At 57.2% G+C, this 135,261-nt stretch overlaps 8 protein-coding genes across 9 annotated transcripts; 5 read left to right on the top strand and 3 right to left on the bottom strand.

Annotated features, from left to right (window-relative positions):
- The first annotated feature begins 6,114 nt into the window (after positions 1–6,114).
- On the top strand, positions 6,115–22,433 carry ANPEP (alanyl aminopeptidase, membrane). Its single transcript, XM_054577586.1, has 21 exons — positions 6,115–6,142; positions 6,907–7,703; positions 8,220–8,362; positions 8,483–8,631; positions 9,015–9,141; positions 9,223–9,377; positions 9,631–9,744; positions 9,848–9,991; positions 10,138–10,203; positions 10,360–10,425; positions 11,920–12,095; positions 12,316–12,395; positions 13,572–13,702; positions 13,793–13,848; positions 14,661–14,811; positions 16,993–17,084; positions 17,551–17,661; positions 17,788–17,955; positions 18,755–18,895; positions 19,268–19,349; positions 21,909–22,433. The coding sequence occupies exons 2-21, from the start codon at positions 7,114–7,116 to the stop codon at positions 22,059–22,061; spliced, it is 2,895 nt and encodes a 964-aa protein (XP_054433561.1). The 5' UTR covers positions 6,115–6,142; positions 6,907–7,113; the 3' UTR covers positions 22,062–22,433.
- A 2,999-nt stretch (positions 22,434–25,432) lies between these two features.
- MESP2 (mesoderm posterior bHLH transcription factor 2) lies at positions 25,433–27,179 on the bottom strand. Its single transcript, XM_054577592.1, has 2 exons — positions 26,343–27,179; positions 25,433–25,830 (listed from the first exon to the last, which is right to left on the bottom strand). The coding sequence occupies exons 1-2, from the start codon at positions 27,177–27,179 to the stop codon at positions 25,561–25,563; spliced, it is 1,107 nt and encodes a 368-aa protein (XP_054433567.1). The 3' UTR covers positions 25,433–25,560.
- An 11,109-nt stretch (positions 27,180–38,288) lies between these two features.
- MESP1 (mesoderm posterior bHLH transcription factor 1) lies at positions 38,289–39,245 on the top strand. The gene is made up of 2 exons (XM_054577593.1): positions 38,289–38,963; positions 39,171–39,245. The coding sequence occupies exons 1-2, from the start codon at positions 38,289–38,291 to the stop codon at positions 39,243–39,245; spliced, it is 750 nt and encodes a 249-aa protein (XP_054433568.1).
- Positions 39,246–43,276: 4,031 nt separating this feature from the next.
- Positions 43,277–62,486, bottom strand: WDR93 (WD repeat domain 93). Of its 2 annotated transcripts, none has more exons than XM_054577590.1 (16): positions 62,169–62,486; positions 61,420–61,612; positions 59,837–59,901; positions 59,386–59,464; positions 57,635–57,750; positions 56,569–56,607; positions 55,784–55,868; positions 52,649–52,820; positions 51,579–51,649; positions 50,947–51,033; positions 49,982–50,101; positions 48,727–48,940; positions 47,280–47,343; positions 46,589–46,745; positions 46,059–46,260; positions 43,277–43,373 (listed from the first exon to the last, which is right to left on the bottom strand). In XM_054577590.1, the coding sequence occupies exons 1-16, from the start codon at positions 62,469–62,471 to the stop codon at positions 43,277–43,279; spliced, it is 2,064 nt and encodes a 687-aa protein (XP_054433565.1). In that variant the 5' UTR covers positions 62,472–62,486. The 2 variants fall into 2 exon arrangements, with proteins under 2 accessions (XP_054433565.1, XP_054433564.1); XM_054577589.1 differs by having other exon boundaries at positions 48,727–48,856; positions 62,169–62,471.
- A 2,096-nt stretch (positions 62,487–64,582) lies between these two features.
- Positions 64,583–70,328, top strand: PEX11A (peroxisomal biogenesis factor 11 alpha). The gene is made up of 3 exons (XM_054577566.1): positions 64,583–64,783; positions 67,632–67,744; positions 69,607–70,328. The coding sequence occupies exons 1-3, from the start codon at positions 64,728–64,730 to the stop codon at positions 70,176–70,178; spliced, it is 741 nt and encodes a 246-aa protein (XP_054433541.1). The 5' UTR covers positions 64,583–64,727; the 3' UTR covers positions 70,179–70,328.
- A 1,949-nt stretch (positions 70,329–72,277) lies between these two features.
- Positions 72,278–80,192, top strand: PLIN1 (perilipin 1). The gene is made up of 9 exons (XM_054577565.1): positions 72,278–72,408; positions 73,066–73,124; positions 75,036–75,240; positions 75,806–75,888; positions 76,555–76,819; positions 77,039–77,211; positions 78,457–78,675; positions 78,987–79,232; positions 79,689–80,192. Exons 2-9 carry the CDS (start codon positions 73,080–73,082, stop codon positions 79,992–79,994), a joined length of 1,542 nt encoding a protein of 513 aa, XP_054433540.1. The 5' UTR covers positions 72,278–72,408; positions 73,066–73,079; the 3' UTR covers positions 79,995–80,192.
- Positions 80,193–85,160: 4,968 nt separating this feature from the next.
- Positions 85,161–99,455, top strand: KIF7 (kinesin family member 7). The gene is made up of 18 exons (XM_054577564.1): positions 85,161–85,488; positions 85,724–85,924; positions 86,212–86,605; positions 86,799–87,318; positions 87,678–87,788; positions 88,238–88,465; positions 89,269–89,411; positions 89,729–89,844; positions 90,018–90,170; positions 93,902–94,104; positions 95,070–95,267; positions 95,629–95,754; positions 95,849–96,025; positions 96,679–96,894; positions 97,220–97,426; positions 98,010–98,208; positions 98,284–98,430; positions 98,632–99,455. Exons 1-18 carry the CDS (start codon positions 85,161–85,163, stop codon positions 98,967–98,969), a joined length of 4,005 nt encoding a protein of 1,334 aa, XP_054433539.1. The 3' UTR covers positions 98,970–99,455.
- A 627-nt stretch (positions 99,456–100,082) lies between these two features.
- Positions 100,083–130,683, bottom strand: TICRR (TOPBP1 interacting checkpoint and replication regulator). Its single transcript, XM_054577563.1, has 23 exons — positions 130,012–130,683; positions 126,049–126,328; positions 124,869–125,107; positions 123,308–123,542; positions 122,098–122,227; positions 120,389–120,528; positions 119,378–119,593; positions 117,766–117,917; positions 116,852–116,952; positions 116,467–116,560; positions 116,292–116,371; positions 115,889–116,128; positions 115,250–115,346; positions 113,468–113,525; positions 111,908–112,051; positions 107,434–107,524; positions 106,305–106,357; positions 105,596–105,601; positions 105,256–105,390; positions 104,490–104,647; positions 101,213–103,274; positions 100,969–101,094; positions 100,083–100,251 (listed from the first exon to the last, which is right to left on the bottom strand). The coding sequence occupies exons 1-23, from the start codon at positions 130,681–130,683 to the stop codon at positions 100,139–100,141; spliced, it is 5,622 nt and encodes a 1,873-aa protein (XP_054433538.1). The 3' UTR covers positions 100,083–100,138.
- Between the last annotated feature and the right edge of the window lie 4,578 nt (positions 130,684–135,261).

The following is a 135,261-nucleotide window of genomic DNA, read 5'->3' as shown; positions in this document are numbered from 1 at the left end:
TGGCCAAAGGCAGTTCGGCTTGTGGGCAGGATTTAGAACGTCTTATCTGTGGACCTTAAAATTCAGAGATGATTGTGGATAATGCAAGCGGAGGCCCTGTAGCCACCAGGATGCTTAAAAAGCAGAAGCCAGAGGAAAGTTAGTGTCTAAGTGACGCGGTGGTAGGAAGCCTGGACAGGCCATGGCTGGCTTTGAAAATGGGAGGGGCCATAAGCCAAGGCATGTGGGCCACCTCCAGAAGCTGGAGAAGGGCAAAAAAAAAAAAAAAGAAAAGAAAGAAAGAAAGAAAAGTAGCTGCTCCGCGGGTGGCCAGCAGAAAACCCCACAGAGACCCTTGAGTGTGGTGGCCTCGTGAGACCCACTTTGCACCTGGCTTACAGAACTGTGAGATAAGCCGCATGCGGTGGTTTTGAGTGTGTGTCCATCTGTTGCAGCAGCCAAGGGAAACGAACGCTGGTACCACCTGGTCCTGCACGGGGAAAAAGATGCTCAGAGAAGAGGAGGACCCTGCCCCTGTCCCTGCCCCTCCCTGCGGGCGGAGGCCCTGGAAGTGGCATCCCCAGACTCCTGTTGCTATACGTGCTAGGTCCAGCATCTGGAAGCTCTGCCTTCTTTCTGGTGAGTCCCTGGAATCACAGAAGTCACGTTAACATCCCGGCAAGGCAAGGTGCAGTGTCTGAAGCACTGGTCTCTGGGGTGGGTGGGATACATGCTTTCCTTTCCTGGATGAGCAGGGCTCCCCCAGCCCCAGCTGGACAGCCAGGCTCTGGCAGCTGCTGTCCAGATATGGAGGAGTAGGGCCCTGTGCTGGGGCCACGGGGCCGGGGGGCCGGGTAGGGTAAGGGTGCTGCTTGGGGTGTGTGGCAGAGCCGGAGACCAGAGGGGGAAGAGTCCTCTGGGGCCCTGCTGTCTGGGGGCGGGCGTGCAGGCGCAGCCGCAGGCGGCCTGAAAGGGTTAACCTGGAGGAGTAGTGGTCGGGTCAGGTTACTTCCCTTTAAAAAGCCCGGAGAGGAGAGGAGGAGTTAGGTCCTGTCCGGGCAGGCGGGTGGCTGGTCGGCACCGATCCTCCGGAGGAGGCTCCCGTGACCTAGGCAAGTGGAGCTCGGTGGAGGGGGCACGGGGGCTGTTGGGGGGCTGCAGCACAGGGAACCCCACATCTGCTGCTGCCCGCGTCCCCTTCCCAGGCGGGCCCATGGGGGCCCAGGGGGAGCCAAGAATGCCTTTGGCCTTTGGCCGAGATGCCGCCGCAATCTCCTCATCGCCCAGTTGGGGCAGGGGACCTGTCACCTAAAGAGGTGGCCCTGGGGCGGAGAGGAAAGGTGGGGAGACAGGCTGGCGGGGCGGGCGGCACCCTGCTGGGGACGGCAGCGAGGGGCGCAGAGGGCGGTGGGGCAGCACTGATCGTGGGTGGGGTGGAGCTGGCCCTGACCGGCATCCCTGGGGGTCTAGATAGCGCCCGAGGAGGAGGAGGAGGAGGAGGAGGAGGAAGAGGAGGAGGAGGAGACGGGACCCTTGAAAGTTTGCCTCTGTCCCCAGCCCTTCCCTGGCCCCTGGAGGAAGAGGGAAGGGCACTCCCCCTTTTAAGCACCCGCTTTACAGTCATCGTCTCCCTGTCTCCATACAGCCACCCCGTCAGGGTGTGGGGTTTCCCAGGGTGAAGCTGAGGCTCCAGCTTGTGGGACACCCCTGGGGGAGACAGATCAAGGTGCCCACTGCACCTACCCTTGTTCTGGGGAGGGGCCCCCCAAACGGGACCAGTGGGGTCCTTCTCCTGCTCTTCCAAACCTCCAGCAGTGCAGCGGGCAGGGCCCAGGTGAGCCCTGCCTCGGGTTTCGGGCCGCCGGCCTCCTGGCCCGGGGGCTGCAGCGACCAGCGTCCCCCAGGGGTCAGGGCGCCAGTCGCGGGGGGGCGGGGGGAGGCCTGCGCGTAGAAGGGGGCTCTCAGCAGATGGGCCCTCGGGCCACCTGTTACTGAGGCAGGGCAGCAGACAGGTGGGGTGATGACGGGGTGAAACAAGGGCGCAGCTAGGAGGAAGTGGGGAGGTGCCCCCAGCGTCACCAAAGTAACAGGTGTGCGGCACCCCCGCCCCCTCCCCGTGGTCTCTAACCCTCCTGGGCACTGCGCCATGGAAAACAGGGAGGGGCCACATGGGAAGGTGCTTTAGGAAGCAGCGTGGTTAAGCCTACAGGACCTGCTGCTAGCGAGCTGTGTGACCTTGGGCAAGCCACTTAACCTCTCTGTGCCTTGGTTTCTTCAGCTGCCAAATGGTGGTGAGGATCCTGGTAAAGCACATAGTGGGTGCTCAGTTAAATAGCTGGGAGCTGCCAGACAGCCTGGCATGACTCCTCCGTGGCTGGTGTGCTTCCCTCCTGAGTGCCCTGCCCTGGGCCCCAGAGGCTAGAGGGGAGTTGACTTCCCATCAGGGGGCCTTCTGAGGTTCTCACAGGACAGACAGTGTCCGAGGCTCCCAGAGGAAGCACCCTGGGGACTGGCCCTAGCCCAGTCCCGTGCAGCTGCGGGTAGAGGCCTCCGAAGCCTGGAGAAGGCCAGCAGGCAGCAAGGCCAGAGCGTATCCTGCCCCGAGGCCCCAGCCCTGTCTTTGCCCGCCTTGCACTGCTCCTTCAGAGCAGACAGAGGGGCTTGGGTCGTCCCTTGCTCCCAGCTCACCTATCCCGGCAGCTGCCAGGATGCAGGGGGTTTGGTGGGGGCGGGGACTGAGGGAGCAGGAGCAGCTAACCCGAGGCCCCAGCGTCAGGGAGAGCCTGTAAGTCACCGGCAGTCATCTGGGTGCCTGAGGTAGCCCTTCCCAGGCTCCTGGCCTTTACATGTTTCCATAAAAGGGACCCGTCCCCCGTCGCCAAGACGCAGCTGCCCTTTCCCATTCAGTTGATGTTTTCTACACATATGGATGTGCCTTGAGTATTCTCTCACGTGATTGTTGTCAACCTTAACTTTTTTTTTTTTTAAATTTAGGGGAATTTTTGTCCTCTGGACCAAAACATAGGCAGGGCAGAAATCAACCAAGGCTGCCTTGGTTGAGGTGGACCTGAGGTACTTGGTTTCTCCCCATTCAAGAGAGAGACAGGAAAAGGAACACACATTTTGTTCACCTGCCGAAAGGCTCCCCTCCAGAGGCAGCCACATGTGGCGCCACCCCCAGCATCACGCGGGATGCAGCAGTGACCCCCAAAGTGGGCGTGGCCACATAGGATGACTTCAGGAAAAAAATGTAGCGTAATACAAACAACCCCCGTTTTGTGGTCATTGTTGTTCAGAAGGAGAGGAAGTCACGAACTGATTTAAAGAAAAATAGTAAGCCCTGTACAGGAGGCTCGCAGAGATGGCAGAACTCGGAAGGGTCGTTCGTGTGCCTCGCCTGGGACCCCAAGGAGGAGAGCAGGGGGTGGAGGGGAAGCGCGTCCCAGGATGGGGGGGATCACGCTGAATGCCGTTTTTAACCATCACCTGTCTTTTCTTACTGCTGCATCCACTCCCTAAGCACGTACCACCCACCCAGTGAGTACTGGGTACCTGTGGGGGCGCGGATCCCATCTGTGTGGCTCTCAGCATCTCGGGTGCTCGGGGCTGTCCTAAAGTGAGCCTCCAGGACGGGCGGGTGGCCGGTGAAGGAAAGACAGAAGCTTTCCAGGCCCAAAGAACATCTTCTGTGGGGCTGCTGTGGGGCGGGGGGTGGGGGAGAGCCTGGGGGGCTTGATAAGCTGACAGAGGCCAGTGGAGCAGAGGGGAGAAGGATGAGCTCAGAGGATCATGGCGCGGGGGGTGGTGCTGGATCAGGCCGGACCTATAATCCATGGCAAGGAGTGGAGCTGTTAGCATTCATGCACTCAGCCAGCATTCATTGGGCTCCTAGCCCGCGCGAGACGTGGAGGGGCGTATGAAGCCACCGAGCCTTCCCTCGAGGCGCCTAGGTCTAGTGGCAGCTCTGAACAGGTAGATGGCCTTTTCCTAAGCGCTGTGGTCATAGTATGAACCAGAGGCCAGGGACGCGCAGAGGGGCTGCCGTGCGGGAGAAGGCAGTGACACTGCAGCTGGGTGTTGAAGGAGGAGCAGGCGTTGGACAGGAGGGAGAAAAAAGGTACCCCTGGCCGTGGAAACAGGATGGGCAAAGGCACAGAGAGGAAAAACCCAGGGGGTTTGGGGAAGTGCCAGCAGTGGGAACCTCAGTGAGCCCTGGAAAGCAAGGCCAGAGGGTCAAGTTCACGACCTCGAGGCCCAAGCCAGAGCTGAGGCTTCATTCTACACCTTCCGGGCAGTGAGGAGCCGGAGAGCAGGCTCCACCAGGACGGGGAGGTTTCTGTGCCAAGGTGTGTGGTGTGCTTGGGTGGCAGGAGGTTCAGCGTGGCCACCTCTCTGGGGGGTGAGGAGATGGCAAGGCCCGGGCCACAGCAGGGGCTGAAGGAGGGGGCCCTGTCCAGTGTTGCAGAAGTGGGGGCCCTTCCCTGCGCCCCCCAGCCCCCAGCCGGGGCTGGCTGGCTGCCCGGAGCAGGGATCTCTCGTTACAGGGCAGTGGGCCGCCTGCTGCGCCAGCTTTGAAGACCAGAGGCCCTTTCCGACAGAGTCAAGAATCTAGCCAGCTGGGCCCCTGGTCTCCATCCAAAGCAAACAGGAAAAGCCTACGGTGGGCCAAGCGAGGCCTCTTTCTTTGTTTGGAGAAGGGATTAGGCCAAGCAGATTTGTGGGTCTCTCTACTGCAGAAGCAGGAGGGGGCTGCAGGCCCAGTCGGGAACTTGGTGAGATGCGGCTCAGGGGCTGCGTGGGGCCTGGGTACCAGCCTTCCGGGGTGCTATTCAGACGGCCTTCCTCGGCGAACTCGAGCCCTGATGGAGGGAACCGGGAGCACATGCTTCCTCACCCGTGGGTGTCAGCTTGCCTGGGTCGCAGCCCTACCCTGGGCCCTTGGCTTCCCACTAGTGTCCCTTGACCATCGGCCCACGCCTGCCGGGAGTGGCTGCCTGCTGGCCATGCAGTGGGAAGTCCACACAGCCCAGGCCAGGGCCCTGGGGGCAGGCCTCTTGAGAGGAAGGGGGAGAGGCCGAGGGCTTGGGGCCCTTCCCTCTGAAAGATGGGCTCCGAGGATCCCCTGAAGACCTAGCACTCAGAGCCTGGCCTCTGCTGGCCAGGTGACAGGTAGCGGCCATGACGGTGATGCCCGGATGAACTCCTCTTTGCATTGGTGCACACGTGTATTCACTGGCCAAGCCTGCATGCAGGCTCGGGGAAGGGGTGGGGGGTGGCAGGTGAATGAGGTCCTCAAGGAGCCCAGGAGATGAGGGAGCGGACAGATGTGAGCCCCGAGTCCTGCAGTGCGTTCGGCCCAACCAGACTCTTGCCTGTCTGTTTGCTGTGAATGGAAGTGGGCTCATGGGAGGGGGCAGAGAGTTCCCCCAGGGCGAGAGTGGGGCCAGGGCCAGAGATGGAGGTGGGCTAGAAAGGCTTCAGTAAGGCGGGACTCCTGAACCGACTCACTCATGTATTCTCTCGCCCACGGGTGGCTTCACTCAACAGGTACCTACGTGTTGAGCACCTGCTATGGCCAGGGATGCGCCAAGTACTGCTGAGCGGAAGCAGCCTAGGCCCGGCTCTCACAGGGCGTTCTGTCTGTGGGGGCAGTAGGCAGGGCTCATGTGGTCAGTCACACAGGTCGAATGGAAAATTCACTGAGTTACAGGGCTTTGTGGAAGAGGTTTGTGGTGCCGACGGAGCTAACAGGGGCTTGACCTGGTCCAGGAGGTCAGGTATCTTCTCTGAGAAAGACTCAGAGGGTGAGTAGGAATTAACCCGGGTAAGGAGGGAGTGATGGCCCAGGCAGAGGGCACAGCGTGTGCAAGGGTCCTGTGGCGAGGGCGCTGGGTGAAGGCCAGAGGGGCTGGAGGACCAGGACGGGGGAATGCGGTGAGAGGAGGCTGGGCAATGGGTGGGCTGGTAGCACCTGGACTTGTGTGTCCCTTTAGAGGACCTGGCCTGGATTCCAAGACCAAACAGAAGGCTTTAAGCAGTGGCAGGAAATAATGGTCCAAGTTGTGTAGTGAAGAGCTTTGAGGGGGTCCACGTGGAAGCGGGGAGTTCATGAGGGTCCTGCAGTGCCCAAACAGCCAATGAGAGTGGCTTTGACAAGGACATGGTGAGATGGGGGGGGTGCGGTCGGGAGGTGTGGCCGGGAGGGTCAGCTGGTGTCAAGGTCTGAGAAACCGGGCTGGTGGCTCCGAAGGGTCATAACGAACACGTTGTCCCTTAAGAACCTATTTTATTGAGTATGATACGTAGTATCTTCATTCCTACCAAGGATAGGAAAAGAGGCAGTGGGTAAACTCTGAGGAAGAAAGGAAGGGATGATTTTTAGATTCTGCTAAACAAGAGAGGTAAACGCTATCATTATGAGGAAGGAGGTCTCAGAGAGAGAAAGCTGCCTATCTACCCAAGGTCACGGCTGGTCAGGAGGTTAAGCCTCCATCAGCTTCCTCTCTTAAAAAGGGAAAACAGCTGATTTCATTGTGCTCAGTGAGCTGATAATCAAGGACAAAGGGAAAGGGTAGGGGGCACCTGGGAGCCCTGCTTGCTCTGGAGGAATGTCGGGGAGGCTGGCAGCAAGTCCCTGAGGAGCCTGGGCCGCCCTCCAGGTCCCGGCCACAGGGGAGACCCTGTGTGTTTGAGACCCAGAAACCAGCTCTTCCCCTCTCTGCTCTCCCACCTCTTGCTCCTGGGAAGTCCTTCCCTCACTGTCCTAACCTGGCCCCTCCTGCCTCTGTCCCCGCCATCTCAGCTTGCACACAGATCGTGCCACCTGGGCCCCCAGACCCTCCAGCCCTCAGGCGGGGCGGGGTGGGGTGGGGTGGGCGGGTGGCTCCGGCCACCAGCAGCACATAACCAGACACCGTCTTCTTCCAGCAGGTGCACTGTTCCTGGATCTCCTCTTGGGAGCCTGGAGGGAGCGCGTCCCTGCCCAGCGCAGTGACCTTTGCCTGTCTAAGCCCTGGTTAATTTTTGCCCAGTCTGCAGGCTGTGGGGCTCCTCCCCTCCAGAATATAAGCCTGGCCCCAGGCTGCCCTGTCCCCTGCCTGCCCGGAGCCTCCCGAGCCCGTGCCCACCCTCGCCATGGCCCAGGGCTTCTACATTTCCAAGCCCCTAGGCATCCTGGGCATCATCCTGGGCCTGGGGGCCGTGAGCACCATCATTGCCCTGTCTGTGGTGTACTCCCAGGAGAAGAACAAGAACTCTGCCCAGACCCCCACAAGCCCCTCCACCACTGTGGCCCCCACGTTGGACCCGAGCAAGCCATGGAACCGATACCGCCTCCCCCAGTCGCTGGAGCCCGAGTCCTACCAGGTGACACTCAGGCCCTACCTCACCCTCAACAAGGACGGTCTGTACATCTTCGAGGGCCAGAGCACTGTCCGCTTCATGTGCAAGGAGCCCACTGATGTCATCATCATCCACAGCAAGAAGCTCAACTACACTAAGACCCCAGAGAACCACATGGTGTCCCTGCGGGGTGTGGGGAATACCCCGGTCCCTGTCATCGACAGGACCGAGCTGGTAGAGGCCACCGAGTACCTGGTGGTACACCTGAAGGGCCAGCTGCAGAAGGACAGCCTGTACGAGATGGACAGTAAGTTCCAGGGCGAACTGGCTGATGACCTGGCTGGCTTCTACCGCAGCGAGTACATGGATGGCACCAACAAAAAGTGAGTTGGAGCTGGGTCCGCCCAGGGTGGGGGCAGGTCCTTGGTGCCGAGGCAGAGCTGGAGTCTGGGGGCCATGGAAGGGCTTGAACCTTCCAGAGCCCTTGGCTGGCCTGTGGTATCATCTGCAGCTCACGGGGAGCAGCCACCAAGACAGCAAACCCTTTCCTGGAAGGCCTCCCTCCCCTACTACAAGGCAGTCAATCACAAGTGATGGAAGTGCCCCTTGTTTAGACAGGAAAACTGAGGCTCAAAGGAGAGAGGTTTGGTCTCCTTGCACGCACAGGGATGGAGCCTGCCAGGACTTGGACCCGGAGTCCAGAAGGAGCTCTGATCTCCCAGTCAGCTGGCCTGTCAGGGCCCAGACGCTGTCTGAGTGAGGCAGGGAGGGCAGGGATTAGGCCGGACCAGCTTCTGTGCACCCCTTCCCCTGCAAACCCAGCAACACCCTAAAGCCTCCCCCCACCCTTGGGTATAGGCATTCTGCTGGCAAACTCTCTAACACTCTGGTCTGGACAGGGTGCTGGCTACGACCCAGATGCAGTCTGCAGATGCCCGGAAGTCCTTCCCGTGCTTTGATGAGCCGGCCATGAAGGCCCGGTTTAACATCACCCTCATCCACCCCAGTAACCTCGTAGCCCTGTCCAACATGCTGCCCAAAGGTGAGTGGGTCTGTCCTGGGGCCACACAGCCTTGGGAAGCCAGCGCCCCAAGGTGCCCAGGGCTGGGGTCCAGGGCAGGGAGAGAGTGCATGCCCATGTGCCTGAATGTGTCGTGCCCAGGACCCAGCACCCCACTTCCGGATGACCGCACCTGGAGTAAAACTGAGTTCCACACGACCCCTGTCATGTCCACATACCTGCTGGCCTACATCGTCAGCGAGTTCACGTCTGTGGAGCGCGAGGAGCTGATGGCACCCAACAATGTCCTGGTACGAAACTTGGCCCGCCTGTCCTATGCACGATTGGTCACACCTGAGGGATCTTCCTGTTTATCTTCACGTCTGTCCTGGCCCCTGAGCTGTTAGGTCACTGTTTGAACCCCACCTGAGTCACCTGAGGCAAGTTCTCTGACCCTCAGTCTCTGCATCTGAAAAATGGGCTCCTCTTAATGAATGGCGTTCCCAGCCAGTGGGTGCCAGGCAGACAGACAGCGGGTAGGACTGTCGTCTGCTATTTCCCAAAGGCTCCTCACTGGGACTCCCAGCCTCTCAGAAACCCCTGTTCTCTCTTCTGCTGGCCAGGCCTGCCCGTTTAACCTCGTCCAGGCACTGGGGCCCAGGAGGGGCCTTCATCACCCCCACCCTCTTTGCAGATCCGGATCTGGGCCCGGCCCAGCGCAACCGCAGCCGGGCACAGCGATTACGCCCTGAATGTGACCGGCCGCATCCTGAAGTTCTTCGCCAGTCATTACGACACACCCTACCCCCTTGAAAAATCTGGTGAGTGAAGGTTTCAGGGGCCTCACGTTAGGGGGGGCTCCATGCCCAGAGGCCATCCTGCCAACCACCTGGCCTCCCCAGACCAGATCGGCTTGCCTGACTTCAACGCCGGTGCCATGGAGAACTGGGGGCTGGTGACCTACCGGGAGAACTCCCTGCTGTTTGACCCCCAGTTCTCCTCCAGCAGCAACAAGGAGCGGGTGGTCACTGTGATCGCTCATGAGCTGGCCCACCAGGTACCCCTCGGCCCGGGGAGCGCGGAGAAGGAAATAGGGGGCTTGGGGAGGCGATGGAACGGGCTCTGGCTCTGCCCTGGCAGCTGAGGAGGGGGAAGGGTAGTGGCGGGGCGGGGGGGGATTGTCACAATGGTGTCACAAGAGTCGCCAGCCCAGGCCTGGCACGTGATGGTGCTCCCGAAAGGTTGCTCTGGGCACTGTTGGTGGCCGCAGGGCCGGAGGGGCTTGCTGGGCTGACGCCCCTCCCCCACAGTGGTTTGGGAACCTGGTGACCGTGGCCTGGTGGAACGACCTGTGGCTGAACGAGGGCTTCGCCTCCTATGTGGAGTACCTGGGTGCGGACCACGCGGAGCCCACGTGGAACCTGGTGAGCCTGCTCTTCAGGGGCCTTGGGGGGTGTCGGGGGGGGCAGGGAAGACCTGGGTCACCGCTCCCGGGACAGCGTGCTAACGGCCATCGGGGATTTGCAGAAAGACCTCATAGTGCAGAACGAGCTGTACCGTGTGATGGCCGTGGATGCCCTGACCTCCTCCCACCCGCTGACCACCCCCGCCCAGGAGGTCAACACGCCGGCCCAGATCAGTGAGATGTTCGACTCCATCTCCTATAGCAAGGTGCTGCCCCAGCCTGCGGAGACCGTGGGGACACCGGGAGGGAGGAGGGGACTCGGCCCACAGGCCGGGAGCCCTGTCCTGGCCCGCTGGGGTCACAGGGTCCTGCCGGCTGAGCGCAGCTTCCTGAGCCCCTGTCCATCCCCCAGGGAGCCTCTGTCCTCAGGATGCTCTCCAGCTTCCTGACTGAGGACCTGTTCAAGAAGGGCCTGGCGGTGAGTGCGCGTGGCCCACTGGCGGCGGCAGTGGTGGGGCTGGCGGTGGTTTTCTCCGGCCCCTGACCCTTGTCCCCAAGCCCAGCCCACCACAGAGGTTGGGTGGCAGAGCCTGGGACACCAGCTCTGCCCTTACCATGGCCCTTGTTTCCACAGTCCTATCTCCATGCCTTTGCCTATAAAAGTGCCACCTACCAGGACCTGTGGTTGCACCTGCAAAAGGTGGGTAACAGCCAGCCCTCCGAGCCATTCTGTGGGGGGCCTGAGATGCTAACAGTCGCTGGCGGTGGCACCTGTGGAAGGGAATGTGCCCGGCACCACCACTTGCTCACCCAGGCAGGTCCTGTGGAGCCGTGCTTGGTCATGTGCAAAATGGGTACTAGGGTGGCCCCTTGAAGGAGGTGGTTGGAGAAATCGCAGGTCAAGACCCCAGCAGGCTGCCTGCCTCCCCGGTACGGAGCACCGTGATGGGGGCCCAGGAGTCCCCTCTCCTAAGTGCTGAGGAGACAGGCCCTAACGGTGCCCACGCCCAAGCCCTCTCGGGCCGGGAACTTTGGAGCCATTCATTCAACCTACTCAGCAGTCCTGGGTGCCCTGTGCCCTCCCGGCCCCTCCCAGGCACAACTTTGCACCACCCCAGTACCCTTAGCACAAACTGGGACCCTCCCAACTGGCCCCACCTTGCATTCCTGTCAGCTCAGACCCCGAGCACCCCCTGTCTGTGGGGCAGACCCTCTGCCCCTCCTGCCCCTCCTGCCCCTCCTAGGCTGGAGCCTGCCCGCCCTCTGTCCTCCCGCATGTCCCCCTCCTCAGCCCTCCTGGACTGACCCTTCCAGAGCCCCGTGTCCCAGGCTCCCCGCCCCCGGCTGCCCCCCCACTGTTGCCCCCGTCCCTCCAGCCCCCAGTTGCCCAGGCTCCAAGGCCGGTCTGACCAGAGAGGGGAGACCCAGGGCTGTCACAGATCACAGCGGGGCTCCAGTGTCCCCTCGGCCAACCTCCAGCCCAAGTTTCATCGGCCATGAGCCCGGTCCACCTCCCGCTCCTTCCCATTTCCTCAGTCCTCCCCCACCGACTTCCACTGTCTACCTTGCCCTTCCTCAGTTTCCCTCCTGTCCTGCAAAGCTGAGCCCTCCTCCATGCCCGAAGCCCCTCCAACTCCATCCCTCCCTCCTGCCCCTGCTCCCTCTGAGCCCCCTCTTTCTGCAGCCCCCCAGAGCTCCCCCTTCTCAGCCTGTACCCCCTGACATGCTCTTCTGCCTGCGTTCTTGCCCTGATTTTGTTGGTGTTTTCTCAGTTGTTAGCAGGCGTTGGACTTTTATTGTTACTACAAAAGCAATGCAGCCCTGGCCAGTGGGGCTCAGGGGGTTGAGCGCCGGCCCATGAACCAAAAGGTCACCGGTTCGATTCCCAGTCAGGGCACAGGCCTGGGTTGTGGGCTGGGTTCCCAGCTGGGGACGTGCGAGAGGCAACCAATCGATGTTTGCCTCACACATCGATGTTTCTTTCCCTCTCTTTCTCCCTTTCTTCCCCCTCTCTAAAATAAATAAAATCTTTAAAAAAAGAAAAGGAAAAGCAATGCATGTGCATGGAAAAAGAATCAAAAAGACCTATGAGCACAGTAAACAACCACTTTGAGCCCGTGCCCAGGCCCCCACGTGGGTGCTCGCGGCTCTTCCCCCCTCCCCCGGACCGTGACACTGGCTTTTCCTCTTCCAGGCTGTGGACAACCAGACATCCGTCACGCTGCCCAAAAGTGTGAGCACCATCATGGACCGCTGGATCCTGCAGATGGGCTTCCCCGTCATCACCGTGGACACCAAGACAGGGAGCATCACCCAGAAGCACTTCCTTCTGGGCTCCGACACCGGAGCTGCCCCCCCCTCACAGTTCAAGTGAGCACATGGGGTCCCAGGGCAGGCGTCCCAGGGAGGGTCCTGAGGGCCGGGCCTGCTGCGGTCCCAGCCCCAGTGGCTGTAGGCAGGCCCTCCCTCTCGGGCCGGGAAGATGGAGGTGCCTGGCGGCAGGAAGCGGGAGCCCAGGCGGGGCCGCTCTTCGCTGGCAGTCGCCACGACCTGCCCTCTCTCACCCCCGACCTCGGGTCTCTTGTTGCAGCTACCAGTGGATCGTTCACATCTCATCTATGAAACACGGTGCCGTGCAGAAGGACTACTGGCTGGAGGAAGCCACAAAAAGTAATTTGGCGTCGCCCTCGCGGACAGCAGCCCCACCCCAAGCACCCAGTGCCTGGCCCCTGTGCCGGGGGTTATGGCAGCCTCAGTTTACTCCCCATGTGGAGCTGACTTCTTTGGTTGTCATCTCTGCTCCTGCCACCCAGTGGCGTGGCCCTGGGCAAGTTACCATCCCTGTTTGGTCCGATTTTTCCATCTGTAAAATGGGGCCAAGAACAATATCTTCCCCATTGAATTCTTTGAGGATTGAAGGAGACAATCCATGCGAAATGTTTTAAACAATGCCCGGCATGTGGTGTGTGCGGCCCCACTCTGCCAGGCACAGGGGAAACCAAGGTCAAGGCAAGTTGTCCTCTGCCTAGGCCAAAGCTGCCGACAAAGGGAAGGAAGACAAGCAGTGATAACTGTCCAGAGCTCTTTGTTCTGAGTGCTATAACAGAGGCATGCATGGCCTCCGGGCTGTGTGGGCACAAGGGCCAGGAGCTCTGGGAGTAAGGGGATTCAACTTCCTGGAGAGCTCAGGGGAGATTTCCTGGAGGAGGTGGCCTGGGTCTTGGAGGAAAAACAGCCATTAGCTAGGCTGACGGTGGCAGAGAAAAGCATTGCAGGCAGAGGAAATAGCAAGTGCAAGACACAGAGGCAGCAGAGAACGCAGGATGCAGGAGTCACCATGTCCTCAGGCCAGGAGGAGCTAGGGCAGGTGGGAAGTGGCAAATGATTGGGTCTGGCTGCAGGTGTGGAAGGGCACCCTCTGGCTGCCAGGAGAAGGGATGGCAGGGTGAAGGAGAGCAGGGAGGAGGGATGCCAAGCCCCATGGAAGCGATGGGCAGCGCCGGGGGGCTGACTGGAGGGGAGTCTGCGTGGACCGGACGTGTGAGAACAGAGATGTCCAGGTAGCTGGCACTGGCCTGGGCACACGCGGCCCGTGGGAGGCAGGGCAGGCACTGAGGCTCGGACATGGCGCGTGGCCTGGCTGAGTCACTGGCCGACCAGAGGCAGAGCCGGGCAAGGCAGCCTGCACGAAGCCCCTTCCCCTCCCTCCGCGGTGCTGCCCCAGAGCCCTGCGGGCCAGCTGCCACCGGGCTGCTGTGGTGCCGCTCCGGCCTGGAAAGAGGAAGGTCAAGGGTCAGCCTAGGGCCTTTTGAGCAGCCCCACCCCAGCTCCGGTCTCTCCGCACAGCCGAGGAACTGTTCAAAACCAGAGCCGATGAATGGGTCCTGCTGAACATCAACGTGACGGGCTATTACCAGGTGAACTACGATGAAGACAACTGGAGGAAGATTCAGGGTCAGCTGCGGAATAACCTGTCGGTGGGTGTCTGCTCCCCCAACCCTGTCCACTGCCCCAGGCCCCAGCCCGAGGTCACACCCTGAGGTCACACCCTCTGTCGCCCCTTCTAGGTCATCCCTGTCATCAATCGGGCACAGGTCATCCACGATGCCTTCGACCTGGCCAGGTAAGCATTGTTCCTCAGGCCCAGAGCGGCTCTGCCAGGGAGGCCTGGTGACTTGAGCAAGTGGGTCTCTCCATAGTGGGAAGTCGCTGCCCTCACCGTGAGCCAGGCCCAGGGCAGCAGGCTCCCTGCGCCCCGTGCACCCCTCCCTGGGGCCCCATTTCCCAGATGAGGAACCCGAGGCTCAGAGTCTGAGTGCCTTGCCTGAGGCCGCAGGACTGGGCTGTGGGCAGCCAGACTCAGGCCCGTCCAGCCCCACAGTCACACTGCCCTGCACAGCACCAAGCTATTCCTGAGAGCTGTGGGCCAAGTTGCTGTGCTAGGTGCTAAAAAATACCTGGGAAGGACAGCACAGGCGCGTTCAGCCTGGATTAACAGATGCCACCCATAGATGCGGACGTTGACGAACCCAGTGTGCACGGACAGCCTGAGGAGGGGGAGGGAGAAAGACCCAGAGGGCCGTGTGAATCAGAGAAGCAGCGGCTGAGGAGAGAACACAGGCTTTCTGTCCTTTCGAATCTAAGCTCTGTCTCTGTGAGCTCTGTGGCCTTAGTTAAGTCACTTTACTTCTCTGAGCCTCAGTTTTCTCATCTGTAAAATGGGGGTAGGAAGCAAGGGGTTGTGGTTGGCAGTGGGTGAGGGCTGGGCCTGGGCTGGCCTTGTTTGCGGGACTACCCTGTGCCTAGGTCCCCCGCCCCCGTGAACACTGAAGCTGGCCCAGTTGGGGCTCTGGGACCTCAGGCCTCAAGAGGGGCTGGGGTTCCCAGAGAGGACTGGGTGGGGTGCTTACTTCAGCCCCTCTGTTTGTCCTCCAGTGCCCACATGGTCCCTGTTACCCTGGCGCTGAACAACACCCTCTTCCTGATCAACGAGAAAGAATACCTGCCCTGGGAGGCCGCCCTGAGCAGCCTGAGCTACTTCAAGTACATGTTGGACCGCTCCGAGGCCGAGTATGCCTCCATGCAGGTGCGGAGGGGCGTGGCTGGCAGGGGACAGGGCCAGCCTGCCCAGTGCCCGACGCGGCGCCATTAGGAGGTTTATGGGGATACTGCCTGTGGCGGTGAGCCCCCCCAGGCTGACACCGCGCGGGCCCTCTGTGGGCACGGGCTGGGCAGGGCGGTGAGACCAGCAGGAATGGTGGAGGAGGTGGGGGAGAGCAGCGGAGACTGAGGAGCTGGGCGGGCTGCGAAGGGCAAGGGGAGCACCCAGGCTTCCAACAGGGTGTGCCGCTTCGGAAGTCAGCCCTTTCAGAGAGAGCCGCTGCGCTGGGGGGGCGGGATGCCTGTCCTTTAGCAGGTGTGTGGCCTCAGGTAACCCTCTGCCGCCCGAGTGATCCCCGCTGTGAGGTGAGCAGCCCGGTCCCTGTCTAGCCCGCCCGCCCACCCATGGGGCAGAGGCGAGGGAGATGCAGGTGTTCGTGGCTCTAAAGCAGGGGCCGCTCAGACTCCCACCAGGGAGTCCAGAAGGAAAAGCTGGATGTACAAGGATGTGTGATGGTTAATGAAAGACAAGAAAACAGAAACACATAGGTGTCCAACTGTCGGAGTTAGTTAATGGGATATCCATTTGATGGAATATTATGTAGCCATTGCATCATACTGGAAGGGATCATTTTTCTATTTAACATTGTTCACATTATTAAATTCCTATGATGGTAAATGAGGTATTACGGTAAATGAGGTTTTCACTCATCCTAGCTCATTAACCTGCCTACCTTGGATTCACCTCATCTTCTTAATGTGGTTCAGTCACAATATTGGGTCAACTCAGTGTATCGCATTCACTTTGTGGCGGTTACGCCCACAGCGTTGTCTGCTGAGCCACACAGAGCGTGATGAGTGTGTTTTCTTTTTCTCTGTCGTCTGTAAATGCATCAGATAATGCAGCAGCTTTGCTCCAGTCCCCTGGGGCACCCCTGGTCTCTGAGCCCTGAGTTTTCTGTCTCATGGGGCTGCGGGATGGGACATGGGGAGCTCATCTTCCAGGAGTTTTGAGAAAGGGTTCATGAGAGGTGGAAGTTCTGGGGTAGCTTGTCTGAGATGCCTTTATCCCACCTTCACACTGGAGTGAGAGCGCGCCTGGGTGTAGGGTTTCCATGTTGGAAATTACTCCTCAGAAATGTCTGATCTTGCTGTGCTGACATTTCCTTTCTCCTGAGAAACCCAGAACCTGTCCTTTTTCCGGTTCTTTGAAAGTGGCCCATTTCCCCTTCTGGAAGCACACAGGCTCTTCAATCCTGGTGGCCCTTTCTCATCCTTCTGCCCTTTCAGTCTGGACATTTTTGCATTGCTCCTTTAAACTTTCTTCCTCTCCTTTTTTTTGGGGGGGGGGAGGGGAGGCGGGGATTGGTCCTCCTGTGTTCTTCCTCTTCTGTTTTCTAGCTTGTTGGCTTTTTGTTCTGCCTCCTGGGACCTGCCCTGTACTTGCCTCTTAGGTTGCGTTCACTTCGTCTGTCATATCTGCCAACTTCGAGGGCTGTTCTGGCCCCAAGCATCCTGTGCAATGTCCTCTCTGAACTCGTACAGGATATTCATCCCAGGCTTTTCCAAAGTTTTCTTTTTAATTTTCAAAAATGTTTAAAACTTTTTAATGCTTTTTAAAAAGTTTATTGATATGAGAGCGAGAGAGAGGGAGGGAGCGGGGAGAGAGAAAGAAAAGAAAAAAGAAAAACATCAGTTTGTTTTTCCACTTATTTACGCATTCGTTGCCTGACCAGAGATCAAACCCGCCACCTTGGCCTATTGGGGAGGCTGCTCTAACCAACGGAGCTGCCCAGTCAGGGCCTGCCAAGGATTCCAATAGTGTGGGGTGGGGCTTATAGCACAATGCCAGGTAGGAAGTGCAGTGTGCAGACTTCTCGATACCTTAGTAGGAAAGAGAAAAAGGGGGAGGGAACACACCAATGCAGGAACTGCGCTTTAAGAAACGGCGACACTCAGTGTTAGCACTGCTGAGCCTTTGAGGAAGGGGAACCTGACATCGGCTGTTAAAACCGGGGCTGGTGCGGGCCCTTCCAAGCACCGTCTGAGCCTCTGTAGCCATGAGCCCTTGTGACACCTGCCCATCCGCCTCACGGGCTCCTTGGGGCTCCAGGCAGGTCAGGCTCAAGTCTCTCCTTGGAAGCTATTCATGTTTTCCCTTCCTCAGAATTACCTGAAGAAGCAGGTCACGCCCCTCTTCACTCATTTTGAAAATGTCACCAAGAACTGGACTGTGCGCCCAGACAACCTGATGGACCAGTGAGTATGACCTCTTCTGTGTCTGGAGGTCACGGGGGGCCCAGCCACCCTGACCTTGGCAGTTGCGAGCGACACCTGCCCAGTGTCCCTCTCTGGCCCCCCAGCTCCTGGCCAGACTAGGACCACGAGGCAGGGAGTGGCCCGCCTGGGAGCGGGAGGCCCTGCCGGAGTCTCTGGGCTGTGGGCCCATCTGGCCTCTTTGCTCAAAGGACCAAACCACAGCGCTGAGGTCCCCTCCCCAACTTGGCCATTGAAATTCTGGGTGTGGGAGCTGGGGCTGGACCCTGTGCCCGGCCCTGTGGCGCCCCCAGCTGTCAAAGGCACAGAGCAAAGGGGGACCCGGAGGATGGGGTGGGCTGCAGCCTCAGCACCTCACCCTGCTTTTTAAAGCAGGAGTCACGGGTCAGGTGGAGAGTCTGGGCTGGGGTCTGGGCCAGGCCGCTGACCAGGTGTCGTCCCGGGGCAGGTACAATGAGGTCAACGCCATCAGCACCGCCTGCTCCAGTGGGCTTGACGCATGCCAGGTCATGGTGTCGAACCTTTTCGCCCAGTGGATGAAGACCCCCAACAATAACCCGTGAGTGTCCCCAGCTCCTCCCCGGTCTTCCCTCATCCCGCAGGCCCGCAGCCCGGTCCTCACTGGGCCCTGCTCCCACCCTCCCTGCTGCCACTCTACTGCTGACTCTTGCCCACCCCATGCCAGGATCCACCCCAACCTGCGGTCCACCGTCTACTGCAACGCTATCGCCCAGGGTGGCGAGAAGGAGTGGGACTTCGCCTGGGAACAATTCCGGAACGCCACACTAGTGAACGAAGCTGACAAGCTCCGAGCGGCCCTGGCCTGCAGCAAGAAGTCCTGGATCCTGGCCAGGTGAGGACCGGCCGGCGGAGCTGGATGGGTTGCCCTCCCCACGGAGGACCAGGACACCTCACAGGCGCCTCCACACTCTTGTTCAGGGGCTTCCCGCAAAGCCAAGCAGCGGAGCAGGGTGCTCCCATTTCATAGACGAGGGCACCAAGGCTCGGAGAAGCCAAGCACCTTGCCCAAGGTCTGGCAGCTTCAATGAGTGATAGAGCCCAGATACCAGATACAAACTGAGATCTGGGCTCATGCCCTGTGCTTTGCCCTGCTGTGGCCTCTCAGTCTTTACATGACAACGCCTCAGTTTCCCTCTCTGTGAAGGGCTGCGGCCCTGTGGGACTCAGTCCTTCTGGAGGTCCAGCTGAGCATCCCCCAAGCCCTTGATGAGGGCCCCTGGCTCCCACTGGGTGCCTCAGATGCCATCTCCTGGACCCCAGCAAAAAAAGGCCACCCTCAGGGTCACAGACAGGAGTGACTGCCCTACCTGGTGGCAGGCTTGTGGCACCAGTACTCCTTCCTTTCTTCCTTGACCATCAGATGTTTGTCACACGCCAGGTCTACCTCAGGCACGACATGTGGCCTAGCCCGTGACCCTGCTTGGGGCATTGAGTGTCTCATTTACAAGAGGGAGGGGAGACCAAGGCGTCTTGAGCCCCCGCATGCCCAGGGCTGTCAAAGAGTCAGGAGGGCTTGGGAGGGGGGTGGGCCCTCTGCCGGGGCCGGGGGGGGGGGGGGGGCGGGGTCCTCTGTCGAATCATGGAGCTGCAGCCCTTGAAGTGGTCGCCCACGCAGCGTCATGCTCCTGCAGGTACCTGAGTCGCACCCTGGACCCTAACCTCATCCGGAAGCAGGATGCCACCTCCACCATCAGCAGCATTGCCAGCAACGTCATGGGGCAGTCTCTGGCTTGGAATTTCGTCCAGGCCAACTGGAACAAGCTCTTTGAAGAGTGAGTCCTCTGAGGGCGTGGTCTGGGCTGCCCTGAGGGTGGTCCCTGGGCCCGGAGCACCGCCGCCTTGGGAGCGGCGGGGTGGGACCTGCGTAGGAGTGGGCAGGGACCGAAAGACCAGGTGGGGGATGGGCCCTCCTTTTTCCCCCGCTTGGAGGAAAGAAAAAGTCTGACTGTGGGAATGATCTCTGGAGAGAGGGGAGCAAGGACACGGCAGTGACACCTGTGCTTGAGTCTCCGTGGGTGTGTCCTTTGATCTCATCTACAAGATGGAGCCATCACAGGGCAGCTGTGAGGAGGGAGCATCGCCCGCCACACACTGGAGTGTTAGTGCCTCCCCCGCTCACAGTTCTCTCTCTCCCTGCCCTACAGTTACGGTGGTGGCTCCTTCTCCTTCTCCAACCTCATCCTGGCCATCACTCGGCGATTCTCTACCCAGGAAGAGCTGCAGGAGGTAAGAAGCCCTGGGCTCCGGGGTCACCCCAGCCTAAGGGAGGTGTCCGCCTTTCAGTCCCCACTGAGTGTGGTCGCAGGGAACTGGGCTCCTTGTGGTCAGGCCTCCCCCATGAACAGAGGAAGCTGGGTGCCCACACTTTTTAAGTGGTGACAGTTCAATCAGGAGAGTTCACCTTGGCATCTTTGTACAGGCAAAAAGGAAAGAGAGTAACATTATGAACCTTCATGTACCCATTACTCAGACTGAACAGTTACCAACATCTTCCCGATACTTTCTGGGGGTTTCTAATTTTCAAGCAAACCACTGATAACATGTAATTTCAGCTGTAATTACTTTAGTCATATCTAAAACAAAGGAATTTTTAAAACATAATTGCACTGTCATTAGCATACTTAAGAAAATTAATAATTATCTTATACCAAGCCTCTTTTCAGATTCTCTCTTTTTTTTTTTTTAAATTCCTTTTGCCATTGATACGCTATGTTTGCATTGGAAGCCAAAGTTAACTCATTGATTTAGGTTGATTTCTTTTTTGAAATGTGAGATACAGTTTATGTATCCTAAAAACCACTATTTTAAGTGGTTTTAGTATATTTACAAGATACGCAACCATTACCACCATCTAATTCTAGGACATTTTTATGACACCCAAAAGAAACCCTGCACCAACCAAGAGTCCCTCCCCATTGCCTGTTTCCCAGCCCCAGGCAACCATGGCCTCCTGTCTGTCTCCATCCTTTTGCCTGTGTTGGATATCTCACAGAAAGAACTCATACAACGTGGCCTTCTGGGTCTGGCTTCTTTTACTTAGCATGATGTTCTCAAGGTCCATCCATGTTGGAGCCTGTGTCACTCCTTTGAAACATGGATTTGTTGTTCCACTCATCGATGCACTCATTGGTTGCTTCCTGTATGCGCCCCGAGCAGGGATCGAACCTGCAGCCTTGGTTGTATTGGGACGATGCTCTAACCATCTGAGCTGCCCAGCCTCCGCCAGTAGTGTCTTTTTTCTTCCTTTTCAGTTTTAGTTAAATCTTTACTGTAGTTTTTCCCCCATTACCATTGAGTCCCCTTTTACCCGCCTCGCGTGCCCCAGTCGCGTCCCTGTAGTTTTTGATACGTAAGTGTGTTGTTTTGATGAAATCCAACTTTCTACTTTCGCCGTCGTCATCATCGCTGCTGCTTGTGCTTTAGGGATCATAGCGGAGAAATATCGCCGAATCCCCGAAGTCACAGAGATTTACACCTGTGTTTTTTCACTAAGTGTCGTGTTGTTTGAGGTCTTACACTTAGGACGTTGGTCAGTTTTTACTTCATTTTGTATATGGGGTGAGGTAGGGGTCCAAGTTCATTCCTTTGCTGGCTCGTCAGTTGTCCCAGCACCACTTGTTGAAAAGGCTGTTCTTTCCCCCATCGAATGGTCTTGGCACCCTTGTTGAAAATCAGCTGACTCTCAGTTCTCTTTCATTGATCTGTCTGTCCATTCTTCCGCCAGTGCCGTTCTGTCTTGATTACTGTAGCTTTATAATAAGTTTTGAAGTCAGGAATGTGAGTCCTACGACTTTGTACTTTTTCAAGGTTGTTTGGCTCTTCTGAGTCCCTTGACTTTCTTTATGCATTTTAGGATTGCATGCCAATTTCTGCAAAAAGGGGCCATTGGAACTTTGATCGGGATTGCATTATAATCTGTAGATCAGTTTGGGGACTATTGCCATGATAATATGAGCTCTTCCAGTCTATTAATGTACATTTATTTGGGTCTCTTTTCCTTTTATTTAGGTCTTCTTAATTTCCTTCAACAATGTTTTATAGTTTTCAGCATACCAGTCTTATATACTTCTCTTGTCAAACTTATTCTCAATTTATTTTTTATGCTGTTGTAAATGAAGCTTTTTTCTTAATTTCATTTTCAGATTTTTCATTGCTAGTGTGTAGAAATACAGTCAATTTTTACATATTGTTCATGTCCTGCAACTTGCTGAACTCATAAGTTTTCTTTTTATAGATTTCTTAGGATTTTCTATATACAAATCAGGTCATCTGCAAGTAGATATAGTTTTACTTCTTCCTTTCATGTCTAATTGCCCTAATTCCAACCTCCAGTACTAATACATCTTTTAATCTGTAAAATCTCCTTTTTAAAAAAAAAATACCATTTATTTGTTGAAGCAGCTGGGTCATTTGCATTATAGTATGGAAATGGGCACATTTTGAATGTGGCTGGTTGTTTCCTGTGGTGTGTGTTTAGTTTGTCCCTCTGTCCTCCCTTGATTGGGTTGAAATCGTAATTCAGTTAAAAACGGAGAGTCAGCTCAATGAAGACCCACACACTGAAGGCTAAATAACACCCGGGAGCCAGCTTTAAGCTTGGGGGTCCTGTCATCTTCGAGCTCTGTGCTAGGTCAGGACTTGGCCCGAGGGGCGAGGAAGGACTGGCCCTTCCTGTCCTGGAGAGCAGGCTGTGGTCCCGGTTCCCAGCCACATCGTGGAGCGGGAGGACAGAGGAAAGGGACTCCCCTTCCCAGCCTGGGCTGAGAGTCTCCCTCTTCCCGGCAGCTGGAGCGGTTCAAGGAGAACAACTCGGGCACAGGCTTCGGCTCAGCCACCCGGGCTCTGGAGCAAGCCCTGGAGAAGACCAAAGCCAACATCAAGTGGGTGAAGGAAAACAAGGAAGCGGTGTACAACTGGTTCACAGAGAACAGCCGATAGTCTCCGCTCTGTGCCGCCACCTGGCCCGCATGTGAGATGACCCTGGGCATCTGTCCCTGTGGCCCACTGCGGGGCCCCCATTCCCCGACTAATTCCTAGGCCATGATCTCTCCACTCTGCATGTGGGGCCAGCCCAGCTCCTGATGGCCAGACTGTCCAAGCACCTCCCAGCCCCTGCCCCTCGTGCCAATAGCACCCAGGGCCCTGGGGCTGATCTCAGGGAAGCCCAGCTCTAGGGCCAGAGGAGCAGGAGCCCTCAGTGGACTGTGCACAGCCTTGGGGAGCTGCCCTGCACCCTCTCTTGCCTTCCCATGAAGACCCTGAACCTGGGGACTCAACAGGGTACCAGATCTGTATATTTTTTTCTAAGAGAAAATGTAGATAAAGGATTTCTAAATGAGCTTCCAGACTCATTACTAAACCAGAGCAGGAGTGGGTTGGCACAACAGCTGGGGAGATGGGCTGGAGGGAAGCTGGGTGCACAGGCAGCACTGTGGGCTCTGGGGCCCCCCTGCAGAACACCTGTGTGCGCCGTCTGCCTGCACGTTCATTGCACCCGTGTTCCCAGGACGGGCCCGAGTCGCTGGGTGCTGGAGAACCGTGGGAGGTGCAGGGCAGGCACCGGGCGCGGTGCTCACAGGGCAGAGCGGGGGGAGCTGGGCTTGGCGCCAGGCCGGAGCCGGTCCTGACAGTACCCCCTTCTTGTGCCACAGCCAGCATCCCCGGGACACGGAGGGAACAGGGCTGGTACCGAGGGCAGCAAACCCTGGGTCCGGGGCTGAGTGTGACCACGTGCTGGCCGAGGGCCTGTCCTGCCGCCTCTTGGGGTTCCCTGGTGGGTGGAGGCGACATCAATCTGTAGAGGAGCATCCTGAAAAAGGCAGGTGCCCTTTTGATCACCTTGGGGAAGGGACAGCCTGGGACCCATGGGCTCCATGGCCCTCCTTGGACTTGCTGGGCATTTCTTGGCCAACAGAGCTAGGCGGTAGGAAGGGCCCCTGGGCCTCGGCTGAGCACCAGGTGGGAGGGAGGGCGGGGCCGCTCCAAGGCCTGCAGGGCTCTGACAGCTGGGGCCTGGGGCGGGGGGTTGGGGGGGCTGGGGGGGTGGCCGGAGGTGTGGCTTCAGGTCACGGTCCAGCCACTGATGCTCAGACAAGTGACCACAAGCCCTAGGCTTTGGTTCTATCACCTGCCCAGTAAAGAAGCCTGGTCCTAGGGTTGGTGTGTGGAAGGAAGGAGTCACATACTGCCTCTTGGCCTGACATGTAAGATGAGCTGGCCATTGTCATGGTCCTGTCTCCTGTCTCCGGCTTCGAGGCCCCACGAGCCCTCTTCCCTCACTGCCTCTCCCCTTCAGGAGGAAGGCTCCCCCTGTTCTCCACTGGTGTCCGCACTTCAAAGGGTGGGGCGGGGCCAGCCGGGGCGGGGCAGGGTCCCTGCACCAACCCAAGTCTCCTCTGGGCCAGTCCTTCCTGTCGCCAGTGCCCAGCAGCATCCCCAGCAGCATCGGCTGGCACTTGACCTTCACAGGACTGGAGCCCTCAGGTGGTCCCCGCCGGGGGAGGGGTCAGCTCTGCCATCTCCAGTCCCTGGCCTCCCGGGAGAAGTCGGCAAGGATCCTAGTCTCTGTGCCTTGCCCTGACTTATGCGCATTGTCTCATTTGGTTCTCAACAGTCCCAAGAGATAAGGACAGCCTTCATCTAGGCTTTGCTGATAAGGGAATTCAGGCTCTGGACGGTTAAGTCACAGTTCAGCAGAGCTGGGAGGAGACCGGAGACTGGCCCTTCCTGCCCTTGCCAGAGTGGAGCCAGCCTGTCTCCATTTGGAGCGGGGACAGGGCCTGTGACAGCCACACGTCACATGCTCAGGCCACCTGGCAGCTTACCACCCTGGCATTCGTGACGCCCTGTGTAGCTGGAGGAAACCAGCTCCCAGGTGGTGGCAGAGACACACAGAGCCAAAGACCTGCCTGCAGCACCGTGCTTAAAGGTCGCACACGGAGTGGGGGCCCACCTGCTCGCCCCCTGTCCACAGGGGAGGCAGGATCTGAGGGTCAGCAAGCAGCAGCCCGGGCACAGCGCGCCCTTGCACCTCCCCACCCTCCAGGAGCCTTCTCAGGAAGCGTGCCCTCTACACTGTGGGGTCACTGAAAAGCCTTTATGAGGCACTTAGCCAGCGTCCAGACTCGGAGACGCTGACCGGGAGCCCCAGGAAGGTGTGGGTAGACCAGTCACCCCGGGCACTGGAATCAGTTTCTCTCCTCCCCTGCCAGTCACTTAGCAGAGAGGTGCAGCTCCCAGCAGCCCACCTGGGACACAGCCACAGACCGGGTGGGTGGGGGCAGGGCTAAGCCTTCCCTCTCAGCGGAGGACAGGGGTGACGATTGGTCCCATTCCCCGGGGCCCTGCTCCCCTGACTCCAGCAGCGTCTCATCTGAAGCCACTCCAGCTGGGGTGGTGGCAGCCTCTCACCTCTGCCTTGCCACCCCCTCGAGGAACGCCTCTTGAGGGGACCTGGGAGAACAGAGCTGCCCTTGTCCCCTCTGACTGGTGTTCTTAGAGGAAGAGGAGAGTAAGACACAGGCACAGACACACACACACGGAGACCAAGGGGCAGCCACGTGAGAACACAGCAAGAAGGTGGCCCTCTGCAAGCCAAGGAGGCAGGCCTCAAGGAAACCAACCCTACCGATAACCTTGACGTTGAACTTCTAGCCTCCAAAACTGTGAGGAAACACATTTCTGATGTTTAGCCGCCCAGTCTGTGGTCTTCTGTTAGGGCAGCCCAAGCCAACGAATACACTGGCCTAGTACCTTGGGGGCCGCTCACACGCACCTTTGGAAACAATTGCATGTAATAAAGAGGCCTATGGGTGGGTAGGAATGCACCCACAATGGAAAAGAGCAGCAGGATAGGGCGTGAGGCAAGCGAAGGGGTCCAGGTGTCAGCCCCCCGGGTCCCCTTGCACAACAGGCCAGGTGGAGACCCCGCATAACAGATATAGTCAAACTGCCAAGTGAGGGCCCATGCCAACCGTGGTGGGGCAAGACTTGTTCCCCACGGGATGGGAACATTCTTCCCTTCCCAGGGGCCGTAAGAACTCAAGTTGATCGAAGAAAAACATACCAAAGCACATTTTTGTTGTGTTTTTTTTTTTTAAAGAAGCAAAACCAAAGCATATAAACTTCTGCCCTCCCCCCACCCCACTCCCCGAATTCATCCCCCCATCAGGCCCAGCTGCCAGCTTGGTGGTCAAGCAGCTGTGCTCTTCAGAGCACTGGCCGTCCTGGAGGGTGTTCAGGAGCGAAAGGCACTGCCAGCCCCAACTCCAGCCAGGGAGGCCACCAACCACCTGTTTCAAACACTGCTTGCACGAAAGACATCACTCGGGACAGGGACCCTTGGCTACAGGGATACTTGAAAACCACTGATGTCTTAAATGAGGAGGGCCCACACTACAGGCTTGATTCCTCGCTCAAAAGGGGACAGGCAAGGCCATTAGTAGAAGATGCTCAGGTGGCCCCCCTCCAAGTCTCCTTGCCAAAATTCAGGGCAGCCACTGAGCTGCAGGCCTGAGCTCTGGAGAGGGTTTTCATCACCGAACTGGAAGGCAGGGCCTGGTCCCTGGTCCTCGGAGCTGGGGAGCACCTCTGTACCGTGGCCCCAGTATCCCCACTGGGTCTGAGGCTGGAGTCTCTGGCATGCTGGGTCCGGCAGGAGCGGTGGGGTTTCTGGCAACAGATAGGTCTCGGGAGACACAGGGACACCCTAAAAGACAGACGAGCAGTCAGTTCATAGACAGTGCCAAGAATGGTGATGGGGACACAGTAAACATTCAATACATTGTGGTTATTAATATGCTATTCTATGGGCCATGAGTCATTCTTTCATGGGCTTCATGCATGACTGAAGTTTGAAGGAACACGTGTCACTAAGCTCAAAGCCCACTGATCAGGAAGCCCCTGACCCTGGGGCCGCGAGGCCTCCCGCCCTCCTCCCAGCCCTTACTGGAGCACCTGGACCATGGACCCTGCCACCTCCAGAGACCAGGGTGGAAGAGGCAAGTTTGAGGGCGCCTCCCTCTGCCACAGGGGTGATAACCTCCAGGTGGTGGTGGGGGCATTACCTGTCCAGGGCCCCACTTTCCCCAAGGAGGTCTGCGCCCTCTCCACCCCCAACCGGCGTTGGATTAGATCATGAGGATCTAAAAAATAAGGGATCGTCTGCAGACTAGAGCCTACCCACCGCGTCCGTTTCCACGGGAAGCCTGGGGACAGTACCTGGTACATTGCAGAAGGCTCCGCGTTGGCGGGCAGCAGCGCCCAGGACGTGGCCTGGGTCCCCGGCTCTGGGGGTGTCTGCGTTCCGGAACGCGCTGGGGGCGGCGTCCAAAGGGCCGCGTCCGGAGCTCTCCCTTGGGACACTTGCGGAAGCGGCTGCATCCCGGGGCAGTGAGAGGGTGAGACCCAGGGACCCACGTCGGGGACCCTGCTTCTCAAACGTTCGGGCGCAGCTGGGGCTCCGGGGCAGGCGGGCGGGGACCCCCAGGCCCCAGCGGCGGGGGCGGTCGAACCCAGGCCCGACCCGCGCGCCTGCGCCTGCGGCTGTGCCTGCGCGGGGCCGCCGTCGGGGCAGAGCGGGCAGCCCCGAGCGAGCACCGCGTCGCCGCGTCGCCGGCGCCGGCGCCGCAGGCTCTCCTCGCTGAGGCCCAGCACGGCCGACAGGTGGCCGATGTAGCGGATGGCCAGGCGCAGCGTCTCGATCTTGGTCAGGCTCTGGCCGGCGGGCGCCACGGACGGCGGCAGGAAGCGGCGCAGCTCGTGCAGGGCGCGGGCGAGCGTGCGCATGCGCAGCTTCTCGCGCTCGCTGGCGCTCTGCCGCTGCCCGACGGCCGGCCCGGAGCGCGCGCGTCCCGGCGCCGTCTGGGCGGCCTCTGGGGCAGGGGCGCAGCGGACCGGGGGAGGGGCCTGCGAGGGGCCGCGGGCACCGTCGCAGGGGCACGACCCCGACGAATCCGAGGAGGAGGCGGGGGACGTGGAGTCCGAGTGCCCAGCCCAGCCCCAGCCCTGGGGTAAGATCCAGTGGTCGAGGGTGCTCAGAGCAGGGGACTGGGCCATGGCCGGGCCGCGGGCTCCGGGACGCTGGACCAGCCACCTCCGGGCCTGAGCTTTTATCTGGACCAAAGGTGCGAGGTGGCCCCCCGCCAGGTTACAGAGAGGTGTCAAAACCCACAGAGCCCAGGGAAGGTCTGGGCAGGGGGGGCCCTGGGAAAGCGGGCCCATTTGCGGAGGTGTGGATTCTGACTCCTCGGAGGCTCTAATGGAGGCCCCTGCAGCCTGGGAAGTGTGGGAGGGACAATTCGCATCTGGATGGAGCTGCTAAGCTTCTCACCGGGTTCCCACCCACCCCGCCCCGTCCACTGTCCACTGCGCAGAGTGAGTACCCAGGAGTCCGACCACGCTGGGCATTGCCGTCGTCCCAGCGCCCAAACTGCCCCTACGAGTGACTCATGGGCCCCTGCAAAGAGTGGCCGCCTCTCTGATCACCAGTCCCCAGGGGGCTGTGGCCCGTAACCCAGGGCCTGCAAGTGTGCTTGTGAGACACGCCCGAGGGACCTGCCGTCAGGGATGGGGGGCGGGGAACACACAGGTGGACGCTTCCTGGGTTCTTTGGAACCCCCCGCTTGCAGATTTGCTGAGCGACACGGAGAAAATCATCTCACTGCCCACAGTTAATTGCTGTTTCTGAAAAGCAGAACGGGGCGTCGTGGAGGAGAATGAATGAATGGGGTGCAGAGGGTACAGAAATGGGGAAGGTGGGCCCCCGAAGCCGGCCATAGTCAGATCCTCTTTACTTGCTTTGTGACTTTGGGCAACTGACTTAATTCCCCTGAGGCTGAACTTTCCTTGTCCTCAGCAATACTACAAAATACCACCACCTGGGAAGGTTCCCAGAAATAAGTGGAACCGTCCACCAAACCACTTAGTGTGGACTTGGCAAGTGAGCTAAATGTTTTTGGAGCTATCATTTCATAAAGAAGGCACTTACATTTCAGGATGCTTGTTGGCATTTTTCATTTTAATTCATATTTAGTTAGCCACTGGTCATTGTGAGTCACACCAGGGTGAACAAGCTAGCTGTGCCCTCTGCCCACGTGAGGTTTCAGTTGTGTGGGAAAGAGGAGTGAGCAGGCCATTGTATAACTGGGAGGCCGCCCCACACTAGCTGTGTGCCCTGGGACAGAGCCCTTCCCCTGCCTGAGCTTTCTGCTCCTCTTCCTGCTCCTATGAAACAGGAATAATAATTACACATCTGCGCCACAGGACTGTTCTAGTGTCAGAGCATAAACTTGGACGTGGTGAGGCTTATGAAGTAAAACCTCTCGCCCCTCAGCAATAATTACAGTTTAAAAAAGGCCCCTGTGTTCTTTGGGATCTTTTCAAAAACAGGCCTCACGCGGAGGCGAAGGGCCTCACGAGGGCCGACGTCTGTAGAGCTCTGGCCAGAGGCGCAGAGGTCGCTGCCAGGCCTGGAACCGCGCACAGGACTCGGGTGGGGACGCGGCAGATGGCATTCTGGGGGTGGGACTTCGCAAGGTGTTCCCCAGGTGTCAGGTGCAGGCTGGCCGGAATCAGCCTGACATCATCAGTAGCCTGGAAGTATTTTATGGCTGTTTTTAGTCATTAATTTCTAGTCACACAAATTACATGATGAATATGTTCTCTTTGTTGGACATGGAAACACAAGAGAGAGTGCTGGAATCGCCCGAAGGGAGCAGCTATTATTGAAGGAGTGTCAGGTACTTTCCAGGCCTGGTCCGTGCGTTCACGTCCACCGGCGTGTATCCTTCGAAGACACACAGTGAGAGGAGGTAATCATTATGGCACGTTGCACATCCTGCCTGTTATTTGTTCTTTTTTCATTCAGCAGCCTCTTTCAGGGCATTCCCTGTCAGGACATATGTAGCTCATCGTTGGTGACAGTTCATTTCAATGTTCATTTCAGTCATTGAGGGTAGTTTCAACTGAGGGGGGGAAAGTGGCGGGAGGTGCAGATAGACCTTCAGGGATGAAATCACATCCCTTTCTCCTCAGAACTTGTTTTAGGACAGTCTGGAGCCGCGATGGCTCCTGCGACCACCGTCACATTGTGATGACGTGATGACAGACCTGGAGTAGCGTCGGTCAGGGCCCCTGTGGTGTGCTTTCTCGTAGCTGCTCTACGGGAGGAGGGGAAACTAATTTATCCACAACACAGAAAGAAGATGGAGTCCCACTGGGCCAGGCCATGGGATCAGGCAGATCTGGGTTTTAGAGTCTCAGCCCCACCCTTTACCTGCTGAGGAAATAGACGGGGTCTAGATCTAGGAAACACGGTCAGTAGAATGTTCACGAGTGTGGCAGGGACGCCGCTGTCCGTACAACGTGTGTGATATATAGTCTGTATCTTTCTTCGTTCCTTAATACGAGGAGCCTGTATTATTGTGGATGGTTACATGCCCAGCTAAAAAACCTATAGCGCCCAGCCTCTCTTGCTGATGGAATGGCGAATGAAATGTGAGTGGAAGTATTGGAGGGAGCTTCTAGAAAAGCTCTTTAAAGCAGGGCTTTCTGCCTGGAAGACAGATGTGACGGTTTTCGCTTCAGCAACCATTTTGTGATCCTGAGGCAATCTCAAGGGCAGAAGTCACTAAGGATGGTGGAGCAGAATGAAGCCCAAGGCATCAGTGACAACATGGAAGTGCCCCACTAGCCCAGATACTGTGTACCCCCCTGAAGTTTCTTTAATGTGAGAGAAAATAAATTACCATCTTAAGTTACGGTCATTTTGGGTATTAGCTATGAGTAAGCAGCCAGACGCAATTCCTGCCCACTAAATAAAGAAGTGCCTCGGGTATCCTTGTGAACAAGCGGGGCCAGGTGAGCTGGGTGAGAGTCAGTTGAGTGACTTCATAATATATTTGTTATTTTCACAGACGAACGGACGAATGCTCCCGAGAGGAAGGTCCTTTGTGCCGTGCCCCCAGCTCTGCTCCCAGACTTGTCATGGGCAGCAGCCTGATGATAGGAACTGACCCAATGTTGGGTAAGCTCCACACGCTAGAAGGGGACCGGATAACAGCCGGGATCTAGAGAGACCCCGACAGGCTGGAAAAACCCATCAGATCTAATAGCGTGGAATTGACGGGGCCGTGTGTCCTTCCTCCAAGTTCAGGGTCGGGGCGTCATGTAATCAGCAGCACGTTCAGCGAGGGCCTGGCATTCACTGCCTTCCGGGAATCCGGGGCATGAGAAACCAATGCGACCCCCTTTCCGTTCGCGGCCAACAAGGCCCTCAGCCACAGAGCCTGGTTGCTCGTACCCAGAGAATGTGGTCACACCTGGGGCCATAGTTTATGAGGGACGGGGATAAACTCACGGGAGGGAGGCCAGTGGGGGTGGAAGCCAGAGTTCTCGGAAGGAGCTGAAGGACTCAGGGCTGCTTTGTCCAAAAAGAGAAAAATTAGGAGAGGTGATGTTGTATCCAGAATATTCCAGGGAGAGTCTGAAGAACTTGCCAAGGTCAGAGGGGCTGTCCTGAGAGCGAGAGGCTTGTTTACCGAGGTGATCAAGGAGAAGCCAGGGCGCACGGCCGGTGCAGTGGGAGGCGTCCCTGCCTCTGGCAGCCGTGACAGGCTCCATCAAATGGAGCTGGACCTGCCGATCCTGGGGGACTTGTAGAGCTGGAGCCAAGAATCGGGGTGAGGCTGGGAGGTGCAACCTCCATGAGGGGCTACGGGGACCCTTCGGGGTGCCCTGGGCTCGGGGGCGCACCATGGAGCCTCGCTGTTGCCCCGGCACTCGGAACACCCGTGGCCCTGCTCGCGGTGCCTGAAGCCCTGGCTCAGCCGGGCCTCCTCGGGGGCAGGAACCACAAGGCCACCTCGGCCTTAGGCCCAGTCTGCCTGTGTGGCACCGGTCAGCCTGGCGCTGTGAAGCCAGCGGTGCCCGTGCCACTGTGCCTGTTACATAGGTGAGGACGCCGGGGCCTCCGCCACCAGCCCCTTCACTGGTGTCCCAGGGCTTTGCCCCTGACCACCAGTCAGATGCGGGGGGGGCGCTGCACCCCGGTGCTGTTAGGGGCCATGGGGGGTGGAGGCTCTGGTCAGGCCTGCTCTTGGTGGCCTAGCGTGGGCCTCCCCATTTGTTCGCCACCCCCGCCCCAGGTCTGCACCTGCTCTTACCCTGGGTGGGCAGGGCTCCCGGGAGCAGGTCTGAGGCTGGAGCCGGGTTACAGCCTGGCCTCTGCCCCGCAGGCCTTCCTTCTCTTCCAGGCCCCAGGGGGCCCGGCGCTGGGGACGTAGTAGGGACGACGGAAGGGAGGCAGGCCGTGTTGGGGCGGCGGGGGCCATGTGGTATTCTCATTACCAGCCAGCAGTGCGGCGGCCTGGCCGCCCCCCTGGCCACTGTGGCTGCCTTCACACCTCCACTCTGCCTGCTGACACAAGGCCGCCTCCCCCAGCGCAGAAGGTGTCGACTTGGGAACGAGGGTGTGCAGGGGCCTCCAAAACAGCTGGGCAGCGGGCCCCTCAGACACCCTGGAACGCACTTCCAGGGCGGGGGTCGGAGGCTGCAGGTCCCCGCCCCGGGGTGGGGGGGCCCAGGGAAAAGGCAGATTCTGTGTCCCTGGGCGGGGGAGGGAGGAGCAGACGGGGGCCTGCGGGAGGCCCCTCACTCCCAAAGCCCCAAGTCAGCCCTGCCCAGATGCGGCCCCGCCCCGGCCCAGGTGCTGGTGCGGGACCCTGAGCACAGGCTGGGAGGCCTGAGGGCCAGGCACCGCCAGGCCGAGTGCCCTTGGTGTCACCAGGAGGCCCAGAGACTGACAGCCCCCAGACAGGGTCGGAGCAGCTGCTGAAACTGGGGCTCCCCTGACCCGGCCTCCTGGGCCCTTCTTCAGTGTGAGTGCCGGTGCGTCCCCGCATAGCCATCCAGGGCCCGAACCCCGGGCTCCAGCCTGCTGTGCTCCCCGCTCCAAGGTGGGAAGCCAGGCGCTGAGGCCCAGGCCTTTGCCTCGGGCCCCTCAGAGCCAGGATCTGAACCTACACCGCCACGCACCACACCACTGGGCTCCAGGGGAGCGGGGCGGGGGGCGGGGGTGGACGAGCTCGCCGCCCTCTGGGAGCTGGAGCTGGAGAGCGAGGAGAAGGAGGGGCAGATCGGCTGGAGCCTGCAGTGGCTGGGAGCCCGCAGGCGACAGAGGGGCTCCCTGGCTAGTGCTCAGGGCAGGCTGCAGGGGGAAAGGAGGAACCTGAAGTTGCAGGTTTTCCTCCAAGTGGAGGTGCGACATTCCTGGCAGCGGGCAAAGGTGTGAGCCCATGTCCGGGAGTGGGAAGGCCCAGGGCAACGCCAGGGGGCTGGGGGCCCCAGGGAGGGGGTCGGGCTGGAGGGCCTCTGGCAGAGCAGGTGGGAGCAGGACACACCGTGGGGCGAGGAGCGCAGCCTCGGGGAGGCAGCGAGCCCACAGGGATCCTGAAGAGGGAGAGAGGGGGGAAGGTGGAGAGCTGGGCGCAGGAGACGCAGCGGGGCAAGGGGGGCTGGTGGCGCTGGGCGTGGGGGGCGGCCTGGAGGGGAGAGGATGCAGAGGAAGGCGGGAGGGCTGTGGCCCCTGGCAGCACGGGGCGGGGTGAGGAGGTGGCTACAGGTACCCAGGGAGCTGCCCAGCAAGCCAGGGCACGGAGGGAGACCCCTGCTCTCCCTCCAACAAGAAAGCTGAGCTGAGGAAGCTGGTGTGCAGGGGGCTGCCCGGGGCCAGCCGTGCCTGGGCCTGGGCCATGCAGCGACATGGTGACATGGTGCGGGAGCCCCGGCTAGGGGTTCGAGCCGCGGCCTGGGCTGGCCCTGCACGCACACCTCCCCCACCTGCCAGGACCGACCGCTGCCCTGGCCCTGCACTGTGCCGCTGTGAGCAGCCCCCGAGTGCAGGCGGGGTTAGGAGGGGCCGAAGCCCGCACGTCGTGCCTGGAGAGAGCTGCCTCCCGTGCTTCCTGCAGCGCCTGGTGCTGGGTGTGCCCCAAGGTGGCAGCCGAGCTGGGCCTGCAGATCCTCACCGGGAGCTGGCAAGGGCACGGCACTCAAGGTGCCCCCTGCCTAGAGGTTTGGATGGCTCGTGCTTTGACTATTGTCAGCCTTCATTCCAGGGCTGTGTGTAGGGAAGGGGAGAAGGGACCTGAGCCTTGCTTGTCCCCAGCCCTCCTGAGCCAGTCCCCTTCTCCCCACTCCTCTAGGCTCTGTATTTTTATTGAAAAAAAAAAATTGTTTTTAATCCTCACCCGAGGACATTTTTTCATTGCTTTTAGAGAGGAAGAAAGTGAGAAATGCCGATGTGAGAAACATCAGTTGGTTGCCTTCTCATACGCACCCTGACCAGGAATCGGATCCCCGGCCTTTCATGTTACAGGAACACTCCAGCCCACGGAGCCACGCTGGCCGGGGCTAGGCTCTGCCTCGCCCTGCCTCCGCTCACAGATGTGTGACTTCCCCCGTGGACAGAGGAGCAGACGGCAGACCAGAGAAGGCAAGTGGCCTGTCGGGGCCACAGAGCCCATCATGCCGGCACCAAGCCAGCTTCCCCGACTTCTGCAGGCAGCCCAGCATCTCTGGCCCATGCGCTGGGTGACCGGGCCCACCGCTCTACCTTGCACTGGCCCCGGCTGGAGGAAAAAGACCTCTAGGCTTAGAGGTAGGTCTGCCCTTTTCAGATCCCAAGATCCCAGGTGGCTGGGCAGCGCCCTCTGACATCGGTGGAGGAAATGCAAGCACGCCTAGTGTATCCTGTACCCACCCGCATGCTGTGTCCCGTATGCGTGACTTGGGTCAGCACCGCGGCCTGAGACAGACGCTCTCAGCAGGGCGTGCACAGCACCCAGGACCCCTTAGCAGGCGGGTGGGAGTCCCTGCTCCACTTTGCAGTTGGAGAAACAGAGGCCCCACTTGATGCCTCTGTATCCCCGCCTTTCACTGTGAAGCTTAGACCCCCCTCTGCGCACCCAGATGGAGCAAAGGAGCAACGCGTGCCCCCCCCCGCCCCACCCCCAAGGAGGGAGGCACTGCCTGCTCGCCCGCTTTCTCGCCACGCAGATCTTGGCGCCTCTCTTGACCCTTTCCCGGAATCCGCCAGTCTCCCCCCTTCCTCCCCGCCCCCCCTCCTCAGCACCCCCCTGCCTCCTGTGACTTCCACGGGCGGCACATCCAGCTGACCCGTGGCCAAGATAATCAGATTACCGTGGTTCCAGGATAATCTATTCCAGATGGCTTGCCAACTCAGTGGCTCCGGGAGCCGGAGGTGTGAGGAGAGGGGGTGGTCCCAGCGGGCAGGGGCTCCCCAGGAGCCTCAGGCTGGAGCTGGGAGGCTGCGGGGAGGGAGGGAGGCACGCGGAGGAGGAGGTGGGGTCCTCAGTGCTGGGCCCTCGACTGCTCTGGGCTCCAGGCGGCCGCGGCCCCCTCTCCAGCCCCAGCTCCTACCTCCTCTCTCTGCGGCCCAGGGAGTGCCTAGGATCCCGTGGCGGGGGGCAGGCACTCCCAGGCCTTTCCCACTGTCTGTCCTCGGGGGTGTCCGCTCTAGCCGCTGTTTCTCAAAGATGCCGGGTGTCCTGATCCGGAGAGGTCTCCCTCTCAGACCCAGACTCTGGCTGCGCCCTCCGGTCCAGGGTGGGCCTGGAGACCTTTCTCTTTTTTCACCTCCCTAGGTCCCTCTGATGTGGAGCAAGGTTCCCTGGGGGCTTGAGGACCCCGCCCTGGCACCCTCGCTCTCGGGGCGGCCCTCCTGCAGGACGGGGGCCACTCGAGTCCCCCAGACTCAGAGACAGCCAGGCAACACAGGCTGTGGCCCCAGACAGAGCCAGGCGGACCCCAGCTTGGGAGTGAGAGGCTTGTTTATGGAGGTGATCAAAGACAGGGGACATGGGACAACCTCTCGCCACTCTGTTTCCTCAACGACCAAGTGAGTTGTAAACACCCACATCACAGCACGGCTGTGCTTTGCGACCCGGCTGAGTGCCAGCGCAGTGCCCGGCCCCAGGCAGCCGTGCGGGCCTGCGTGGGGGTGTGATTTGGTCCTTGCCACGCCAGCACGGTTGGTGTCACTTACCCTGGGGCCCAGAGACGAGAGTGAGTGACACAGGTAGGACCTGGCAGGACAGGGACTCCACACTCCAGGAGGGTGTCCTAGGCTGTCTGAAGGTGGGGCCTCTGTAAAGAACAACCACTCCCTGAAAGGGCTTGCCTCTCGGGTGGTGTGAGGGGTGGTGGGGAGACCCCTGGCAGTAGGGGACCCCAAATTAGGAGCCTCCCCAGGGATGAGACGGCTGACGCTAAGCAGGCTGGCAGTACAAGAGCCGCTTCCTTCTCCTGGGGGCTCTGGCTCCAGCAGACACAGGGATTCAGGGCTGCAAGGGGCGTATTGACATAGCACCTTTGATTAGCACTCCTGTGTCGGGGAGGCTGGCCGGGGAACGCGGGCACCAGGGCTCGGAGGTGGGGGAGCAGCGCCCAAGACCAGGCTCGGCCGAGGAGACTGGGGGTTCCTAGCGGGGAGGCAAGCCAGGGGGAAGGCTGAGGTCCGTTCCCCAGCCTACTGGGGCGCTGCCCTGCCCTCCACCCTGGCCAAGGACCCCACGGAACTCTCACCTCTGCTCAGTGGGGCTGCCCCCAGGCCTCATTTCCCAGCCTTACACTTTGGCAGGCGGAGGCAGCAGGCTCAGGCAGGGGAGCAGGAGCCACTGGCTCCGGCACTTGTCAAAACACAGGCCCCTGGGTGTGAAGTCCTCACCCCAGCAGGAGGGCGTGTGGGCCCTGCTGCCTGGAGAACTCATTAGCCGGGACAACTCCCAGATGAACCCACCAGAGAGGCAGGCGATAAGGAGATCAAAGGTGACAGAGGCTTGGGGAAAGGGAAGAGGGAGGTTGCTGGCAGGAGGTGGTAGAACCCAGGCTCCAGGTTGGGGTTCCTCCTCTGCCCCCACCCCCCGGCTCCATCAGGCCCACTAACTACAGCCTTTGCACAGTCTGGGCCCAGAGACCCCAGGGGCAGCAGGGGAGGGAGGGACTCCCACGTGGCACTTCCAATTTGTCAACTCTTTTGTCTCCACACTCCTGGGTCTTTTTAACCCTCCCTCAGCCCTGACACCAGAAACCCTACTGTCACGCACCACGTAGGGTGCCCTCTCCTGCTCCCAAGCTCTCGGTGGCTCCCGTGTTCGCGCCCAGTGAATGGTAACCACCAGGTCCCAGGCATCCCCAGGCACCAGAGCTGTGCGCTCAGGACAGTCTTGTCTGAGTATGTCTAGTTGACTTCGTACTTAATGAAATACAAATTCACTTCAAAGCATTGTTGCCAACAAACGAGTGGAGATCACAACTACTCGTTTGTGGGGAGAGAGGGATTTTTTGATACTTAGAAGGCTGGCGACAGGGCACCCAGACCCTCTGAGATCCCACGCTCCTGCCTGTCTAGCCTTTACCCTGCACCTTTCCCGTGCTGTGCGCAGCACACGCTGCCAGGTCCCAGCCCCTTCTTCCCCAGGGTCCAGCAGGATGGGAGGGGCCCAGGCCCTGGGCTCCAGTACCAGGTTCCTGGCTCAAATTGGGAGCCCTAAGAAAGCATCCATAGCCAGAGTCCAGAAGAGGCAGACCCTGCCAACAGCTGCAGGCTGAGGGGGACCAGGCTCCCCTGGGCGTCAGTGGGCCCTACACTGTGCACCCAGGGTGGGTTGGCCCTGCCTCTCCTAGGTGTGACTGTGGGCGTGGGCATCCTGGGGCTGCTGGGAGAGGCTGCTGCGGAGGGGGCACAGAAGGTGTCAGAGGAGGTCAAAGGCATACGAGATGAAAGCAACAGGGGGCGGGGGCGGTGGTGGGCAGAGATGCCAGGGGAGAAGGGGCCACGCCATTGTGCTTTCTCTCCCCTCAGCTCACCCTGTGGTCTCGCGGGGCTGGAAGCATGGAGGCTGCACTTTAGACCCTGGCACTTCTGAGGACACGAAGCCAGGCACCAAGTGCTGCACGTCCAGCTGGAGAGCGTCACACATGAAGTAGCTGTCATGACAGGGTACAGACTCCACCTGGAGGGAGGAGGCAGGCCATGTTAATTCTCTGTGAGAGTTCCTGTGTGACAGTCATATCGTCTGTAAATAGAGAGGATTTTATTTCTTCCTTTTCAACCTGTATGCCTTTTGTTTTTTCATATTGCATAAGCTAAACCCTCCAGGGCAATGCTGAATAGGAAGGCATGGGTAGGAGCAGACGTCCTTGCCCTTTTCTCAATATTGGCTGGAAAGCTTGCAGTCTTTCACTATTCCATATGTCAGCTGCCTGTCCTTTGCAGATGCCTTTGATCAGACTGAGAACGCTCCCCTCTATTCCTAGTTTGCTGTTGAATTTTGTCAGATGTGTTTTGTTATTTCCATTCATTTCATTGGCAAAGCCTGTAAGCCTTCCCCAAAGTGGCAGAACACCAGCTAGAGGACAGTGGTAGCAACAGGCCAAGCCCCTGATACTGCCAGGCTGAGGGTGTCCTGGAGGCCAGCAGGCTCACCCCTCCCTCAGCTCAGGTGGTCCAGCAGCCTGAGCAGATCGCGCCAGCTCTTGGAGAGGTGCCTGGGAGAGCCTCCTCATCGCGGTTCCCCCAGCTCGCCACCGCGTGGGAAGGGTGCGTCCAGGATCAGCCTGCCTCAGAGGAGGGACGGATTACTGTTCCCCTCGCCTCTAGCGGGAACCAGGGCCTCACGCTGCGTCCCAGCTGATTTTACAGACCTGCTGCTGCAGGGCCTGAGGATCCCATTATACAAATTGGAAATGAAGGTGCAAGGAAATTTAATTCTTTGCATAAGGCCCCCAACAGGTGAAGGCAGTCCCAAACCTAGGTACTGGACTTCGAGGTCTGTGACCCCGCTTCCTTTAACCTGCTGAGCTGGCCCAACAGCCAGGTCTGGGCGCAGGCCCTGACAGGTGCCCGGGTGCCCGCGATGGCTCAGATGGGACCAAACCCATGCAGCCAACTGGCCAGCACCTTCTTCCCCCAACACCCCTGCGTTGGTTCAAAGGGTCAGGCCCCGCCCCCTCCAGGCCCCAAGCCGGCTTTGAAGTGCTGATGTGGCCTGGAAGAGGCCACTTCACACCTCTGGCTCGGGATAAAGCCGTGGCTTCAGGGATAAGGCGGTCGCGCCAACAGTCTCCAGAGGCACCGCCGCTGCCATGGCCCAGTCCCTGTGCCCGCCGCTCTCCGGGTCCTGGGTGCTCCCCACGTGCTGGGGCGCAGCTCAGCAACCTCCCCGTTCCGACACGGGCTGCGGCTGCTCCCCTGCCTCGTCCCCGACCTCCTGGGGCAGCGCCCCGGGCGGCAGCCCCGTGCCGAGCCCGGGTCGGCCCTGCACTCGCGCAGCCCCTCGCGCTCCTCGCGCCGGGCGGCGCGGCGCCCGGAGCAGCCGCCTGGGCGTCGGGCAGCGGCAGAGCGCCAGCGAGCGCGAGAAGCTGCGCATGCGCACGCTCGCCCGCGCCCTGCACGAGCTGCGCCGCTTCCTGCCGCCGTCCGTGGCGCCCGCCGGCCAGAGCCTGACCAAGATCGAGACGCTGCGCCTGGCCATCCGCTACATCGGCCACCTGTCGGCCGTGCTGGGCCTCAGCGAGGAGAGCCTACGGCGCCGGCGACGCGGCGACGCGGCGCTCGCTCAGGGTTGCCTGCTCTGCCCCGGCGGCGGCCCTGTGCCGGCGCAGGCGCGCGGGTCGGGCCTGGGTTCGACCGCCCGCGCCGTGGGGGCCTGGGGGTCTCCGCCCGCCTGTCCCGGGGCCCCAGCGGCGCCCGCGCCGGTGCTCTACGACGAGGCGGCGTGCCTGGAAGGGCTGGCGACGGGGCCGGACGCCTCGTCTCCGGTTAGTATCTCCCGCCCCCGCCGTCGTGGGGGCGCCCCCCACTGGGCGCGCAGCCTGGCCTCTGCACGCGCTCCTGAGAGCGTCACGGCCGGCGTACCCGGGGTGCCCAAGCGGTGACGGGAGGGAAGGGACGCGCAGGGGGCAGGGCTCCCTGAGAGTGGAGCCCACGAGCGCTGAGAGCCGCGCTCTTCCCTGCCCCCCCCTCAGCTCTTTCCGTGCCACGCGCTGCCCCAGCTGGAGACCTGGATGTCCCTCTCGCCCCTGGAGTGGCCACCGGCCTGAATAGTCGAAGTAACGCCTGACAGACAAGGGGCGCAGTGAGCACTGCGGCCTTGTTGGCCTCGGCACCTTCGAAGGGGTTCCTCTCAGACTCCCTGTCCTGGCCGCGGGCGCCGGCGAGGCTGGCACGGGCACCCCTGCGGGTGGGAGCCTGTCCCCCCAGCACCACCTACCCCAGCCCCTCCCACCGTGGGACCCACAGAGCAGACACTTTGAGGCAGCCTGGAAGTTCTGCTTCATACGTAGTTATTTATTTGTGAATAAAGTGCTCGTGTCAATTGGCAAGTTCCTCTTTCTTTGCGTGGACGCAAAGCTCCCTCCGTCTTCTCCAGAGGAGGATGTAGGGAAGTTGGGAGGGTTTCTTGCAGTCTTCGCCCCCGGCGCCGTCGGTTCAGCCTGGTCAGCCCAGAACAGGGTGGGGGGCGGGGCTTCCCATGGAAACGTGGCAGAAAATGGCGTCTGTCCGTCTTGTCTTTGAACCTGGTGCGCGGCTGGAAAAAACCAAAGTACCTGCAGACAGTGCATCTCCATTAGTATTTATTGTATCGGGCTCTTTACACATTTTAAACTCAGAAAAACCATTTTGCAGAAGCCTAAACCAAGGAGCAACACTCTGGCGCTGGCAGGATTTGTCAGCAGCTCCATTCATTCTGAGGTGGAGGGGACACCACCTCCATCCAAGGGGACGTTTCTGTGCCCCGAGTCCCCATTCCCCCTGGCCTGGACCCTGGGATTGTCCCATCTCCCTTCCCTCAGGTTTCTCTCCCTGGTGGTTTAGGGACAAAAAATAACGTCAGTGAGATAATTTTGAGTTTATGGAAACGTGACCTCCCCGAGGCCCAGATGAGATGACAGGGCCATTGGGCTACACGCAAGTCCACACCACTGACCCAGAACCAGGCCCAGCCGCACACCCCCGTCTACGCTGGCTGGGTTCAGATTACGGAGGGGAAGTGTGGGCCCAGCAGCCTGGCTTGGGTCAGGGGGTCTGGCGAGCAGCCAGGCCCGGTGGGGGAGGTGGGCGAGGGGACACAGGGTCCGTGTGCCAGGGTCCTCGGCCCTCTGTGGATACCTAGCTCTCCCACCCCCTCCAGCTGCTTTGAAACACAGGCCTTGTTATTTGTTTGTTGTTTTTTTAAGTCCTTAATTCAGATAAAATTTACATCCTTTAGAGTTCGTCTGGATGGTTTGTGTATACGCGTAGAGTCATGCCGCTGGCAGCCGCTCATTTTAGAACGTTTTCTTCACCTCCCAAAGGAGAAACCCTCTGAAACGTAATGTTTAATTAAGCAGTGTCACCCCAATAAATCCAATACAATTTTTTTTTTTGAAAAAGGAAACCATCCCCATTAGCAGTCACTCCCCCACGATGCCACGCCTGCGCCCCACCCCCGCTCACTGCCCTACTTTCTCTGTAGATCTGCCTGTTGTGAGCATTTCGGGGGAATGGATCTCACCATATACGTGGGGCATTGTGTCTGGCTTTTCGCACTTAACATAAGGTTTTCAAGGTTCATTGTGTTGTCTGTATAACAGTCTAGCGGTTCCTTTCTTTTTCTCTTTTCTTTTTTGCCCCGTAGTATTCCGTTGTATTTACAGACCACAGTCTATTTATCCATTGCTGTTGATGGGCTTGTTTTGACCCCACGTCTCGGATCCTTCCCAGGGCTCCTGCCTCGGCCCGGAGGGGCTGCAATTGCTGGTGGGGTGGGGCTCGCTGCCGGCCCTTCGGGTGTGCCCTGGCCACATTTGGCTTTGGAGAGCGGGAGCCCAAAGCGCAGGTGGGACCTTACCCCTTCACGGAACGCCCCCACTTTCCTGGGCCTCCATCCTGTTGTCACGCTGCCCTCCCACGGCCCTCAGGGGGGTGGATGGATGTTTTCTCCAGGAACCTAAACAGGTTTAGAAAATCTGTTTGCATGGCAAAGGACCCGTGGCTTAGGAGGGCGAATTAAAGTTATTAGCAAGTCTTTTCACAGATAAGTGGGGCTAGTCCGCCAGCTCCCCCTGCGGAGGGATCCCCCTCCCTGCCAGAGCTGGGGCCTCCTGCCGTTTATTAGCACCTAGGTGTGGTTTTCATTAACAGGTCTCTGCTAATAAGCAGGAGGACTGGAGATGAGAAGGGTACCTCCCACCGTTCCTCGCCCCCACCCCTTCCTGGGCCAGCCCCTTCTCAGCGGAACGTGCACGGCCATTCAAAGGGACAGGACAGTCACCAGCGTCCAGGTAGGTGAGCCGTGGACACGTGCTCCCTCTCACCTCTCAGCTAACCTGTGGGGTAAGACCCAGCTAACGGGCCATCTTAAGGACAGCAATGTGACGTAGGGAGGAGGGTAACGGACAACATGTTCGTATAAATGTTCAGTGGTAGCCTTGGGGTTGGGTCCCTATGTGACCCCAGAGCCTGTGCGCTCACTCACGGGGGCACAGCCTCTTGGGCGGCTGAACGCCAGCCTGTCTCAAGGACAGAGGGCACCGGCTGCCAGCTCACCTCACGCGCGGCCCTGGCAGGGCGCCCTGGTGCGGAGCAGCCTGGACGGTGGGAGAGGGTGACACATCGGCCCCGGGGGCGCCCACCGGGCCGGCCTGCTGACTCTGGTCACCGCGCGCCAACAGTGCTTGCCTAGCCCCACGGGGGGGAGCTCACGTGATGGAGGAGCACGCATGTTTAGAGCAGCGACCGTGGGCCAGGCTCTGTGTGTAGGATGATAGGTTCACCATCTAATTTCAAGGCATTTTAGCCTCAGAGCCGGGACGAGGCAGGTAGGTGTGTGCTATCTTACCAGTCAGGATGTGGAAGGTTGAGATCGTCACAAAACTAGTACGTGGCTGTTGCGGTGGGGACAGCTGTGGGTGGTGGGCGGCACTTCTGCTCTTTAGAACAGCCCTGGTGGCAAGTGGGCGTGCGTGCGTGTGTTCCAGGTGTAAAATACGGCTCCGCGTGCAGGTGGGCAGGAAACATGCTTCTGCATGTCGACTGCACACGTTCGGGCTGGGACAGGTGCTGTGTAAACGCTGGCGCTGGAGGGGCCGGTGCTTTAAGGAGGGGCCACTAAGCCGATCACACTCAGGGACATGCCGGGGTCACACTGTGAATCTGGGTGGGGATCAGAGGAAGGGGAGTGTCTCTGTCTGGGACCCCTTCATCCAGGGGACATTCAGCTAGTTGGTGCCAGCGCCGTGAGGGAGGTGCGCCGCCAACAAGGAGCAAGTGTGTGACCCAGGGGAAGGGACACACGAGAAGCTGCCGTCACCAACCCTGTGTGCAGCCGGCTGTGGGTGGGCAGGTTATCCTGGAGGCCGCGACCGGTCAATGCCCTGCAGTTCTCAAGCCCGCCACTCGGTGTCCTCGGAGAGGCGCACGCAGCCCTTGCCCTGCTGGGACCCTTCATCCAGTTTTCCTGGAAAGGGCGGTTTCCGAAGAAGACAAAGGCGCCTCTCTGCCCGCTCCTGGGCCCCTCAGGCCCTCCAGTCTCCTCTCGGTTCCGGGCCAGCCGGCCAGGGCAGTCGTGGCACGGTGCCTGCCCGCCACCTCACCTGGCACCTCTGCCTCTCACACCCGTGTGACCTCAGGCACTCGACCAACCAGCCTGGGCCTCAGTCTCTCCAAGGCGATTCCGTAAAGGTTGTGGGGCAGCACAGAGGGACGGGGAGTGGGAGGGGAAAGACGGGGGCCACACAGTAGCTGGGGTGGGCTGGGCGTCCTGCTCGGTTGAGCAGAGGGGCCCCGGGCCCATCGGGCGGGCCTCCCCAGAGGGCCTGGGACGCTGGTGGACTGCGTTGCCTGAGCCTGGAAACAGTATCGCTGTTTATTTGGGTGACACATCTGTCCGCCTGGGGGCTCAGACAAGTGGCACAGTCATTGAAACAACTGAAAATAGTCCCTCTCTGCGGGGGTCCCTGTCGGCAAGTCCAGCCCCGGGGACCTCCTGAGCTGCAGCCCTTTGTCACCAACCCTCTTCCCTCCAGGGCCTCTCGGGGCGAGGCCTGCCTGCTGCTGGGGCCCCTTCAGGGAGCCCGGGGCGGCGTCCCAGTCACTTCTTGACGTTCTCTCTCTGGAGGAGCAAGGAATACCTCCGCAGCCGGGTCCAGTGCTCCTGCTCCTTCACCTGGTGCTCCAGCTTCTGAAACCTGGGGCCACACGGTTGGAGATGAGAAGAGCCTGCTTTGTGCCGTGCCCCCCACCTGCCCCCAGGTCCCGAGGGCAGACCTTGACCGCCCTGTGCTATACATTCTCCAAGCGACGCAGGTCTGCTTCCTCTCTGAGTCCTCAGGACTCAGCAGGGGGCACAGCGGGCCCCCGAAACACCTTTACTGAAGGAGTGAGGGGTGGCTTTCCAAATCACGAGGTACACGCACAGTAACAAACTCGAACTTAGGAACTGAAGTCTGTGAGCACGGAACGACAGTAGACACGTCAGGATGCCAACACGCCGTTTCACAAGCGTTCCTTGAGCATCTGCCAGTGACACACTGGTGCAAGCACTGGGAAGACCAACGTGACCACAACAGCCGGTCCCTGTCCCCAGTGAGTAAGAGCACTTGGGACAGGAGGCATCTAAGTGCCACAGAGGTCAAGTGCAGAAAGGAGGATGAGAACCGTAGCCTGGGGAGGGCCCCCAGGAGAGAGCTTGACTTCAGTCTTTAAAAAATAAGAAGGCGTTTTTGTTTGTTTGTTTGTTTAAATAACAAATGAGTGCATATTCACCTGCCTTTCAAATGCATGGGACAGCTGCAGTCTGCCCAGTCCCCGCTTCGCTCCCACAAAGACTTGGACTTCCAGGAGCCTGACTGTGTGCACGTTTGGCGTCTGTGCATCTATAGATAATTTTTAGGGAATCATCCCTTTGTTTCCCAAGGAAAGCAAAGGAAAGGAAGGGTGGGCCCACGGTTTCCTCTCTGAGGACCCTAACAAAGGGAGTTGGAACACCATCCCTTACCCTCCTCCAGCCTCAAGAGAAGCTTCCCCTGGTGTCCACACAGGGCCTGCCCAGCCCCTCACCAAGGGAGCCACCTGCCTGTGGGCCCCGGGTCTGCCGGGTCACCCCAGACGCCCACTTACGGCAGAAAGCTGGGCAGGTAGAACCTAGACTGTGCGTGGCCTGTATTCCACAGGGAATAAAGGGAGACGGACAGGCAGGAGAGACAGGCTCTGTTTCTGTCTGTTTCCTGGTGGCCTGAAATTTCTCTCTCGTGGTCAAAGTTTGGCCCAACTGGGATGGGAGCAGAAGCCAGGCTGAGGGGCGGGCGGGTGGCGGCACACTTGGCACCAGCCGGCCGCCTCTCAGAGCCCGGAAGGCGGGCTCCGTTCCACGCTGCTGCTTACGAAAGCCCCAGGGCAGATTTTGTGAAAACACTTTGGACAGACTGTTGCAGGTCTGCAACTTTGACTCTATTGCCACATGAACCCGTTGCCTTAAAATTTCACCTAGTTTTAGGGCCAGTGGAAAACTTCCAGGCTCAAGCTATAAATACAAAAAAAAAAAAAAATTAAAATCTTTGAGGTGTACACAGAGCGTGCGATAAGCAGTGAGAGGAAAATGGTCATGACAGATCCTGGTTGTGAGCAGGAGGGGGTTCGCCGGAGTCGTTTTCAAAGCCCCAGGCGTCAGCCTCAGCGCAGTGAGGACAGAAGCGCCTTCGCTCAATCATCGTGTTTCCCAGCTTATCGCTGGGCCCCAACTCAGAAGACGGGTTGCGACAAGGGGTGTGATTGGAGCACTGTGATTAGGTCTCCGTAGGGGCTCCTCCGAGCAGGGCTGCCACAACCACACAGTGCGCCCCTCCCGGCCCCTGCAGGGTCCCTGGACCCAGCAGCACTACCCGGAGCACCCGCTACTCCGATAGCCCCCCGCTGTGCCCGTGTCTCCTGTGCCCCCCACCCCGTCAGCCCCGCCGGCTCCAGCCCTCTTCCCTCCGCAGTGTCCCTGGGGGCAGTCTTCCCCCGCAGCCGGCACTGTGGGCCCAGGGAGGCTGGGTGGGGTCCTGGGAGCTGAGCTGGGTTGGGAGGGGGGAGAGACACTTGGGAGCCAGCAGGTGGGAGAGACCACAGACAGTCAGGGCAGAAGGGACTGTCTCCTCCTCCGAGCAGGTGAAAGCGAACACGAAGCGTGGTCTCAACACAGCAGACACGCGAGGGAAACACCTGGAAGGACGTGCACTAACACGTGAATGGCGGTGCGGGGATTGTGGAGTATTTAGATTTTCCCCTTCGTATCGTCTTAGTCTCTCAATTTCTACAAGCGCATGTATAATGTATCATCAAAAATGAGTATCGCTTTTTGTAATGGGGAATTACTCCGTTACGGTGGTAGGTCTGCTCTTGAGCCATGTTCAAGGGCTCAGCAGGGGTCTGAGCCCTAACCGCCACCCACACCGTGGTCAGCGGGAGAAGGCAAGTGCCTAACACACCACACGTCCAGAGGGTGGAGAAAGGACAGGGCGTGCGGATGGCTGGCTCCAGGGGTCCTGCGGGCTCCGGTGTGGCTGCTCCCTCTGCTGCTGAGTGCGCAGCAGCCAGGGATGCTGTGTGTACCTGGGCCTGACTCTTCCAGGGAAGCTTCTGGAGCCCAGTGGGGCCGTGGGCTGGGCGTGGTTGGCAGGCCCCAGCTTGCCAGCCCCTGCTCGAGACTGATAACCAAATAAGGCCCTCCTTTCCCACGGGCCTGAACTCATTCCTCCTTTTCTGCTGGTCGGAAGGGGAATTGGGCTCTGAGGGGAGCATTAGGTGCTGGAAGGGCCTCTGTGCCGTCCAGCCAACCCCACTGTTCCTCACCCAGGCCACGGCCGGGGCGCGCAGGAGAACCAGGACTGTACCTCTTCTGGAGGAAGCTCTCGCATCTCTCCTCCAAGGACAGTGCCTGGGGCCAGGACGCGCTGCCCGGCAGGTCAGCCTGAGGGATGCTGCAGTTTCTTGAGATGTCCTCCAGCAGCGGGTAGGCAGCAAAATGAAAATAGAAGACAGATTTGGGGATGTCCCTGGCCTCGCTGGTGGCCTCCGCTCCATCTGGACGGTCCCCTGAGATGAGACAAGAGCGCCGTGTTCTGTGTGAGGGTTCCTCGCTGAGGTCGCGGTGGATCCGGGGGCTGCTCTCTGCTTACAAAGGCTGGGTCCCAGGGGCTGGGCTGGGAGGGGCCCGCTTGCTCTGAAGGAGCAGAGAGAGGGCCTGCCAGGTGTGTCATGAGAGTGTCTGCTGAGGGCTCTGGGCTGTGGTGGAGGGGACAGAGAGCGGGGAGCAGGCTGGGTGGGTCACCCGAGGCTCTGTGAGGGGACTGAGGAAGTAAGTCGGGGAAATGGTCACCAGGCCACAGGTCCGGGCAGCGCCCGCATGGTCCCCGGGCCATACCTCGGAGCAGGAAATACGGCTGGTGCGCAGACACGACAAACACAGGCTTCCAGGGGGCTGCCAGGTGGAAGGGTCGGGGGGGAGCAAAGCCGCAGACGATCTGAGGCCCAGCCACATCCAGCAGGTGCACAGAGCCGTTCCTGGAGAAGACCAGCACCTGGGAACAGAGGTGGCAGAGGGGGACTTCTCGACCCTGTCACTCGCCCCAGTGTGGAGTCGGAGAAGCAGCTGGCCATCAGGAATGAAAACAGGGAGAACTCGGGTGCTCCCGGGCATGCGGCCTCTGGACCATGCTCAGGACAGCGGTGGGAATGTGGCGTCTGCCCCTGCGGGGACACCGGCGGCAGCAGGCCCTCATCTAGGCGCCGCGTCTGTCCCTCGTTTGCCCTGGCTTCCCTTTCCAGTACCCCCAGCTCCTCTCTTGCAGGGCTGGCCTTCGCTGCGACCTGGGTCCACATCCCGGCTGATGCGCCTCCTCTGCCTCCTCAGGGACCCTGTTCCATGTGGTGGCCATGCCTAACCCTCCTCTGCAGATGAACTTCGAAACTCACCCCGATCTTTCAGACACCCTCCCCAGCCCTGCATCTGCCTCCAGCTGCCACCCTGCTCCCCGCCTGCACTCTCAGCCCCCGCCCCCACGCCTCCACCCGTGCTGCCACCTGTCCTGATCACAAGAGCGTGAGGAGCCTACCATGCCAGGTAAGGGTTGGACCGGGGCCACTGCGCAGACAGCTTCGTCCGGGTGCTTCGCTGGCCTGCAGAAAGCAAGACCCGTAGGCGCTCACCCTGGAGGAGTTTTAAAGGGTTGCCATCCTCTCCCAGGCAAATATCCTGGGTAAAGTCTTGTACATAAGCACCAGGAAGTAGGTTGGAGACTGTTCACAGCGCGGCCCAAACCTCCATTGTTAGTGCGTGAGCAGTCACGGTGCACGCACAGCGGGACTCGCCAGAGCAGTGAGGACAGCTGTAGCTGAGGACGTCCTCCCAGAGGCCTCTCCAGAACGTTGCACAGCACGTGGCAGAATAAACAGCATTTAAAAGTACGTCGGAGAGCACAGACTGTCACGCGGTTTACCTGCTCTCATATGCACAGCTGACAATGTACTGCTTGGAGGTACAGGCCTGTGGACATGCTCATTCTTAAAGGAAAGCAAAGGAATGCACTGAGGAAGGCAGTGTGGTGGATTTAAAAAAAAAAAATGGGCACAATGTTTGGCAGCAGCTCCCACCAAAATATGGAGTCTGTCTTTGCGCTGCTTGAACGCAGGTGTGGCGATGTGACACGCTCTGTCCAGGGTGGCTCCAGCCCAGGCTGGGAAAGCATTTGCATGGGGCGGCTGCTGGGCGACGCAGCCTGACAGGGCCCGCAGGCAAGGCCGCTGGCAGGAGAACCAGTGCCTGGGCCACCAGCCTGCCAGTCTGCCAGCCACCAGCAACGTGAGTGAGGCCAACTCCACCCGCCCGGCCGGCTTGGCCCAGCCTGTGCTGCCCACGGCTGCAGGCACGTGTGCGAGTCGCAGCGAGGCCGGCGGAAGGAGCGCCCCGCTGAGCCCGGACCACGTCAGCCTGCAGAATCGGGCTAAGCAGCAGCAGTTCCCTTAAGCCATGTGGCCGTGTGGCGGGTTGTCGCATGCAGCAGCGGGTGGTGGATGAGGCGGTTGGTTCCCTTGGAGGAGTGGGGGAGCGTGTGATCAGGGAGAAGAACACCGCTGAATGGGAACTGAATCAGAGGTGACCTCCTTCTTAAGCTTCCTGGTGGTTGCTCAGGTGTGTATCTTGCTCTCCATCTCCCTCCATCTCTCCCCACACGCGCACACACGCTAAATACACACACATTGTATAGATCGTTTGCACACATAAACTACTTCACAGTTTTAAAAAGAGAGAGAGAGAGAGGTCCTTGGGGAAACTGATAACAGGCTATTTTGGAGAAATGATCCTCGTCTTGGCCCTGTGGGATGTGAGAGGTGGCGTCTGTGCCATCCTGCCATTTTGTTAGGAGAGCGTTACATACGTCGGTGTGTAGAAGACTGGTGGTACCCCGAGGCTTGTCAGGAGACGGGGGACAGTGACCACAGAGAGCTGGCCAGCCAGCGTCTTGCTGCCCTTTTCCCTGTCGTCCCTGCAAAGCCACCCACCTCTCAACCAGCGTGCGGATTGTGGGTCCTTGGGTCCTGCTGGCAGCCACCAGGTGGAGAGAAGCGTCTGTGCACAGCACCACACAGGTCACTTGGGATGTCACTGGACCCTCGGGATACACGTTCCGTCCTTCATGGACTACGAACCATTTCAGGAAGTGAATGCTTTGGCAGACACATCCCTCAGGAAGAGCGACCACGCCGAGAGGGGACCCTGCAGAGAGCAGCCACAGGCGCAGGTCGGAAACGGGACCGAGCGATGCAGCCCCGGGCGCGGGGCCTGGGAGGGCAAAACCGAGCAAGGAGCGCCCCCTTCAGGGGACCCTTCGGAGAGCAGAGGGCAGCTGGGTGGGGAGAACCAAACGCACAGAAGAGCAGAGTCAAGAATTTATCAATATTCAGAAAATCGAGAACAAGCTATTGGGCAAGGGATTGTGGAATTAGGAACCTTCTTCTGCCCTCGAAGTAGTTTTTGCTGTTACTGTAATGCTGTGGGTGCGATCAAAAAAATTCAGGGGGGCCTTTAGAACTGCACGGAGAATGTCCCCCTATTTGAAACAACTGCTGCATCCTTGAGGAGGAAACAGCCCAGGTGAGGAAGGCACCCCTCTGACCTGGCAGAGCCCCCGAGAACGGCCAGCTCCGCTGTATGGCCGTGCGCGCTCCAGAGAGCGGCACCGGCTGGAGGGCCACCAGGGAGGAAGGCCACCCCGGCTCTCAAATGCCAATCCACCGAGTCATCCTCCACCTTTGTTTTAGAAGCTTGGTTAGAGGGAGACGCTCCCTTAGAGGCTGATCAATTTAAGGTAAAGAGAGCCCATTGACTTTTGTCACCTACGAAGCTGGATCAAGGGCCCTGGCTGGGACTGCACCAAGGTGCCCCCCAACCCAGAACAGCTGCTGGCCTGAAGTCTGTCACTTGATAGGTCTCTTCGCTTCCATAGCAATGAGGTTCCTGCTGTCAGGGCACCAGGGTATGGCTGGAAGAGCAGGAAGGAAGAGACTGGCTTGTTTTGAGAGTGTGGAGGTGGGAGGAGGGGGCTGGGCCGCGTGCTGGAAGGCCGCGGTGAAGGCACTGGCTGGGCTTCTGGGGCCAGGCCAAGGGGGACGGGGTGGCAGCGCACGTTGTGTTCAGTAGTGTCTGTTGAGTGAATGACTGACAGGAGAGCAGGACCAGCCCCCGAGGGGCCTTGAAGAGCCGAGGGGCTTAGCAACCGGAGACGCAGCCAGGTGCCGGGCAGAGGCGGGGGCTCACCTTTGGCCAGGTCCCACAGTGTGAGCACGCCGTCCTCGCAGGCCAGCACCAGGTAGGAGCAGCAGCAGCTGAGCAGAGACAGGGCAATGGGCGCGGCACAGGGCCACACGCCCTCGGGCTCTAGTGGGGAGGACACCGCTCACCAGGCTGACCCCCACACCCTGCCTTCGCCTCCCCCTGCACAGCCTGAGGCGCAGGCTGGCCTGCCCCTCTGGGACATGGGCAGGAGTGCGTCTGGGCTCGCCACCGCGCTCTGCCCGCGCGGCACTGTCTCCTGCTCAGGGTAATGCAACAGGCCGCGCTGCCGTTAGACCCCGGCGCACGCCCGGTGAGCGCTGGCGCTGTCGGGAGCACTTCCGCCGAGAAAGCGGCCGCTTGGCCCCCCGGTCACACGGGCAGTCAGCACCAGAGCTGGATACAGATGCCAGGCTGCCTCGCAAGGAGAGGAGTTCCTGCTTTGTGAATGTTTCAGCGTGACTTTGGAAGTATAGTTCCAAAGTGTGGCTTAAGTGTGCAGCTCAAGGAATTTCCACAGAGTCAACTTGCTCGGGTAAATGCCTCCGTAAATTTGTAAAAAACCAACAGATGGCCACCCACATTTCCTAAGTGCCTTCCCATTTCAAAGAGCTTTCAACTATCTAGGTTTTGCTATGGATGGTGCAACGCATCAGCTCCGTGCTTCAGATGAGAAGCCGGAGGCCGGGGGTTGGGATGTCAGCTGGCTGGCCTGAGACCGCTGGGCAGTGACGGGGACTCCGCGGCCCAGCCTGCCCTCTCTTCACCTTAGCTGACTAAGGAGCCCTGACGGGGCTTTGTCCCTATTGACCTGTTATCTTTAAGAAACACGACCGTTGGGAGATAGAGCCCTGGGTCACGGCACCGCCACCACACACAGCTGGCTTCCCCTAAAGCCACACTGATGTGTCAGCCACAGGCTCTTGGCTAAGCAGGAGGAGGACACATACCGACTTTATCCTTCAGGGTTCTGTTCAGTGAATAGAGGAAGAAGTTGTGGTGTCCCATCCAGTGTACACCAATGACACCGGCCACCCCTGGGAAAGGGGGGAGAGGCTGTCACGTGAGGAGTCTGGGCGGCCTTTGGTTTGTGGGGACGGTGTTCATCCGAGGGAAGTCGGTTTGAAATCAAAAGTGGTTCTAATGGGCAGCTCACAACGCCTGGGTGAGCTCCCTGGTGGGGGCGGGGGGTGTGTGGCTGGGCACCCCCAGGAGGCCCAGTGCCCTTCCTGGGAAGGGATAGTGGTCACAACTGCCCTCAGCTGCTTTCACAGCTTCTAGGTCATACGTGTGCATTTGGCCCTCAGTGTCTTAAGTCACATCTCCTACCAAGTGAATTCATATCCCAAAGCAGCCTGGTGGGGCGTGTGCGACCCCGCTCTGTGGCGAGTCACTCCATGTAGACAGAGCCTGCGCCCGTTCTCGGGGGGTGTGGGCCGCAGCCGACACCCGCCAGCTGTCACCTCGTCCTCGCCCCCGACGAGGGTGCGCTGTGCGCAACGCCTCTAGGAGGGCCTGCCGAGGCCGCCCCCAGGGTGACTGGCCGGTTGCCCAGGACAGCCACCTGCGTGTGTTCACTTACCTGAGGGGCTCTTGACCTCTGCTGGCATCTGAATCACGCAGCTCGCGAGGAGGAAGTGGAACGTGGCCATACTGGGGGAGAGAGAGGCCCGGTCAGAGCCGTGGCAGACCCGGGGCGGCGCGGGGTGGGGCTGGCAGTCTCGGTGCTAGAACCAGGGGTGGGTAGTTGGGAGGGGCCTTCCCGGGGGCACGGAGCCACGAGGCAAATGGCATTCTGGGTGCTGGCCCTGGGGGGTGAGGGCAGGGTAGGCGGAGCCGCGGGGGGCTCTCTGGGCAGGGCCAGCACCCAGCCCTGGGCAGGGCCACCCCTGACCTTGGGGAAGACCTTTAATGACCAGACTTGGGCGATGCACCCGAATGCTCTCTTATCTTGGGGGCAAAACCACCAGCGCTGGGCTAAGAAATTGGCGTGTGCTCTCTTTTTTTTAAAGCCCCAATTTCCTGCTGTAGAGGGTCTGTAGCTCTCTGTGGTGGCAGCTGGCAGCTGCTGGGGCTTCGTTCGCCCTGGGACGCTGGGTCCCGGAGCGAGCACATGCAAGGAGCACTGGAGAGCACGGTGAGAGCTCTCACTCCCACATGGAACAGGGCTGCCCGAGGGGCACAGGAGCTGTGAGGGCAGCTGCTTCCGTAAGCCGCTCAGCAGACGGTCCAGGGCGGGGGCGCAGTTTTTGCAGTCGCAGCACAGGCGGAGTGAGGCCTGCCTACTGACCAGGGTTAGAAGGTGATGCCTCTGGATCATTACACACCACAGGGTGGATATGAAGACAGGTGGCAGCAGTGGTGACCTAGAGTTCTAAGTCTAGGGTCTTCTCTGTTGATAGTCAGAAAAACACTTGTAAGAGCTGGTATCACACATAAAATAGTATAATGCGCTCCGCTGGTCATCTGCACAGCTACCTATTTCTTGTGACATCCACATTCTCAGACTTTGTGCTAACTCTATGCCGTCGCCACACGGCTCCTCAAAAGACCTGCTGGCGGTCCCAGGAAGACGCCGCAAACCAGACGGCGCCCTGACAGCCGGGGCCGACGCCCCCGGGGAGGCCCAGGGCCGTGGGGTGGCTGGCGCACCTGGGCGGCCCCTCCTCGCTGTCCCCGTCCAGGGACTCCTTGTACATGGCGTTGAAGATGGCGGCCTGCTGCTCCCACTGGCTGTCCTTGATGAAGTGGTTGTGCCCTGAGCCCAGCCCGTAGCAGCCCTCGACCTTTGCAAAGACTTCCAGGGGGCTCTTGAATGTGGTCCCTAGGTGGAAAGTATTCCGCAGTTGGTCAGACCATTCAGCTCCCCCTTCCTGTTTTTCCCTCCCTCCCCCACGCTTCCCAGGGGCCTGCAGAATCCCTCCCCCTCAGGGCTCTGGCCTGTGACCCCTCCGTGAGCCCGGTGTTGTCCTTCCTTCCCAGCTTCTCCCCTGCCCCGTGTGTTCAGGAAGCCCAGGCCGCCCGCTACCCCCACCCATCACGTCCTCATTCCAAAGGAGGCCCAGGAAGTGTCCGCAAGCCCAGCAAGGCCCCGGGCCGCCAGCGCCATCAGTAGTGAGCACTGCGGAAGACCCCTCCCCGCAACCAGGCAGTGCCGCCTCTTCTGGTGCTTGCGTTCACAACTACCTCCCGTTTCAGAACCTCCTTCCTCTATCACTCACTCTCCTTGTCACTCCTCTCTTCCCAGCAACCTTTCACTTCCTGCCTTTCATCCATCCCTAAATGCACAGTAAAACTGAGGGATGTCTTCTCTGGGTTCACGCCCCAACTTTCAGAAGCCTGCACTCGTCGGGAAGTGCCCGGCTCCCTCAAGTGGCTGGGGTGCTCCCCGAGTGGCTCGGGTCCCCTCCACCAGGCAGCCACTGTCTTCAGCTTCTTACGTGACTGCCGAGGAGCAGGCCCCTCTTTATAAACTAACAGTGGCATGTGCCACGCTGGTGGGTCTCCAGCTGCGGTCCCAGGTCCACAGGGATCTATCTCACAGGGTCCAGGGGCGACTGGTTAGAAATGCAGGTCCCCAGGCCCCGCCCCAGGCCAACTGCAACAGACACTGTGGGTGGGGGCCCTGTGATTGGGCTTTAGCAAGGCCTCCAGCTGGGTCCGACCCAGCTACCTTGCAGTTTTGCTCCACAAAATACCTTGGTGATCTCTTCCAATGTGTTCTATGGGCCTTCCTCACCGCTTGCTGCTTCTTTTCATTTATTAACCCTGTTTCTTATGGTGACACATAACACGTTCAGAAAAGTGTGTAAAAATGTGTACCTTCATTAACTATTACAAAGCAAACATCTGGCTCTACTCAGGTCAGAAGGCAGAGCATTGCCCGTCTGCTGCCGCAACCGCCCGGGAAGAGCCCGGCCATTCTCCTGGCTTTTATGGGACAACTTCACCAGTTATTTTACTTTGCTGTGCAGGCATGCACCTACATACTGTTGCTCTGTTAACAATGTTTGCCTTGCTAAACATCGTTGGTGGCCGTTATCCGTGTTGTTGCGTAGAGCTCTAGTTTGTTCCTTTTCATTGCTGTATAGTATTCCACCGAGTGCCGAGAATCTGCTGTTGATGGGCATTTCCGTGGTTTCATGTTTGATGCTGTCAGAAATCTCGTCACTGTTACCATTCTTGTGCGTATCTCCTGGGGGGCTTTCCCCTGCAGACCTGTCAGCTATATGCCTAGACGTAGGGCGACCAGTTCATCCTGGTTTGCTCCGGGGTTTCCTAGTTATAACACTAAAAGCCACATATCCCAGGAAATGCCTCTGTCCCAGGGAAACTGGGATGGTGGGGCTCCCTGCCTGGGAGTGTCAATGCTGGGTCACAGGATATAAATTTTATCTTCAGCATTACTGGATAATGCCAAACTGTTTTCCAAAGTGGCTGCCTCAGTCCTTATTGCCAACTGCAGCAGGTGGGAGGTGTGCTTGTTCTACATCCTCACTGCCCTGGTGTGGTCGGTCTCTCATAATTTTAGCCACCCTGGTGGGCGAGAGTGATATCTCTTAGTTAACCGGCCCTTCCCTGATAACTAACCACGTTGGGTACCTTTTCATATGTTAATTGTCCATTTGCATAATCTCTTGCCTGTTTGATACTGGATTATCTGTCTTTTTCTTAATAATTTGTAGGAATCCTTTATATATTCTGCATAGGAGCCATTTGAAAGAGTGAGGCAGGGGTCAGCCTCACTTTTGTTCCCATGCGGACCCCTGGCACCACTTGCTGAGAGGAACGCCCTTCGCCGCTGCCCAGCGGCACGGCTGGTGTCGGGCGCGTGTGCCCCTCGGCGCCGGGGCTGCTCTGCCTCTTGGGCCCGTTCCATTCACCTGGGTTTTACCTGCTGTTTCCGTCTGTCTTTCCATATTTTACATACACGTTTCTGTCTATGTGTTATCCACTCATTTATTTTTATATCTGACCTTAATTATTGTAGCTCTGTCTCCATTAACTACTTGATCTATCTGTATCTATAGCTTTATAATAAATCTTGATGGAGCAAACCTTATCATCAGGGTCTTCTACAAGAGTGATTTGGCTCTTCTTGGCCTCTTGCATCCCCCACTTTGTTTTTAATGGTTGCAAAGTATCCCTTTGTATGAGTGTACCAGACTTGATCTAACCAGCCATTTGCCTCCATAAATAACTTTGCAGTGACCATTCTTGTAGCTTTGTCTTTGAGGTCACATGCGAGTACCGAGAAGGTACACTGTATGCTCTGCCTACAGTGGACTCCCAGCCCCGTGCCTCTTGACAAACTCCCATTGTTTTATTACATGTCGTTTCCACTTCACAGTGACAAGCTGCTGCAGGAACTTGACTCTTGTTTGTATCAGAGAGTGTCTCGTAAACAGGTGTCATTATATTCAGCACGTTGTGTCGCTGTCAGCTGCAGCACCTATTGGTGACGTGAGCGAGGGCCTCACCGTGCTGACGAACGGACTGACACAGGGATGCGGGAAGGAGTGAGCTCGGCCCGCACCCAGGAAAGAGACCTCTCTCTCCTGACCTCCCAGTTCTGTTCGTTCCCTGCGGTTTCGTAACATGGAGAATGTTTGCCTTTAGGTCCCAGAGGTTATGACTTAAAAAAATTTCCTCTTTAGAATTGCACTTGTAACTTAGATGTGGCTGCTAATAAATAGAAAAGATGGGCAATGTGGGAAAAGGCAAAGAAAGAGCGAGCGGAGAAAGCAACGGCAAAAGGACAGAGAGTAGCAGTGGAAATGTGCTGACCTGTAATTGGTTTGGGCGGTTTGATCTTCATTATGTGAACTGGAACACTCAGCTTAACGTCCCCTCTAAAACAAACGTTTACATCCTACAATGAGGAAAAAGCACAGCTAATAAGTCAACAAAGAAGATGAAACACAATCGTTCAAAACACTCATGTCAAAGAAGGCAGAAGGGGAAAGGAAGAAAAACAGGTGGAACAACAGAGAGCACATAGAAAAGTGCCCAAACATGGCAATATCACATTAACTATAAATGGCCTAAACACCCCAATTAAAAGATAGAGTTTGTCAGAGTGTATAAAAAGGCAAGACCCAAATATATAGTGTCAAAAAGAAATTCATTTTAAATATAAAGACACAGATATATTAAAAGTATAGAAAAAGATACATCTTGTAAAACTAGGCAGAATTTTGAATGAAAAGAGACGGTGGGCTTTTGCCAAAAATGTTACTTGTGCCGATTTTACAAAAATACGTGACCCTGTGGGTGCATTGCTAGGCTCCCCACCCTGCCCCAGTCCCAGGGCTTCGGAAGGGGTCCCACTTTTTAGCCTCCCTGCCAGGGGGCCCGCCCCTGGACGCTCGACTTGGGGCGGTTGTCCTCATGGGTGGGGACCGTCTCCAGGGACATGAGGCACAAGATTTTGTGCCAGGGGATCTGAAAACAGTGCCGTGGTGGGGCATTTGGGAGCATATTTGATATTTAAAGTAAATTTCAAGTCAAAATAAAAATATCTGTACCATGGAACTCAAATCTCTCTGGGCATTGTCTTTAACGTTTCTCACCATTTCTAAATTATCTGAAGCCATGGGATCAAGAGTGTTCTAAGAAGGAAAACAAAAAATTAATTCACAGTGGGCTTGCTGTATGTCCCCCACCTGCTTCGATCTTCTGAGGGCTCTCTCTTCCCCCCAGTTACTCCTGGGAGTCGGGAACCCATTTGGTAGCCACGGAGGAGCGATATCTGTGCGGTCCCTGGGCCGGCAGGGTTTTAACACATGATCCCTGTGCTTTAGGATCTTAAAGTGGAGTTGGGGAAACGAGAGATAGTGGATGAACAGAGGTAAGATCCGGTGGGAGACCACTGCAGAAGTCTAAGGGGGAGCGGCCAGTTCTGACTGGCAAAATGCTTTGGTGACATTGGCAGTTTTATTTAACTCTAACTGTAACAGTCCCAGGGCTACCGCTGGGACTGTGAGTTACAGTGGCAATAGTTGGCTGCCCCTCAGTGTATGGAAACTGAGTTACGATGAGAAAGCACCCCCGTTCCAAGGTGCTTTTCCCCGTTGGGTCATAAATGAACCCCTCCAAAAGCATATCTGTTGGGCACTGAGTATGAAACTGGGGGCGGGGCGGGGGCTGGTCGATAAAAAGAAGCGGGGGGTATAGTCTTAACAACCCGGAAACTTGTCACGCAGTTAAGACAAGAGGGCTTTCATGCATAACAAGATAGCTAAAAATCGAGGCGGCGTGTGGGAGGTGTCCAAGAAGAGCTACAAAGAATAGATTCTGTAGGAGCTCCGAGGAGGACGAGCTCTGGGCTGGTGTTGCTCACTGCGGCGCAGGGCCGCGCCCGGTGGAGACACCCGCCGGGGAGACAGGCGCTTCTCCGCAGCCCCTCAGCGAGCTGGCAGTGGATGTGAATCTCCGCCTTGGTCTCCTAAGTCAATCATTTCATAAGTCTTTAGTGCCTAATAAATAGGTTTTAAAGGCATACTCATTAATATTCGTTGTCAAAAATAATAGTAAGTGCCCGCTGGGTAGAAGAGCAAATTGTCGTAAAGTAATATTTACCAAGGAACTCTACCTGGTAGGGGGAAACATAGCACTTAAAGACCTGCTGTTTCCTACCAGTTGGGGCTGTTTGACTTTTTTCTTTGGATTTGTAGTGACTTGAGGGTGTTCCACCTCCTTGAGCCAAGACTCCTTGGGCAATTTGTACACATCCAGCCAAGTATCCCCAGCTCCTGCATTGGGAAACCAAGGGGCCATTGAGCAATGGCAGGCAGGCGCCAAGTGTCCTCTGAGAAACGGCCCGTCTTCTCAGGACCTCTGACACGGAAACCAGCAGACACCTCGGAACAGCGGGGCCTCACCCCCAGAGCCACGGCGCCTGCGCTGACCCAGCCGTCGCTAGCCGTACTCTGCCAGGCCTGGCCCCGCAAGTGGCAGGTGCCACTGACCCTTTGTCTCCCAGCAATGGCTGCCTGGGGAGACAGGCACAACGCAGAATCAGTAACCAACCAGGCACGGCTGAGGAAGTTGAGATCTGGGAGCCATGCCCCCAGAGAAGTCTTCTGACCAACATTTGGGGAGATGACAGCCCCCAGGGGTTTGTGGGACTTCAGCTTGTCATATGCTCAGCTTCCATGCCGGACACCTGCCAGCCCGGAGGTGGCTGCTTTCACCTGGGGTGGCTTCCTGGCTAAAAGTTTCCTAAAAGAAAGTGATCGCATGGACCCCTTGACTTCAGGCTTCTGGCATCCAGTACTGCGAGAAAACAAATATCTGCTGTTTCAAGCCACCCAGTTGTGGACTCTGTTCTGGCAGCTCTAGGAATCTGCTACGAAACAAAAGCTGCTGTTAATGCAGAGAACATTATGAAATGCACGTCTTCCTCAGGCACTTTGCAGTTGAGGGGCCTGGACAAGACTATAAATAGAAGCCCATAAAGCATGTGTCTAAATATTTAAAAGTTAAAAATCAAGCTAACAATCCACTTGGAAAAAAATAGGTTCTATCACCATAGTCATAATCGCAACAGGCAGGACCCCCTGGTACATGCTGTGCTTGGTGGGCAAAACTTGAAGGCAAAACAAGGCATGTGCAGAGTCTCGACTATCTCCCCCACAGGAGTTGACCAATTGCTGTGGTGGTTTCAACGGATATCCAAAAACTCAGTGACCCTCCTGGCTCCCGGAATGGCATTTAAATCCTGTCCCCATCAGTGTGGGCTGACTCAGCGACTTGCTTCTGACGGAGCTGGGACAGGGAAAGCGGTGGCTCAGCAGTGGGGGAACCTGGCGATGCCACTTCAAGGGCAAGGTGGACATCAGCGGTGGTGAGCCATGTTGCTGTCACATCCCCCTGACATGAAGCAATGAAAAGAGCCCTTCACCTCTGTGTCTCGTCCCCCAAAATCCTTACCCCCAGCGGCATGAGAAAAACTCAGACAAACTGAAACTGAGGGACACGGCACAAAATACCTGACCGGTACCCTTCAGACGTCAAGGTCATGAAAAACAAGGAAAGACCAAGACACAGTCACAGATAGGAGTAGATTAAGGAGACAAGGTGACTGAATGCAATATAGTATCCTGGATTGAGCCCTGGAGCAAAAAAAAAAACTAGATTAGTAGAAAAACTGGTGAAATCTGCGGGGGGTTGGGGCGGGGAACCCCACTTGCAGTTAATAGTATTAAGCCGATGTTATTTGCTTAAGTTTGACAAATGCACCAGGGCTGTGGTCAATGTTGGTGTTGGGGACACTGGCTAAAGGGTGGGAGAACTCTGTCTTTGCAACTGTTCTGTAGACGATGTCTACATAAGAGGCCTGGGCAAAAGAAGGGCTTATCTAGAAGAGACTGCAAATCAGGACTTGCCTTGGAGGAGGAAAGCTGCAAAGTCCCCTCCATAAGAGATCTCCAAATTGATACAGGGCATTTGCTTGCTGGTGTCATCCTGAAAAGAAGAAAGAAGCTGCTAGAGCAAGGTTGCCTGGTGACAGAGCAGGGCACGTGTCCGGCCGGGTGTGGTTCCCACCCAGGAACATAAATCCTTTCAAAACGTGAGGCACGGGGGCCCTGGCCAGGTAGCTCAGCTGGCTAGAGCATTGTCTGAATACCCCACGTGTGGGTTTGACCCTCAGTCAGGGCACATGCAAGAATCCACTAATGAATGTGTCATTAAGTGGAACAACAAATTGATGGTTTTCTCTCCCCGGTCCCGTTCTTCTCTCTCTTAAAAAAAAAAAATCAGTAAGAAAAAATTAATGTAAAAAAAAAAAAGTAACCTTGACTTGCTACAGCTTGTGGCCCAGCTAGAGGAACTTACCGCTTCATTGATAGTTTTGATGAAGAAAAGACCATCCTTGTAAAGGTAGAACAGTCTAATGATACCTGAAGCAGAAACATAAATAAGAATATAAGACAGAGAAGTGAGCCCAAGAAGAACCGAACTTCCTCTTGGACTCTCTGACGTTGTCCTCCAGGCTCATGCCTTCTCGGGCCTCCTCCCTGGGCCCTCCACCGCCCGCGGCCGCGGCCTCGGCCTTCCTGTCTTCCTCCACCGCACTTGAATGTCCCAGTAGTTCTGCCTCCTGGCCGTCTCTGCCCACGGGGCCCGTGGCCAGTCCTCTTCTCCTGGGAGCCTCCCGGGAGCCCTCTGGCTACAGCAGCCCCTTCCCTGACTTCTGTCCCCTGACTCGGTCATCATCCCACTGCCTCCTGTTGTCATCCATCTGTGTCCTGTGGGTGTTTTCTGTTCCTCTAGCGAGTTCACAGATCCCCTGAGGGAAAGGATCAGGTCTCTCTCTTCTACATGCCTCACCTCTCAACGCCCAAGAAGCTTCTCACACAGTTGAGTTTGTTGATTTAATACGTAATGTCTGTCATCCTAATTCCCGTTTAGCTTGCGGGCTCCACTACGGGATCCTGATCCACCGTGACTTCTTGCCTCTTTCTTCAGGTGCCCGCCAGACACTCTTAACCTGCCCCTCCACCCGTGACACAGACCTCGCAAAGGCAAGCAGCCCACCAGGGTGAGCCCAGCTCAGCCCAGCAACCTCCATGGGACGCCTGCGCTGCGACCACGCATGTGCTCGGCCGACCTGGCCGCCTCCGCCCTCCGAGTCATCACACTGCGGGTCACACAGACGTGAAACTGACCAGACACAGTGGGATTTATTTTGAACTAATATTACCCTCAGAGGAAACCTGCAAAACTAGCACAAGAGAATCGCCGTATGCCCCTCACCTCATGCCCCCTGATGTCAGCCTCTCAGGAAATCAGCAGGCGGTTTTTCCTGCCACGCCCTCGGGCCAGACCAGCCTGCGTTCTCTCCCCAGGGACTGCGGTGCTTCTCCCCAGTCGCCCCGCCTCTCGCTGGGCTTTTTCAAACTCCTACGGGTGTGCCTGTCCTAAACTGTCAGTCAGGCCAGGCCACCCCTGTCCTTCCCTGTGCTCCTGTCCCCTGGAGGGAGGGCCCTGCCTGCCCGCAGGCTGGGGGGGTGGAAAAAGCCAGCCCTGGTTCGTGTGGGCTGCACGACTGCGGAGGGCCCACCGAGCGTGGACTCCGGGGCCCCACTGCCTGGTTCGAATCCTGCCTGTGCCACTTACTTCCTGTGTTCCCTCAGGTTAAGTTACTGAACCTCTGTGCCTCAGTTGCCTCTTCTGAAAAGCAGGGGTGATAAATTATACTTAGCTCCCAGGGCTGTTGTGAGGGTTAAATGGACCAAATATGGGAAATGTTGGAAGAGTGCCTAGCATGCCATGCTGTTCTGTGGGTGTTTGTTACCACAATACCATGTGACCAGGGAGAGGGTGCCACGTGAGGCCCCGCCCACACCTGGGAAGGAAATAAGATTGAACAGCAGACTACAGGTACGTGTAAAATAGGGAAGATGAAGAACGAGTACCCATTCCATCCACAGGAGCAACAAGTACTTCGGTCCCCAAATCTGTGGCCCAGATGGACGTGACTCCAACCTTCAGTTTATCCCAAACATATATTTGTTTAGCATTGTACAGACTATAGATGGAGAATCCTTTGGCTCCTCCAATAAACACATAGTCTTGGGAAATAGCCATACAATTTGGCACGTTGTTGAGCTGTGAGATAAAAAGAAAGAAAGAAAGAAATATAAGCCAACATTTCAAAGAGGGATGTGCCAGTATATGGCCCTTCCTCGATATAATACTACCATCCCCAAGCATAGGGCTCAGCTCAGTGTCTCGCCCACATACCAAGAAGGGGCCCGAGGACATAGCGCAGCAGAGATGAATGTGTGTTCACTACACTGAGCATGGCTGTGGGCCCCGCGATGCGCGGACAAGCGGCCCAGTTCCCTGTGTTCATCTGTAACGCTGTGGAAAGAGCCATCACTGAGGCACGGGCAGGTTCTCCACCAGCAAGCCAGAGGGTGATTCTTACATTCGGAAAGATTTTAAAATAACAAGAGCTGCACGTAAAAGACCTTCTGCGCAATCCTCTCAGTGAGCCAGATCACCCATTTCCCCAGACAGTCAGCTTGCCTAGCATCTTTCAAAAATGCAGCTGTCATACTGAAGGAAGGTTCCTGGCGGGGAGGCCCTTCCTGGATTAGGTGTTTTCAGTTTATGAACACTCAGCCGAGGGCACAGGGATCCCTGGTCAGATGCTGCATACCTTGCTCTGGAAAACTGGAGGGTAGATGGTGGGCTGGACCCGGCTGAGCTCAGCCTCCCGCAGCCTGTCCCTCTCCTCGATAATTTCCCACGACTGGTCGAACAGGAGGTTCACCAGCTTGTTGATCATTCGGTAAGGCTGAGGCAGGGAGTGCAACTCCTCATGTGGATCCTTGAAGACACAAACCCCTGCATCCTCCTTCAGCAAGTCCTTCTCTGTTGGGGACGGCACCTCCAGCTGTCCCTTTTGTGTTAAAAAGGGCAGCCTCATCTTCTGGGCTCGCCTTGCGAGAGGGGATGACATCACAGGAAGCAGCACTGCGACCGGCTCTGCGACTCGGAAGAGCTGATGGGAGAAGTAAGCAGAGGTACTTGGAGAAAATGGGGGAGGGAAAACAGTAGCATCTTCTCTAGCGCATGAGTCCACTGGGAGTCTTTATTCTAGAGACAGGCACTTTCCATATTTATTATGGGATTGTTACCACATTGCTAAGATATGCTCTTATTTTCTTTTGAATTTTTAAAAATTGATGTGAGAAAGAAACAGCAGTTTGTTGATGGATTAATTGGTTGATTCTTGTATGTGCCCTGACTAGGGATTGAACTCACAACCTTGGCATATCAGGACGATGCTCTAACCAACTGAGCTGCCCAGCCAGGGCCCTGTGATATGCCCTTCATGTTAGTAAGGACATCAGCACAGACAGGTATTGACTAGTCACATCTTCCAGGCCAGCGCTGGATGCGGCGTGCTAGCAGGGAAACAAAGGAAGCTGGCAGTCTTGTCACCTCTCTCCCCCTACTGATAAGAGAGAGGCTGGCTGTCTTTTTTCCCCAAAGGGGATGCACCCTCCCTCCCACTACTCATGTCTTCTCCTGGTTCTTCCTTCTCTGCAGATGGCTGTGCCCCAGCCAGCTGAGGAATGAGGCATGACTTCTCCTCTTCTCTCTCTTCAACCAGAGGCATGTCAAGCATGTCGAATAATTGCTGTCTAACTTGTGTTGCGCTTACCTATTGTGTCCCTCACTAACCTCATACCTGGGCCCAGAGCTTAGCACTGTGGTGTGGGGCGCAGGGCCAGCACTGAACAAATTTTTTTGTGGCAGTGCTGCCCTGTCCTGGGATATGATCTTGGAGAATACCTCTGGCTCTCTTCTAGGTACTTCCCTGTGCAAAGGATGAGTGAATTTGTGGGGTGGAAAGATCACACCATCGCAAAGCCTAGGTGCTTCCTTCTGGGGTCTAGGCCACATTCAGGGGAGCTACGCTCCTGAAATTTACTGCCCAAACGCTGCCTGCAAGTCTCTTCCCCAGCTTTTCTCCCAGCTGCCAGTGAGTGCACCCCTAGACCTGACGGGTGTCCCAGGCATGGCTGTTTGCAGGGCTTTGGGCAGACTTGGATGTGGCTTTGGAGCATCCACCCCTGTGGGCAACGCCCCTCTTAGTGGTGCGGCAGGGAGCCAGGAATGGGATGGGAAGGGGGTGGGAAGGACTGGGGCCAGCCCCCCCTGCAGCGCAGTATTGCCTGAAACAACACCTAGATCATTATGAAAGTGTGCTTGTCCAGATAGCAGAACGGATCGTATTGTATTTAACAATGTGTTACTTCGATTTGAAACTTTTAAATACATGGTATGTGGGTCTCTGTTGGTACTTCTATACCCCGCCCCCCGCCCTCGCCGGGCCTGCGAGTGTTCCGGGCAGGCCTGCACAATGGGACTCTAAGATTACAAAAATAGGCGACGTTACTTTGTGATTGTAGGGGGTACCTTTTATAAAATTGCTGCTGTGGAATGGATGGGGTTCGCTGTCTTTAAGCCCCGCAGGAGAGGTGTTCAGTCGTGCGATGTCCTTGTAATCTATTTTTGCCCCCACTTGGGTCGTGTTAACCGTTTTAGGATTTCTCCGAGCGGCAATCTTCATTCCGTGTTCCCTAATCCTAACAGGAAACTCTCCCAGTTTTACCCGGCTCCCAAGCTAGAAATACACCCCTCGGATTGGCAATCTCTCTCCTCTAACCATGTGCTCCCCCAGACCTGGCGGCAGGTGTTGCTCCAGGAGACCGAGGCACAGACCTGGGAAATTATTAGGCCCTTTAGTCCCTAAGCAGAAGTTCGGGGGAATCTCCTCCATTCGGGATCCCACCTGTGGCTCCTGGGACTCGGGGTCCGCGGGGAGGCGCGGGGCGTCCCGGGAACGCCCGAGACCGGGAGACGGCCCCCCAGAACCCCTCTAGGAATTTCTGGATGCAGGGGGAGTCCAAGGGCACGTGGGAAGCTGCTGCACCGCAGAGCCTAAGCGGGGGTTTAGCTCACCTGGCTCGCGGCGTGGCGTTGCCTTAGGAACCGCAACTTCCGGCCCCTACCGGAAGCCCGCGAGGTCGCACTGCGGGAGGTGCGCCCGCCCTACGGAAGGTGCGCCCGCCCTACGCGCGGACGGACCCAGCCCCTCTTGCCGTCCGGGTCTGGGCGCGAACCCGTCGCTCCCGCGGGGACCCAACGGAGCACCTGAGGACTCGCGACCGAGCCCGGTGGGTCGCTTGGCCGCAGGTCGGGCGCCATGGAGGCCTTTACGCGCTTCACCAACCAGACCCAGGGCCGGGACCGGCTCCTCAGGTGAGTCAGGTGCCCGCGGCGCCCAGCACTTCCCCTCCGCCGACCGGAGGACTTTGCGTTCAGCCCGCTCACCCTGAAGTCGGCGGGGCTGGGCCGGGAACCCCGCGCCCCCGCGAGCCCGCCGCCTGTCACACCTGCCGGAGCCCCCTTCTCCGAACCTGGGGACACTGCGTTCTCCAAGCAATTGGTTTTTTATTTTTTTTATTTTTTTTGAAAAGTAACTGTGGCTCTGGCCAGTGTGGCCCAGTTAGTGGGAGCGTCCTCCCGTAAACTGAAAGGTCGCGGGTTCGGTACCCGGTCTGGGCGCCTGCGGGAGGCAACCGATGGGTTTTTCTCCCTCTCTCCAAAAATCAGTGAGCATGCCCTCGGTGAAAATAAAGAAATAACCACACAAAGTTTGGGTTGGCATTTGTGACGAGGGGGCCAACGCCTTGGCTGTGGCTTCAAATAGCGCATGACATGCATAGGGAGAGACGGAACCGAGTTACTTCCTTCATGTGGCATTACTGCCCTGCCTGCCCCGGTGGAGGCTTTGCGAACCGGGAAAGAAAATGCGAAACCATCTGCGGTGTGCGAGCCCGGATGCGAGAACAGCAGCCCCTCGGAAGCACACGCTGTGCTACCGAAAAAGTTGAACATGCATGGCAGCTTTAATACGAAATAGTTCATGATGTTCTTTTTTGGTTGATTCTTGGAAAAAAGTTACAGTTTGATTTAGCAGCTTTTCCTCCTCTTCGGGGTGGAAAGTACTAATGCAAACAGACCAGTGAGAATAACCCCAGTAATGAGACCTTGGGAAGCGACTCCAGGGCAGGTGGCATTTTCAGTGGGTCACAACCGCCCATCCCAACCCTGTGAGGAAAATGCACTAAAATGCACAGGGGTATCCGACCTTTTGGCATCTCTGGGCCACGCTGAAAGAAGAAGAGTTGTCTTGGGCCACACATTAAATACATTGTGGCACGTAATCATACACACACACAAATCTCATAATGTTTTAAGTTAACTTAGGGTTTTGTGTTGGGCCCCATTCACAGCCACCCTGGGCTGCACGCAGCCCACGGGCCACAGATTGGACACCCCTGCCTGAAACCACCCCCATTCACAAAGGGAGAAACTGAAGCAGAAGGTTTCAGTGGCAGAGCTGAGAGATCTAAATGTTCACAGTGGACTCCAGGGCCCACCTCTTTAACCACCAAGCCAAGCGACCTTTCTCCTTAATTTGAAAGATGGAAAAAACGGTGGCATTCTGTACAAGCTTCATTCAAAAAGAAGCCTCCGATTCCAGTGGACTCAGCCTGTACCCTGCCAGATTATCAGCGAGGTTGGTTCGTGAAACAGTTGTGTAGCATACACTTACTCAGCAAGATCTGAAAGGCCTCCTATCCATTGCCCAGTCCTCTTGGTGGTCCGCAGCTTCTATGAACAAACTGGCATTCATGAAACGGTGCCTTGTTTTTGGACACATTCCTTTTGTTAGGCCAAATCTGAGAAGGTGGCCAGCTTGAGCCCTTTAGCCACGAAGCATACTTTGCGGAGGGTGGGGGTGATTATCCAAGTTCGCCATTCTGGAAAATGTGCTACTTGAAAATTTTAATTGAGAGTGTAGGGGTTTGGGAACAAGTCACCCCAAGATGTGCCTCTGTGATATGTGGATGATTTTGAACTAAAGGCAACTGATACCCAGTGGGCTCAAGAGAAATTTCTGTCCCACCTCCATTAACTACCTAGAAGAATTTAAAGTCGGGGCCTTGCCCAGAAGAGTTGACACCAGAAATAACTTTTTATGACCTATAGTTCAGGGCAAACTTGTAATGATTGAACATCTGTGCATCTTACTGTCCCGAGAATGACCTTCCTCCCCTCTGAAGCCCCAAGGCACCTTACCTCACCCTGAGCTCAGAATGTCAAATGTGCCTCAGTTTCCCTTTCTGTGTCTGAACCTCTCACACAAACATTACCTGTTCCCACACAAACATACGCAATTAAATGCATTTATTTTCTCTTGTTAATCTGTCTCGTATAGATTTATTAGACCCGCCAAAAGAACCTTGAGGGTAGAGGAACATGTCTTCCTCCCCACAAGAGTAATATTTATCACATAGAAGGATTCAAAGGCAGTCACAGGTCAGCAGGAGACAGGCACCTGCTGTATAAATGCACTTAGCTGTTCGATGTGGGGGTATGAACTTTCTCATCTGTTAGGTCCCTGTGACTGAGGCACTCTTACTTGTAGTCATGGCAGCAATCACTCTCGAACATTCAGAATTACTAAACAGGAGCCTGTCTGCCTTTCATACAGAGCACTGGGTGGCTTCGAAAGACAGCTTTCTCAACTTCATTACGCATTGGCATGTACTCGGTCCTTAGGAAAAAAATTACGCGGTGTTCAAACTGCGGACTTTTCCTTTGGTTCAAGTTTGAGTGTGTCTCCTGTCACCTCAGGCAAAAGTTAACTATGGCAAAAAAGAGTTCATTTTGAAAACCTGCAGAATCATTCTGCACTTAAGAAAATACAGGCTATGAATCAGCATTGCGGGGGCGGGGTTTGTGCAGTTTACCACGGTGACCGTGCCTGCCGCCCTGTGCCAGCAGAAGGCCCCCTGGGGGCTGTTCTCCGCGCCATCGCCAGGTGCCCCTCCGCTACCTTTGTGTGCGTTTCCGTCATGGGCTGTACCCTTTGGCCCTGTGGAGTGACCGTTGCAGAATTTGGCTTTTGTAAGAGCTGCCCGCAGGAGACCTTATCTCGAGAACCCTGCCTTTGGCAAGACATGTTTCTCCTTGCTTTAATCCATGAATCAGTTTTACTTGGTTTGTAAGTCATTGTCATTTTTTTTTTCCATTTCAGAGCCACTCAGTACACATGCATGTTGCTTAGATATTTGTTAGAGCCTAAAGCTGACAAAGAGGTGGTCATGAAGCTCAAGAAACTGGAGTCTAGTGTGAGCACTGGTCGTAAATGTAAGTACCCTGTCTCCTGAGGGACAGCGGCTCCTGGTTCAGAGCCTCAGACTCTGTAATTCACAAACTGCTTCCTCGATCATTGGCTTCCCCTCGTCAGCCAGGCTTGCTGATGAAGTCGCCCAGTCAGCCGGCCCGCGTGGGATGGCAGGCCAAGAGAGCTGGATGTTTCGCCGCAGACCATTCCCAACCACTGCCATGTTCCCATGTGGTGGCACAGCGTAGCCCCGGGTTACTCGTAACCCGTGGGACATACACTGCGTTTGTTTGGCTGTAGTTCTCGGAGTCACGGTGTCTTGGCCATCACTGACACGGGCTCCTAGCTACTGGGGGCCCTTCATATTCTCTAGAAGAGCAGACTAGCTGTATCCTGGACCCCCTGCCCTTGAGGGGTCGCTTGAGCAAATAGATACATGTTCTCAGGCCATCTGTGGCGTGGTTTCGTGTGAAAGGCAACAAGTGAAGTCAGCGTTCTGTGCTCATTTCATTCGCTGGACTGATAGGGCCATCCTGGCACATCCCATGCTTCCAGCAACAGTCACGTGCCTGACCCCGGGGTGTTTGAGGAGAACCAGATGTTTCTACAACAGGTAGATGGAGTGTAGAAATCAGATGCTGAACCTGAGCTTTGTGGGAGAACTAAGATCCCATGGTAGACTGAGGTTAGATTTAGTGCCAGATATGTTGGTCGAGGGGGGAAAAAAGGTGTTTTGGAGGAGGTGGAACTTGAGGTGTGGCGGCAAGAGGAGCAAGGAGAGGGCTCTGGCGGGCGGTTGCCTCCAGTGAGGGCTCGGCAGTGAGGCAGCATTGGTATTGGAGGATCGGCGAGAAAACTAGTCTGACTAGAGGAGTCTCACGTTGTCACGTGGGATGGGAAAGGCAGGTGGCTTTTCTGGATGGCTTTGGAGACCAGGAATAGAAGTTCTCAGGTTTCTTAAGAACGTTGGAGCTCAAGGTCCTGCCGCGGTCATCAGTCTCGGGGGTTCAGAAAGGACGTAGCCAAGGTCACTCAGTCAGCTAGTGCCAGACTGGCTCCCAGGGTTAGTCATTACGAGTTTTATTTTGTGTTATTTTTGATAAAAAGAATTGTGAACATTCTTCTGAGATTATAAATTTCCTGAGGGGAGCTGCTTCAGAGCGTTTGCTGAGTCTAAGATGTATTCCTGTAAGGAAACTCCTTTTGTGCCCTCCCTAATGTTTAGGACTGGAACTCATTCTGAGTATTTGATGTGTAAATAGATGACTGATACATCCCTGACTAGTTGAATTACCTGCTCAGATAAGGACGTGCCTTGTAGTGGTTGATTTAATTCAGCTACGAGTCACATATGACAATAGTATTAGTTGTTCTGTCCCTACATCCCACCATCTTTACTTCTTTGTCTTTCTGACCGTAGGGAGTCAAAGTGGGTTTGGACCAGAGAAATGGCAAAGTGATAATTTTTTAAAAGCAATCTTTTGTGTGGAAAGTACAATAAATAAAACGTAAGGCATCAGACCCTCTGAAAGAATGTCGTGTCCAGAGTTCATGTGACCCTAGGGCCCTTCTCCTACAGAAGCGTGCGCTTGTGGTGGCCAGAAGGGACGGCGCACCTCGAGTGGACCTTGCTGAGTGCGTTGCGGGCCACGTTAATGCTGCGCACTCACCGGAACGGAGGCAGCGCCGCTGGCTTTGTGCCTTCCAGAATCATTGTAGGTGTCAGTGACGTGCCGTGAAGTCGTCCTCCTTCCCTGAGCAAGGAGGGAGCCTCAAGTGACAGTCTTGTTAAAAGACCGGTGCTGGCCCTCGCCCAGATGCAGGGCCCCGCGCGCCTGCCGCACACGGGTTAAATAACCTTCACTGCTGTGGGCTCTCCCTGCAGGGTTCAGGCTGGGCAACGTGGTGCACGCCGTGCAGGCCACGCAGCAGAGCATTCACGTCATGGACCTGGTGCCCCGCATATGCCTGACGCTGGCCAACCTGAACCGCGTGGTCTATTTCATCTGCGACACCGTGCTGTGGGTGAGGAGCGTAGGGCTCGCCCCCGACATTCCCAAGGAGAGATGGCGCCTGTGGGCCGCACGCCATTACTACTATTCCCTCCTGCTGAGCCTGGTCAGGGATCTGTATGAAATCTCCGTGCAGATGGAGCAGGCGGCGCGGCACAGGGCGGAGAGAGAGACGTCGTCCTCCCAGGATCCTCTGGGGTACAGCGTGGCCGATGAGGAGACAGAATGGCTGCAGTCCTTTCTCCTGCTCTTATTCCGCTCCCTGCGGAAGCACCCTCCCTTGCTCCTGGACACGGTGAAGAACCTCTGCGACATCCTGAATCCCTTGGACCAGCTGGGCATCTGTAAGTCCAACCCTGGTGTCATTGGCCTGGGAGGGCTGGTGTCCTCTGTAGCAGGCATCATCACCGTGGCCTGGCCTCACCTGAGGCTGAAGACCGCCTGAGGCGGGACAAAGGAAAAGTTGGAACAACTGTTTTTCCTTGGTCCACATTCTCTACTGAAACAGATTAATTACGTCTAATTAAATTTCTAGACAAAGCTGACTCACGTATCTGTGACTGTGTCCTGGGAACGGAGAAGAGTGTGAAGGAAGGCGACCCAGAGACGAGGTCAAGCAGTGTCTGCGCAGGGGGCACAGTGAGCCCGGGAGGCCCATGCTGAGGAGGAGGAGGAGGAAGGATTTAGGGGTAGACCCCGCGGGTGGAAAGACCCCTACGGTGACCCCATCGAGGCTGCCGCCCAGGAGAGGGTCCCCGCATCGGCCCATCCGTGGGGTTTGGCCTCCACCTGGCGGCCAGTCACAGAGGTGTCCGTGGGGGGCCTTCCATCCTCTCCAAGCCAGGGCGGTGGTGGGAACTTGGAGGGGCGCGCTTCTCCCCGAATCTGTGGCAAGAACCTAGAATCCGTGTGCCCTGGTACCGCCCTCCCTGTGCATCCTTCTCCCTTTTCATTAACCCGCCACACACCTCCGAGCCTCCACTCTCACGAGTGACTCAAAAACCAAAGACGTTCCTAATCGATGTCCAGGCCAGCACACTCACCGCTGAACTTGTTGCCCCAGAGCCTGTTCTTCAACAGTGAACATTTGAGCACCACGCTTAGTTCGGGATCCACCGTGCACGGGATGACGCGGCCCCGTGCTGGGGCGGCGGGTGGCGGTGGTGGTGGGGTGGCAGCACAGCGGCGGGGGGAGGGAGCACGGTGCCTGTGTCCTCGAGGCTGCTGCTGCTGGGAAACGGGCTCTTCCCGGGGGGCCTGCGGGCCCTTTCCCCACGCTCACCTCTCACCCATGTCCTGGATGCGCAGCCGCCGCTGCCAAGGACCGGCCCTGGCAGCAGAGTGGGTGGGCGTGGGGCCCTGCGCTCCCTCTGGCCCGCAGCCACTTCTCCCCAGGCGGAACACTGCCCTTTGGCCCAGGGCTGCTCTCCAGATGCGGCCGCGTGGGTCACGTGTCCTGGGCCTCGGAGCCAGGGCAGAGGCCGCTGCTTCGGGTGCTTCCCTTCCTGCCCGTGGCTGCCTCGTGTTTTGGAACTCCAGGCTGGAGCCGTAAGGGTTAGATGTATCAGATGCTATTCTACTTCCCTTGGAGGCTCCCTGCCGGACTCTCTCCCCTTCCTGACTTTGCATTTCCTGCCTTGTTATATCACAGATACAGAACTGATTGCCACGGGTATGTCGTAAATATCTGATGTTCCCCACCTTCTCTCTGCCACTTTCCCCGTAGTCCACAACATACAACTTAGAGGCAACATTAGATAGAAGTGCACCAACAGCAAGGGAAGCGAGCCCTTCTGCCGCTATCCATGTTCATTCAGAGGCCCTTCTCACGCGCCGGGGGCGCTGTGGGCGTCCCGTAGCCCTCCCGCAGTCGGAGCCAGGAGCTGGACCCTGGGCTCCGCCGGACCCATCGCTAAGGAGGGGTGCGAGGCGACAGCTGTTGGTGGTTGGTCCACCACAGAATCTTGGTCAATGTTCCCTTGTCCAGACTTGACAGAACCCAGCTGACTTTCCAGCTGTGTATTCCGGTGGCATGTCGGACCAGGTGGTGTTTAGGAAACCCCGAAATCTAGGAATTTCCCAAGGCTGAAATTGTTCCCTCCAAGGCCAGGCAGGCGGGGAGTCAACTGCCCAGCCTGGGTTCTCTTGACTAAGAGCAATCCCTCTGTATGACCGGAGCGGGGCTCAATCTTGCTGTTCAGAATTCACTCCTGAGAGTAAGGCACATGGGATGGGGTTGAAACCAGCCCCACAGGACCCTCTGGGGGAAAGCAGCCAACGATGGAAGACCTTCAGAGCTTACAAGAGTGATGCCACATAGCCCACTGCCTTGTTTTTGGAAAACAGGTTCTTGAGAACGGGGGCCAGAAACATGTCACAGAACTGAGAGTTCGTGGCTACGGGACAGTCACTGCTCAGAGGCTGGAGCTCCTTCAGCGGTGCCATCTACCTCCCCCCTAGTTGGCTGGCTAAGTCTTACAGCACTGAGGCTATGCCCCAGGGACCCTGGGTCAAATAACCAGGACAACCGATGGACCAGGCTTCCTCCCCTCAGCCTCCTCCAGCTGAGAGGTGTCAGGAGTGTTGCCCAAGACTCCCCGGAGCAGCCGGACCGGCCTCTGCTGGAGGAGGCACTCTGTCCACGGCCGGGCGCTGGGACGGAGGCGGCGGCTAGAGTGAGTGCGGGGGCCGGGGCGCCTGCCTTACCTGTCTCAGCTGGTTGGTCTCTGAGAGCCACAGGAAAGGCATGGAGGGGCAGGGCCTGCCGGGAGCCTTACTGAGGACGAGGAGGCCTGCAAGGTGGATGAGAGGGAGTGCGGAGCTGAGGGTCCCGGGCGCCAGCTTCTCCAGCAAGCAGCCTGACCAGCAGGGCCTAACGGTGGCTGCTTCCTCGCCCAGCCGAGCACAGAGAGGAGGCTGGGAGAGAGGCTTGCGTAAAGAGAGAGGATTTCCTGCAGGACTTTTTCATTAAAAAGAAAAAAATACCTGAACCACAAACCTATTCTAATCTGTTTTGGGCCCTTGCCTTAAGGGCCTCTAAACTTCAGCTAAAACCTCTTGACTCTCAGAGCTGCCTTCATTTGTCACTTCTCACCCCGAACCCTTGTGAGGAACATCCATCCTGGCAAGCAGGCTGTGGGCCCCTCATCCTTAGGGGGCTCTGAGAGGGGGCTGCTTGTCTGTGGCGTTCCCCCTCCAGCCTAATGCCCTCTCTTTGGGGCACTCGAGCTCCCGGGCAGCCTGGGCCCTGCTGGCGGCCGTGACAGGCGGGGCCGACCCCGTGGATCTGATGCGGAGGGTTTGCTGACGGACCCGGGTGCTCTGCTTTGCAGCTTGACGAGCTACGATGGCAGTCAACAAGGGCCCGACCTTGCTGGATGGAGACCGCCCTGTAAGTAACGTGGGCTTCTTGGGGCAGGGGGTGGACACCGGGGCAGGGGGCAGCCGGGAGGGCTGGCTCAGGGGCCTTGCAGCAGGACCCGTCTAGGTGACAGTGAAGTTCACAGAGTGCCATGCCTTCGTTACTCTTGCCCTTGCTACGTTTTGCAGGGCACTGTTAGAGGACCTGGGGAAAAAAAGATGCTGATCAAAAACTAAGGGCTTTGGGGAAAGGGGGAAGAAATACGGGCGGGGAGGGAGAGAAGGGAAGCGGGGCAGAAGCCCGTGCGCTGTCCCCTCGGCGGATGTCCGTCCAGCACTGAGCCACTGAGCCCTGGAACCAGGGCGGTGGGCACGTTGCCGTCAGTGACAGGGGCCCCCTCAGCATCACTCACTGCGCAGCCTGTGCTGCTGCGTGTGGGAAGGGGTTGGGGACCGTGTGTCCATGCTCTGTGTCGAGCCTGGTTTCCACTGCGACTTGGAATGTGCCAGCACGTTCGGACGTACCTGCAAACCCGCTGGCGAGGCCTCTGGTTCAGGCGCAGCTCAGGCAGTGCAGCCAGAAAGCTGTGGACCCGTCCAGCGCTCCCTGTGCCCGGCTTAGCGTTAACCAGCCTCTGCCCGAGGAATCGCCTTGTTAAGTGTTGAAGCAAATCCTAGAATGCGCTCGACCTAAGGGGGTCAAGTGCGCTGGTCAGCCATGCCAGCGGGTAGTGGTTTCTTTCCTTCCCAGAACCTCTCCCCGCTTTTGCCTTGTCTGAAACAACCCCTGAAGACTCTGTCCAAAACATTCAAGAAAATGTTTTCTGTCCGCAGTCGTCATCTTTTTTCTGGTTCACCTTTCAAACTCACCAGCAGGACGAAAAGCTAAGCCACTGTAGCCTGTCATCCGGGGCACGTACATGCCTCCCTGGCCTGGCGGGCCAGGCCGCTCAGCCCCTGCCCAGAGAGGAGGCCGGGCCTGCGCCCCCCAGACTCAGACCACGCCTGGAACGCCGTCTTCCAGTGCGAGCACTGTGTGTGGGAGGCAGCGGGAGGCCGCAGCGTGTCCGGAGGAGGGGTCAGCAGACCAGGCCGGGCCCTCTGGGAGCTGAGCAGGGACCTGGCGCCGTGTTGCATGGGGAAGGGAGCACTAGGGGAAGACGAGTCTGCCTTCAAACTTGGGAAGGGCCAGCGAGTGCGAGTTTGAGGGACTAGGTTTGCCCAGCGCTGTGCCAGAGGGCGGGGGTGGGGCGGTGGGTGGGGGCGGATGGCAGCCCCACAGCACTGTCCAGCGAGGGGCGCAGGCCGCTCGGGATGGCCACGCTGCATCCGGAGAGGCATGGGGAGCCCAGAGGCAGGGCCCCCGCGGCCTCCAGCGTGTGCTCTGGGCAGCTGGGCAGATGGGCACTTACGCAAGATCTGGGATTTGCGGATTCCACTGACGGGCTGTGCAGGCGCTAGGTGGGCACTGGAGACAGAAGTGGAGGTCTGCTGGGGGAGAGACAGGTCCACACGTGGTCGCAGCCTCACGTGATGCATGTGGAGGCAGCCCGGGGAAGGAAGGCCTCCGACAGGACGAGGAGAGTCAGGGAGCTTCCCGGGAGGGACCGGGGCGTGGGGCCAGCGTGCGCAGACCGGCTGGGAAATGTTTACGTGAAGCCCCCAAACCAAGACGGACGGCAGCTGAACAGGCAGGCTGGCGTGCCGCTCGGTGCCTGTAGGTGCGAGCGGGCTAGGCTGGGGACAGCGATGTCTCCAGGGCCAGACCGTGAGCGGGGGCGTCCGGAGACCTCTGTGGCCTGGGCTCCACCTAGGCCACTTGGACCCGGGCTGACCTCGCCAGTGGGCTCAGTGGCCCTGGGGCCACCTCCCCAGGGCAGGCGGGAGAGGGGGGCCGGAGAGGGAGGCGGGACAGCGTGTACACCCCCTCCCTCCCGTGCAGGAGCAGGAGAACGTGCTGCAGCGGGTCCTGCAGCTACCCGTCGTGAGCGGCACCTGCGAGTGCGTCCAGAAGACCTACACCAGCACCAAGGAAGCCCACCCGCTGGTGGCCTCTGTGTGCAACGCCTACGAGAAGGGTGTGCAGGGCGCCAGCAGCCTGGCCGCCTGGAGCATGGAGCCGGTGGTCCGCAGGCTGTCCACACAGTGTGAGTCCTCGCGGCCTGCCTGCCGGTCTGTGTGCGCGCCGTCCCCCCGCCTGATCACCTGATGGCTTGCTGGTCTGTCTGCTCCTGTGTCTGTCTGACTCACTACGTAGTCTCCTCACCTCTAGACAGAGATGGTACGGCTGTACAGATGTCGCTGTAGCTGTATCCCTTCTCCTCTATAGACTCCCAGCGGGCATCTCACAGGGTAACAGCGATGGGCCAGAGGATAGGCGGGAGCGACGGGCAGGGCTGTGCGGGCGGTGGCGGCGGCGGCGGCGGGGCCCGGGGCACACCAGGCACCCGCAGCAGCTCCCCGTCCAGCGGCAGGAGCTCGCAGGGTCCGCAGATGCGGGGGCAGCGGGCTGCGTGCAGGCCTGCCTGCCTCCGGGCTCTCAGAGGGCAGAAGCTGCCGGTCTCGAGGTGCCACGGCAGATGGAGGCCGGAGGCAGCAGGGGCCGCAGGTCACTGACAGTCCGGAGGGAGCAGGGCTGGGGTCGAGGGTACAGAGGCCGCCGCAGGGCCCCCTGGCGTGCGGGGCTCACTGCAGCTCGGCCCTTCGCTTCAGTCATAGCGGCCAACGAGCTGGCCTGCCGGGGCCTGGACCACCTGGAGGAGACGATCCCCGCCCTGCAGTACCCCCCCGAAAAGGTGAGTCCTCCCCTCTTCTCTGGCCCCCCCCACCCCTGCTGCACCGCCCTCACTGCCGCTTGGGGACGGGGTTGCGAGCTGTTGAGTCCATGACCGGGGCCTCTTGTTTCTGTGGCCAGTGCTCCCCAGGCTGCCCGCCCGGAAGGCCACAGGGCTTGTGTCCTCCTCTCCCCGGGGGGCCAAGGGGAGGCAGGCTTCCTGGCACCAGCAGGTGCAAGGCTGGGTCCCCTGTCCCTTACCCTCCCCTCCCCGAGACACCCCGTGGTCCTGCGCTGGACCAAGCCATAACCACAGCCACCGAAGGTCTCGGGCCACGGACCCCAGGCTTGCAGTTCCCCGTCCTCACGACCCAACCCTTTGGACCACGAGGTTGAAGGGACCCCTCCGTTGGGTGCGTGTCCCCTGGGGTCTGCTGTGGGCGCAGCCATGCCAGGCGCTTCGGGGCTCCCGTCTCTGAGCCCGCCCGTCTCACGGAGCACCCAGCTGTCCGTCTCAGGGGCGGAGCCTGCCCGAGGCCGAGGCTGCGGAGAGGGTCTCAGGCGACCCTCTCGTCAACCCTGGGCGAGGGGGTGGCCGTCCCCATTTACAAAGGAGAAGACTTGTGGCAGATATCGGTGCCAGTCCCCTGGACCTCTGAGTGTGCCTGACCCCCGCCTCCCCCCCAAGATCGCCTCTGAACTGAAGGACACCATCTCCACGCGCCTCCGCAGCGCCCGCAACAGCATCAGCATGCCCATCGCCAGCACCTCGGACAAGGTCCTGGGGGCGGCCCTGGCCGGCTGTGAGCTCGCCTGGGGGGTGGCCAAAGGCACTGCCGAGTATGCTGCCAGCACCCGCGCCGGCCGGCTGGCCTCTGGTGGGGCTGACCTGGCCCTGAGCGGCGTGGAGAAGGTGGTCGAGCGCCTCCTCCCTCCAGCCAACGAAGAGCCAGGTATCTGCTGGGAGCCACTGGCAGATCCACCCTGGGGAGCGCGGTGGCCCCTATGTGGCCTGGGAATTGGCCAAGTCAGCAGGGAGGCCTGGCGGGGTTTTCAGGGGCTCCCTTCCTCACTGGGCCCCTCTCCCCTGATGTAAGTGGGGAAAGGGTGGAGCTGGGACGGCGGCTTCGCTGATCTCCTGTCCCCATCCTCTCCCCCTCCCTGTGGCCCAGGCTCCGCTCCAGGACGCCCGGACCCCAGGAAGCCTCCCAAGGCCAAGCCGAGCCTCCTGCGCAGGGTTGGGGCCCTGGCCAACACCCTCTCCCAACACACCTTCCAGACCACGGCCCAGGTGCTGAAGCAGGGCCACGCCCTGGCCATGTGGGTGCCTGGCCTGTCACCGCTGGTGAGTGTCAGCCCTGAGCTCTGGCCAGCCTGGAGCCAGGGCCGAGGGCCCGAGGGGGCGGTGGGCCAGCGCTGGAGGCTGCAGGGAAAGAGCGGGGCCAGCCTCGAGGGCGCCGGGCAGGGCCGTGGCCCGCCCCCATTTCCATCGCCCTTGCTGCGGCTGGTCCCGTCCCTCTCATCCCCCAGCCGGGCCTCCTGCCCCGGGCCTCCTGCTGGGTGGCCGCTGAGATCGCCCGAGGGAGCGGCGCTGTGCTGGGTGGGGTCCCCCATGGCCCCAGGCTGCTTCTCATCCCCTTTCTGGGTCCTGCTCCAGTGGAGCTGCGCTCCCAGGCCCTGGGAGGGTCAGCTCCTCCCCCGTCTCTCTGTGTGTCAGCCGCTGGGGCCCAAACAGGAAATACACACAATATTAAAGCATAAAGCTCAGCACACACTTCTCGGCCATCATCTGGGGGCCCTTTCAAAAGCATCGTTGGCCCGGCCTGTCCATTCAAGCAGACGTTGGCTGCGAACCTGCAGTGCGCTGGGTTCTGTGGCCCCCGCAGGAAGGCAGGCGTGCCCCCCGCGCCGGGGGCCACGTAGCAGTGGGGGCCTGACGCTCCCGCCCCGGGTGCCCTGGCCCACGGCTGGCTCCACTCTTTAAAGACCTGCAGGGGCCGCGGCTCCTGCCAGACGGACACATCCCCAGGGACCCCACCGTTCCGCCCAGCGGAAACGAGAGCCACTGTCCCCCCAAAATGACAGTCGGAAATGTTCCCCTTGGCTTTATCCCTCGCCAAGAACAGAGAACAGCTCCAACGCCCATTGCCAGTGGCGTGGGCATGTGTGGCGTGCTCCTGTGTTGGGGCGTCACGCAGAAACACGGCAGTAGCACTGCCTCCCGACACCACACTGAACCAAAAGAGCTAACTGTTCACACAAATGCACTCCCTGTCTCGGCCCAATCACATGAAGTTCACAAATAGGCAAAACCAGTGGGAGAGGTCAGAATGTGGTCGCCCTCAGCGGGGAGTCTCCTGGGCACTGAAATGGTCTCTCTTGACCTGTGCTGCGCACACGGGTGTGTGTTTGTAACAGGTTATGGCGCCGTCCATGAAAGACAGGTGTGCTTTCTGGTACCTAGCGTTCAGCAAAAACTTTTAAGAACAGGCTGCTGGGGCAGGGCCCTGTCCCCTCCCCACCCCGCCCCGGGGGTGAGGGACTTGGGCTGCAGCGGCTGAAGCCAGGGACCCCTCCTTGGCTCCCGCAGAGCAGCCTGGCCCAGTGGGGCACGTCAGCGGCCATGCAGGTGGTGTTCCGGCGGCGGAGCAGCGTGCGGGTGCCCTGGCTGCACAGCCTCGCTGCCGCCCAGGACGAGGACCACGAGGACCAGACGGACACCGAGGAGGAGGAGGAAGAGAGCAAGGAGGAGGCGGAGGAGGAGGAGGAGGAGGAGGAGGAGGAGGAGGTGGAGGAGAAGCTCAGTGAGGTGAGAGCGCAGCTGGGTTGGGGTGCGGACGCCCCGAGGTCCCACAGCCCGCGGAGGCCCCGGGGGGGACGCACAGGGCCACTGCAGACGCTTTCGTGCCCTCTGCCGGCGGACGTGCACGCGGGCCCTGAGTTAGGCGGGCAGGGCAGAGACTTGGCCGCACTTGCAGGGAGGGGAGGTGACCTGCCCGAGGCCACACAGCTGGTGGCAGAGCCAGGTGTCCAGTTCTTCCCCTCTTGCCCTGGGGGTGGTGTGGAAGGGAAGGGTCAGGGAGATGCTGCCCAAAGGACCGACCTTGCTCCCGTCCTCAGGTGGCAACCCCTCCCCGGCCGCCAGGCCTGCTGGGCAGCGTGGCACACGCCCTGCACAAGGCCGTCCGGGGCACCATCTCGGCTGTGACGTGGGCGCCTGCCACTGCGCTGGGCATGGCAGGGCGCATGCTGGGCCTCAGGTCGGCCCGCACTGTCTCCTCGACCAAAGGCAGGGCCATGTCCCTGTCCGACGCCCTGAAGGGGGTTACGGACAACGTGGTGGACACGGTGGTGCACTATGTGCCGGTAGGTCCCCTCCCCACTGACCCTGAGGGCGCCGTCGCCCCCAGGGGTGCGCCATGGGTCTAGGCAGCCTGCGGGTCGACCTCGGGCCTGAAACAGCTTGGCAGGGGTACCCTGACCCCAGCCAGGGCAGTGTGGGGGCCACGCTTAACCTAAAACTCCGACCCCAGGACGGGTCAGGCCCCAGGACAGTCCGTGGCCTCCCCATGAAAGACCCCAGGGTCCAGGAACTTTTCTGGGGGCCTGCCTCGCCTTGGGGGCCCGGCCGTGGAGACCCGCAGAGCAGGCAGGACCTCGGCTGCCTCCCCTGCACACCCCACCCATTTGCACCAGAAGCCCTTGACCCACCGCCCGGCCTGTGTCCCCGAAGGCTGCTCCTGGGAGGCGGGACTCCGAGGCGGTGGGTGGGAGGCGCAGGGTGAGACCACACTGGGCCCTGACCAGCTGCCGGGTCCTCAGCTCCCCAGGTTGTCACTGATGGAGCCCGAGAGCGAGTTCCGGGACATCGACAACCCGCCGGATGAGACAGAGCGCCGGGCGTCTGGGGCGCCGGCCGGCCTGGCGCAGCCCCGAGGCAGCCTGCGCGGCATGAGGACGCAGAGCCTGGAGGACAGAGTGGACCTGGCCGCTGCCCCGCGCTCAGCCTTCCCAGCTGCGCCCCGCGAGAAGCCGGCGCGCAGGGTCAGCGACAGCTTCTTCCGGCCCAGCGTCATGGAGCCCATCCTGAGCCGCGCGCAGTACAGCCACCTGCGCAAGAAGAGCTGAGCGCCCGTGCCGCCGGCCACCGCCGCGGGGCGCCGGAGCCAGGGCCGTGTCACCAGCAAGTAAGCAGAACCTATACGTCCACGAGAGTGTTGACTTCTTCAAAGTAGCCCCCGGGGCCCCCTGCAGCTCGGCACACGTCGTCTCTGAGCATCTTTTGTGGGCTTTGCGGCCAATTTTAAAGAAAAATCTGAGCAGCCACCTGCTTCGATTCGGTCTTGTTTGTTTTACTAAAAGATTCGTCGCCTAACTTGATGTTTCACTTCTTTAATCAAACCTGTGGCCAGATACTATTTGACTGTCTCCAAGGTTTAGGGCCGTCCTCTAGACAAACATTTGCCACTGCTGAGCTGTGTTGCTAACCTGAAAGTCCAACCAAGCAGGAGTTCTGGGCACAGTTCCAAGCCCAGAGGTTCCCGAGTGTGCAGCCTCCCCGTCGGCTACTTTGAAGGAACCGCAGTCAAGTGTAAAAGCTCTCGTGTGTTTATATGAAGTATCAGCGTCCCTGAGTGTGTGTGTTCGCAGCGCCCCTTGGCTTCCCAGGCTGGGTTCTCGTGTTCACAGCGCCACCTTCTGGCCCTTGGCGCATCCCTTTGCATCCTGCGCGCCGGGCACCGGCTGCCACCCGTGCCTTCCCCCTGGCCTTCCCCTTGCAGTGCTGGTGTCCCTCGCGTGGGGGCGACGGCGGTGGTGACCCTTCACTGCAGAAGGTCAATACTATTGTGGGGTGCCCCGCCTTCTGGCGTCCCTGGGCCACACTGGAAGAAGAAGAGTTGTCTTGGGCCACATGTTAATCACATAATCACAAAAAAATCTCACAATGTGTTAAGCAAATGTGCGGTTTTGTGCTGGGCTGCATTCACAGCCGTCCTGGGCTGCGTGCGGCCTGGGGCGCCTGGCTGGACACCGCTGATTTAGAGCATCCCGAGCTCTACTTCTGGAGGTACCAATATTCGGTAAATCTAAGACATGCAGACATACAATTTCACATTCAAACACTGCAAGAGGGTGGTGCACCCCCCTTGAGGTCGGGGTTCCCCTTTGCTGCTGGCGCGTGGGCAAGCACATGCGTGCGTACTTCCCGCGTGGGTCACCCCGCTGCAGGCTGCTCTGCCTCCCTGCTCTTTCCCCTCACAACACACCTTAGAGGTCGTAAATCCTCCTCGCTCTTTCTAAAGGCCACAGAGTAGGTGCTTCATAATGTGATTTAACTAGTTCTCTAACAAAGGGCTTTGAAGTTGCCTCTTTTTTTTTTTCCACTACTGCAATCAGAACTGCAATAAATGTCCTTATTCAGAATGTCTCGGGTACACGTGTGGACATACATCTAGAGGATGAACCTGTCACTTGGAACCAGGACTTGATGGGCGAAAGGGTGTCTGCGTTTTAAAATTGTGAGACAGTGCCAAGCAGGCTCCCAAACCACACTCTGCTTTCATTTTCATCCGCGGCTGCCCAGAGAGTCAAGTGCTGGCTCTCTGCCTTCCCTGGATGTTCCCTGTCTGATGGTGATGGCAGAGGAGAAACGGGGAGGCCGGGTCCCTGCTCCCATTGCCACTGACTCAGCCTGCCCTCCTCCTTCTGGTCCCTCTGTTAGCTGAGATGACAAATGACCAATGGACCCAGGGATCCCATGCTCTTTCCAAACTGGGGCTCACAAGCCAGAGCTGCGGGCCAGGCCTCGTCACCCTGCGTCTGGGGCACAGCGATGGCTTCCTGGTGCGGCCCGGGTCCCCATCGCCACCCTGAACATCGTGGGAGATGGACCCTCCTCAGTCTCAGAAGGGGCCGTGGAATCAGAGCGGGTGGAGGCTCCCTGCCTGGGGAGGGGGAGCCTTGTGAGTTTCGGGGGTGGCGGGGGGGCGAGCCGCGAAGGGGAGCGATGCGGCGGCAGGAGGAGGGACGGCCTGCACCCGAATAAACGAACGCGTGAGCGCGGTTTTCCAGAGTCGCGGGGTTGGGAAACCCCACGCGGAGCGAAAACGTCCCGGGGTTAATCTTCGTCTTCTCACGTGTTACAATGTGCCCCTACGAGACGCGGGTGTCCCGCCGGCGGCAGGGGGCTTCTCGGGCTCCGAGAATCAGGCCGGCGGCTGGGTCGCTGGGTCGCCAGAAGTGTGTGGGCCGGTGCCGGGATCGGCACCCAGCGCCCCGTGCAGGGGACCGGACGGCGCCGAGTGGAACGGAGCCCCGCGGCCCCGCCCCGCGGCCCCGGCCCCGCCCCGCCCCCGCGTCCCGCCTGCGGACAGACTGCGCGGCGCCGCCCGGCTCCTGCCTCAGCCCCCGGAGCCCGAGCAGAGGCGGGGTTGCAGGGAAAGGCGGGATCATTTAGGGGGGCGGGGGTCCTGGTGACGGCATCAGAGCGCGCGGCGTTGGGGCTGGGAGGCTGGCCGCAGGGCCGGGGGCTGCGCTGACACCCGGGCAGGTAAGCGGCGGACCCCCGGAGAGGTGGGGGCCGCGAGCGACCCTGCGCAGGCCGTCCTGGCGGCGCGGGGAGCCGGCACCCCGCTGGCGCCCATCCGCGCTTTCCAGCCTCCCGGGGCCCTTGCCGGGGCGCGCGGGGGCCCCTCCCCTAAGTCGGGGGCCCGAGGCCGACCACCCGGGCCTGGCGGGGAGGAGCCGCCCGCGTTGGTGACCACCCTTCCGGACGTCCCCGGAGCCCCCGCCTCCCGCGCCCGAGCCCGCGCCCGAGCCCGACCGCGCCGGCGGACGGCTCTGGGTGCCTTCGGGGCGCAGGGAAGCGGGCCCGCAAGGAGCTAAAAAGTTCAGGGGGGTGGGACAGGTACCGCCGTGTCCCCAGCGCCGGCCCCCGAGCAGGGCCGGAAAGATTTCGTGACCAAAACGGCGTTACAGGCGCTGAGAGAAGTTGAGTACAGTGCGAGCCTCGGGGAGTGCGCGCCTGCCCACCTGGGCAGTGCGGCGAGCGCCTGGATCAGGCGCGAGGGAGACTCCAGCGGGGCGCAAAGCGGTCACCTCCGGAGCGAGCGAACTCAGTTTCATACGTAGAAACAGGACATTGTCGAATAACGATGGATACTGTAGCTCGTAAATACATGCACCAGAGCATAGGCGCTTGTCGGGACCCAGCGCCGTTCGCGCCGCCTTTCCCGTGGCCCGCAGCGCAGGGCCTCGCCGCCGGCATCACCGGAGACAGGCACCTGAGCGGTGCGGGCAGAGGAGCCCGCTGTCATTGTTTGCTGGTGGAAGATCTTCCCTTCAGTTTGTTTGCAAAACAAAAACAAAAACAAAACAAACAAAAACAAAAAGAAAGGCAACGCCTGTGAAGCGCAATAAAACAAAGCACAATAACGGAGATAAACGCGGTGACAAAGTGGTGCAGGGCGGGGCGGTCAGGGCTGGTGAGGGAGGGTGAAGCCGGAAAAATTCCTTGGATAAATATTAGTTATCACAGTTGGGCAGCGACGAAGTCACACACTGTGCTGGGCCGTGGAGATGCCACAGGATGGGGACAGGGCGGTCCCTGCCTCCCAGCCTGGGGCGTGTGGACAGACCAGCGTTCATGGGAGCAGCCGGGGTTGTGTGTGGGTTGGGGGCCGGCAGGGCGCTTGCCTGGCTCCCTGCAGAGGGTTGTGCTGGCTCAGCTCAGGGCGGGCAACCGAGGAGGCCAGGGCGCAACAGGGAGTGGGTACCAGGCAGAGAGAGGTGAGGAAAGGGGATACGTGTGCCTAGTCCAGGTACAAAGGGCCTGTTAGAGTTCGGCCTCTTTGGGGGGAGTGTACGATGGCTTTGCCACTTTTGAAAGATGGCGCCTGGTTGCCGTGGAGGAAGGTGCAGGGACACAGACCACTGAGGGGCTAGAAAAGGTCCTTCCATCAGGACCTCAGTGGCCAGGACCAGGGCTTTAGCATAGGATGGGGAGAAGCCCGGGACCCTGAGAAGCGCAGTCACTCCCTCCGCCGCTGCGGTTCCACTTTCCGCGGTTCCGGTTACCCCCGGCTGAGTGTGGGCTGAGGATATGAAATGGGAAATTGCAGAAATCTTAAGTTGGAAGTTGTGTATTCCGAGTCGTGTGATGAAATCCCACCGTGTCCCGCTCCCTCCCGCGCTGGATGGAAACGAGTTTGTTAAAAAAAAACAAAAACCAAAGCAACAAAACAACGCAACACCTGTGAAGCTCAATCAAGTGAACACGTGTCCACACGTGGCAGGCGCTCGCAGCCCCGGGCTTCAACGGTATCTCGGTGCCTGTGTTCAAGCAGCCCTTCCTGGACTTCCTAGTGGGCCCAGAGCTCAAGAGCAGCGATGCTGGCAATTTGGATATGCCACCGAGAAGTCGGAACGTGCTGCTTTTAACGTTCTCTACTTAATCAGGGAAGGAAAAAAAAAAAACAACAAAACTCGAATGCGTAGGTTGGAAGATGACCATAAAAATGAATCATCTGTGAAATCGCGGTGGAAAAAGAAATGTTCTAGTTTTGCTGTCGCACCACAGACTGCGAAAGTCACGGCCACAGTGCGGGGCGAGTGCCGGTTCGGACCGAAAAGGCAGTGAGTGTGTGGGTGGGAGACAGGAGCAGAAAACACGGTCTGCTTGACGGTGGCGTTGGGCCAGAAAGCAATGAGCTAATTACACAGGGACTTCAGCCAGGGGTTCCCCTGAGACAAGCGACCACATTCCCATAACGCTTATCGTGGTGTGTTGTTAGAATTGTTCATTTCGTTGTTAGGTATTGTTGCTAATCGCTTCCGGTGCCTAATTGATAAGTTAAACTTTAGCGTAGGTGTGTATGCACAGGGACGACCTCAGTGCACACAGGGTACAGTACTGTCTGTGGTTTCAGGCATTCCCCTGGGGGCTTGGAACATATCGAAGTCTCTTGACGTTTTTTGAAGATGGTGGGGCAGGGGTGTGAGGGGACAAAGGAGGAGATCAGAACGCTCAGCTGGTGGGGGTGTGTTCTAGGAGATGCGGTCACAGGGACGCAAGCGGTGGCCGGAGGAGGCGGCAGGGCCTTTCTTTGTGACCTGTTGCTGACAGGGCGGCGTGTGGGTACCAGGCGGGGCCGAGAGGATGCTCTGAACGTTTACCTCCCTCCCCGGTGCCCCTCCCAGGCCACCTGCGGGGCGAGCCCGGCCGAGGGGCGCAGGTGCTGACGGCGGGGCCTCTCCTCTTCGCAGGGCACGGAAAGCCGTCCGTCCGCCGCCGCCATGGGGCTGGAGGCCCCGCGGCTGCCAGGGGCCGAGGAGGCCCCGGTGAGGGTGGCCCTGCGAGTCCGCCCGCTGCTGCCCAAGGAGCTGCTGCACGGGCACCAGAGCTGCCTGCGGGTGGAGCCGGCCCGCGGCCGCGTCACCCTGGGCCGGGACCGCCACTTTGGCTTCCACGTGGTGCTGGACGAGGATGCCGGGCAGGAGGCTGTGTACCAGGCCTGCGTGCAGCCCCTGCTGGAGGCTTTCTTCGAGGGCTTCAACGCCACTGTCTTCGCCTACGGGCAGACGGGCTCCGGGAAGACGTACACCATGGGGGAGGCCAGCGTGGGTGAGTGGCCCTGCCCCCCCCCCCGCCCCCGCCCACGCCGAGGGGCCGCGGTGGCGCCTGAATTTCTTCCCTCGCCCTCTTGCTGCCGTTCCCTGGCAAAGCTGGGGGTGCCAGGGGAGGGAGGGCTGTTCCCTGGACAGACCTGCATCCCCGGGCGGGAGTGCCCAGGCCAGTGCAGGAAGGGCGGGGCCTGGGGGCCAGTGGCCTCGTCGGCAGCCCTGCGGCGTCTCCCCAGCCGCCCTGCACGAGGACGAGCAGGGCGTCATCCCGCGGGTCATGGCCGAGGCCTTCAGGCTCATCGATGAGAACGACCTGCTGGACTGCCTCCTGCGCGTGTCCTACCTGGAAGTGTACAAGGAGGAGTTCCGGGACCTGCTCGAGGCGGGCACGGCCAGCCGCGACATCCAGCTTCGGGAGGGCGACCACGGGAACGTCGGTGAGGGGATCCGGGTCCCCTGCTGGCTGGGGGCGGGCTTACCTGGCTGGGAGGGACACTGAAGTGGGCAGCCCAAGCTCTGGAAAGTTCCACGTTGGTTTCCCGCCTCCCCCGACTCTGATGTATGGACTTCTGCACCCAGAGTGAGGGGCTTTGCGGGGGGGGGCGGGGCGCGGGGGGGCTGGAGCCCCGCAGCCCAAGCCAGCGTGGGCAGCGGCTCCAGGCCCGGGGAAGGGGCCCCCGAGGCAGGAGAGCTGCAGAGGGCTCCCTGCCTCGTGTGCCCGCAGTGCTGTGCGGGGTGAAGGAGGTGGACGTGGAGGGCCTGGACGAGGTGCTGAGCCTTCTGGAGATGGGCAACGCCGCGCGGCACACGGGGGCCACACACCTCAACCGCCTGTCCAGCCGCTCACACACGGTCTTCACCGTGACCCTGGAGCAGCGGGGGCGCGCGCCCAGCCGCCTGCCACGCCCCGCTGCGGGCCAGCTTCTCGTCTCCAAGTTCCACTTCGTGGACCTGGCCGGCTCTGAGCGGGTGCTCAAGACCGGCAGCACCGGCGAGCGCCTCAAGGAGAGCATCCAGATCAACAGCAGCCTCCTGGCCCTGGGCAACGTCATCAGCGCCCTGGGCGACCCCCAGCGCCGAGGCAGCCACATCCCCTACCGGGACTCCAAGATCACCCGGTGAGCCCACGGGAGAAGGGGCCGCGAGGGCTCCCAGGTGGCCGCTGGGATGGAGCTGGGGCGGCGCAGGGGAGGGGCCCCCCTCCGGCTTCTGGGGGCACAGCTGTGCAGTCCAAGCCTGAGGCCCAATGTGGGGTCGGGCTGCGGGTCCTGGCGCACGGGGGTCCCTGATGCATCTGCCTGGCGTCCTCAGGATCCTCAAAGACTCGCTGGGCGGGAACGCCAAGACGGTGATGATCGCCTGCGTCAGCCCTTCCTCCTCTGACTTTGACGAGACCCTCAACACCCTCAACTACGCCAGCCGCGCTCAGAACATCTGCAACCGTCCCACCGTCAACTGGCGGCCGGAGGCCGAGCGGGCGCCCGAGGAGGCGGCCGGGGCACGGGGTCCCCCGCGGCACCGCTCAGAGACGCGCATCATCCACCGCGGCCGGCGCGGCCCGGGCCCCACCGCCGCCCCCGCTGTGGCCGCCGCCCGCCTGGGCGCCGAGTGCGCGCGCTACCGGGCCCGCACCGACGCCGCCTACAGCCTCCTGCGCGAACTGCAGGCCGAGCCCGGGCTGCCCGGCGCCGCCGCTCGCAAGGTGCGCGACTGGCTGTGCGAGGTCGAGGGCGAGCGCAGCGGCCTGAGCTCCGCCTCGGGGCCCGACAGCGGCATCGAGAGCGCGTCGGCCGCGGAGGAGCAGGCCGCGCAGGGGCCTGGCGGCAGAAAGGTGGCCAAGGACCAGGTGTGCCCTGGGCAGGGGGAGGAGGAGGTCTTCAGACATCCAGCCTTTGGCAGGGCCCCTTGGGGGTTCAGAGCTGGCGGCCTTGGTCCTCTCTGTAACGCCCTCCAGCCTCGGGCGCGCTCTCCGCACAGGCAAAACGGATGACGTTCGTGTTTGCCTCCTGGGGGTCGCGTAGTAACACAGGCCACCCCCTGACGAGGGCTCAGGATGTGGTTTGCAGAGGTCGCCCATGTGGCTTGCAGAGGGGACTGTAGGCAGGGCTTGGGGCACCGCCAGCAGCGCAGAGGGCAAGCCCAGGTGTCCTGCTCGCTCCTGGCCCTGAAGCCTGCTGCCCTGCCCCCTAGGAAGGCGAGGGGGCGCTGCTGGCCCTGCAGAGCCAGGTGGCCCGGCTGGAGGAGGAGAACCGGGACTTCCTGGCTGCCCTGGAGGACGCCATGGAGCAGTACAAGCTGCAGGTGGGTGCCAGTGAGCGCGATTCCCAGACAAGAGGGGAGCAGCCAGGGCGGGTCCCCGCGGGGCAGGGTGACGGGGGCTTGCACGCACGGGCAGAACGGTGGGTAGGGTCCGGAGTGAGGGTGGCAGGCGGGACTGGAAGGGCAGCAGGCCGGGGCGCTGCAGCCAGACCCTTCTTTGGTCCGGAGGTAACTGGGTCAGCACAGCTCCTGGCGCCCTCTGGTGGTGGTGGTCGGCATGGACGTGGAGGGCTGGCAGGGCGGGATGGGAGCTGGAGCCCCAGCGAGTTTGTGTGCTGGGGGGTGGGTGGTCAGAAGTGTTTGGCCCCCTCAGGGTCAGCCCAGCGGCAGTGGGTGGCCTCAGACCTGTTCTCCATTCTCCTGCCCTTCTCCCCGGATGCACCCCCTCCCCGATCATCGTCCCCCTTCAGCACCAGGACCGTGTCTTACAGAGCGACCGTCTGCGTGAGCAGCAGGAGGAGATGGCGGAGCTGCGGCTGCGGCTGGAGCTGGTGCGGCCAGGCTGGGGGGCCCCCGGGCTCCTGCAGGGCCTGCCTCCTGGGTCCTTTGTGCCCCGGCCTCACACAGCGCCCCTGGCAGGTGCCCATAGCCACGTGCTGGGCACGGTGCCCCCTGCGTGCCTTCCAGGAGACGGAGTCGGCCCTGAGCACTGGGGAGAGGTGAGGAGGCGGCTGGAACGCTGGGGGCTGCTGGGCCTGTTGGACTGGCAGGCACGGGCGGGGGGTTGGGGGGCAAGGCTGGAGAGCGTCCCTCGCCCCAGGCTTCCGTGGGACCAGCTGTGAGTGCCTTTTCCTGTGTCCCTAGAGGAGGGGCCAAGATTTGGGTGACCAGGGGGCCCCTCAGAAGGTCGGTGTGATTGGGCACCTCTGGTGTAACTGGAGATTGCTTGGGGCTTCCAGCACTGGTCGGGGAGCTCGCACACCTCCAGAGACGGGGAGCTCATCACTCTGAGGCCACGCCCTCTTTCTCTGGATGCCTCTCTTTGCAAGTTCACTTTCCCATGAGCCCTGATCTCCCTGAGCCCGGCCTCCTGCCTCTGGTTCTGTCACGTGGGGCCTTTTGGACAGAGGCTGTGCCTGCACACCTGTCCGAAAGCTCTGGGTCGCCTCAGCGCTCAAGCCCAGAGGGGTGAGGGGAGGGAAGCCTGGGTTTGGCAGGAGTCGGTGCTGCAGCCACCGTTCTGGCCGGGCGCTCGGAGCAAGATAAGACTCAGGTGCAGGTGACCTGTGTACAAGATGGCAGTGGCAGATTGTCACCTGAGAGCATCGGGTGCTGTGGGAGCCAGCAAGGGGGAGCGTGGGGGAGTTGCCTCCCGCTCTGACTCAGTGTCATCGAGCTGGACCCTGAAGGTGGGGTGGGGCCTGAGGTAGGGGTGCAGGTGGCCCCACAGCCTTGGTGACGGGAATGGCCCACAGAGGAGGCCCTGCAGGGTTCCCGTCCTGAAACCCTGGCACTCCTCCAGCAGGTGACAAATGGCATGGAGACGGGAGCCAAGCTGCTGGCAGAGGAGGACAGGCTGGGAAGGGGCTCCTCAGCTTCATCAGAGGAGGAAGAGGAGGGGGAGAGGGAGGAGCAGCCGCCCAGGCCGACCCTGCACCTGCGCAGGTGAGTGGGGCCCCCGGCGGACCCGGCAAGCACCGGGCTGGCAGAACCCTGTGGTCTTGGCACCCTCGCACACGTCGCCCCTGCCAGCCCTGGGGAGAGAGCGGACGGGCGGGCCAGCCTCCAAGGCGGTCCTTGGTGCCCCAGCTCCCCTGCACCCCTAAGCATGGCCCCGGCCTCAGGGTTCATCTGGGCCGACGGGCTCTGTTGATGGTGGCAGGGAAGGCTGGGGACCCGCCGCCCCCTTCCCTCTGGCCTGGGTGGCGGCTGAGCTAGGACAGGGCGGGGCGGGGGTACAGACGCCTGCCTCTGCCCCCCAGAAACGGGATCAGCAAGTGGAACCAGAGGGTGGGCCCTGGCCCAGGGAGTCCGCCAAGCAGGAAGGACCCAGAGCTTCGCCTTGAGGAGCTGGGTGCAGCCACCTCGGAGCCCAGAGGTGAGCGGTGACCGTGGTGGGGTGCAGAGAGGACCCCGAGCCCTCCTCCCTCCGTGGTCCTGCTGGGCCACTCTGGACAGTCCACCGTCCTCCTTGGGCGCCCTCCGCCCAGCGCTCTCCTGCCTCCCCCGCCGTCAGGCAGCGCAGCAGCCTTGACCGCTGGCCTTTCACAGTGGCTCCGGGGAGCAAGGCCCAGGCCCGGCCCCGCCAGGACCCCGCCGCCACAGCCTCCGAGTGGCGGCTGGCCCAGGCCCAGCAGAAGATCCGGGAACTGGCCATCAACATCCGCATGAAGGAGGAGCTCATCGGCGAGCTGGTGCGCACAGGTGAGCGGTGGGCGTCGGGTGTCCTCTGCCCGGCGGGCCGGACGGCCAGGGTGTGATGCCCCGCTCAGCCTCTTGTCGCTGTGTGACCTTGAGCAAGGAGGATAACCCTTCTGTGCCTCAGATTTCTCACCCCCAAGATGGCGACAATAATTGTACCTGCTTCACAGAGTGGTTCTGAGGGTGAAGAGTGAAGTCAGGCGCAGTGACTAGACTAGTTCCCGGGAGGCGCGCCTGTCCCCGCTGTCGGTCAGGTGCCTGCTGGGGGGGCGCACGGCCTTGGTCCTGGGGGGCACTCTCCCCAAGTCATGCCATTTTCCTGGTGATGTGTGTGACCGGAGGGGATGATTTTAGGAGGTGACCAGTTGAACTGTTTAATCGCTATGAGCTTATTGTAAAATGCATTATAAAAAGTTTCAGATAAATGAGAGGAGAGACTGGCATAGTGAGTCCCTGTTTACACATCACCAAGATTCATTTTTCAGACTTTTTCCACCTTCGTTTCATTGCTGAGATATGTGCTGTTTAATTAAGTTTATTGGAGTAGCATTGGTTAATAACATTACATAAGTTTCAAGAGCACAATTTAATGCTACAGCAATTTGCAGCTTTTCTCATATCATGGCACATAAACTACTGAAATTGTGCGGCACACCAAAAACATGTATTTTGCCGATCTGATAAAAAAATAGGTTATAATTTGGATTCATTCACACCGGACGGCTATTGTTATGTTGGCTGTTGTCATTTTTTAATTTGACGATCTAAGGGAAAAGAGGTCAATGCCCCAGACTAAATGGTCGGGGACTGCATGTTTTTAAAATCCCTGCGGCGCACCAGTGAAAATCGCTGCTACGCCTCATTGTCTGAATGTTGCCTTGTGTGCTCAACACCCAAAGTCGAGTCTCCTTCTGTCGCCCTGTATTTGACTCTCTTCATCTTCCCCCACCCTCTCCCCTCCCGGTGGTTGCTTTCCGTTTTATCTGCCACATGTGAGTGAAAGCCTGTGGTTCTTGTCCTTTTCTGTTGTAACAAATGGCGGTATTTCATCACTTGTGAGGGCTGAGGAGTATTGCGTTATATCTGTACCGTTACCGCAGTGCATATGTGTGCATGCGTGTCCTTTAGTAACTGTCCATTGACAGATGCTCTGGTTGTCTCCGTGGCTGGGCCACCGTGAGTAATGCCACAGTGAACATAGGGGTGCCTGTATCTTTCTGAGATAAATGTTTTCGACTTTTATGATCCTCCGAAGAGGGGTTGCTGGGTCACATGGAAGCTCTATTCTTCATTTTTTGAGGCACCTCCACACTGTTTTCCGTAGCGGCTGCACCAGTTTGCACTCCCACCAGCAGTGAGCAAGGGTTCCTTTTTCTCCACACCCTCCCCGATACTTTCTGTCCCTTGCCTTGTTGGTAACAGCCGTTCTAATACACATAAGGTGGTATCTCAGGGTAGTTTTGATTTGCATTTCATTAATAGCTAGTAAAGTTAAGCATCTTTTCATATGTCCATCGGCCCCGTTTGTCTTGTAGGGAGAAGCGTGTGTTCAGCTCCTTTGCTCATTTTTCAATTGGATTGTTTGTTTGCTCTTGAGTTGCATGAGTTCTTTATATGTTTTGGATATTAACCCCTTGTCGGAGGTGGTGTTGCAGACACCATCTCCCATTTGGCTGGTTGCATTTTTGTTTTGTTGGAGGTTTCTTTTGCTGTGCAGAAGCTTTTTCGTGTGGTATAGTCCCGTTCATTCATTATTCGCCTTTACTTCTTCTGTCTTTGTGGTCAAATTCATAACACGTTCTTTATGACCAAGGTCTGTAAGTTTAATATCTATGCTTTCTTCTGTGTAATTTATTGCTTCAGTTTTCGTATTTAGGTCTTTGATCCATTTTGAGTTAATTTTTATACATGGGGACAAACAATAGTCTAGTTTCATTCTTTTGCATGTGGCTTTCCAATTTTCCTAGAAGTATTTATTGAAGAGGCTTTTTTTCCCCTCCATTGTGTTTTGCCTCCTTTGTCAAAAATGATTTGCCCATACACATGTGGTTTTATTTCTGGGCTCCCAGTCCCAGTCCATCAGTCTGTGCGTCTGTTTTGCTGCCCATACCATGCTGTTTTGATTATCGTAGCTCTGTAGTATAACTATTTGAAGTCAAGTCGTGTGATACCTCTGGCTCTGTGCTTTTTTTCTCAGGATTGCTTTGGCTATTCGGGGTTTTTCGTGTATGCATACAAATCTGATGATTGTTTTGTTCTATCTCTCTAAAAAATGCCATTGGGATTGTGATGGAGAATTGCATTAAATCTGTACATTGCTTTGGGTAGTATGAGCATTTTAACTATGCTGATTCTTCCAGTCTGTGAACACAGACTGTCTTTCCATTTCATTGTGTGTTTTTTAATGTTTTAAACAATGCTTTGCAGCGTTCAGTATATAGGTCCTTCACATCCTTTGTTAACTTTATTCCTAAGAATTTCATTCTTTTGGTTGTAATTGTGAAAGCAATTGTTTTTTTTTTTTTTAGTTTTTTCCCTGAAGTTTCATTTTTAGTCTATTGGAAAGCAGAAGGTTCTTGTGCATTGATTTTGTATCCTGCAATTTTACTGTACTTGTTTATTGTTTCTAATAGATTTTTGGTGGTGTCTTCAGGGTTTTCTATGTATAGAATCATGTCATCTGCAAAAGGTGATGCTTTTACTTCTTCCTTCCCCGTTGGAATGCCTTTTATTTCTTTCTCTTGCCTGATTGCTCTGGCTTGGACTTTCAGAACTAGGTGAGGTCAGAGTGGTGAGAGAAGACATACCTGTCTTGTTCCTGATCTTAGAGCAAGACTTTCAGTTTTTCACCATCGCGTGTGATATTAGCTGAGGGTTTGTTATATCTGGCCTTTATTATGTTGAGGTGCTTTCCTTCTGTACCCATTTTATTGAGTGATGTATGTTGTATCTTAAATGCTTTTTCAGCATCTAACGATAGGGTCATATGACTTTTGTCCTTTCTTTTGTTAATATGCTGTATTACGTTGATCGATGTGCAGATGTTGACCCATCCTTCTGACCCTGGAATGAATCCCACTTGATCGTGTTATATTCTTTTTTTAATGTGTTGTTATATTTGACTTGCTAGTATTTTGTTTAGGATTTTATGCATCTGAATTCGTCAGCAACATTGGTCTATAGCTTCTTTTGTGTGTTATCCTTGCCAGGTTTTGGTATCAGGGTTATGTCGGCCTCATACGATGTGTTAAGAGTTGCCTCCTCTTCAGTTTTGGTGGGGGCGTTTGAGGAGAGGTTCACATCTTCTTGAGCTGTTTGGTAGAAACACTGCTTATTGAAGAGGCTCTCCTCTCTCCAGTGATTCTTTGTGGCTCCTGTGTTGGACGTTGGTTGCCTGTGTACTTATGGGTCTTTCCCGGACACTCCATTCTGCCCCATTCGCCTGTGTGCATGTTTCCTGCCACACCAGGCTGTTCTGATGACTACCTTTGTGGCATAGTGTGAACTCTGATTTTTTTCTTTCTTTCCCATTGTGGAGGGGAGGCAGGAAGTGTGATGCCTTTTCTCGGGGACACTGCTCTGCCCGCTTAGGCTCCAGGCTACAGTGCGGCGGCTGCAGCCCCACGCCTCCTGCCCTCGTGCACACAGAGCCACAGCGGGCCCCGGACTGCATGTCCTCATGGGGCGGCGGCCTGGGCTGACGTGCCCCCTCTTCCCCGCCCCCCGGGCTCCAGGGAAGGCGGCCCAGGCCCTGAACCGCCAGCACAGCCAGCGCATCCGCGAGCTGGAGCAGGAGGCGGAGCGCGTGCGGGCCGAGCTGAGCGAAGGCCAGCGGCAGCTGCGGGAGCTCGAGGGCCGGGAGCCCCAGGACGCGGGCGAGCGGTCGCAGCTCCAGGAGTTCCGCAGGAGGGTTGCCGCCGCCCAGAGCCAGGTGCAGGTCAGTGTGCGGCCGCCCAGGCGGGGGCTCCGGGGCCCGGGCTCGCTGTGGAACCTGTGGGTGCTCGGCCCTCCAGCTGGACCCCGGCTGCTGGTGCTGCCGCCCTGCTGGCCTCCCGGGCCGAGGCCGCTGTAGTAGCCATCCCTCCAGGGGTCAGCTCACCGAAGGCAGCAGAGGCAGGGAGGCGGGCCCTGCCTGCAGCCCACCTGGGAGGCCACGGAGGGGCGAGTGGAGGGTGGGCATCGTCCAAGGAAAATTGACCCTCGTGCAGCCTCCCCGCCCGCATCCACCCGTCTGTTCTTCCTGCACCCTGTTCCCTTGCCTCTGCGCCCTGTCCTCCCTCTGTCTCCTCATCAGCCTGTGTCCTCTGATCCACCTGTCAGGTGATGTGACCCACTGTCCATTTACCCTTTCACCCTTTTGTCTTTCTATTCCCTGTCATCGATCTGTGCGCTGTCTGTGCATCTTTAATGGTCCACCTTCCTGCCCACCCTCCTGTCCGTCCATCCTTGCAGCCGGCCACCCACTGTTGCTTCCTTCTTTGCTCAGGTCAGGCGTCCGGGACACGACACAGTAGAGTGGTCGAGGGTGCGGGCTCTGGAACTGGCGTGTCGGGGTTTGAATCCCAGCTCTGCTGTTTCCTAGCTGTGTGTCCTTGGTCAAGTTCCCTAACCTCTCTGTGCCTCAGTTTCCTGCTGTTACCTGGAGCTAACAATAACCACCCTCGTTGGCAGGATCCTTAGGGCCGTCTAACAGAGCACTCAGTACAGTGCTGGGCGGGCGGTGAGCGTCTGCACACCTCCCTCCTGCTGTCTTCTGTTTGTATTATCGGGTGTTTATCTGCTGGCTCTCCCTTCCGTCTGTCCCTCCATCCGGTCACCTGCTTTCAGGCCTGCGTGCCCTGTTGAGTGCTGGGCTCGCGCCATCCCTGGCACGTGGTCCAGTGGAGGCTATGCTGGTCGCAGGTGCTGAAGGAGAAGAAGCAGGCGACGGAGCGGCTGGCGTCACTGTCCGCCCAAAGCGAGAAGCGGCTACAGGAGCTCGAGAGGAACGTGCGGCTCATGCGGCAGCAGCAGGCGCAGCTGCAGAGGCGGCTTCGTGAGGAGACGGAGCAGAAGCGGCGCCTGGAGACGGAGATGAGCAAGCGGCAGCACCGCGTCAAGGTTGGGCTCTCAGCTGGGCGTGTGCCCCATGTCCTGGCTGCTCACAGCCGTGTGGCCTCCTCCAGCAGGCTACTCAGCCTCTCTTGTTCTCCCCTGCAAGTTGAGGGGAGTGACAGGAAGGTCAAGGCCAGGGTGAGGATTCCGTGAACTCAGTGCGATGAGCGCTCTGAGGCAGTGGGCGCCTCACTGTAGGAGCTGATCAGTGTTTGCTTCCGTTTGCTGCTCCCCAGCGAGACGTAGGGGCGTGAGGCTAGGGACGCTGTGCAGGGCCCTGTCGGGAGGGGCAGGTGCCCCTGTGGGCCTCCAGCTGGAGGCAGGCACACGCAGCCCCGCCTCGAGCCTCTCCCCTGTGTGCCCCCAGGAGCTGGAGCTGAAGCACGAGCAGCAGCAGAAGATCCTGAGGATCAAGACAGAGGAGATCGCGGCCTTCCAGAGGAAGCGGCGCAGCGGCAGCAGCGGCTCCGTGGTCAGCCTGGAGCAGCAGCAGGTGGGCACACGGAGGCACCCGCTGCCGCCCCGGGGGGCCGCCCGCGGTGAGCGTGAGCCCGAGCGCCCACCCTGCTTCCCCCACGGTCCCTCAGAAGATCGAGGAGCAGAAGAAGTGGCTGGACCAGGAGATTGAGAAGGTGCTGCAGCAGCGGCGGGCGCTGGAGGAGCTGGGCGAGGAGCTGCGCAAGCGCGAGGCCATCCTGGCCAAGAAGGAGGCCCTGGTGCAGGAGAAGACGGGGCTGGAGAGCAAGCGCCTGCGGTCCAGCCAGGTGGGCGCCCTCCCTGCAGCTTCAGATGTGTGGGCGGAACCTCTCCCAGTGTCCTCCGCACCGTTTGTTTCCCCTCGTCCACGCCGGCTCTGGCTCGGCGCGGGCGGGAGAGGCGGGTGGTCTGTGGCCCAGAGACAGAGCCCTCACTGGCACGGAGGCTGAAAGGCCTGGCCGCCCCTGGCTCCACGGGGCTTCATGGGCTCCCTCGGGAATGGGACGCTTCTGAGCCTAACGTAGCTGTGAGGACTCCAGGGCGCATGCCAGACACAAAACCCGAGCCTGTCCCAGCGGCGGGTACTCAGGTGGCACTCGGAAGTTGGGAGGGGTCGGGGTGCTGCCAGATTCTCCGAATGTGCCACTTCCTCCGTCTCCAGGCTCCCAGAAAGGTCTTTGGGGTTTGGCCACTAATTTCCCGTAATTCCCGTCACAGACCCAAGGCATCTCAGGGACAGGCCACCACCCCATGCTGCCCTGTCCTCGGGAGGGGTGCCTTGTCCTCTGCTTGTCTGCCCCCTCCTCCCAGACAGCTTCTGGGGCCCCCAGTGCTCGAGCGGCTGTAGGGCCGAGCGCCTCAGCGAGCCCTCAGCCTCCTCTGTGCCCGCGGGCCGTCTGTTGCTGGAGAGGCCGGGGCCTGACGCCCGGTGCTGCCCCAGGCCCTCACCGAGGACATCGTGCGCGTGTCCAGCCGGCTGGAGCACCTGGAGAAGGAGCTGTCCGAGAAGAGCGGGCAGCTGCGGCAGGGCAGCGCCCAGAGCCAGCAGCAGATCCGCGGGGAGATCGACGCCCTGCGCCAGGAGAAGGACTCGCTGCTGAAGCAGCGCCTGGAGATCGACGGCAAGCTGAGGCAGGGCAGCCTGCTGTCACCTGAGGTACCTGTGCTGGGCCCCCTGGGGGCGTGTGCCCGAAGGGCAGCGCTGGAGCCCCTTGCCTGGGACGCGGGGGCCGGCCCGGCCGCCCGCCCCATTCCCTTCTTGGAGTCCGGGCTCCGTGTCCTGCGCTGCACGGACCGCCGGCCTGACAGCTCAGCTCCTGGGTGGGAACGAGAGTTGGGACCCCATCCATATGCCCCCCAGCAGCCCCGCCAGGCCTTCCCTTCCGTGTAGGGGGTCTGAGCTCCCCGGGTGCAGATCACTCCCCACACACCCTGGGGTCAGGCTGTGACAGCTCAAATGTGGCTCGCCCCCGCCCCCGCAGGAGGAGCGGACGCTCTTCCAGCTGGATGAGGCCATCGAGGCCCTGGACGCCGCCATCGAGTACAAGAACGAGGCCATCACGTGCCGCCAGCGGGTGCTGCGGGCCTCGGCCTCCCTGCTGTCCCAGTGCGAGATGGACCTCATGGCCAAGCTCAGCTACCTCTCGTCCGCGGAGACCAGAGCCCTCCTCTGCAAGTACTTCGACAAGGTGGGCCGCCCGGGACTCAGGGCTGCCTCCACCTCCCCCACCTCCCGCTCTGATGGGCCCCTTCGGAACGGCCTTGGTCCCCATCAGCGGTTCTCAACCAGGATGCATTTGCTGGCCCAGGGGACGTGTTGTCATGTCTGGAAATCCACACTCTTGGTTGTCACAGCTGGAGGGGTAGAGGCCAGGGATGCTGCTAAACATCCTACAGCGCACAGGATGGGCCCCTCAACAGAAGGTGGCCCGGCCCAAACTGTCAGTAGTACCGAGGCTGAGAAATCCGGCCTCTGCGAATCCACACAGCTTGAGGCTCAGCCTAGAAGCTTCTCACTGGGTGACTGGTGAGGAGCCTGGGGCAGGGGAGGCAGGTGACACCCCTGCTGAGAGCTAACTTGCACCTGTAAATCGCTGCCTGGGACACTGTTGAGAAGGCATCCGAGGGCCGAGGGCCAAGTCCGGGCTCATCCGGAGGGCCCGTGACACCAGCCATGGGGCGGGGCTGGCCTGTCTGTCCCCGGGGGGGCGAGCGGGGCGGGGGTGGTGGTGGTGGTGGTGCCTGGGATCTGAGCCCAGCGGCCTCGCACAGGTGGTGACGCTCCGGGAGGAGCAGCACCAGCAACAGGTGGCCTTCTCGGAGCTGGAGATGCAGCTGGAGGAGCAGCAGAGGCTGGTGTACTGGCTGGAGGCGGCCCTGGAGCGGCAGCGCCTGGAGACGGACCGCCAGCTGACCCAGCAGCAGAAGGAGCACGAGCGGAGCCTGCAGCTGCTCCTGCAGCAGAGCCGAGGTGAGGCCCAGCCCGCCGCCCCGCACCGCCCTGCCCCGGCCGACCTGCCCCCCACTCTGTGCGTGTCCCCTCTAGACCACCCTGGGGAAGGGCTGGCCGACAGCAGGAGGCAGTATGAGGCCAGGATCCAGGCTCTGGAGAGGGAGCTGGGCCGCCAGGTGTGGGCGAACCAGGAACTGAAGCAGAAGCTGAGCGGTGCGGGCGCGGCGGGCCCGAGCAGGGGTGAGCCTGGCCCGAGCCCCGCCCGCCTTGCTGCCTCCAGTTTGCACACCCTGGTCTGGGGAGAGGGCAGCAGCCGCCCTGACCGCAGCTTTCCAGGGGTGGTTTCCCACGCTGCTTGCTGTGCTGGGGCCTGGGACGCTGGGACCAAGGAGGGCGCTGCCGCCCCTACTCCTGACGAGGATGTCGCCGCCTCTGTGGCAGGTGGGGAGAAGAAGCCCCTGTGCCCTGGGAATGAGGACGAGCTGCGCCCAGCACCCGAGTCTCTGGAGCAGGCCCCCCTCGCGGACGGTGCCCCCCGGGCCCGGGAGGAGGTACGGGACCTGGTCCGCGCCCCACTCCCGCTGACCTGGAAGCGCTCCAGCCTGAGTGGCGAGGAGCAGGGGTCCCCGGAGGAGCTGCGGCAGCGGGAGGCCCCGGAGCGGGCGCTGCCTGGCGGGGAGGGGTGTCTGCCCTGGCACGTGGGGCCCTTGGCCAGACCGCGGCGGGAGCTGCGGAGGGCCAGCCCGGGGATGATCGACGTCAGGAGGAACCCCCTGTAGGCCCGGGGCAGAGCCGGCCGTGGGGGGAGGCCCCGCGCCTGATGAAGGCACAGTGCGGACACGGTCTGCGAAGGAGCCCTCACAGACCTGGTCCTCCAGATCCGTCGGCCCCGACCAACTGGGCTCAATTTTGGTTTTTAAAGCAGATTCCCAGCACCCCTTCCTTTAGGCTGCGGCACGGATGGCCGCCTTTGGCTGCGACATGTTTCGGAAGGACAGTTGTGGTCTTGAGTCTGTGCACCACTTGCTCTGCGGTGCCACTGAGGCTGGTCACAGAATGGCTGGGGGTCTAACGGTCTTAGTGTATGTACATGGTGGGTTAGAAGCAGCACATGTTTAGAACTTTGTATAACCATTTTCTAATAAATGAGAACCTCTGGAGAGATGGGAATTTGCACCTTAAGTTTGATCGGCAATAGTAGGAAGCAGGTCTGGGAACCAACAGGCCTGGAAGTCACTCAGGGACCAGGGGACAGTTGCAGATTGGCCCCTTCCCAGGACTCACCGGCAGGCCGGCCCAGCTCAATTTGGTGAGTCTCCCCACAGATGGCGAGGACTGCGCCAGGACTGGCTCTCGGGCACCAAGCGGGCCATGGTCACGCGACCCTCAGGCTGGGCCTTACACAGCGAGGCGCCGGACGCTGAGCGGCGGGAGATAGCTTTATTGTCACATTAAGTGTGAAACGTTTATCCTGCCGCCTGCCTGTCTCAGGGTCCCAGCCTTAACTGCAGCTTCACAAGGGACCCACTTCACAGGAGAGGTAGTGTCACCCGGTCTTGGCACGGTCACAGTCAGGGTGGGGCTGGAGTGGGACCCTGGTCTTGCAGGCCCTTGTCTGGCTCCAGGCTTCCAGGCTGCCTCTGAGGTACAGCAACAGGTGCCACACCCCCCAACCAGGGGCAGGGGCAGGGGTCCCTCTGCCCGTGGGGTGACCCTGCCTCCATCTTTCCAACGCACCCAGTTTCAGGAAGCCCCACTCACCCCGCTCCGTGCAGCCAGCCCGGCTCAGGCAACCCGCGCCTCTGGCCGAGGAGTCCCCCGGGGGTGCGCCCGCGGCGCCGGGCACGCCCAGAGGAGCGCTCCCCGGGCACTTCTGCCAGGGAGGCGGGGGCTCTGGACAGGCGCTGTAGTGTCTGTGGTTGCAAGTCCCCTGGTGGTGCCGCCCGCACTAGCTGATCAGTTTCTTCCGTGAGTAAGTTCTGCTGATGGGCCGTCGCTTGGAAAAGGCTCTGCTGAAAGGCGAGTCCTCGGACGTCGGGAGGAACACGTCCGTGTCCTCATCTGGAAGAGGCAGGCACGGGGGGGGGGAGGATGAGGGCACAGCCCAGGGAATGGCTAGGACTGCAGGCGGCGCACAGGAACATCGTTCTCTTCCCTGCAAGCTGTCGTCCACACTTTCCGCAAAGTTTGACCATTTGTACGGTCGTTTTGACTAAGGTCTGCGGGGTTTTATGCCATCTTGCCTGCTGCCTGTCATGGCCTTGAGGGAAGAGACCCACTGAAGGGCCCCCTCCTGCACTCCCCTTACGATCTAGAAGGACGCCCTCTAGCCCGTGCAGTTCACAGGCTCAACCCAGCTTTCTCCCAGGCGGGGCGGTGGAGGGGGTCCTGCAGCCTCCCTAAAGGGCTAACAGCGACAGGCCTGCCGGACGGGACACACGGATCATGTGGAGGAAGTCGCTGGCTCTGACACTCTTCAGAGCCCAGGGACTATGCTGTGTGCCCCCTCCGCCACCACCTTTGAGAACCTCAGGGTTTTGGTAGGACCCTGTGGGGTTTCAGTGCAGATGCGCAGAGGTTCTAATGTGGTACTTCCCTGGGTGGGGGCGTGGGGGGCACAGCGCACGTCGCTGCAGGGACAGAGCCGCCTGTCCCATCGAACAGTCCCCACGACGCCTCCCAAATCCCCCTGCCTGGCAGCCCTGAGCTGGCTCCAGGGAGCCCCCACAGGATGCAGGTCCGACCTCAGTAAAAGTCCCCGGGACCCACGCGCGGTACCTGTGGCGTCTTTGCGCTGCGAGGAGCACGTCTTCCCTGGGAACAGCAGCGGGGACTGGGTCAGCGCCTGGAGCCCGCTGGCGGACAGGCAGCTGCGCAGGGCGCAGCCGGGTGGCGGGGTGGCACCTGCAGAACGGCACGCGGTCAGCGCTGCCCTCCAGCTGCCCAGGCCCCCAGCAGCAGCGGCGGCAGCAGGAGCAGCAGTGCCCCCAGCCTCCCGCCCAGGCTCGGCCGGCAGACTCACCTGAAACCAGCGCCTCGTCGTCCCCCGTGGTGGGCACCGGCTGCGCTTCTGTCCTCGGGCACCTCTCCTCGCTCTGACTGACTGCGGAGTCTCCTCTCGGCTTGTCACAGACCCTCTTGGCCTCACACTCAGCTTCTTCCTGGGCAGAAAGTAGTCTCTTCCTGGGACCCGACCCGAACTGCCCCCACGAGAAGGTCTCCTCGGCCTTAGAAGCACTGCCTGCAGGAGGTGACTGGTCTGGCAGCTGACACACCCCCTCAAGCTCAAACTCCCCCAGGAGTGGAGACTTGCTGACGGCGAGTTCGAGGCCTGGCTCCTTGCCCTCCGGGCGGGGCAGCGGCCCACCAGCCACCAGGTCTGCGGCGCCCAGGCCACAGTGCGTCGCCCGCTTCCTGCGGGGCCAGTCCTTGATCGTGTCGGGAGTTGCCTTCCCGCTGTGCTTGGGGGACGGTGTCCAAGGAACCCCAACGTCCGTCTGAAACGGGCTGGGGGTGCTGTGGGTCGGGGTGCAGGACTGACAGATGTAGGTTTGTCCGCCACTCTTGCTGGGGCTGCTGTGCGCAGGGCGGAGGCAGGGGGGTGACGTGTAGGTGGCATCGAGTTTGCAGGGCTTGCTGCTCCTGGGCACGCCGAGGCCAGGGGGCGCGCTCTGGGCCCTCAGGGGCTCGGCTTCCGACCACCGAGGGCTGCTGTCTCTCTTTTTAATCCGGACCTTGGGCACGCCGGAAGCTTGCATCTCCAGCTCCACCTCGTAGGTCTGCGCCTCGGCAGGGGCCCCTGAGAGCAGGGTGGGGGCAGGTGCTGGGTGCCGCCCCCTGTGGCTGCCCCGGCGCAGGGCGCAGGGCGGTGTCGGGGGACAGCTGGGCCCACGGAGAGGAGGAGACAGGGGCTCCCCCAGGGGAGATGGAGGCCTCTCATCGGCACCCACCGTCCTCAGCCGTGCACCTCTGCCCAAGGGAGAAGGGCAGTCTTTCTGGTCCCTGGCACCGTGGTGCTCTGCTCCTTCCAGGAGGGTGAGGTGCTCTGTGTCGCTGCTGAAGCCAGGCCCAGGGTCGCGGTGCCTTTGGGGCGACTGAGGGGAGGAGGGGTCCACGTCCTCCAGGTGTGTGCTAGTGTTGGTGACGGCAGCCGGGCTGTCCGCGGCACCACCTGCAGGAGCAGCCGAGGTTTGAGGCTCGCTCTTGGGGAAGCTGCCCTCCAGATCAGAGGTCCCTTTGTCCCTTCTCCCGATCTGCCAAGGGGGCAGGCCAGGCGTGGCGTCAGAGCCAGCTCTCTGAGAGGTTCGAGGGGGAGCCGAAGGGGTGGGACGGGAGAGAGGTGGGGCGGCGCTGGGCAGTGTCTGGGGCGCTCTCCACTCCAGTTCTCCAGGGGCAGGGGGCCCTGCCAGAGGTTTTCCACGTGGACTCCGGCAAACGTGGCACACAGGAGAGAGCGGAGGTTCCTTTGGAGGAACAGGCGGGGAAAGCGTCATGGGTGTGTCCCCAGGTCTCTCCGGGGTCCTGACAGCTCTGACCTTCCGTTTCTGTGCTGGCTTCTCGTCTTGAGCGCCTCGAGGGGTGTGGGGACATTGGTGTTTCTGGTTGGGAGGCGTGCCCACGAGGGTTGTGTCCCTTCGCACCCCTGCCGCAGCTGTTCCGGGGGACGACCCGAGAGAGGCTCCCCTGGGAGTCAGATGCCCAGGCCTGTGCTTGCCGGTGGCCAGCCGGGAGGGGCTTCCCGGACTGCAGGTCACGGCAGGTGGCCAGGCAGAATTCTGCCGAAACCCAAGGGGCTGGCCCCGTGGCCTCGTGGGAGTTCTGGGCGTCTTCCCGTGTGGAGAGGCACCGCTTTCCGGCCGGGGACGTCCTTTCTGTGCAGGGAGTTTTGGTGGAGAAGGTAGATCGCAGCCAAGTGCCGGGGAATCGTGAAAGGACAGGAAGAGCGCCTGCCGCGCAGGGGTCTGGGCCGCAGGGGGCCTCTGCGGCCTCTCAGGGGTGCAGGGCAGGCTCTGCGGTGTGCGAGGGACCCTTCCGGGCGCAGCCGCGGGAGAGCCGGGAGGCGTCCAGGACCTCTTCCTTGGAGTCTGGGAAGAAGAGTGCTCATGTCAGTGCTTGAACCTCATGCCGCGTGTTCCCTCGCGGCTTTAGTGACCTCCAAGACGAGGAGGAGGGCAAGTGGGAGACTCGCAGCCGGCCACCAGAGCGAGCTCCACACGGACACGCTCCCACGTCCCCAGCAGGGCTCCGTTTTACTCGGCCACTTTTTCTAGCCCCGAGAACAGTATCCAATCGGAGTCTGTTTCTCTAAGATAATTTGCGTAACGCAGCCACGCTGTTCCCCGCCCCCTCCTGCTTCACTCCACCACACGCACGGCTCGCCTTCCCCTCACTTTGACGTCTCTAGTCTTTGCCTGAGGCGGGTCTAGGTGCCACATCACCTGCTGGTCACCCACATCTAACAGGCGATGACGGAGCCCCTACTGTGCACCAGGCAGTGACTGTGTGAGTGTGGTGGGGGGTGTGGGACAGACAGACACAGACTCGACGCCGCAAAGGCAATGTCCCGGGAAGCACTGTCTCCCAACTAGAGCTGCCTTTGGGGCGCTGACCTTGAGCTGGTTCAGAGAGCCCCCCATTCCAACCTCTGCAATGGAGACTCCGCACCCCACCCCGTTCCCCTGTCATTCATGCCTATGGTAGGGATTCGGGAGTAAATACAATATACAGGTGATGTCTTGTAGAACTGTACACCTGAAGTCTAATTTCATTAAGCAATGTCATCCCAATAAATTCAATAATAATAAAGGTCCAGGTGCAGCCGGGTGAGGACTGGGAAGACACTGCAGGGGGCGCCCCCGCAAGGCCAGGAGTGTCCGGCGCACTCTGTGCGCTTCTCTTGCTGACCTGCCTGGCCTCCCCCTCCCTCCTCTCTGATTTCTCCGCATCTCTGCGCCTCTCTCACATCACTTGGAACCTCTGCCTCATCGCGTCTCTGTCGCACCTGCCTGATCTCCCGTACTTGTCTCTCGGATCCCTGTTCGATTGCTCTCTCACTCTCTTCTCTCTGATCCCGGCTTGAGATCACAGACTGCTCTTCTGTTGGTGATCTCTGCCTCCCTCCCTTCTCTGGCAAATGTTTCTCTACCCGGGTCTCTCCTCTCTCTCCTCCCTGACCTCTGTCTCCCAGTTTTCCCTCTCTAACCTCCAGGCCTAGAGACTCTAGGCTGGACTAGTGTGGGAGGTTGGCAGGTGGCCCCTTTCTCCAGAGCCGCCACCGAGGCATGATAGACATTTCCTACCTGATAGTCTGTTGCCATCTCAGAAGCCAGTTTTTTTCTGGAAGTCTTTTTCATCTGAGCTGAGCCCTTTTCTGAGGGACTGACGATCTGAGACACTGCCCCGAACAGAAGTGTCTTTGGAGATTGAATACTTGGGATGGTAGAATATTCTCTTTGATCTGCAAGTCAAAAACATTGACAATATTTACATCTTTTTCAACTTCCGCCCTCTCAACGTGAATTCAACAGCCAGCCCATACAAAAGCAGAAGACAATCATTATTGAGAAGAACTAGTGGGAAAATTCCACCTGATGATGTTAGCAGCTACTGCCTACCTCTTCAGTTTTACTGACTGCAGTTAACGCCATCTCCTGTGCTAGGAAATGTAGGCAACTAAAATAAATTTAATTTGTAATGTAAAAACACAGTGCTGATGATCCAAGGTAACGATGCATGAAGAAGTAAAGGATGTACAGACAGATACCATCTTCCACCTGGGACACGTGTGTGTAGGATTTGACCACAAGTGGGAAATCATAGGTAAATTCCTCTTCGGTGAATGTATGATCAGAAGAGTGTGGAGGACCAGCTGCAAGAATCCCTAGGTATGATCCTGATAAGATGCTGGATCGTCCAGTGGGCCATCACCTTGAACCTCAGATGTGTATGTGAGGTCTACTTCTTCAATGTGCAGAAACAAAAGGACAGGTTTCATACTTCTTTTCCCAAAAATCCTCCCGCCGGAGTTAGTGTGAAGTGCTGTAGGGCAGTGGTGGAGGAAATTACCTGGCTTGTTCTGCTGAAACGACCGAGCTCTCTGCACAGCCCGCGACTTCGGCAGAGGCACAGCATAGAAGGGGCCAGAATCTGTCCTGCTGAATGACAGTTGCTTGATTCGAGGACTTCTTCTCAGACTGATTTCTGCAAAACCAAAGTCACACTTAGTAACCAGGGAGAAACACAAGCCTGCCGTTTCCCACGTACAAAAGGGGTAAAATTTATGTAACACCACATACAGGATATAAATTTGACTTAATTGTTGTTTACACTTCTTCATTGTTGTAACAAAGATAGTGTTGGCAGGTGGCCCCTGCAAGGTGCCAAAAACCCCACCGACCCACTCAACCTTCACCTCCAGAGCTGCCACTGGGAAGCACGACATGCGGTAGAAAACGCGTGTGAAAGTACAGTGACTTTTGCAAAAAAAAGAAAGTCTTAAATTTATAAACGATAGCTTTCATGTGTACATTACACATATTTGTATAGAATATCACCTGTAAGAACATTGTTAAAGATAAAATGTTATTAATAGAGTAAATGTTCTGAGTTACGGGATTACCAAGCTATCATTAAAATTTTGGCTTCCCTGCCCTGGCCGGCCTGTGAACCAGTGGGTCGCTGGTCCAGCCAATTCCCAGTCAGGGCACAGGCCTGGGTTGCAGCCAGGTCCCCAGCAGGGGACGCGCAAGAGGCAGCCACACATTGATGTTTCTCTCCCTCTTTCTGCCTCCCTTTTCTTCTATAAAAATAAATGAATACAACTTTTACAAAATAAAATAAAAAATAAAAATAAAATTTTGGCTTCTCTATACTTTGATTTTTCTACAATAAACAAATTTCTTGATTAAAAATAAAGCTAGTTTTTGGAAACTCTGACATACACACTTTTTAAGGAGGCCATTCACCAGTCAGCATCATGGGGGGGCGCGGGGCGGGGCCGTCATGTGTCTGCGGCGCCTTCGGACACAGGGAGCAGGAGCACAGGTACAGCAAGGGCACCGAGGCCCGCAGGTTACACACAGAACCCCAAACCCCACAACAAACACAGGGAATACCTTTTTCTGGGGACTCTTCAACAACTTCAATATCAGGACCAGGATCAGAGGATCTGGGGGAATAAAAAGCACAAGGATTATTCAGAATCACTAATAATTAATTCACAGTTAACACACATTAAAGAGATACAGCCACTCACCCCACAAGGTAAGAGACCACCGAGTTTGAGAACACCCGTGCGGCACTCTCAGACATCACTGTGAAGAGTTAGAACAGCTTTTACTTGTAACATCTTGTAGACAGACATGCCCACGTGTGGGAAATCCTTACACCAATGATGACAACACGGAGACTTGACAAGCTGCAGTGGGCGTGCCCCTCCCCAGTCTCCCCTCAGTCCGGCACAGCTGAGCCCTCTGCTAGGTGTGTGAGGCCCCTGCCTGGGTTGTGAGCCAGATCCCCAGTAGGGGGCGCTTGAGAGGCAACCACACATTAATGTTGCTCTCCCTCTCTTTCTCCCTCCCCCTCTCAAGTAAATAAAGTCTTAAATTAAAAAAAAAAAAAAAAAAAGTGGAGAGAAGGGACAGCCTGGCTGGGACCCAGGACCCGGGGGATGGGCTGGGGGGCTCCGGAACTTCCTTTTTGCTTTATAGACCCCAGAGTGGGTGCTGAGGAACTGACATGGGAACACACCAAGAAGTCAGACCAAAACTGCCCCCGGGAACGCTGGCGCTCTCGTCAGAGGAGCAAAGGGGCGGTCAAGCAAGACAGGAACTTTAAGGCAAGACCTGCCCCGCCCCAAGCAGTCACTGCGGGACCCTGGGCCCTGCCAGCCCAGGAAGGCAGGGTCAGAGCCCCCAGCCTTGCCTGGCCCCCTTGAAGGCTCCCTCCTTCCCCATGTCAGCACGTGAACAGATTTTAAAATTGTACCAATATCCATTCAGGAAGATATTAGTAAAAACAAAAGGGTGAGCTACTGATACATGCAAGAATGTGGGTGACCTTCGAGACAACCACGGCAGGGGAGTGAGGCCAGGTGAGGCCGGGACAGAGCGCCTCCTGCAGCCCCCAGAGGGCCCAGAGAATGCTCTTCGGTTGCAGGGAATGCAGTTAAGATGGTCCCGGAGCTCGTGAGGAGGTAAGAGAGCTGTCTGGTGTACCGAGGAGCTGCACAGGGACGTCACTCACCTGCCCTTGACCTGTCTGTGCAGCAGCCTCCGGGACACCTGCTTGTGCTCCGGAGTCTCGGCCACACGGCGCGTCAGCAGCCTGTGGTGACCTGAAATGGGAGCAATACGCGCTTTACCTCTCCAGAAGCGGCAGCAAGGCCGGGGACGAGCATGGCCTGCTCTGTGGCTTGTGACATAGCTGGAGGGGACCTCAGCGTCTCTGGGCTCAGCTCTGACCGTAGGGCTCAATGTAACAGCTTATCTCCACTGTTAGAGGTTACGTAATAAGCCCACGTAACACGTTGTGAAATTTTCATAAAATAAGCAGCCCTGAGGAATGGACTGTGCTCACTTAGTAGGGCTAAGTACAATGAAATAAAAAGTGTGAAAATGCTGATACGCCATGTGAATGCTAAAATACTTAAGATCCACCTGGTGGGCACATGCTCCCCGCAGAGTGGGGAGCCAGCTACACAGGGGGCGCGAAGGACTAGAAAGGGGAGCGCCGTCAGCTGGCCCGTGCCGCGAGGGCCTCCGGAAACTCTCCCCTCCTGGAAGGGCCCAACCAGCGTTTCCAGACTCTGGAAATGAACCAATCTGCAACAATACACGGATTAGTTATCCCACAAAACTGGCTACATCTCAGTAAGAATAGCAAGCTTTGTGGAACCCTAACCCGCCCCGGTGTCCTCATCCCCCAGGGAACCAAGGCAACCGTGAGAACCAGCTGTGGGCAGTCAGAGCAAACCAACAGCCCGGCAGCGTCTGGGTGGCGCACACCTGCCCAGGAGCCCCCACGCCCCACGTGTCCCCAGACCACCGTCACCGTTTGGCCCGCCTGATGCCGCCTGGGGAGTGCATCTCTATTCAACCTGACTGGGAACTCGCCCAGGGCAAACGACCTCCTCCCAGGGAGCATCTGCCGAAAACCAGCAACTGGGAGAGGAAGAGCTGCCCGAAGCGGTGAAATGCGTGAGGCAAAGGACAAGCTGACGGAAAGGATAAAGGGGAAGGGGAGAGGGCGGCGTGCACGGGGACTCTGTGAACCCCCGAGTGCTAGCAGGTGGGCAGCTGGGCTGAAGGAAAGCGAGACCCAACCACAGGCCTCTCCAGATGCTCGCTTGCTCCAAAGACACAAAGAGGTTGCAAGTAAAAGAAGAGAAAAAGATACTTTGTACAAATAAGTGTTGGGGTGGCTACATTATTGTCAGATCAAAGTATAAAAAGGTTACAAAAGACAAAGCAGGACTTCATATATCCATAATAAGTTCAATCGGTCCAAGTAAATAGTAACCATGTACACATTCTAACAGCTACAAAATGTATTAAAGCAAACACTGAAGAGAGAAACAGGTCAGCAATAGCAGTGGGGGACTTGAACACCCTACTTTCATACTTTCGGTGTGGACAGGGTAGTTGAAGAGACCAGCAAGGACACAGAAGGCTGGGACAGCACCTTAAACCGACAAGGCCGAAAGGACCCTTCCAGACCTCTGTCCCCACAGAGCAGAGCACACATTCCCCGCAAGCACACAGGCAACGGAATGTTCTCTATGACGGGGCCAATGCTAGGCCACAAAACAAGTCTCAATAAACTAAAAAAACCTGAAATCATAAATTATTTTTTCCAACCACAATGGAATGAAATTAGAAATCACTAACAGAAGGAAATTTGCGAAACTCACAACAATGAGGGGGAACCCCCCAAAACCCTGGAATTACCTTCTGGAGGGAACCCCCCAAAACCCTGGAATTACCTTCTGGAGGGTAGGCCCCTTGTAGGGCGGGCTGCCCCCACTAGGCGAGTGTTCCAGGAACCCACCAGTATCAGTGCGCCAGCCGGCGTTGCTGCAAGAGGCACTGTTGGGCTTCAGTGAATTTTTTGAAGACCCCTTGAACGTGTTCGCCCGTTTCACGGTGGGTGATTTAGGAGCGCACCTGCCCACACCACGCCGAGTGTTCAGCAGGGTTTGACCAAAAACAGCATGACCTCCGTGCCCCACCCCCCTATTCACCCAGTCTCTCCCCAAGTGACTATTTTCCTCCCGAGGTTAAAGTCCTCAAAGGGAATCAGTTTGCCGATGTGGAAGAGGTGAACAAAAAACGGCAGAAGCGCTACAAGGCATCAAAATCAATGAGTTCAAAAACTATTTTGAGCAGTGGAAAAAATGCTTTGATAGCTGTATTGCATCAGATGGAGAGTCCTTTGAAGGAGACTAAAGTTTAAACATGTAAGAATAAATACACAATTTTTTACAAATAAATTCCAGGGGTTTTTTGGGGTCCCCTCCTGTATGTGGAAATTAACGTACTCCTCAATAACCAATGGCCCAAAGAAAGATTGCGTCAGGAATAAATGAGATTGAGAATGGAAAAACTAATGGAGAAAAATCTATGAAACCAGAAGTTGGTTCTTTGAAAAAATTAATAATTCACAAAACTTTGGCTAGACTGACCAAGGGAAGACGCAAAAGAGGCAAGAAAGTTAAGAATACTACACCCACCAGGAGAGGGGGAGGGGCCGTAGCCGCCAGCCCCCAGGAACAAGGGCTGTAAGGCAGCAGGCCCCGCCTCAGGCCGCGCCCCGGACGGTCCGTGCCTGCTGGGAACCGGGTCCCACGGCAGGAGTGTAAGGAGCCTGCCTCTTCCCAAAACCACGCCTCCACCCCCACGGGCAGTGTCTGCCACGAAATTGGCCCTGGTGCCAAAAAGTTCAGGCCACTGCAAGGGACACGGAAAGCAGCTGAGGGGGCCAAACGAGCCACCCTCTGAAATGGACAGACTCCTAGAAAGACAAGAGACATCTGGAAACCAACACAGGAAGAACCAGGAAATCTGAACACGCCTGCCTGTTAGAAGCCAAACAGGAAATTCGTTTTCAAAAAAGTTCTCACCAAGAAATGCCCAGGACTAGAATGGCTTCACTGCTGAATTCTACCTAACATTTAAAAAGAACGAACACCCTAACATCCACAGGCGGGTGAGTGTAGACCAGGCGCCGAGACAATTCAATAAGGAGAAAGGAGCCTTTTCAACAAGCGGGGCTGGGACAGCTGCACAGCCACGTGCCGAAGGGTGGGGTCGGACGCCGGTCTCACGGAAACGCAAAAACGGACTCGAAGTGAATCCAAGGCCTCAGTGTAAGAGCTGACCTGTAAGACGTGGATTACGTAATGGTCTTTTAGCTCTGATACCAAAAGTACAAGCAACAGCAAAAACTGCTACACTGGATAAACTGGACTTCATCAAAGTCCACCTCGCAGTTTGGAATAAAATATTTGCAAGTCACAGATCTGGTAATTCTCTAGAATACATAAAGAACTCATACTTCAGCTGTAAAAGACAAGCCCGTTCAAAAAACAGGCAAAAATTTGAACAGACATTTCTCCAAAGAAAATACACAGATAGCCAGTGAACACATGAAAAGATGCTGAACATCAGTTGTTGGGAAAATGCAATTCTTTACCACAATCAGATACAACCAGATACACTCCCCCTGAAAAAGGGAGAATCAAAATGGGACAATAAGAGGCGGTGGCGAGGGTGCGGGGACATGGGAACCCTCAGACACTGCGGGCGGGTGGGCGTGCGAGACGGTGCGGCCACTCTGGCGAACAGTTGGGTAAATCCTCCAAAAGTTAAACATGGAGTTACCCTACGACCCAGCGATTCCGTTTCTAGCCATCTGCCTGAGAGGTAAAAACGTGCGTATACAAATTCTTGTACGTGAATGTCGATAGCAGCGCTATTCACAACAGAGAAAAAGTAGAAACACAGATGTCCACCAGTTGAGGAATGGATAAATAAAATCTAATGTATCCATACAATGTTTGCTGGCAATAGAAAGAAAAGTACTGAGACCTCGTACAGCATAACACGCGTAAACACGGGAGACATTACACGGAGAACAGCTGCTTGCGCAGACCATGCAGTCTATGATTCCACTTGTAAGACACACCCGCAACAGGCAAATCCGCAGAAGCAGGGGGCAGGCTGGTGGCTGCCTCCAGCAGGGAGAGGCTGCCAATGCGCACAGGCTCTATGCAGAGTGACGAACATGTTCCGGAGCTAGGCAGCCGAGGGCTGCGACCTTTGCGCATATACTGAAAAGCACCGAATCCCAAACTTTAAAAGAGTTGATTTTATGGTAATAAATTATACTGCAATTATGTAAGAAGGAAAAAAAAGCAAAAAAATCCAACCTAAAATTACAAGAAAAAAAAAAAAAGACTAGAAAACCACGTAATCCTCATCCTTCATTTCTTTTTAACTGGTCTTACAAAATAGCTGCTGGCCTGCAGGGTACCTGGGGGGGAGGATGGAGGGAGAGTGGGATCGCGTTTTCATCCGAGCCTGGAGAGGCCCCCGCAGGGAAGGGTGACCAGCGCCAACCAGGGAGAGGACGGAAGCGAAAGGGGTTAATGAGCGTCTGCAATGACGCGAGTCTGGTTGGGGCCCAGGAAGCCCTCTCCCTCGGCGGCGCTGAGACGCACCTTTGGTCCCCTCGAAGCCGTCAAGCCCCTGCCCCAGGCCTTCCACAGCCGACACGGAGTGGCTCCTGGGCAGCCCCCGCTTCACCGACCGCTTCGAAGGAGACATTTCCTGGTTGAAGAGATTTCTGCGAACTTTGGTCACTTCTAAAAAAAAAAAACAAAGCCAAATAGTGTCATTAACAACCGCCCTTGTCTGGGACAGGGAAGCTATCCAAAACAGAGCGCTGCTTCGGGAAACTCTCCTACAGACCGACTACGATACTGACACTAACAGGATTTCCTTAAATGCCATACTCAGGCGGTGCATTAAAATTATTTCCTTCTACAAGTTCCATCTAGAACCCAGTATTTCAGGAATACGCGGACGGCCCAGAGCACTTACACGAGAAGCTTCACTCCCTGTGGAATGGACATAACCCTTAAGTAAGAGGTCGGCCAGTGTAAATCCTGGTCTTTTTAACGCATCCCAGTGTTACGATGACTTTTCTCACTTCAGACCTTTTTGCTGCTTTTATTTACCTCGGCCTAAGTAGTGAGAAACTGTTCCGTCTCAAAGAGCTCATTCTTCTTGAGTTTTTACTAACTCTCTGGGTCATTTTAAATTCTCTTCCTGGCCTAAGAGCACAAAAGCTGTGACCATTTAGACTCAAAGTTAGGGAAAAAGGCAGAAGAGTCATGAAATACTTGACGAAGTTGGCAAAACGGCACCTTAATCTTAAGATGGCCTAGTGACGACCACTCCAAGATTCACCTGTGGTAAATCGTCCTAAGAGTCAGTCACGGAAAGGAAGCCGAAGACAGTAGGGTCCACACACTGGAAGGAGCCCTCGCGGCTTCCCATCAGTGATGTAAACACTAACGTTGGGGACACCGATAACACCGAGTTTCACAAACTGTCCCTCCGTCTCCACATAGGAGGCCTTAGACTGTACGTGAAACTGGTTTATGGCCTGAGAGCCAACGTGGATTTGCTACTTTCTGTTTTCCTCAAGGTTTTGAAAGTTTAATTCATACAGAACATTTCAAAGCCTAGTAAAATAAACAGAGCCGTGGCTAATATTCACGCACAGCCCACATGGGGGGCTGCCCTCCCCTCTCCGCGTGCGCCTCGTCTACCCCAGCCCCCCGAGGCAGCTGCGGACACTGCAACGCTGCGGCCCCGCACGGCGGCGCGGGGCTTCATCTTCCAAATTTCTCTCAGTGTCTCAATGGCCTGTGTAGCTTTTGTTCTTCCTAAACTTAAGGTTCATCAGGGACCACGCAGTGCCTTTAGCCGCCACACTCAAAACGCCTCTCATCTAAACTGGCATCGGTGGCTTTTATTTTTCTGGCTTTCGTGATAATGGTGTTTAAAAAAAAAAAAAGATTTCAGGTCACTTATTTTGCGCAGTGCAGTAGCTGAGACCATGTGAATACTTTATTCTGCTAGCACATGCAGTCTGGACATATTTCATTAACTAGCAACTACACGAAACGATGCCGCTGCTTAAATACACACCATCCAAATGAATGTGTCGGTCTAGTCAATAAATAGGTGTCCCGAGGGAACAAAGCATATACCTTGTACCGTATTCTTCCCTGGGAGAGAAGGCTGCTGAAGACCAGGGCGAGAATTCTCCTGCAAGATGAGAAAGCCCAGTAAGAAGATAGGCACACAATTTAACTGGAAGAGACAAATCCCCCATGAAAGCCTTTGAGCCTTGTAGTTCTACAGAAAGGCGCAAAGTGCAAACAGATACGCACTCCAAGGACACTGCAGGCGGCAGCACAGCAATACAACATGGGGGGGCGCCCTAAACGCCACCCACAGAGGGGAACGGACGACGGTTCGCCCACACAGCACGCATATTAAAAGAGTTAGGCAGGTCTGTGAGGGTAGAGGAGGGAGACCTGTACACACCAACACAGGGAGAGGCCCGTCCACAAGGGGGAAAGGTAAAAATGCAGACCAAGTGCAGCGGGCGTGCCATTTGTGATGTGTGCGTGTGCCACGGGCACACACAGGCCAGGGCCGGGGGACACACACCACTGCCATCAGTGGTCACTTCTGAGGACTAATGCAGAAGGGACACTCTGTTAACTTTATATGATTTCAACTTTGTAATGATTTACACCTTTTTATAACTAAAAAAATACGGGAAAACCCACATAAGCTAATTACAGGACGGCTACAGTGTTAGGAGCTTCTCTGGGTTAAATCGCTATTAATCTGCTACTACAGCAGAGGATTCCAGAGTCTATAATCCAGGTGCATGTCAACAGTGGAACTGTTTTTACAGCTTTTTTTCTTTGATTTTCCACTTACGCCACTGCCGTAACTGAAAAATGAACTACCAGGCAGGGGGAGACATTGAACACACTGACATTCTTTAATAACCGGAACCAAATCCTGGCCCCAGAAAATCGAGTTTTAGAGAAGGGGGCCCTCTGGGCCAGCCTGTGCGTTTCTGGCGCAACGAGAACGCGCTCCCGCAGCGGGTCGCCGCGCAGCGACGGAGGACGGCGCGTTGTCAGCAGACGTGCATCTCGCCCACTCACATTGGTGAAGCTCCACCAAGAAAGGGAAGACCACTAACTCTTTAAAAGAAATCCCACCTCCGAGTCCAAAGGGCAGTTATAAACCTCGATAAACAGACTGCAAACCACCGCTGTGGTGATTAAGGCTTCCGAGGCTTGTTCTCCCAGAATTTTAACTCTTCTCAATAGTTGGCGCAGTTCAAAGGTTTCAACAGATTCTGTCTCCCTTCCTTCCTGAGCAACATATTAATTCTACTCAGTCAACAGACTCCACCTGGGTGTCTTTTCTTCTGCTCCCAACAAAAAAAAGCCCTTACACATGTCACAAAAACCAGTCGCCGTCGGGCTCCCTGCAGCACCCGCACCCCACCCACCCCCAGCAGTTTTTAAACTTGCTGTTGAAGGGAGACGCGCTCGCTGGACAGCGCTTTCTGGCGGGCGGCCAGCCAAAGCCCGGCTGCGACGACTCACTGCTTTCCACTGGCCTCTTGGCTTCTGTCGTGACGTTATGAGTGTTCTTACCTACATTACAGATTTTGAGTTACCTCAGTCGGTCCCAGCCGGGCTTGCTTTTTGGAATTTGTGTTACCTGCACCCACCACACTTTTGGGTGAAGGTTCGCCCTGAACACCCGACCGTTTCCGCAGGCCCTGGGCCTGGGCCACCGCTGCGCCCACTCACACAAACACCTGCCTTCGCCCCGCGCGCTCCAGGGCCCGCTTCTGGAACACAGCGACACTGCCGCGCCCTCGCGTCGCGAGTGGGACACACGCCGGAAGGAACGACTCTGCTGTCACCGCTTCCTGTCTCCTGGAAACCACTTACGTTTTTGGCGGATCTCTTGGACACTTTGGGAATTTCAATTTGTCGGCGATTCTGTGAGACCTCCGCAATGCTTTTATGTCTTCTCAGTGCATTTTTCCTTTTAAAAATAGAAAGAAACAGTCAATATGCTCCTGACAGAGTTTATAAGCAACTAAACTGGACTGGCACTGCAGTGTGATATAAAACACAACTGAAGTAAAGGTCAGCGACCTTGGTCTTGGCCCGGATTTATAGCAAAACAAATCAACCCCAGAATTTCCAAAAGTAACTACTGTAAACTCAGCTAGTTGTGAACAATGAAAAGCATCCAGGGAAACGTAAAAGGCAAGCTGGAGCCCGAAGCTTGTCTCCTGAAAGGCTCTCAGTCCCTGGAGAGCCCGTGGACAGCCAAGAAGGGCCCTGTAGCCATGTGACAAACAGTGTGTGCCCTGGGAGATACAGTGTCACAGGCTGCCGACACTCTCCGTAGCATCCAGGGCACGTACAGCAGGAACGCCAATGACTGGCACCTGTGACTCGGACATACGGGCAACAGGGAATTCAGTAAACTCTACACACACAGCAGCTGGACCGCGGTCCAGACACGCCCCTTGTCAGAGCTGTCGCAGTGCAAGGAGCTCCTGCCCCGTGGGCTCCCACCTTCTCTTCTTCGCCGATCGGGTCCGAAGCTCCTCCAGCTGGTCGGACTCAGTGCCGCCCGACGCCAACCTGTGAGCTCCTGACGGAAGAGGTGCAGAAGGAAGCGGTGATTTGCTCTCCTGCGTAATGGAGTCGTCACTGAAAAAGTCCGTCGGAAGGACGCCGGCCAGCCTCTGAGGGATCACAAAGCCCAGGCTGTCGTAAAGCTTCCCGAGTGTCTTTGGGATGGAGTCTGTGTACCTGCGGGAGAGGCTAGTTCAGCAGGGACAGTCTGTCCCCATGGCCCGTCGCCGCTCCCTCCCCTCGCCCAGCCTGAGAAGTGGTCCTCGTGCTAACTCTGAAGCAACCATAGGCAATTCTCGGGAAAACAGGCTTAAGTTAAGGTAGTGGTCCTCAAACTTACAAGCCCAGAATTTCTTCCAGAAACTTGGCCAGGTACGCCGAATCCTCAGTTAAACACACTGTGCGCAGCAAATCTGTCACCTGAAGGAGATTGGACAGAATGAGCACGTGCCTCTCTGCAGGGAAGCTGGGGGCAGCCATGGCATGTGGCCAGCAGCACCGAGCGGGACACTTGCCTCCTCCACCGCCTGCTCCATGTCATCCACGCTGGCGTGCGCCGACGGGCACTGCCGGCACAGCTCCAGGCGGAGGAACACCTGAAGCTGGCACCTGGAAGAGAGGAGGACTCGGTCACGCCTGCTTTGACTGCCACTCAGCGAGAAGCCCTTCCTGGGTTGTACATCCACGTTAACAAAAAACAACATAAAGGAGAACGGTTGCTGCTTCTAAGTAACGACAAGGTTATCAGGTAAATAGGTGACAAGCTGCATGTTAGATCAGGAAGAACGGACGACAAAAGCCCCTTCGACCAGTTTGCCATCTGTTTTAAATGGATGCAAGCAAGTTGCAGAGTTTTGTTTTGGAATAACGGTTCAAAAAGAAAAAAAAATAGTTACTTACTCTCTGACTCTGTCTTCTTTACCCAGGTTTTTCCCTATATTCTGTCTCAGACTTTTGCTAGTTTTTAAGAGGTTATTTTTCACTTGATTCAAGCAGTTCATCTGAAAACACAAAAGTATGACGGAGAAGAACGTTATATTCCTGTCCATTATTTCTGACTTCTCCACAGCCAGTAAAGGCCCTAAGAAGTGCAGTATATTCATTCCCTTTTCCCCCTTCTTTCGTTTGAATGAAAAACAGTGAAATGAATATTCTTCTTTTCAACCTTTCAAATAAACATGGTTAAAAAATAGTAAATATTTGGGCATGGATACAGCAAGCCTGCAGGTCTGAATTTTGTTGGTTCTTTTTTAAACTTTGCTAAAAGGAAGATTCCATGAGGTACTGACTGAGACGCCGGAGTACGTGAACAACTCTGTTCACTTAGGAGGGGCCTGGCTTCACTAGCCATGGACGGAAGCAGTAACGGGACCACAGCAGTGCCTTGCACTGCTCCCTGTGCGTGAGGCTCGTTTGAGAAGCTCTTCGCTAGTAGATGCCCAGCTCCCAGCACCGGGGGCCTGTGTGAGTGCACCCAGAGGGCGCGGGCATCAGCACCTGAAAAGGCGCCCTGGGTGACTCTGACATGTGGGCGGGATCACGAACCACTCACGGGCTTTATGCATGCAGCTCCAGGCGGTTCAGGTAAGGACAGAACTTTCACTAAAGGAGACGCACGCGACTGCCCGACCTGACCTGTCTCCTTGATTTCTGCCTGATGAGCTCACCACATCCCATTTCCGAGACCTGGAATCGTGCCCACTTCTGGGCTCACCTTATCACCTCTGAATCACGCCCTGCACAATGAACTCGTGAACCAAACCCAGCGCGAGGCAACGATTCCATTTATGGCGCACGTCATCGGGCTCCCTTACCTCCAAGTCCTGGGTGCCTTTGGACTTCAGGAACGCTTTAATGGTGGAGACCATGTTCTGAGCACAGGAATGCAACACGGCTTCTTCTGTGGCCACAGTCTTTTGGTAATTTTCATGTATGTAAGATTGTAGCTCCTCTTCAGTTTTAAAATCTTGGGGGAAAAACAAGTTAAATTGAGGACTTCCGGCCAAGATGGCTGAGTACGTAAAGACTGTGCTTGCCTCCTCCCACGACCACACCAAAATCACAATTATATTATAGAGCACGCTGGGCACCACCTGAGGACCAGCAGAACAGAAGTCCTATAACTAAGGGTGTAAAGAAGGCATGTCAAGACTGGTAGGAGGGGTGCAGGCATAGACTGGGCAGGTCCCACACTGAGGGATCTCTGGGCCGCAGAGGTTCCCCTGAGGAGTGAGGGGCCCCGACCAAGCCAGGGCTTCACTGCCGGGAAGACTAGCCCCCGCCCTGTCTGGCTGTGAAGATCAGTCTGTTGCATTGAGCAAGACAAAGCGCTGCTGTGGCCTGAGGCGTTGTTCTCTTAAAAGGCCAGGGCACAAACTCACTCGCAAATTTACCCCGCTGATGCTAGATTACAAAGATCAGAGCAGAAATAAACAACATAGAATCTAAAAAAAATATATAAAAGATTGATAAAACCAAGAGATGATTCTTTAAAAAGGATAAACAGAATGATAAACCTTTAGCCAGACTCATCAAGAAAAAAGGGAGCACCCAATAAACAAAATCAGAAATAAAAGGGGAGTGACAACTGACACCACAGAAACGCAAAGGATTATCAGGAAAAACTACAACTATATGCCAACAAGTTGGACAAACTGGAAGAAATGGATAAATTCCTAGAAACGTACAATTGTCCAAAGCTGAATGAGGAAGTAACAAAATCTGAGCAGACTGATAACTACTAACAAAATGGAATCAGTGACCAAAAAACTCCCAACAAACGCACGCCATGGACCAGATGACTTCACAGGTGACCTTCACCAAATTCAAAGACTTAACATCTCTCTTTCCTAAAATAGTCCAAAAAATTGAAGAGAGAAGGCTCCCAAATTCATTTTATGAGGTCAGCATTATCCTGATTCCAAAACTAGACAAAGTCAACTACAAAAAAAGAAAACAAAATTATAGGTTGATATATCCCTGATGAAAATAAATGTAAAAATCCTCAATAAAATATTAGCAAGTCGAACTCAGCAGTACATTAAAAGGATCACACACCATGCCAAGGCCGGCCTTCCCCGTGGTGACCCCCGTTTCGTCTTTACTCCCCAAATGAGCAAGCATTTTCTGTTGTGGACTCCTGGCTCTTACACATTAGCTTTAGTAGCTTATTATGTTTGATATAGGTATATATCATACATAATAGACATAGCATATATAATATATACCTGCTCATTGCTGTTTTTTATAGCCGGGCCATTAAGGAGAGGACAGTATCGTATTAACTTACTGGGCCCTAACGCGCAGGTGGGCCTGGGACAGATAATGAGTGTTTGCTAACTGACGGCTACGACTGAAACACGTAATAGGAGGGGACAGAAGGGGACACACGGCCTCCGACACCCAACGCTGCGGAAGTGGCGATACCTCTTGGTCTGGAGCTCCGCGCCCTTCCTCTGCCTTCCAGTTTGCCCGCCGCTCTCCCGCCGGCTGCCTTTTGGGCCCCCCTCTCCCCGGCGGCCTCTGGGCTGGCCTCTGGATGCAACTTCTGGGCCTTGACATTCAGCCTGGCCACATTCAGCATCTTTAGGGAGCGGCACATGGCGTTCATCTTCTGCCTCACTGGAGTGCAAGGGACTCCCCCTGCCGACGCATCAGGGGAAGGAAAGTTAAATGAATTCTACCCCCGGGGAACCAACCCCTACTTCAGTTACCTCCCCGCTAAAGAAAATCTCCCCCCCAAAAACACTACTTTAAGTCTGCACCAAGAGCTACTTTCCCCACTTCACGAGGCAGTAACTTTTCCCGGAAGCTTCCGCTAAAGAACAAATTATATGCATGATGTACACAGCAGTATTATTTATAATGAGAAAAGTAACAATGTAAAATGTTCAACAAGCAGAAGAATTTGGTAAGTTTCATTAAGCAATGAGGTGGAATACTAACTGAAAAGGCAATGAAATAATTTAAGTGGCACACAAAGTTGTATTTAAATGTTATAATTAAAAATGAAAATTGCTCACCCTGACCGGCGTGGCTCGCTGGGTCGGGCATTGTCCCTACAGAGCACAAGGTCACCCCTTCGATTCCTTGTTGGGGAACGTGCCTGGGTTGTGGGCCAGGTCCCCAGGTGGGGGTGCAAGAGAGGCAACCAATTGATGTTTTGCTCTCTTTTTCTCCCTCCCTTCCCCTCTCTCAAAAAGTAAATAAATAGAATCTGCAAGCAAGCAAGCAAATAAGTAAATGGTTTACTCACCAAGAAGGTAGAATTGCGGCTGATTTTTAAATCGCTATTTTACTACTGTAATTGTTCCCAAATTTGAAATACAAGAACTTGCTTATTCAGTTACCATTTCAACCTCATTTTAGGGAATCTCCATCATTTAAAACATTCAATGTCAAAAAAGACTGCCCAGACACCCCTTCGTGTGCACGCACGTTTCTTTCTGCCATCCTCCGGGTTAGGCACAGCGGATTCTTCGCGAGACTTCCTCAGGTAGAGCTCGGACAGGCGCCGCGTGAGGTCACCGTCGGCCTTGGAGGGCTCCTCCCGCCTGCAGGAGGCGGCCTGCAGCAAGCTGTGAACACGGCGGGCTGTTGAGCACAGAGCCGAAGTCCTGCTCTACGGACGCACCAACAACAGCTTTTTACAGGCTAATCAAAAGATGCCCCCACCAGACGCCTTCGAAAGTATACTCTCAGGAGGAAAAAGGTTCCTTTGCTCACTTAGGACTTGAACAAACTCAGGGGCAGAAGCTGCCTGTTCCCAGAACCAGTCATCATCACCCACAGTATTGATTTTTATTAATAAGACCTTTGTGTCCTAGGGGACAGGCCGAATTATGGTGGCCACTTCACTCCCTGGGCCCCCGTTCCGTCCCGCTGGCCTCCCCATCGTCGGTCCTCACACCCACACCACGTGGCCGTCTGCACTCCTGCTTGCGGTGAATTTTCACCTCATGGGGACAGACATGCCTGTTTTGTCCTTAGCCCTGCTGAGCTGTGCCGTGCCCACGAATCAGAGGACTCATTACTATGAAGGTGTCAGTTCTTCCCAAAGTGACCTACAGACTCCACGCACTCAACCAAAAATCCTAGCAGGCTGCCCGGTGGAAATGAACAGGCTGAATCTAAAATGTACATAGAAATGCAAAAGATCTAGAATAGCCAAACCAATTATTGGGGTGTGGGGGGCAGGGAACAAAGCTGAGGGGACTTAGACCACCTGATTTCAGGACTCAAGACGAAGGGATGCTAACATAGTTCCCGTGCCCAGACAGGCCTGCAAAGTGGCGGTCACCTGACTTCGACCAACGGGCCACAGTAATCCAATGAGAAAAAGGGTGTCTTTTAACAAAGGAGTGGTAACAGCTAGATGGCTGTGTGGGAAAAATAAACCTTGACTACTTCAATAATATCTGAGTCTCTGCTATGTCTTTCCCATTTCTAACACTGTTTATTTACGTTTGATTGCTCCATCTTGCAACTGCTCCATCCTGCTATGGATCACTCCATTTGGCTTCTCAAAGAATCATCTTCTGTCTCTGTTGATTTCTATTGTTTGTTTTCTGCTTCAATCATTTTGATTCTTATCTTTACTATTGCCTGCCTTCTTTATTTCTTAGGTTTACTCTCGTATTACTTTCTGCTGGACATCTAGCTAATTCATTCTTAATTTTTCTTCTTTAAAAGACAGCGTAAGTCTGCAAATTTCCTTTCAAGTATAAACTTAGCTGCATTATACAAGTTTGGTATTTTTCATTTGTAGAGATGTCATACTAAATGTTTTGTCACATCCATAACATGAGAGAACCTTTTATTCCTGTAATTGTTTCCAAGTTTTGTAAGGTGGTAAAATACACATAGCATATCATCTTCTCCACTTTTAAGCGCACCGTTCACCGGTATTCAGTATATTCATAACATTGTGGTACCATCACTGCCATGTGTCTCCAGAACTCTCCTCATCTTGTAACATTGAAATTGTATACCCATTAAACAATACTCTCCTTTTGTAATTAGTTTTTAATATTACTGAACTCTACTCATAAAACGTGGGCTGTACACACACACACACACACACACACACAAACCAACCCAACTCCAATTGTAATTATCAATACCCAGAAAAATAGAAAACGTTTTACCAGAATGACTCCATCAAGCTGGAACTGGCGCCGCTCAGGTTGGAGCAGGGAAACCAACGCTCAGCCACGGCAGGCGTCCAGGGCGCCGTACGGCCAAGTTCCTGCTGGGCCCACTCTGGACCGGGAGGCGCTGCAGGGACCGGAGCAGAGATGGGAGGAAGAGAAGCGTGAGAACCAAAGAGGAGATCCCCGCCCTGACTCCCACTGGGGACCCACCGCCTTCTCCCCAGGGACATACAAAGCGACATTAACTACATTCCTCTGCACCAGCCCCGACGGGCCTGTGTCTACATATACCGCTACGCGGAAAGCGAGCACACGCAGCAGACACGCGGGGCCCACGGCCTCTGTCAGGAACGCCCTCTCCCTATGCTTCCTTGAAGCCTGGGCTCAAATACTGCCTTTTTTCAGCAAGGCCTGTTAAGATTACACCCCCTCCAGCCCTGGCTGGTGTGGCTCAGTGGATTACGCACAGGCTTGCGAAATGGGTGGCCACCAGTTCGATTCCAGGGTCAGGGCACATACCTGGGCTGTGGGCCAGGCCCCCTGTAGGGGGTGTGCAAGAGGCAACCACACTCTCTCTCTCTCCTCCCCTTTCCCTCTCAAAAAATAAAAATCTTTTAAAATAAAATTGAACCTCCTCCAACCCCTCCTTCACGTGCCCATTCCCTTTTTCCTGTTTATTATACAGGACTTATCGCTTTCAAATACACCATATAATCCCCTGATGTATTTATTGTCTTGTCCCACCCAACAAATGGTAAATGCCATGAGAATAGAGACCTTTGTCTATTTTGTTCACTGTTGTATTCCCAGTACCTAGAACCGTGTCTGACACACAGCAGGCAGGCACTAAATCTGTTGAATAAACAGAATATCAAAATAATTTTTATTTTTATTTACGTAGCGTAAATAGCAAAGCCACCAGCTGGAAGGTAGACAGAATCCCAACAGTTTTACATGTGGTCTTTATTAAATACGTTAACAAATCAGGTTTCCTATTATGCCCTTGATTTAAATCTGGTCTCGGGTGCTTCAGGACTTCTGTATGCAAAGATGACTTAAACTGCCTGAAGTGCCAGTTTGCTTTCACCTCTTTCATAATAAGATAACGGAGTTCTACTAAGAGCACAGTGGAGACAGCCCTCCTGATGTGGAAGTGGCTGCAAACCAGTGCCCTGGGCACGCTGGTTATTGGTTCAGAACTAACCAGAGGCAACAGGATCTCCCAGTAAGTCGCGAATCTGATGCAATGCAACATCCACAACAGCGGGGAAGAGGGACGCTGTGTCCTGGAGGTTCTCTGCCACGACTGCCGGGAGAAGGTGCCTCTGAAATCCAGCCTCCTCTGCACGGAACACAGTGAGGACCATAGCGCTGGCAGAGAAGGGGCCCAGGACTCCGGTGACGGGGGGCCAGCCGTCCCCGGGGTCGACACTGGCAACCTACACAGGAAGTTCCGGTTAGCCGGGAACACTGCTGACAGATGCATAAAGATCGTAGCTTAGGAAAAGAAACAGTAGGCCCCTCCCAGTGATTGCTAGTACAAAGAACTAGAGTACAGATTGCGCTTAAGGGTATTAGTGCTAGAAGTGAACTTAGAGATCACATAACGCTAACGGCTCAGTAGCCGGGGGCCCCCAGGAGTACGCACAGAGCGTGCACCGTGTGCTCATGATGACGCGCCGTACCCTCTCAGCCATCCAGGCAACGGTGATGCCACCCCCACTTCACTGAGGAGGGGCTGGAGCTGAGGAATAAGTGACCGTTGAAGGTCACCCGGTCGGTGAGGGGCAGAAGCCCAGTGTGTATGAATCCCAAGCCCATGCTTAACTACAGGCTTTGAAAAAATGAGACGTAATTTTTTACACAGCAGTAATAAATACATGTTGTGGCCCCCCTTCTCCATGGGGGAGGGGTTCCAAGCCCCCCAGTGGGTGCCTGAAGCTGCGCAGCACCACGCGCTCCGTGTACACGGTTTTTTCCTAGACACGCATACCTATGATACCGTTTAACTTATAAACTAGGCACGATAAGAAGTTAACAACAACCAACATTAAAATAGTACAATCTTAATATACTGTCATAAAACTGACGTGAACGGGGGTTGTCTCCCTCAGAACACCTCCCTATACGGCCCTCGCCTGTTCCCCTGAAGGAAGCACCGCCAGCCTCTCTGAACTGCCGGCATCACTAGCCTTACGCTTTGGGGCCACGACTAAGTGACACAAGGGCCACGGAACACAAGTGTTGTGACACCGAGAAGCCACTCCGTTAACTGACACGGCCACTGAGCTAATGGGTGGGGCGTGTGCACAGTGTAGTGACGCCGGACAGAGGGAGGATCCCCATCCCGGGCAGGACTGCGCAAGAGTTCACCACATTATTCAGAAAAGCTTGCAATTGAAAACTTACTTCTGGAATTTTCCATGTACTATTTCAGACTGCATTTGACCGTGGAAAGTGAAACCGCAGATTGGGGGGTGGGGCGCGCTACGGACCCATCACTTTACCACCCTGGTACCATCATGGCATTCGGCCCACAGGCTTTTTTCTTACGTGAATATAATGTAACTTCATGGGATCCAAGGCACATGGAATTTTATAAACTGTTTATCAATGAGCATCGTCACAATGCTATGATGTAGACAATATTATTTACAGAAGCAACACCTGTGTCGCCGAGGCTGCATTGTGCAGGGAAGTCCTTGGCACTTCACTTTACCAGTGTGTCCCTGGGCAGAACAGCCGAGTACAGGGAAGGGACCTACCAGGTGTAACTCTTCGGCACTCAGCCTGTTCACCAGCTGCCCAAACAGCGCCTTTTGGGTTGATGTGCTCTCCGCCGGACTTTGGAGCAGCCAGCTCTCGGAGCCCACAGCGTCGCTCATCGGCAGAGACCACTGGGCGGCTGTGCCTGTCACAAAAATCCTGGCTGGTTTCTGAAAATGTCTCTGATGCATGGTCAGGGGCTCCAGGGCAACTGCACATGGTTCTTGAACCCCTTTGCCTGTTAGAAACAAAGAATATCTAATGCAATAAACAACATTCTGTTGTAATAAATAGTTACTAATAATAGATTTAATAGTAAGAAGAAAGAAGCCAGATTGTCAGGTGAGGTACTAGTATTGCCACTTAGTTCCCACTCAGCCCTCATTCTGGTGCCAACAGCAAGTTCATGGAGCTCCCGCGGGAAGAGCGGGCCATGAGCGGAGGCACAAGGGCAAGGTCTGACGTCAGAACTCCTCGGTAATTGTGACTCAGAAATAAATAGTTAAGCAATAATCGCTACTTACAAAAAATAAGACATCGCTTCTTAAATCCACACAATACAGTGCATAGCCTGTCTTAGGGGGCAATTAAATTCTAAACATGAAACTGCTTACACGGAACTACTCTCAAAATTTCCTTAAACTGCACATACTGTATACCACAGTTTTGTTCATGTCTCTATGTAGTATTATTTCTGTGTGAATACACAATGATTCAAAAATGAGCTTCACTATATAGTGAATAAAGCAAATTTAGGCGGAGTCCAGCCTGCTGGCACTTCCTGGTCACAAGCACCACTTGCAGCTTTTTTGACTAGCTTCTTATCAATTATGGTCTCTCCGAGGTGTTGATTTATCCGTCTCTTCTTTGAGGCAAGGGAAGCTTACCACCCATCTGCCTGGGCACCTGGACAATACTGTCTTTCTCTGCAAGCAGTTGAGAAACTCTTCGAAATCACTCACTCATTCTTTTCATACTTGGGCTGGCGGCTGCGCAGTGCCAGAGCGCCATCCGTTCCCGTGGTACCTCCTTTCCGCTGGGGCGTATTTTAATCACAAGCACTCTTTGAGTGCCTGGGCTGCCGGAAATTCTAAAGCAGTTGAAAGCATGGACCTGCCTTGAAGAAATGGATACACAGTAACTGAGACTAAAACACCCGAAAAATCATTATTTGCTTACCTTCAACAGGGAGAAATAACGTTCCTTTCGTCCGTGGAAATGAGGCTTCGTACTCAGGAGAATTGTAGAGCAAACAGTGTAAAGTAGAATCAGTTGGCAGAGTGGAAATCCAGGAAGAGAGGCGAGGTTCCCTTGACAGCTGCTTCTCGCCACCAAGCAGAGTGTCCCCAGCTTTCGTACCATCCTGGCTCCAAGTTTCCGAAGGCAAGACAGCGCCTCCTACACGGTCGAGCAGCTCACATACAGTCCAGTACCCGAGGTGGTCTGGGGACTCCCACAACTAAAACGAAATTATGAAGAACCTCAAGTTATTCTAAAGTAGACATTCAGAAATGAAGCTAAGGGAAATCAGGGAGAAAGTAAAGTTGATTTCTACACTCAAGGATCAAAAGACAAAATCAATGTATTTGTTGAACCAAGCACAACTAGTGGCCCGCATCCTATTACGGTGCAGCCCAAGAGTATGACGACTACACAATACGCCTTCAAGAAAGAGTCCATCTGGGGAAAATACGACTTCAGTTCTATTTCCTGTCAAGAAACAGAAGGCATGCGAATCACTAGGGGCTCCATCATAAAATGTTAAGAGTCAGGAGGAATACAAAACCGTGATACGTCAGTGAAAGAATCCTGGCCCATGCAACCTAAGTGGGCAGGGACCATGGGAGGAAGGCGCGCCTCACCACCTCGCCCTCCCCACAGGGGCGGCCGGCCCCCCAGCAGGCCTCAGTTCCAGCTTAAAGCTCTCATCACCTCCATATGAAATCCATGCCTGGCCTCTCACATTTCCCCACGCTGGCCCAAGAAGTATTCACCTATCTGGCGCGTGCTGCTTCTCGAGAAGCTTCCAAGGCTTCCCATGGCCTCCGCTCTGCAGGAATTCCAGCACAGCCGCAAAGCCCTTCACGCCCGAACCCTGAACCTTTCCAAACACATTTTTCTCTTCCACATGCATCCCTACCTTCTGGGCGCATAGGACCATTTGCGGCTTCCTGAACACACCGTATTTTATAATGCTTCCACGTTCCCGCTGATTCTGTTTCCTGTCCCTTCTCCTTCCTTGTTTACCCGCTGGAGGTTAATTAGAGTATCCAGCTCGAACCCTGCTTTCTCTGTAAAGGCCATTCCTTATGCCTTCACACACAGCCAACTCTTCATTCAACAAACAGCAGCCTTTATGTACCGTGAACTAGCAAGGCATATTCTCGGTCTTCTAGAATCTTAAAGTTGGGGGCGAGAGTGAGTAAAACAGCAATAACAGAATATTTCACTCAGCATCACAATATCACATGACAATATTCAGGAACTGCGGGAACAGGAAGGAGGAGCATCTACCCTAGAAAACGATCATCGCGCTGGGTTCCTACTCCACAGGTACCCACGACTGGAGACCATAAATTGCTAGGTCATTGTCGAACTTCCCGCAATATGACATTCACGCTCAGAGCGGGCATAAGAGCGCCGCAGATCAAAGCAAGACAATGAGAGACGAGTCTAAGAACCCAGGGCCAGGGCTATCTTGGATTGAGCTTTTAAAACGAGGGTTGTGCCCTGACCAGTGTGGCTCAGGGGGCTGGGTGTCGTCTCGCAAAGCAAAAGGTCGCCAGTTCCATTCCTGGTCAGGGCACATGCTCCGGTTGTGGGTTCAGTCCCCAGTTGGGGTGTGCGAGAGGCACCTGGTCCATGTTTCTATCTCATATCAATGTTTCTCTACCTCTCTTTCTCCCTCCCCTCCCATCTCTCTAAAACTAAATAAAATCTTTAAACAAATAAAAAAATAAAAGAGGCTTATGACCCTCTGATGATCCTGGATGTGTCCTATGATGGATCAACTGTGTGGTTTATAGTCAACATTAAACAAACACACACAAAAACAAACCAAAAACCCACAAATAGAAAAAAATCAGAGCACCATAGAAAATACCACACGCAGTGAAGAAAAAGGATGTACTGTGAAACTTTGGTTTCAGGTACGCATACCAGTTTAGAAAATGCTGTAAGAGATTAATCAGTCAATTAGTTTTTGCTGTCCCCAGCCATGTGTCCATGCCTGCTCTCACTGCTATAGGGGAGAATGGCTTGCAAGTTCAGCTACCATAGATCCTGGCTAGGGTTTTCTGCCAGAGGGAAACAAAAAATGTGTTGAAATTGTTTTTTTGCTGATCTTCTGGCTGAAACAAACAAACAAAAAACCAACATAAGCAGTATATAAAGTATGGTTAAATTTTCCATTTTTATGCATATGATAGGGCAAGTGACTGTCATTTCCTAGTGGTTGGTAGTTTCAAATTTGGGGATTTATAACTATCTAAGATATGAGCTCCCAGAAAGCAGGGACCACATCCGTCTGGCTGACCAGTGCGCCCAGCAGGCGTGTGGGAAGTATGTATCGAGTGCATCAGAAGCATGAAGTCAGAAATGCTTGGGGTCTCCTGTGCTGTGTCCTCGTGAGAGAGCTATGCATGTGGCCCCCTCCCCCATCTGGAGTCCGGGCTGTGCCTCCCGGGGTCCGTCTTCCCAGACCGAGCTCTGCAGGAGAGGCCCTGCATTTTCTCTTCTTCCCTCTCCTCCCGGGGTGGCGAGCTCCCCAAGGACAGAGCTGAAGGCTCCCTTTTGCCTCCACAGTGTGGATGGCCAGAGGCTTTTGAACAAGACAAGACAGATCATCACAAAGAAAATTTTTTTTTTCCAGAAAAGCTTAAGATTACTTGGCAGGCATTTTTGGGGGGAAAACCACCGAACAGATGTGAGAAGCCTCGGAAAAGACCCGTCCCATCAGATGGTGGAATATCAGAACTGGAAGGGACCTTTAAAAACATCCTGTCACCGACAGCCAACATTGCTTTACCCAGCAAAGCTATCATTTAGAATCGAAGGGCAGGTAAAAAGCTCCCCAGACAAAAAGGAACTAAAGGAGGTCATCATCACCAAACCACTATTATAGGAATTGTTAAAGGGCCTTATTTAACAAAGAGATCAAAAGTATGAATAAAATGATAAAAAAAAATGCATCTATCAACAATTGAATCTAAAAAAACAAACTCAGCAAACAAGAACAGAGACAGAACCGTGGGTACAGAAGGCGTTTTGATGCCTGGCAGACGGGAGGGGGCCGTGGGAGAGCCTGAGGGGTGAAGTACACACGGGTGGTTACAGAAGGGGGGGGGTGTCTGTCGAGTACAGGATGGGAAATGGAGCAGCCAAAGACCTGACAGCGAGACCCGCGGCCCTGAACCATGGTGGGGGGCCTGCCTGAGAGTGGGGGGGGGGGTGCTGGGTGAAGGAGGGCAAAGGGGGGGGATCAGGACAACTGTAATAGCATAATCAACGAAATATAAATTAAAAAAGAAAAGATTCAGAATTTAAAAACAAACAACGACCCTGTCAACCTAGTTATGGTGATACTATTCCGAAAAGAAAGCGAGAACGGGGAGGGCAGACGGTCCTGGGGGCGAGCTCCCCGTTGTCCTCGCCTGGCGCGTCGCGAGGCTCCCGGCTAAGGTCAGCGGGCATCGGGACCAGCTGCAGCTACTAACGACCCTGCCCGGCGCTGACCAGTCAGTGGAGACCAGCCCCCTGAAAGGAGACACCTGGGAAGGAGGAACAGTCTACTGATCGCCCACCCCGCGGACGTCCCCTGAGTCCCCGGGACAGGGCCCGGCCGCCCCGCTCCCCCTCGCCCGCCCCAGGGGCCCGCCCGCCTTCCCCCCCTCCAACCACGCTACCTTCCCCCTTCCCTCTCCTAAGCTCCAAGCGCCCCTTCTTTTGCCCCCGCAACTTGTTCCCTGAGCCCCTGTCTTCTTTCTCTAATAGTGTCAGTCTTGGCACTGAATTCTTAGCGGGACCGAGGTCCGGTCCGCGTCCGCGCTGCCAGCACTTAGACGGAGCGGGTAGCGAGGGGTTACCTCTTTCACGGTCGAGTCTGCGTAACCAAGCGACCACCGCGCACGACAGCTGACCTACCTGCGACCTCTCGGTGGTGTCCACCCAGTACAAGGTGACTTTCCGGGCGCTCATGACTTCCTGGACCCTCTTGGGCAGCAGCTTCTCCATCACCTGCTTAGCGGTGGGCGGCGGGCCCTCGGCCTGGGCCTGGGCCTCGCAGCCGGACACGAACCGCAGCAGCTCCCTCTGCGAGTGCGGACAGGGCGCCAGCAGGAAGACGGCGTTCCCAAAGCCCCCGAGCGCGGTCCCGGCCTCCCTGGCCTCGCTCTCCACGTCCAGCAGCCGCCTGCCGCTGCTGCGCAGCACCGGCTTGGTGGGCGACGTGATCTCGGGCCGGTCCCACTGGTAGTCCAGCAGCGTCTCCATCAGGGCGCTGTGCGTGTGGGTGGCCCTGGGCGCCGGGCCGGGCAGGGGGGCCCCGGGGGCGCCGTCCCCGAGCCGGGCCTCCAGCTCCTCCTCGAAGTCCTCCCAGGAGCGGGCCCCCAGCTCGCGGAAGTCGGACACGCGGGGGGGCCGGCTCCGCGCCCCCAGAGAGTCAAAGAACCGGAAGGCCCAGCGGACCCTGGCCAGGCCGAATCGGCAGCTGAGGTAGATGAGGAGGCGCAGGGCGGCCCGCCGGGCCGGGCTGTGGCCGGCGGCGCCGCCGCCCGCCGTATCCAGCAACAGCATTACGTTGTGACAACAGGCCATGTCGGCTGCGCCGCCGCCCGAGCGCCCGGGCTCTTCCCAGGAATCCTGCTTCAGGGAACCACCGCCATTCACCTCTCTTCGCTATCTTGGTCAAAAGGCTCCCGCGCTCTCCAGGAAATACTACCATTGGCGGAGCCAGCTTACAAATTCAGCTCCTATTGGCCCTTTCCCTTACGTAATTTACGTATGCGACTGTCTTTCTTGGCGTCGATTGGGAGGGCTTGGGGTAAAACCTCTGCTTCATTGGTGGAGGGCATGCCTGTAGGCGGGGCTCTGTGTTCCGGGAAACACTTAACGTTGATTGGCCTAGGCCTTCGTTTTAAAATTTAAAGAGGTGGTGCTAGGGCCGCGTCCGTAAGTTTCCCTTCGAGGAAGCAGACTGCGTTTGGGCGATAGTGCGCAGGTGCCACTGCAGACCTCGAGGGCAGGATCCCCAACCTGAGGCCGCGGGCCGGTACCGATCCAGGCCTGTTAAGAACCGGCCACACGGCAGGAGGTGAGCTGAAATGGAATGCGCCTGAATCATCCTAAAAACCATCGCTCCACCTCGCAGTGGAAAAATTGTCTTCCATGAAACCACTCCCTGGTGCCAAAAAGGCTGGGGACCGCTCCTCTAGGAGATGTTTACTAAGTCCTTGAAAACAGCACCGGGCAGGAATTTGAGATGGTTTGAATCCAACTGGGTTGAAGCCATCCTAGACCTTCTACGGAGTAGAATCCAATGCGAAGACTTTAATTTTCTGTAGTTTATTAAAAATTTAAAGTTCACTCCTTTTGCCCCAGTAACTTATAGGAGTTTCTTTGAAGGTAAACATCCAAATAAAAGATGTATGTACATCATAGAGTTTTTTTTAATTTGAGGAAACTTGGAAACGGCTCAAATGGGAATGATTAAGGTATGGTACCCAAGGGAAAGGAATGTCATGTGCTTTTTTAAAATAATATTTTTATATGTACTGTTAATTTTTTTTTTAAAAAAAAAAAAGACTGCTAACAGCACATACAGTGACATCTCTAAATTTTCTACTCGTATGTCTATTTCTAAACTGTTAAGCTAATACTGTGCATGAAACTTGTCTGTGATTGTCCCTGGGTGGTGAGATTATGGTCATTTTTTTTAAGTTTTACATTTTCTAAGTTTTCTACATTCTGTATTTCTATATTACTTTTACAGTATGTGCATGGGGTGGGGGATATTCTTAATGAATAAAAAGAATCCTCAGTTGTAGGAAAGGTGGTGACCCTGAGTGGAGCAGTACCTATTGCTGGTTGTAACGGCAAAGGTGAACTTAAACTCTTGCTCGGACTGGCTGCCTTTCCGTCCAATGCTGAGTCTCTGAGCCAATGGGTTTAAGAAAGACCATCAGATCATGTGGTCTTTGTACACTGTCCAAATCGTGCCCTCCTGCCTGACTGGCCTCTAGAGCCACTCACATGCCCAGCACCCTAAAGGTGCTGTGTAAACTTTGAGAGTTTGTTTCATTTTCTAAACTGTGAGTTCTGAGATGGCAAGAACTGTGTTTTGTCCGTCTTTGTATCCTTAGTGACTAGCATAGTAGCAATAAGTTATTTTTTTAAAATTCCATTGTCTTAACGTTATCAAGCCATTTCCTTCCCAGGACTTTGGGACTTTGTGCAGGTACAGATAGGTCACCACCAGAGGGCAGTAGCAGCCTCCCTTCACGGAAGGGCTCTCGGGTGCCAACCTGTCCCACTCCACAGTGAAACTTCCCTAGAACTGCTTGTCCTTAGTTTAGGTGAGAAAAGCAGAGGTTTGGGAACTTATTATAGTTGGGCCTCCCACGGGGACAAGAAGTCCTTGGGGTGGCTGACAAGGCTGCACCTGGGGCCCACGGGTCCCATTCTTTGGGGGAAGGATGCTCCCCCCTCTCCCCAGTAAAGCAAAGCGAAGATACTTATTTCCAGCACCTACTAGGACAGTCATGATTCCGTGCACTCCTCACAGTAGTTCTGCAAGTCAGGCACTATATCCTTTCCTTTACAGATGGGGAAACTGAGGCTCAGAGGGCCTCTCGCAGCTAGTAAGAGGGAGCGCTAAGCTCTGCACTGCGTCTCCCAAATGCGGTGGGGACAGGCAGCCTCCTCCCTGTGACGGAGCAGAATGAAGGACGTCCTTGGGCAACGGAGGGCCAGGCCAGGCCAAGCCAGCGCCACTCCCCGCCAGCCTCTGAGGCCTGAGTGCGCACCCTGACTTTCCTGGTGTGCCGCAGAATTGTAGTGCTTACTTTAAGCGTGCCAAGAGATTTTTTTTTGAAAAGTTGAAAATCGTTGTACTAGAGCAATGAGGGAAATAATGAAATCATAATAGCGTCCCTCCTGGGGAACTTACTTTTTACATTATACTCTGTCGCTTCAAATATTTCCTTTAACCTTTCCAGGGTTGTTTTTCTCCCTGTGTTTGTCTGTCTACAATGAGGAGGCTGGACTAGACCAGTAGTACTTAGCCCCGGTTAAGCACCTGGAAACTTGAAATAATACCCAAAGCTGGCCCCGCCCCCAAAGATTCTCACTGAACTGGATGGAAGGGGGCTCCCACGTGAGTCACCTCTCTCCTGCTCTAGGACTCTGGTTTCTGTTTGAGCAGGACTGTGACAATGAAGATGTCCTTCCCCTTTGAAAAAGCAGCTGAGGCATCTGGGCAACTCCAGTTCTAGCTGGACAAGGAGCCTTGCGGTCTCAGGTTGGGAAATGTTTACTGACACAAAGAATGTGTGTCCTTGGTGGTTCTGGGTAAGGGGTGGGTCTTTTGGGGACACTGTCTCTCCTCCACGGCAGCCGTTTGCCCAAGGACTCGATACCACACTGTTACGTGGTGGTCCCTGGGAGGAGCTGTCCATCTGTGGCAGTATTTCTGGGCACAAAGAGACCAGGGTGGCCTCTCCACCCTCCTGGGAACTGCCAGCTTGCCTAGCTTCCTCCGTCCGACCGCAGTGATTCGTGGAATGCCGCTACAGAGAAATGAGCAGAAAGAAAACCAGGTTTATCTCACACTTCCTGCGAGTCGGCCGTGGCACTCGGAGCATTCACATTTAACCTCCCCCAAACCTTCCTGGGTATAGCTTCGTTACCCTCGTTGTTACAGCTCGGAGAGGTTCAGTTGCTGGACATCACACAGCTGATGGAGCGAGCCCTCTGCTTTCTGCGGGGAGAAGGTTGTGGTTTAGCGATGGAGACCGAAATGTCAGGGTAGGGCTGGGGCGGGGGGGGGCTTGCCTCACCCCTGCCCCGTCATCCCACCAACCCCTGCTAGCTTGTGTCCCAGCCCCACTCTGCCCCCACCAGCGGCGCTCCCTGAAACATGTCCAGGGCCAGAGCAACCTCACCGCCCAAGGAGCTGGCCTCCCTTTTCTGGCTGAGAGCCAAGCTGGGGGCCAGAGCCAGTGAGGCGTGGCCCGGGCCTGCCTTATCAGGACTGCGCGGAGCCCGGAAACCCCTCGCCTCGGCCCGTGGAGATGGTCCGGAACGCTGGGTCCATTCACTGCCGTGGGAACCCAAGGACGAAAGGAAGGTCCCCTGGGAGTCAGCCCAGGCTCCTTGAGGGAGCCCATCCGGGGATGGAGCTAAGGCAGACGGGGGCCCTGTCCACTCCGCACGGCTGAAACTCCTGATAAAGTCAAACTCCTCCTCTGAAGCCAGTTGTGCTGCAAAGAACCTGGTTCTGCCACATGGGCTGGGGCAGTGCTGCCCTACGACCAGCAAGCACGTCCATCTGCCCAAGCGGGAGCAGCCTCGCTTTGGAGGAAGGGGCTCCAATTCCCCTCACCACACTCTGAGGGTCGTGTAGAGGCTCAGAGAAGCCACAGGGTCCTGGGTGGAAGGGCAGAAAGTAGCGGAGACCCCAGAGGGTTTGGTGGGGGGCCTGTAGCCTCCCTAACGGAGTCATGGCCGGAACAGAGGGGAGCGCTGGAGTGAATCTGGAGGCCCCACCGCCCCTCAGAATTCGCCTGCCCCCCCGCCCCACCGTTGGAGACAAACCCTGCAGTTTCCCAGCCTGGAGCTGAGCTAAGCCAGGGAGGCCTGGACCAGCTCACAGACCCACGAGGCACTAGTCCTCTCTCACCACGAATCTCGGGGCCGCCAAGTGGTTTGGGGGTGGGGGGCTAGGGAATTGCTTTTCATTGATTCTTCAAAAGTATAAGGTTAGAGCACTGCCCTGCCACTCTAGGGTTGCAGGTTCGATCTCCAGTCAGGGCACATACAGGACTCAACCAATGAGTGCATCGATAATAGGGACAACAAATCAATGCTTCTCTCTCTCTCTCTCTCTCTCTCTCAAATGAATACATTTTTCAAAAGTTCCCAGCTATTGATTTAAAAAATCTACAAGGTGAGATGGAAGACATTTTGCAAGATAAAGCTGTGATATGGGATGTGAAACAATTGCAGATGGACGGCAGGGATGGCGGCAGAATGGTGTGAATGCATGTGATGCCACCAAAGCGTCCACTTTAAAAGGGTTGACATGGTGAGTTTCACGTTCTGTATACTGTACTACGGCGGGGGCGGGAGGAGGCGGAAGGCTGGTTAGCTTAGGGAGCGCGTCCAGTTTCCTCGGGT

Source organism: Pteronotus mesoamericanus, unplaced genomic scaffold (genome assembly GCF_021234165.1).
Source record: "Pteronotus mesoamericanus isolate MK-2021 breed Mesoamerican mustached bat unplaced genomic scaffold, CSHL_Meso_final contig_438, whole genome shotgun sequence".
In the NCBI taxonomy this organism is placed as follows: domain Eukaryota; kingdom Metazoa; phylum Chordata; class Mammalia; order Chiroptera; family Mormoopidae; genus Pteronotus; species Pteronotus mesoamericanus.
This window is presented reverse-complemented; position numbering and strand designations above follow the sequence as displayed.

Excerpts from the sequence above, each read along its gene's own strand:
- WDR93 (XM_054577590.1), bottom strand. The coding sequence starts at position 62,471 with ATGTCATCCCCTCTCGCAAGGCGAGCCCAGAAGATGAGGCTGCCCTTT. Across the intron at positions 56,608-57,634 it reads AAGTCAAACAGCCCCAACTG|AACACTCTTGATCCCATGGC; the intron begins GTAGGAAACAGC and ends TTTCCTTCTTAG. Across the intron at positions 51,650-52,648 it reads AGCGAGGAGGGGCCGCCCAG|TATGGCCACGTTCCACTTCC; the intron begins GTGCGCCAGCCA and ends TCTCTCCCCCAG.
- PEX11A (XM_054577566.1), top strand. The coding sequence starts at position 64,728 with ATGGAGGCCTTTACGCGCTTCACCAACCAGACCCAGGGCCGGGACCGG. Across the intron at positions 64,784-67,631 it reads GGCCGGGACCGGCTCCTCAG|AGCCACTCAGTACACATGCA; the intron begins GTGAGTCAGGTG and ends TTTCCATTTCAG. Across the intron at positions 67,745-69,606 it reads TGTGAGCACTGGTCGTAAAT|GGTTCAGGCTGGGCAACGTG; the intron begins GTAAGTACCCTG and ends CTCTCCCTGCAG.
- TICRR (XM_054577563.1), bottom strand. The coding sequence starts at position 130,683 with ATGGCCTGTTGTCACAACGTAATGCTGTTGCTGGATACGGCGGGCGGC. Across the intron at positions 125,108-126,048 it reads GTTATTTCTCCCTGTTGAAG|GCAAAGGGGTTCAAGAACCA; the intron begins GTAAGCAAATAA and ends TGTTTCTAACAG. Across the intron at positions 104,648-105,255 it reads GTTTCAGCAGAACAAGCCAG|ATCAAAGAGAATATTCTACC; the intron begins GTAATTTCCTCC and ends TTTGACTTGCAG.
- KIF7 (XM_054577564.1), top strand. The coding sequence starts at position 85,161 with ATGGGGCTGGAGGCCCCGCGGCTGCCAGGGGCCGAGGAGGCCCCGGTG. Across the intron at positions 86,606-86,798 it reads CGGGACTCCAAGATCACCCG|GATCCTCAAAGACTCGCTGG; the intron begins GTGAGCCCACGG and ends TGGCGTCCTCAG. Across the intron at positions 89,412-89,728 it reads CCGACCCTGCACCTGCGCAG|AAACGGGATCAGCAAGTGGA; the intron begins GTGAGTGGGGCC and ends TCTGCCCCCCAG.
- MESP1 (XM_054577593.1), top strand. The coding sequence starts at position 38,289 with ATGGCCCAGTCCCTGTGCCCGCCGCTCTCCGGGTCCTGGGTGCTCCCC. Across the intron at positions 38,964-39,170 it reads GGCCGGACGCCTCGTCTCCG|CTCTTTCCGTGCCACGCGCT; the intron begins GTTAGTATCTCC and ends CCCCCCCCTCAG.
- ANPEP (XM_054577586.1), top strand. The coding sequence starts at position 7,114 with ATGGCCCAGGGCTTCTACATTTCCAAGCCCCTAGGCATCCTGGGCATC. Across the intron at positions 10,204-10,359 it reads TGTTCAAGAAGGGCCTGGCG|TCCTATCTCCATGCCTTTGC; the intron begins GTGAGTGCGCGT and ends TTGTTTCCACAG. Across the intron at positions 18,896-19,267 it reads TGGAACAAGCTCTTTGAAGA|TTACGGTGGTGGCTCCTTCT; the intron begins GTGAGTCCTCTG and ends CCTGCCCTACAG.
- PLIN1 (XM_054577565.1), top strand. The coding sequence starts at position 73,080 with ATGGCAGTCAACAAGGGCCCGACCTTGCTGGATGGAGACCGCCCT. Across the intron at positions 73,125-75,035 it reads TGCTGGATGGAGACCGCCCT|GAGCAGGAGAACGTGCTGCA; the intron begins GTAAGTAACGTG and ends CCTCCCGTGCAG. Across the intron at positions 75,889-76,554 it reads TGCAGTACCCCCCCGAAAAG|ATCGCCTCTGAACTGAAGGA; the intron begins GTGAGTCCTCCC and ends CTCCCCCCCAAG.
- MESP2 (XM_054577592.1), bottom strand. The coding sequence starts at position 27,179 with ATGGCCCAGTCCCCTGCTCTGAGCACCCTCGACCACTGGATCTTACCC. Across the intron at positions 25,831-26,342 it reads AGCCTTCTGCAATGTACCAG|GGTGTCCCTGTGTCTCCCGA; the intron begins GTACTGTCCCCA and ends TCTGTCTTTTAG.